Here is a 144,179-nt window from a genome sequence, read left to right as displayed (position 1 = left end):
TTGGGCTGTTTGGGGGTGTTGTGCTTTTTGGCGGGTGGGTTGGCGGGTTTTGGGGCATTCCTGGGAAGGTCTAATACCGGATAGAAGTGGTTGGGACAAAATCCATATGGAAAAGCCTTTTGGCACTTTTTGTAACTTAGGGTTCGTTAGGGTTAGCCCTAGCAGCAGGATTGCATGTGTTTTGGGGTGTTCTAGATTTTTGCAACTGAGTTCTGGGGTCTTAGAGCACTCGTGAGAATGTGTAATTTTGGTTGCAAGTCATTTGAAGAAAATCCATGGTGGGAAAGGGGGGATTTGGCATAGTTAAAGAAAGCCTCTGCCACTATTCTTAACTTATGGCTCGTTAGGGTTAGCAGTATTTCTATTGCATGTGTTTGGGTAGGGGGGTTTTCGAGTCTTGGAGCGATGCTGGCTATGGATACTTTTGCTTGCTTGCAAGTGGTTTGAATACAATCCACGGTGGGTAAGGGGGTATTTGGGCCTACTTTTACTTTCGAAGTACGTTTTGTCACCAGTTTTCTGCTAGGCCTCGTTTTTTGAGATCTGATTTGGGGGTCTTCTACATTTTTGCAACTGGCTTTAGTAAGGGTCTGGGTGGAAGCACTGCTGGGAAGGTCTAATTTTGTTTTAAAACACAGTTTACAGTACACCTAGCTTGAGGGGAAAGATCCGCTAAATTAATTCGCCCATACTTATTTATCCTTGAAAAGGTGACTCAGACAGAGTACGCACTTTCAAAAATGTTGTACTGTCTATTAGGAAAATCAAAGTGTGACTTTTTGCACTACACAGCGTACATACCTTATATTTATTTATCAGTGCTGTTTTTCGTTCAATAATTACAGGCCGGGTTTCAGTCTGCAATGGGGAAAAAAGGATGGAGTCAGGCTTCACATTAGCGAGCCGCAATTCAGCATCCGCCAGGCAGGCAGTGCACAGGGTGTCTTCTGGTCACCAACATTGATGGACGAAGCGTCAGCTGGAATGGAGGAGTGCCACTAATGAGAGGAATTGTTAGCTGCATGCAACTTACTTACCAAATTCAACAGGACAACTACAACAATACAGATACAGTATCCATTCTTTTATTCAATGAGTGTGTGTGACTGCATTTCTTGGATCTCTCTCTGCTTCTAAATTGATCCCTACAGCCATTCTATAGGTTTTACTTCGGCTATTTTTTTAACCTAATTTAATGTAGCCCTGTACTGTCGCATTCTGGCATTCACGGTTGTCGAAAGTACTACTTACTTTTCTGTAACAATGCATTCAGTAGTGCATGCACTTCCTTTATGTCACGTAAAAGATTTATGGTTAGCTTTGTACCCAAAAATTTCTTTATGTTCAAATATTGTTTGTCCATGCTGTGCTTTTTTTTTTTCTCTCAACAAAACCTACCCAAAAAGAAACCCCCATTCCTATCCATTTTACAAACCCTAACCCTCTTCCCCCGGGTTGTGTGGTTTTGCTTGATGTGTGACTAACTGACATCAATAATTCCACACACTTGCTGGGGAGGATAAGGTCATAGCAACAGGCTGGTGAAAGAATCCGAGGATATATTCTAGACTTACTCAGCTTCAGTACTATTTCTTGTAGTATTAGCCAATGTCAAAGAAATCCTACGCAAGTACAAGTTATACTATAAATACTTTACCATTTGTTAGGCTACATTGTGGCACTGTTGTAGTCTAGTGTACTGTCACCTGCTATATTCTCTATCATACCGTTGTAATGCTACAGTAAGGACAAACCAGGTTTCATTTTCTTTTTTTCCATAGCCATGCAACTGCCACTGTGTCACACCACTAGTACCACCACAAGGAGGAGGAAATTTCAGCCGCCCTGGATTGCAACCTTAATCGCCATTTCCCATGGAGCCAGCCCTGGGCCTAGCCCTACTTTCAAACAGAAATTACAGGTAAGATAAGCGTTTGGTTGGAGGTAGTATAATGGAGTATTAGGAGAGATGAGAGATTGACGGTAGTACTACTAAAGTCCCAGGACTATTCAGGAAAACAAACTTACTGTTAAACCCACACCCACCAGACTCAAAAGCAGTAAAAAACAGGTATGGTCAGATAAAGTTTCAAAAAGTATATCTTTATAGCTCTAACAAAATAATCTCCCGCAAGACCCTCCCTAACCCAATGATTGTCCTTCAAAAGTCCCCAAAAACCCAACTCCCAATTCCCACCCCCCAAAAGTCTCTAAAAAAGGGGCAAGGGACACTATGGCAGGGTGCTATTGACTTTAGCAGCCAGGGCATCATGCTCATTGCGGAGGGTGGCATGTTCGAAGCGGAGGCCCTCCACCAAGTTCTTATAGTTCAGGACCTCCTGCTCCAGGTAGGACAGTCTGAGGGATAAGCGGCGCCGGCGTGCCTTGCAAATCCTGTGGGGGGCAGCTGCTGTCTTTGCTGCTCGGCGGTGGCGTTTGGCTTTGGTAGCCCGGCTCCGTACCGCTGGAGCACTGCGCTGGCTGGCAGCCCGCACGGAGGAGGATGCAGCTGTCCCAGTGGACGTTGCTGTATTACCAGACTGCGTCTCCTCCTCCTCCAGGGCCACCAGCCGCCGATATTCAGCGTCAGTGGCATCCAGCCTCCGTTGCCAGGCCATTCGAGCCAGCTCCTTCCTCCTTGATGGTCTCTTGGATTTGGAAGGAGCAACTACATGAAGAAAGAAAGACATAGTCTGCAACCAATGCTCCTTAAGATTAACACAAAATGATTGAGCAGAAAGTTGTCACAGTACAAGTAGCAAATTGAAAGCACAGTACATAACTATTGAGGACAGCATCTATGTAACCTCCGACTTCTTCATCCTTGCTCTAACATTAGTGGGAGTTTAAGGAACAAATTCTACGAGCACTATGGACTTCCATTACAGTCGACTATGACAGTACACCAGTCTTATTCTTCTTCTTCTCTCTTGTTTAGGAAAATTGGTACGTTATGTTATGCAAGCCGGCATAATGCCAGCGCAGTGAACTGGCACCCGAGAAAAACAGACGCACACCATGGTGAGTGAGACAGACTTGCGTTACTGTACCGGTCCAGTACATGCAGGTGGTGAAGCTCTTACTTTTCTATTACGGGTGGCACTGAGAATACTCTGTTAAAAGGGCTACTGCTTAATTAATTTAGCTTTCACCCTACAGTGCAAATGAATATTAGAAAAGGAAAATGAAGAAGCTAAATAATCTGATTATCTATCACTTCACATGGGATGTATTTGATGACATATGGGATGACTTTAGGTGCTTTGCTTATTATTGAGTGAACAGTGAACAGTGATACACCCACACATGAATGACGTACTACTACTAAACTAAAGTTATTAAGAGAGGTAGGGAGTGTCCACCGTAATAACCGGATATATGCTGTGCTTGCAGTTGCAATACAAACTACTGCTACTATTCATGGTAGTATTTGGACAAAATTACAACTTCTTTTCCTTGCCTTTCCTACACTGGAACGGACGTGCGGGTGCGGTGTTACATGCTCTTCAAAGTAACACTTAGTTCATCCAGTGACCGTCTACTCTCTCTAGATACACATATGCTATCTAAGAGTCAGATAGTACCATGAATGATCCAGGCATCCATCCATTCAAAGTATATGCACACATACAGTTTCTGCTTCACCCACCCAGGCTGTTCTCCTTCCACCCATCCATCCTTGCTTCATCATTCACCCAGCCATGTACCATACCATATTCTTTCCTTCCCAGCCACCTCGGGGACCAAGCAAACACATATCATTCTTCTTTGCCAGTCATCATTACATTTCTCGTCCTTCCACACTTACTTACACTCTTCTTTCGCTTTTCGTTCATCCCATCCATCAAGTTCATCTCAGATCTGATTGGGATTCTTCTCGCCAAAAACTTCACAGCTAAGTCGAAGTACATTTAGAGGAGGGAGGCTACTACCTGGTTTATTTATAATACACCCGTGCAGAAAGCACACTCTGCAGTCTTCAATCTCAATAAGTAAGGAATATATAGCTTACCTCTGCCCGCCACCACCGTGTCATCCCCCACAGAATTGTCCGGCACTTCCACTGCCTCCTCCCCAGAGTTGTCCTCGTCCAATGCCACCGTCACCTCAGCGCTGGCCCCGCCTCCAGATGTTCCACCTACAAAGTACATTTAATAATGTTAGAATACACCACTCACTACTATATAATATTTGGTCTAGGAGGAAGAGAAAAATGTGAAAAAAACAGTATACAATGTAATAATTTGTGACTGTCTACTATAAAGTAAAAATGTCCCTTTTTCCAGGGAAGGCTGTTGTCTTGCTGCACTTTTTGGCACAACTGATGAATGCTTGCTTTTTATTTTTAACACGAACCACCTTTTCTCCTAACAGACAGAAGCTTGACCTCTAAGAACACGAGCAGGATCAAGTTCAAACCAGGTGAGAGCTCGGCTCGACCACAAGAAATGTGTCCAATTAATCGTCAGCACTAAGCACTTTTCCATTTTCAGTTAAACGTTTACTTTTATGACAAACTTGATTTTAATAAATGTGTTTACTTTTAATAAAGCTTTTAAACTTAAATAGACTCTGTGGTTTTTGGTCCTCCAGACTAGAGTGGATGAGCTAAAGGTTTTGCAATTTTTGCAAGCATGAGTCCGTGCCTCTGACATCATTGGGGAATAATCATAATCATCAGTGACTTTGGGAGCTAAATGACTCTGCCACACTATCTAGTCAGTAAGGAGATTGGGGGTTCAACTACAAAGTCTGTTATCACTGAGGTATGTGGAAAGTCAGATTTGTCTCTGCAACAGTAGTAGAATGGATTGTCCTCCTATCCAAACCAAAAGTAAAGTAGTATCTTATTCTTTCTTTGTGGTCATTCACCTTTTTATTGTTGGCAATTGTCAAAGCATAAACATTTAGAAGACTTGAAAAGACATTATGGACAATCCCAGAGGACTGCACTCTGTGCATAGAGCTATTGCTGACTAGAATGGGAGTCCAATGGAATTGCCAAATGTGCAATCTTAGTTAGCTACACAGACAGACTAATAAGAATAATCTAGTAATACCACACAGAGTCATAGTCGAGGCAGGATAAGAATTTAGATCCAGTCTACAAGAATAACAAAGACGATTTAGAAAAAATCGAATGAGGAACGCTGGGAAAAAATAAGTACTCTATATTAAAATTAAAACTTACTGGGGCCAGCAAAGGAGCCCTCGCCTGCCTGATCCTGGCCTGCATCCTCAACAGTACCCTCCTCCTCCTCCTTCTGTGTCCTCCTCTTGCCCCTGGGGGAAGCTGATGTACAACATGAAAGAAAGAAAAACAGAAAACATGGATGATATTTGTCAACCAAATCAAACATTTCAAAAGAACTAACAAAATGTTTTGGCGAAATAGCAAATAGACAACTATTAAACGGGATATATTATTGACCAATCTCATGTGGTCTACTACGTTATTAGTATTGCTTGATTTGCGGACCGTCGAATTGTAAACTTCTTATGTAACTCACTACACAAAGTACTAAAAAGGTTTGCCTAGGATTGGCAGGCAGCAGTCCGCAGCACGCGAAGTGACAGCCAAAGTCCACCGTGATTGCAGATCAGCGACAACACTAAAGTTTCCTACTACATTAACCAGTCATTAAAATACTCAAACTATCAATCCACCACCACTATTTCTTCTTATCACCATGTGTACAAAGGAAGGACTGGACTTGAGTCTTTAGGGGCTGATTTAGAAGCCCCTTGCGGCTCTTTTGCTCCATTGTTGCGTGACTTTTGTGACACAGCGGCAGCACAAAAGAGGCGCAATGATGCGGCGTATATTAACAACGTGACGCATATGGGAGATGCATCACGTTGTAAAGCCCTGCGCCATCAGGGGGTGTTCCGGCGCAAGGGAGGGCGTTCCTGCGCAGGAACGCATCCTAAAAGTGGCTGAGGGAAATCTACAAGATTTCAATCACTCACTTTAACGACAATGATGCGTGACTCAAACCCTGCGCCTGCTTGAAGCAGACGTACGGCTTGACGCAGCTTTGGGGAGATAGGGCACCCCAGAGCATTGATGGAGCTGCGCCATCGTTGCGACGCAACTCCAGCAATGCGCCGCCCTTACGGCACAGATGCGTAACGCTTTGGTGACGTTTTGGGCCCATGGTGCGCCGCATTGTAAATACGGCGCACCATGGGTGATAGTGGCGTGGCGCACAATTACTGGCGCATCCCTGCTACTTTGCAGGGATGCGCCGGTAATTAAACATCTGAACCTTAGTGTGTAGCATTACGCAGTTCTTTAAACTACACTCATACATAATTTCACAGGCCAATGAAATGAACACAAAATCGGAAACAAATAAGCATAGTAGCAACACTACTGAGAAGGAGAGCAGTGCACCTGAAATGCACAGAAGATTTTGAAATATAATATACCTACAATGTAATGAGCAGCATTATTGCTCTTGGTAAAAAAAAAATTGCAATATAATAACACAGCAGGAGAAAACAGAGTAGTAAAGAAATAGCTACTACTACTACTCACCAAGCCCGGGGATCTCGAGGCCAAGCAGGTCGAGCAGATCTCGTTTACGGGTCAGGACATCCGTCCAGCGGTGGGTGGCCTGGTTGTAGGTGCGCCGGTCCCGAGAGTGGTGGTACATGGCCTGGCACACCTTATCCCACCGCTTCCGGCGATCCCGCATCCCGTACCCGCCTCCGATCTTGCCGCCTGCCATTATGGTCCTGGGGAGGTGGCGCTGTACATAGAACACTAGTGCGCCCACCTCCTCCGGGCTGAAAATCTCCCAGGGTGCGACTGTCTCCCCCCTCAAACGCACGCACGTGAGCCGGGCACGGGGTGCGGGACCCTTCCCCTTCTCTGGATGCTTCCCGGCTCCCTTCACCATGGTCCGGGCGGAAAGGAATAAAGAAAATAGAATAGGGAAGAGAAGAAAAGAAAAGCGTTTAAAAAAGTAGTTTAAAATTAACCAAAAGTAGCAGTAAACACAAAAATATAGGGCTAGAAAAATAGAGGGATAGATAATAAGTAAAATAGATAAAAAAAAACTTCAAACAAGCAAAGGATGGCACAGATTTAGAGAGGATACAAGAAGCATGCCCAGAACCATAGCAATGAATGAGAAACAATATGGCCGCGCCCGTTCACGACCGCGTGGGTAAGTTCGCGTGAGATGTTCCTCGCGAACACTCGCGAAATTGTACTTGCGAGCCGCACACTTTGCGAGATTACACTTCGCGCCCGGAAACAGAAATACGTCATGCAAACAAGATGGCCGCGCCCTTGAACGACCACGAGGGTAACTTCGCGCCTTGCGCTACAAGCGGCTCGCGAAAACGCACAAAACCTTGCAAACTAACACGCCGCAAAAAAAGAAATCGCATATTCGCACAAATTCGCCGCTTCCGAATCCGATCTCGCGCGTGTTCGCGTCCCGCGAATCCCGCGAAATTGCAGAAAAACGAGTTTTGCAAAACTGAAAGCACTCGGCAGGTGCAAGAGTTCAAACTCATCATTAGTAACAATTCACTGTAGTGCTTCCTGACTGGGGCCCCTCCAGAGTTCAGTTGCTAGTTGCAACAATTGTATGACCCTGCTCTGACCCTCACAGCAGGCTCATAGAATAGCTAGAAGTAGGCCACAAAGGTCCTGGAAAAAAAATTGCACTGCAACAGAAAGCAAATTACTGATAAGGAAGCAGGTGCCAGACCTGGAATTTTAAAACAGTGACACATTAATAAACTAACCCCAAATTAATTCATGTCAGTTGAAGCAGGGCAGGTGTGCTTGCTTTCCTCCCCCATAATCTACAGTGATGATGAACCAGAGGGTGGCATTGATGTAACAGAGGGTGGCATGGGTGAAAGAGAGGGTGGCAGTTGTGAAACAGAGGGTGCTGGGAGGCTGTGATGATGAACCAGACGTAGAACCAACATAGTCGCGACCGTTGCGAGCTGACAAGTAAGTTCGCAATTGCGAACTAGTACCAAACCCTCGCGAACTGGCAGAAACCCTTGCGAACACAAAAAAAAAAATCCGCAAATTCGCGAGAATTCGCGGATTTTGCGGATTGCGAGTTCGCAAATTCGCAAAATTCGCGAATGCCAGATTTGCAAAATTCGCCCATGCTTAGTGAGGAGTCTGTCTCGGCCTCTACCTTCGAAGGAGAGCCACAAGATTGCTGCCCACTGCTCCTGAGGGATCTGCTGTACTCTGCAGGCTCTCTCAAGTGCAGTCATCCATTTGTGGACATCATCCCCAGCTTTGTAGGGGGGCACAATCTTACTCAGGTTTCTGGTATCAAAAGACCTGTCTTTATCCTTAGGGATAGTGCTGCCACCAGTGGATCCTAATCCACTCTCTCTAGGCTGTCTTGCTCTAGCAAGCTTCTCTTGGGCCAGGGCAACCTCTAATTCTTCCTTCTGGATCCTAAGCTCAGCCTCTCTCATTTTGGCCTCATGTTCCCTTCTCTAAGAGCTAGTCATCCCCCTTCTGGAGTGACCATGAGAACCTCTAGAAGCCTGGGAGGTATTGGATTCACCTGAGTGATTTCTCCTCCTCCTATGCTCCTGGTTAAGTCCACTTGGGTGCCTGTGTAAGGTCATCCTTACTTCAGTCCCAAATACACTTAAGTTAGCCTGGGTAAGCCGGCTGGCTGGCACCTGACTATTTCTACCATCATCAGAGTCACTGCTCCCCCCTTCTGTCTCCTCTTCTTCTTCCTCCTCTTCAGGCTGAATATCTCCAGTGACTTGGTCATCCTCATCTACCTGGACTATGTGGACAGGGGTATCAGTATTGTCATTTTCACTGGGAGAGTCTCCTTCAGCATTCCCTGTGGGGTCTGCTTTAGAGGTCTTTAGAGCTTCAGACTGGTCTAAAAGCTCTCTAAGGTGGTCTGTAGTAGGGGCTAGCCCTGTCTTGAGACCTCTTGAGGCACAAAGCTGCCTCAATTCCTTAAAATTAAGCATAGCAAATTTGGATGGTGCCCTTGGAGTGTCACTCTCAACAGAGACATTCCCAGTGGAACCCTTTGCTCGAGACATTGCTCTAGTGTGGGTGGATATGTTGCAATCTACCTACACTGGTGTTTACCTACTAAACCTATCTAGTAGTTGTAGTCAGGGTGTGCTACTCCCTATCCTCTACAACAACTAAGTTCAGTAGAACTTAAGTATACTAGTCTTGTTTTATATGTACCTAGCAGGTACCTGTATGATCTTTCGAATGATACTCTCAAAGATTGTAATGGTAAAACAACAGCAAGCTCAAATCCCAACCGCTGCTCACTAATGTGAGAAGTTGGCCTGGTATGTGATGCTCACTAATTCTAGTGATCACCTTGTACCATGCCAAGCAACCCTTATGATGATTGGTTGTTAGTCAACCTTATAGACCAGCTATCCTAGTAGCGTGGACAAAGCAGTCTTAGGCTAAACTCTGTAAAGGCATGTGAAGCAAGCTGTTTTAGCATACAAAATCCCCTTGAATACCAAATGAAAGGACACCACACAGATATATATTGAAAATATATATATATTTATTTACTACAAAATCCCCTATACTCTTTATGAGCACAGAAGCAAATGCGTTAAAACAAAACACAGTTTAAATATACAAAAGTTGCACAATATGGATGAGCCCAAGGGCCACCTAAACCATATACTAAAATAGTGGTATAAGAATCACCTAGCTGAAAGGAGGTAGGCCTAGGGCCCGGGGAATCGCTGGAGCTGTTCGGGACTAACAGTGAAGAAGTCGGGAAAGGCCCGCAGGACTCGGGTGCAGTGCGGAAAGTGCACGCATATACCAATGTAAGTCAATGGTGCGTAAAAGTTACAAAGTTAGTTATTAAGGAACCTTCCGAGTGACCTAGAAGAATGAAACTTTAGACACAGACACTAGAGGTGTGTACCAGTGTAGGAACACTGGCGTTGTGGAGTTACCTCACCCACAGGAAGCGGGTGCACAGGTGCGAAGTAGTGTCAGGTTTCGTCACGCAGGTCGATGGTGCTTGGAGCTGAAGATGCTGCAGGCGGCTCGATGTGAAGAGTTCCGGTGGATCCAAGGGTGGATCGGAAGTGGTGAAGACCTGAAAGCAGAGGGGACAATGTTCAAAGTCACTAGCCAGTGACTACTGTGGAAACAGGATGGAACCAGGTGATGTCGGGTGCAAACAGGCGATGAGGTGAAGCTTCTCACTCGGACTAGCAAGGTCAGAGCGGGTGCTCCTTTTTACAGGCGCAAGGGCATATCTGGAGCAACCAGAACCGCAGTGTAAATTGTAGGTTTCATCGCCAAGATGGCCGCTGACCACGTGGCAAGTGGCCGGGATGGCGCGTCAAGTGCACAATGCCAAAGGGCCCCACACAGATCGTGGAGATGCTGGGGGGCTGATCTTCGGTGCAAGGGCTGCTCAGTTGTGGGGCCTCTCAATCCCTAAAGCACAGTGTCAAGGGTGTCTCGGGTGCTGCGTAGTCAGCTTCTCAGAGGTCTTCCGAGATGTCCGGTCCCACGTCTCTCAGTGCCTCCACGGGTCCCTTCTTTGCAGGGACTGTGGATCGGGCGGTGAGAAGTCTGGGAGTCTGGGTCTCGTCGGGCTCTGGGTTTGGGCTCTGGCAGGAGACGGCGGCAAAGCAGACGTCGAGTTGCTGGATGGTGCCTGTGTTCACAGGGTGGCCACTCCTAGGCCACAAGGGAGATGCTCTTCAGTCTTCTGTGCAGCAGAATGTCGAAGTCCAGTCGTCTTCTTAGTTTCAAGTTGATTGAGGATGATCTGAGGTGCTGTAGCACTGCTCTCACTCTTATTCCCAATCTGAGGGGTGGATCACCTGCTAGGTCCCCCCTCTGGGTGTGACCAGGAAGGGGGCGGTTACACCCCCTTTCCTTTGTCCAGCTCCTCGCCAGGCCTGGGTCTGGAAAGTCCCAGGACCGGTTTGGACTGGCTTATGCACGAGGACACCTTGTGTGCCCCGGGCATGTCTGATTCTATTCAGCCCTGTCCTACCCAATACACAAAACCCTGTCTGGGGTGGTGCTCGCACCTCCCAAGGCAGGAAACCCTTTGTCCAAGCCTCCCTCGCTGGAAGGACTCCCAGCAGCAGGAGGTCAGACTTGTGTCTGTGGTGGGAGCATCCATTTTGTGATGCTGAGGCTCTGGTTAACTTTAACCGGGGTTAAGGCTATGTACATGTTGTGTCCCTCTAGAAGGGTGGAATGCTATCCCCGTCGACAGAACTGTCGAGGGGATAGAATTCCAAATCGTATGACACCTTACTCGACATGTTTTGATAAAGCCAAACTAAAGTTAGCATAGAACCGCAAGGATTATAATGCACTTAAGAGTACATGGTATGGCAATATCCCGGAACAGCTAAGGGAGTTGTTCCCGACAGCTGCAGACAGGCTCAGCTCATGCTAGAGCACCATCTCACATGAAACCACGCACTCTGCCCCCTGGATTGCAGGGGCCTTCCATAGGAATGGCTTATAGGTTAACCTGTGTCCAGTTAAGGTTAGATATAGGGATACTATATCTAAGCAAGAGGTGATTACACCAACTTACCCCAGCTGAGTGATCAGCCAGTTGTGTCAAAATATGGAGGCCAGGCCAGGGGTGGCACAATACATGCTGCAGCCCCTGGTAGGCCTTGGCTACACCTATGCCCTGGGTACCTATGGTACACTGTTACAGGGGCCTATAAGGTGAACCAGTTCCAATTCTGTATGCACCTAAGGTTCATGGAGTCCATTTTAAGGAGAGAGCAATTAGGCTGGGGCCCTGAATAGCAGGATCCCAGGCCAACTATGTCAAAAACCAGCTAAACACCAGGCAAAAGGTTTGGGGGTAACCATAGTCAGATTTCCACCTTCCTACAATGGGTGCCTCAGTGTATTTATGAATGTGCCCAAGGGTCTTTGATAGTCTATATAAGTAAATGTCTGAGTCAGTCACTGAGTGTATCAATGTGTCCATGAGTGTTTAACTGTATGCATAAGTCAGTGTGTTAGTGTGTTAGTGAACACATTACTGTGCCCATGACTTCTCTATAGTTTTACAATATAGTTTCTAAAAAGTTATGCAAAAAATATTGTCCTTCAATTCTTTCCTCTACTTTGTACCTGCATTTCGTTCCAGAGGGCACCTGTCAAAGGGTTCTGATGATTTAAAAATTGTTTTAACTCAAAAATCAGTTTACCTATTTTGCACATTGGTAGCTATTTGCACACCTTAAAAATGTCACTCACCTGGTAGCCCCCTGGTCCAGCACGGATTGTTCCGGTTGTCTGGAGGAAGGCAACACAAACCGGAAATGACTCCTGACTGCTTCCCTTCCAATCTCGACGGGAGGTTAGCTGTCTAGCTCATAAAGCATATAATCTGATGCCTAGTCAGATGCGCTTTCTGAGGAAGCTGTCTGTTGCACTGACCGGAGCGCCTGGGAAAGGGCTCCTTGCTATTTTCAACAATCAGGTAGAAATAATGGTCTTTAGCATGAATCTGCATCACAACCTCAATTGGAAAGGAGCCATAATTTATCGCCCACCAGGACTCAGGACTGCTAACCAATATCACTTCACAGCTTGTCGAACTTATTGCCCCACACGTCATTTCATCCAGAAACTTCCTGCTTCTTGGAGACTTTAACCTACATAGTGAAATCCTAGACAACCTGGAAGCCTCATCTTTTCTCACTGAACTGGCTGCACTTAATCTTACTGCTATAAACAAAGATCCTACCCACCAGGCAGGACATACGTTAGAAATCATCTTAACTAACTCGCCTGATAAATCTTACATCGCCACGACTCCTCTGTCTTGATCTGACCATTCGATGGTTTAATTTCGAATTAACAACCAAAAGGCTCCCCCGGCCCTAAATGTTTCCTAAATAAAAGCTACAGAAGGTGGAATTTGATTACTCCCGAAAAATTTTCAGATACATTCTGTCCACCTCATCACGAGGATCCAGATAAGTTTGAGAAGCGCCTTGCCTCTTTCAATGCTAACTTTCTGGCTACTTTAGATAGTTTAGCGACCCTGAGACAAGTCCCTACTAATGCAAAACGACGCCAGGCACCATGGTACTTGGCCCCCCTGTGACTATAAAAAGGCTTATGCAAATGACTTGAACATCTTTGGCGCCGCTCTCAAAAGCCTTCCGATAAAGAAAAATACAACAAGGCTCTAAACCATTACCATCGTAATCTAAAAAATGCCAGGAAAACCCATATCGCAGCTACCCTCATACAAGCTGGGAGTGCTCAGAAATGCCTCTATCAGATTCTAAAAACCTTTACCAGTCCTTTAGCCTGCAACACGACTTCTGTACCATCCCAAACACTGTGCAATAGCATTGCTAGTCACTTCACAGAGAAAATAGATACAATCTATAATAAAGTCACTTCCACTATAAACATCCAACCTAAATCTGATATTGAGCTCCAACACACTCCATCAGTTACCAGTTCATTAGGAAATTTTCCACAACTTACGATAGAAGATACAGAAGTGTACTTAAAAAAACAACAAGTCAGGGTCTCCACTAGATCTGATTCCTGCTAAACTAACTGCCACCAGGACTAAACAGCTCACCAACCCCATTTGCGATATTCTTAACAGCTTCCTGAAAGAAGGCCTCCCTCCGGTCTGGAAAGCTGCTCAGATTCTTCCGATTAAAAAGAATCTTAAAATTCCTCCAGAAGACATAACAAATTATAGACCAATTTCACACCAAAATCCTATAAAAACACATCAATACACATCTCTCTAACTACATTGAATCTACCAACAGTCTAGACCCCTCACAATCCGGATTTCGCTCCAGATACAGGACTGAGTCATCCCTAGTAGCAGTTACCGACAACGTCAGGATGCTGTAGGATAAAGGTCAGGCAGTGCTCTTGGTGAAGCTTGACCTTTCCGCAGCATTCGACACTATATCTCACCAAGTCTTACTCAGAAGACTGAGCGACATAGGCATCACAGGGTTAGCTCTGAAATGGTTAACCAACTTCCTATCTGACAGAACTCAGACCGTGAACCTAGGCTCCTACCACTCTGAGAACTCTAGGGTCACCAAGGGAGTACCCCAGGGCTCTTGTATGAGCTCTACCCTGTTCAACGTTTACGTTGCTCCCCTGGTGAGACTGTTGAGAAAACTGGGTTTTATCCCCATATCTTATGCGGATGATATCTAGTTACTCCTTCCACTTGACAAATCTAACCCTAATTGCCAAGCCATTTTTTGTGAAGGAATGAAATTGGTAGCTAAATGGATTAAAAATAACTTTCTCCAACTAAACGCCACCAAGTCAGAGATAATGCTTTTTGGCGATGCCACCATGGTATGGTCTCCTACTTGGTGGCCAGAGGAACCGAGCCCCACTCCTTGCCCTAAATCAGTGGTGAAAAACCTTGGAGTCCTCCTGGACCAAAAACTCACCTTGGGAGACTATGTCTCTGCTACCATTGGAGCCTGCTTCTACAGCCTCAGCATGCTCAGAAGAGTATTCCCTTTCCTACCTCTGTCATCAAGAAAAACCTTGATTCAAGCACTAATTTTAAGCCACTTAGACTACTGTAATGCGCTGTTAATCCCAGCCAATGAAAGGGACATAAATAGATTACAGTTGGTCCAAAACACAGCGGCTCGCCTGGTGGCCGATGTCCCCCCTAGAACAGCCTCCATCCCTTTGCTTAAGAAGTTACATTGGCTACCCATACAAAAAAGGATTAATTTTAAAATCAGTTGTATGGCCTATAAAGCTGTATACAGACTAGGCCCTGGCTATCTCAATGAGAAATGTGTAAACTATGTGCCTCTTAGACCCCTCCGTTCAGAAGATAAAGCCCTGATTTCTGTTCCACGCATTAGAAAATCTCAACAAGGGGGTAAGGCCTTTTACCATCTCGGCCCTCGCCTATGGAACGATCTCCCCATTCGCCTACGGCAATGCACAGACTACTTGGCCTTTAGGAAACTACTGAAAACCTTGCTCTTATAACAAGTCTCCTTGGCTCGCTAATGTGTCCTAAGCGCAGAGATACCCTTATAGGGTGATTCATGCGCTCTATAAATAAATAAATAAATTGTACAGTACACACATATAACTGTATATCCATCTACTTCTCTTATATATAGGTATTATAGATACACAGAATTGATTGTTCTAGTTGTTCATGTGTGCAAATGTGTATAACTACATACATTACTGTTTTACTCAGTCTATTTGTGTGCCTCACTGTATATATATTCCTGCAAATACCACTAATATTCTTTTGCTGGCTATCTTTCTAGAACTTTTACTATCTACTTTATAGGGCTTGTCCATGAATTACAGTGTCTTATCTGAATTTGACACCTATATTAATGTCCCATTACTTTGTGCCTCTTTCTATAAGTGCGTTATTGTACATATAATTTTAGACTTTTTATTTCTCACTAAATCTTCCAGCATCAGTTCATTATTTACTTCAATTTCTCTCTGGGTACTTCAGCTTACGTTGTACTATTTAGCTACTCATCTAACTGATATAGAATATTTCTCTGAGTGACTTAGTGCACATATCACCTTTCTTTTGACTCTGAAATATATGCATCACTGTACCCTTTGTTCTATTACTGTATGCATAGCTGTATCACTATGTGTGAAAAGTAAATGTATTTAACTATACCTTGCTGTCTTACCAAAAGAATCATTGTAAACCAGGTCATCTTAATCTATATATCTATGTATATATCATTGCATAACTGTATACATAATACAATTGTTCAATTTCTCACTGCATACATTAGCATTTCACTCCCTACATTTTACTCATGCCTTCTGATCAGTGGACTTTACTTTGTTTTCATCTTATACTGTCTTTTGAAATTTCCTTTTAGCTTTCACAAATATTCTGCTCACTTTCATACACCTTACTCACACTCATTCCTTCTTTATCAACAATTTTTTTTATATTACACCTTAATTCACATACCTGTTAAATGTGATTGTTGGGGTGTATTTTTCCTTCTCAGTATCAGGTTGTCAAATTTTTCTTAGGAAAGGACACAAAAACTGAGCAGAAGAATAGTGGATTACTCTCATACAAGGCAACCATTAATGGCACACTTTTCAACTTTGTTCTCAAAGTTATAGAGACTTCAAACAAAAACAAACACTGCTTTTATTTTCTTACTAATCGTACAATCAAATGTGATCTTTTATATTTTACTTGCTAAGGTCTCTTTTAACTAACTTCATTTTGAAAACTGCCTCATTCAGCTGCAGCCTTCTCCAGCCTTCTGATGTGTGCTACTGTTCTATCCTTCAAAAAGGGTAGAGTGTGGAGTGTAGGCCATAGATTTGTTTTCTGGGCTGGAGAGTTTGCTAGAAACAGTGGGATTGACAGGGACCTGGGCTTCCCTAAAGTAGATATTATTTGGTTTGGTCAGAGAGGGTTAAAGTAGCAGCAATTGCTTCCATTGGTTGATAACATTATGGATTCCCAACATCCAGACTTCATAATTGTGTACTGTGGTGGCAATGACTTGGCCACATTGATTGCGGTAGGACAGGAAATTCTAACAAAGAATGCCTTTGAACAATTAATACAGCTTTCCCAAACACACTGCCTTGGTGTTTTCTAACATATGCCAGAGGCAGAAATGGATGAGGTCCTCTTGAATGTTTATTTATTTATTCATGTATTTATTTTGAAGGTTTTATAGAGGCCGATACCCTTGCGGGTATCAGAGGACTTTACAGGCATATGTAGGAGTCAAACAGTTCAGTTAAAGCAAACAATCATAATATAGGATATGTGCAAAGTTTAAGTGAATTTGGATAGGAGAATAGATTTCCCTTCTTGTTTGAAGGAGATAAAAGACGGGTTCAGTCTGGTTTTTGTGGGCAGTGCATTCCAGATTCTGGGCGTAATACCCAAGAAGGCCCGGTTATACGTTTTCTTCTTGGAAAATTGTTGTGGTTTCAGTAGAAAATTATTGGAGCAAGAGAGTACCAGTTTCTGTGCCAGGTAACTTGGACTGTTGTGATGTATGGCCTTGTATGTCATACATGCATTTTTTAGATGAATCCTGGCTTCGAAAGGTAGCCAGTTGAGGGCTTTAAGATCAGGGGAGATGTGACAGTATCTTTTTGAGCCAGTGATGAGTCTAGGTACTGGGTTGATTGAGGCTCTTAGGGGGGCAGTTGTTGATCTGCGGAGACCTCAGAGAGATGCACTTCCGAATTCCACTCTTAGAAATACTAGTGCTTGAGCTGCCAGTTTGAAGTTATTTGCGGGTTGAATCTTCTCAAGGTGTTCATCTGAAATGTTGCTTCTTTTGTTGAGGTGCTGACGTGTTTATGCATGTTTAGATTTTTATCAAGAGTAACTCCCAATGATTTTACTGAGTCGATGGTGAGGGGTTGGCAATTGAGCGCTGTTAGGTGTTTCAGCCAGTCTTGAATGATGGTTGTTTGGTTAGGGGTAGCGATAAGAAGGAATTAAGTTTTGAGAGTGTTTAGTTTCAGATAGTTTTCGGCAAGCCAGGTCTAGGTTTTCTGTAGTGTTAGGTTGAAAGTTTTGATGCGCTCTAATTAATGGATTTTTAAGATTATTTGTGTATCATCTGCCTACATGTCATAGTGGACATTAGCAGAGCTGAGATTTTCGATGAGCAGTTGCATGAAAAGGTTGAAAAGTGCAAGCGAGAGGGATGATCCTTTTGCTACTCCTAAAGTGACTGGGACTGGCTTAGACAGTGATTGTTTAACCTTGAATCTTTGGGATCTATTTTGCAGGAAGGAGCTGAACCAATTTAGAACTGATCCAGATAATCCTATTCTTTGTTTCAAGAACCCCAGCAACTTGTCATGTTTGACGGTGTCAAAGGCCGAGGATAGGTCCAACAAGATTATTAGAGAGGATTTTTTCTGATCAAGGATTTCTAATGTGTCATCTATTATGTGGGTCATGGCTGTTTCAGTACTATGCCCTGCCCTGAAGCCGGATTGGTATTGGTTGAGCAGGTTGAAATGTTCTATGTGGTTGTTAAGCTGTATGTTAGCACATTTTTCTAAGAGTTTAGCCAGAGTGGGAATGTTGGAAATTGGGCAGTAATTGTTTAATTCCGAAGGGTCAGCCATTGGTTTCTTTAGGATGGGGCATACCTGTCCAGGTTTAAGGATTTCTGGGATAATGCCTTGCAGGAGAGAGGTGTTTATAATCTTGGTCCATGGGGCCAAAAGCAAGGGAATAAAGTCCTTTATGTAGTTTGAGAAGAGGGGGGCTGTGAAGAGGTTGGATGGATTAAGAGAAATGAGCATTTTTAGTATATCTGCTTCGATGTATGTATGTGTTGAAGGAGGACCATTATGCATTATTTTTGAGGTCGAGCTTTGGTGAGCATATATAGGTAAATCTCCTGGGGTGATGATATTTTGTCCATGTGAATGTTGGTGTGGGGTATTAAGTTGTGAGCAGTTCTGTCTTTATGTTTTCTGTCTTCATAGTGAAGAAGGAGGCAGATTCTTCGCAACTCAGTAGTGAGCTTGGTTTTGCTTGGGGGGGTAAGGCGTATCCTTGATTGAGGTTTGATTAGTTCAAATAGTTTTTGGGACGATTCTTGGCTTTGTCTAGTTGGTTACTAAAAAATTCTTCTTTTGAACGTATGATCTTAATGTAGTAGGAGTGTCATGTGGTTCTTAGGAGTGTGAGGCGTTCAGGAGTAGGAGATGATCTCCGTTGTTGTTCAATTAATCTAAGGGATCATCTGTCCTCATTGAGGCTTCCATCGTACCATGGTGTAGAACCTTTTGTGGAGGCTCTTTTCAGTTGTAAGGGCGCAACTTGTCTAGAACCAGGTTTATGGAGTGGAAGTAGTGTTTCGTTAGATATTGAACATCTGCTAGGCCTTAATGGGAGTAGGATGTTGGGGCTGGAGTTTGTGAATAGATCTGCACCAACATTTTGTAGGTTTGTCTTCCATATTTCAGTTCTTGTGGGTTAGACAGAAAGTAACTTTACTGGTTAATTGATGAGGAATTTGATGATGTAGGGGTCAGACCAATCAAATGGGAGGATTGTTTCGGGCTGTATGGAATCCGCCTTGGAAATGACTAAGTTTTACCTTATCTTTTTGCAAATGCTGAAATGCTCATAATCTGTCTGTTAAGGACAAGCGCTTGTTTGGGTGCGATTAACAGTCAAATTGGGCAAATAATATTTGGGGTAGGAGGAGTTATATTTCTTGTGGACCGCCTAACAGTGGGTGTTAGAATGCAGTAGCGACAGCTGTGCATGCCAGCACTAAGGCGCTCATTATATTGCTCAAGCTCTCACTTCTAGGGCTGCCCTTCAGGCATGAAATGGGATTAAGGCAGCAGGCAGTTATAGCATACTCTCAGCCGTTGACTTGCGTCTCAGTTGAAGCCCCCAGGGGGGAATAAGGCCACACCCAGGATGCAAGGGATGTGAAGCCTCCCCACAGAAAGATCAAAGCACCGGCGACAGTGAAACTGAGGGCGTGACTCAGGCCCGGTGATTGTTATCCACAGAGAGAGAAAGCCAGGAAACAAGTTAATACAACTCATTTAGCGCTTCTTGGACACAATAACATGGGCTCTATCTAACATTATTAACCTGTGCAGCAACATGCATGAAATATACATGCAAGATGATGTTCACTTAACAGATGAAGGCAAGAGAGTGTTTCTAAGCTACTTGAAACTCTGCATCTGCTCGAACATGTATCTATCATATACACACAGTGAACGCAATGGCTCTTCTAGGAGCAATCCTATTTCACAAATAGTTGTTATTCCTTTTGGGAGGGGGGTTTCTTCCAATTGTTTATCTTCCTGTGAATGTTCGCAAAGGTGAAAGCTTCTGCCTATCTGTGTATGAACCCCAGACACGGGCTGTAGGAACAAAGAGGAGTGGGCAGATAAGGGTTTTTGCAGGACAACATGCCAAGGAATAGGTTCATCCTCCCACCCCAAACATGGTCCGTCAGACACAGGGCAATGACGCTGGAACAGTAAAACAATAAACTGAAAGCAACCTGGTGTCCATATGCCAACTCTTTGCAAATGCATGTGATATTAGTTCATAGAAACATAAAATATGATACTGCAATGACTGTAGATGGGGCTTCCCAGCGGTATTGTGCTCCAAAGCAGCTTTCTCTAAACCACAATGGCTTAAATACAGTATGATATTAAGTGATGATGCCCCATGCTTTTCTCACATTTCAAGATGGCTGTCACATATGCACATTTTGACAATCTATCTGAGTGGGCTGTTGGTACTCTTTGTAGACTTCAGAACTTCCAGTCAAATATAGTCTGCAATTATGTTTGAGGTGAACAGGGTGTCGCTGGATTCTGGCCAGTACTTAACCATCTCACAGCTTTACATCCCACAATTGCTTTTGGAAGCTTACAGCTGCACCAGTTTTACTTTCTTAAACTGTTGATTCTTCAGACATAATCCCACCTAATACGCATGCTGAGGAGCAGATTTATCAATAATTTGTGCCATGTTTGAATTGATGCAAGCTGTTGATTTGGGATTTACTTCCAGCAAAACCATTTTCCGCTAGAAAGCAGCCCTAAAGTAATGCATAGTAGCACCAATACAGATTTTCATTGCTGTGCCTCAAGGGGTGTACTATGGGTTGTAAATTGATTTCTTAGGTTTTCTGATTAGAAAGGAAGGATTCCCCAATATACGCTAAAGGCTCATGAAGTCCTGTATTTGGGAACTTTAAGTAAGATTTGTATTCCTTTCTGTTGTGCTCTCCTTACACCTGAGCATAGAGTAATGTTGGTGTTGCGTGTATATATGTTTGTAGTGTCCTTTTTCTTTTTTCCTTTCCAGGTTCCAATTTTTTTTGGGGTTTTACCTGATGTTTTTTCAGAGAAGCATGATTCTTCTCCTTCAAACCTGTGACATTTAGACTTGTATGTTTATCTATGATTTTGTCTCCACAGGTTCTTTCGCCAATTGGGCGCAACGACACTCACTAACATTTAACATTGTGAGGAACATTACACATTGTGGTAATTTTTATTTTCACTTTTACATCTTACATGTGAGTAAGGGGAGGGTAAGTGCATTAACCCTTGTCCTGAAGAAGGGGGCTTTGACCTCCGAAACATGTTGACTTTTAATACAGTGGTTTGATACCCTAACACGTATCTTTCTAAAACCACGCCCTGCACTTTTATTTTAATAATACCAGCCGGGGATTTAATAAAGTTTTTTTCTCCCACGTGCCAGGTATTTTTTAACTACTCACCTTTTTCCACCTCACCTCACTCACACTTTTGTAAACACACACCCCCACACATAGTTCACGTCAAGTGCTCCTGCGTATTCGCGAGTCGTAGCACGCCGCATCCCGTAGAGGGGTGCGAAGGCCCCGATGATGAAGCATGACACCAAGGGGCCTGTTGGTGTGTGAGGGGCATTTAAACAACACTGTGTGTTCCCCATCACTCTAGGGATCACTATCACTTTGAGTGGATTCCACTTTGTTTATTCGTATGACTCGGGAGACTGAATCCACTGACTCTCTCTCTCCCCCCTCCTGTTAAAATGTGTTTATAGACAGCGTGCAGCTGTGGGAGTCCCCTTCCCTTTCCCTTTGGACCTACACTCATTTTTTCACACGCAACCACTTTATTTCTTTGAAAAACCTTCCTGCTCTCCTCATCTGTCAACATGGAGGATGAACATGGACTGACTTTCAGTGAGGATGATATCGACCGCATTCTAGCAGATGATAAACCTTTTGAAGGCCTCAGTAGTAGCGACCCAGGGCCTGCAGTAGCCGATTGGGATGAGTTGATGAACACCCGCAAGATCCAAATCAGAACAGCCCTTCATGGCTTACTGATGAGGGAGTACTTGAGAAACAAGATGGCCCCACAAGGTTTATTGGTCAAAACTGAACCGTTTATTTTCCAGGACGACCTTGTTTTCAAAAAGGCATGGTCACTTATCTCTTGGCACTGCACCAGGGATTGGCTGGTACTTATAGTCCAGACTGCAGCTAGGAAGTCAGTAGAGCTGAAAGTAGAGATCCAAAGACTTGAGGTACAGCTTAAGGCCTTCATTTCACCAGCGGATCTTAAAAAGGGCTTAGAGGAACTAAACCAACAAATGAAAGAATTTGAGGCGGGCTTGAAACAAAGCAAATTTAACAAATTGAAAAAAGACAAAGACCGCTTTACCCCTGAGAGAGCCTACCCGTATACTCGAGCAGACTATGTCATGAAAGATAACCTGAGCGATACAGACAGTGTTAACTCAGATGGCAGTAACTCCAGTAACAAATCGGGAGGTTTTCAACAAAGAAAGCAGAGAGGCGGCTTTCGTCAACAAAGAGCCCAATTCCCGCGTCAAAGAGGTTGGCGTGGTTTTCAAGGCCCTCAATTTAATCCTTATCAACCTCCTTTTCAATTCCCGCAATACCAGTTTGTCCCACCTCAAATGGGACAAATGTACCCCCAGTGGGTCCCAGACCAAACCAATGTACCCCAAAATCAACAAGCTTTTTTATCCTGGGGCCAGGGATCCCGCAGAGGGCGGAACAAGAAGGGCAACAATGTGAATTGGCAGCCCACAGAGGAGTCAGACCCACGTGTCGTAACAAGGAGTATGGCAGCCAATCAGGCGTCAACCAGCCACAGGGGGACTTAGTTATAAACATAACCCCGTGGCCACTTACGGATCTGCAAAAGGAGGTATTGAATAAAGGCCTGGGTTATGTCCCTACCAATAGACCAGACATTTTCCTACTACATAAGGAAATGCAGGAGTTTATAAGAACTATAAAATTGCGGGCATTCTTCAAAGATAAGGATCTACCCACAGAGACTTCTGATACTGGTCTAAGACCCAAGTCCACATTTACTCCACTTGACAACCAGCTTCCTGTTGAAGTATTGGCTTTCGAAAAAGCCATGATGCAGGAATTGAAAGGTCTAGAAACCAGACAGAAGGTCTTTCAGAATATGAGCAGAACAGAGAATGAGGCCATCAAAGAATTGAGGATGAACAAAAACTTGGTTATAAAACCAGCAGATAAGGGTGGTGCAGTGGTTGTCCAAACAACCATAGCCTATGACAAGGAATGCAGGCGGCTCCTTTCTGATAACAGGAACTATCAGATACTGACGGAAGATCCCACTGAATCTTTGAGAGTCCAGATAGGTGGTATGGTGGAAGAGGCACTTACACATGACTGGATTACTAAAAAGGAGTCCGAATTCCTGACACAGAGGAACCCGCGCATTCCTTACTTTTACACCATTCCTAAGGTGCACAAGAACCTGGAGAACCCCCCTGGTCGCCCCATAGTTTCCGGAATCTCATCCATCCTGGAACCTTTATCCAAGTTTGCGGATGCTTTCTTGAGGCCACTTGTACAGGCTACTGACACCTATCTACGGGACACCAAAGCAGTACTACAACTGTTGAATAATCAAACCTTTGATCCTACTTCACAGATGTTGCTAAGCTTGGATGTGGAGAGCCTCTATACGAGTCTCCCCCACAACGAAACCATCCAAATCATTGAGGAGGTACTGCATTCTACGAATTGGGAATACCACACCCCACGGAATGTAGTGATGGAGTGCATTTCTCTGGCACTCACGAAAAACTTTTTCGAATATGAGGGCACTCTTTTCTGGCAGAAGCATGGGACCAGCATGGGCAGCACTTTTGCCCCGAGTCTGGCTCAACTGTATGTCCACCATTTGGAATCTACGAAAATCCTGCACCAAGACAATCCCCACAGGGCGAGGATTCGCACCTGGTGAAGGTACATTGATGATATCCTGGTCATCTGGGATGGAGATGCAACCATGATAACTGAATTCATCGACTGGCTTAACAATCAAAATGCCTTTTTGAAATTCACTCACCAGGCATCTAATACCAACATGGTTTTTCTAGATTTGAATATCTATTACGAAGCCGGCATGTTAAAAACGGAAACACATTTCAAACCTACGGCAAGGAACTGTCTCCTCAGATTTGACAGCTTTCATCCTCGTCATCTGAGAGAGAACCTTCCTTATGGACAGTTCCTACGCCTTCGTCGGAACTGTACTGATGTGGCCAGATACAAAACTCAGGCCAAGGATCTTAGTGCAAAACTAAGACAGAGGAAATACCCGGAAACTGTGATCAAAAAAGCCTTTACCAGAGCACGAAATAATAACCGGGATGCCCTTCTGGAGGACAATCCACGTAGGGAGGATGCCGCAAACAGGACGGTTTGCGTTACCACATACAGTCCGGTCAGCAACCAAGTGACAAAACTGGTCCACAAACATTGGCGCACTCTAACGAGTGGTGGCTTAACTTTGGAGAAACCTCTCTTTGCACACAGAAGGGGTAGAAACTTAAGAGATATACTAGTTCATACTAGACCACCCCCTCCTACCAAGGATCAGACGAGGTTACAAGGCATACATGGGCACTACCCGTGTGGCAACTGTAATAACTGCCACCTCACGAAAAAGAGCCAGAATCTAATTTTTACCAATGGGACAACATGGGAACAACGTGCATTTACGAACTGTAACAGTAAAAATGTAGTCTATCTAATCACCTGCCCATGTGGAAAGGAATATGTGGGAATGACCACCAGACCTGTTAGGGTCAGGTTAAATGAACACAAAAGCAACATCAGGTGTAAGAGACTAACGACTAAGATGTCAACTCATTATATTGAACAACAACACTGTGTGAATGAGCTACAGTGGACAATAATTGAACAACTGCCCTCAGAGATAGGTCTCCTGGAAAAAGAACAACGGTGGGTGTTTCGGTTGGGAACGGACACCACTGGGCTGAACGATTCCATTCCATGGAACCTTCTCAGATAAACACTCGATCTGACTACCCATCATAATTTTGTTGATGTACACATGTGGTTACATACAACAAATGTTTTTGTTGGGTTCATATGGATTGTTGCATTAGTGTGGAAAGGTATCACCGAGTTGTTATTGAGGATGTACCCCTTAGGGATCAAGTTCCAAGAGTTTCTCCAATTCACAACAATTTTCCTCAATGAATCACCGTGTGTTAAATCCATACGTAAAAGCAGTCCATTTAATTACAGATCTAAATACATCTCTGTAAAGTAACTAGATTCACCACTGCTGTACTATTTGCTTACTTTGCTTGGCCATCTAATTGCCTTAATGCCTTGCCTTATTTCCATCTATGTCACCGGTGCATTTAATCCAAAGCGCCATTTATTTGCAGGCGTTTAAACGCAATACCGAGTGCTCCGTGTCTATGCGGAGTGTCTCCGTTGACGCATGCGCGTCAGCCATGTCTGCCGCGCATGCGTCTCTCCGTAGCGGTAGTGCGCATGCGCGACAGAGTAGCGGAGGGCGCGAGCGCATCACCGGACGCCCGGAGGTTTTCTCCGTATTTGGGCATTCACCGGGTTGCATTATTCAATTAACCTTCGCTAATTACCAACAGGCACAACATATATAAGGGCCTCGATTCCTTTGTAGCTCACTTCATCGGAGCCGCGTTGAGGGAAGGCAGGCGATTAGCTGTTGCAGTAACCGTGAGTTATAGACCACAGAGAGAAGCAGTTTTACACTGTACTTGTGGCGCTCTGATGACAAAGTTTTCCTACTGAACCCCTGATATTGATTTCTTAGGTTTTCTGATTAGAAAGGAAGGATTCCCCAATATACGCTAAAGGCTCATGAAGTCCTGTATTTGGGAACTTTAAGTAAGATTTGTATTCCTTTCTGTTGTGCTCTCCTTACACCTGAGCATAGAGTAATGTTGGTGTTGCGTGTATATATGTTTGTAGTGTCCTTTTTCTTTTTTCCTTTCCAGGTTCCAATTATTTTTTGGGTTTTACCTGATGTTTTTTCAGAGAAGCATGATTCTTCTCCTTCAAACCTGTGACATTTAGACTTGTATGTTTATCTATGATTTTGTCTCCACAGGTTCTTTCGCCAATTGGGCGCAACGACACTCACTAACATTTAACATTGTGAGGAACATTACACATTGTGGTAATTTTTATTTTCACTTTTACATCTTACATGTGAGTAAGGGGAGGGTAAGTGCATTAACCCTTGTCCTGAAGAAGGGGGCTTTGACCTCCGAAACATGTTGACTTTTAATACAGTGGTTTGATACCCTAACACGTATCTTTCTAAAACCACGCCCTGCACTTTTATTTTAATAATACCAGCCGGGGATTTAATAAAGTTTTTTTCTCCCACGTGCCAGGTATTTTTTAACTACTCACCTTTTTCCACCTCACCTCACTCACACTTTTGTAAACACACACCCCCACACATAGTTCACGTCAAGTGCTCCTGCGTATTCGCGAGTCGTAGCACGCCGCATCCCGTAGAGGGGTGCGAAGGCCCCGATGATGAAGCATGACACCAAGGGGCCTGTTGGTGTGTGAGGGGCATTTAAACAACACTGTGTGTTCCCCATCACTCTAGGGATCACTATCACTTTGAGTGGATTCCACTTTGTTTATTCGCAATTCAACAAACTACTTTTCTTGTCCTTGCTAAGATAAAAGACATGAACACACCGTCTATTCCAAAACCCATGCCTGACAGTGACACCACTACTGATGTGGAGATAGACGTTTCTAATATTTTATACCAAAACAGAACAGATACTGATTGGAAAAATTGGTTGATCTGGCCAACAGACACAAATAACTGTCAAGAAAGATTCCTGAACAGAATACAGGGGTTCAAAATGACCAGACCAGACCCTAGATATTCCCAGAGACAACATCCATGGATAGTTACAACATACAGTGTAGGGAAACTATGCCTTGAGTGGCTACAGAAATCCACACTGGCTGAAATTAAGCAACACTTGACTTTACTTAAAGATGGTGCTGACTTGCGTGATTTCATAATGGAACCACGCAAACAGCGTCAAAAGCGTTTCATAGTGGCCGGTATATATGCTGCATACAACGAAGCATGGAAAGTAATGCAAATTGAGACAGCGGAAAAAATACGAGAAATTGATCGTATAAATTTGGAAAAATCACTTTCTGTTGTGGATAATGGGTTAACGACTCTGTCTTCCAGAATATATTCACTGGACAGTATTGTATCATCTGCCTTTGATATAATAGAGCAGGACTTACTAATGCTACAACACGGTCAGTCTCAATTACGTTCTATTGTACAGCTTGGATGGACGTTGCAAAATCTGCGTTCAGGCTACGTACCATGGCGTCTAATCAACACAGCGTCATTATTCAGTCTCTTTAACCTTACTGATAAACAAATCAGTTTGACACAAAAAGGAGCAGATTATACAATCCTGAGCATTGAAAAGCTTGAGTGATTACCATTGACAATGTCAGAAAGACCTGTCATTGAATGGATAATGCATGGAACGATTACAATTCAGATAACAACTTTCCAGTTTAATTACTGTCAAGAGTATATACCAGCAGGCCAGTATGAAAAGTTGGGTATAGAATACATCAGATCAACCTGGGATTTACATTATGCACACAGATGTTACAGTGAAGGAAACAGAGAGGTATTTCTTAGTGGTAAAAATTGTAAAAAATCACTAAGCAGTACACTTCTGTGTCAAGGAATTAATTTGCATGGAGCCTGTGAAGGGTCTTCGAATAACCTTTCATGTCACCTACATGGCACGCCTGCAAAACAGATAGAGCCATTCTTTAGACCACTTTCAAACGGTAGTTACATTTTAATAAGTGACCACAGCTGTTGTGGCATGCTGCCAGGAAAAGCCTATCTGACAACTGTAACTTCCAGGGCCATTTGCTGTATGCAAGTATTGTATCCACACAGCAATCCAGATATGGGAGCTGCGTTATGGCCTCGGTTGAATATCTCTTCTATTCGAATTTATACTTTAAGCAGAATGAAGTCTATTCTTCTACAAACAACTGTGCCTCTAACGTCATCAAAAGAAACATATGATCTGCAAGTTGCAAGGACAGCAGCAGAGATACATACCCTTTTATCAAAAAATTGCCCCGTACATTTCGTAGAAGTATTGAGCCAAATCTTAGACATGTCTGATACCAGTGGCATCGAACATGTATTTAAGACAATTTTTTCGGGACTGTTAGCACCGTTTGAAACAGTTCTGGGCATCTTCCCGAATTTTGTCCACTCTGTCTTTGGCGGCGTACCCTTAATCTTGGTACTCGTGGCAGGAATTTTATTTTTGCTTCTTCTGCACCGATATGGCAAGCCAATCCACATGAAAGACTCTAGCAAAGATGGAAGAAACGATCCTAGCAATACGATACCGAGACCGTATCACTAAGGTCCTTGGATTGGCCCGGCAAAGAAATCTAAGTACAAACTGGTTTCTTTAATTCAGACCGATCTGGCAAGATTGCATCATACCTATGCTTCAATGTCTGTTATGTGGAGAAGAATGTGTATTGGACAACTGTCTTACACTACAATCAGCAGTACCAATGGATATTGATACTTTGCTAGATCCGGTAACAACTCATGCATCGTGTTGTCCCCAGTGGCTACCGATTCTGATGACGGCATTCGTTGAGACTTCACCACTACGAGTATGTGGCGGTGAGGTAAGAGAGGAAAGCAGCCCCGAACAGGCACAGCCTTCTGTGAGCATTGCTGATCCTACCATCGATGATAGCACTCACGCAGAAAACTGCACAGTTGCAGCATTTTCATACTTGGTCAAACTTTCACCTGATGTGGTAGACCAATTTGTTGTGGGTATGTCTGAAATAATGTTCTCTCCAACCAACGAGAATAACTCTTAACAAAAAACAATGAGCACACAGCATTCCCTGAACTCTGAATTCGGCCTTCAGTTTTTGATAAACAAAGCTACAGAAAATATTTGGAACTTTTCCCTTAAAGCGAAATTATTTTTGCCCATATTTTCAAAATATTTACCTTTTTCTTTGGCACATGGTACTCTGCTTAAAGTAGACTTATTCTTAGAGAACAGAGCTTCTATTTTAGGATACTAAGAGACAATATTTTACCTCAGCCTCTAGCACATATAACAGAAATTTGTATAAATATGTGATGAAATGGTCTCGAACTTCTTTTCTGTATTTAGAGCCATTTCATGTGTAATTTTTGCAATTCGTTCAGTTGATATATATATGCATTTCTCTGAATGATAACACTGCTTGAAAAGCGTACAGTACAAATACTCATTTTCCGTGTATTTACCGTATACCATTTCAAATGCGAAATATGTATTTTGGGGTGGGTCGGAAAAAAACACATGCACCTTTGAATGTTTAATATTGCTTAGTTTTAGTAATGATGGACATCAATTCGTGGAGTGGGTGTTGTGTTCTTATCTAGGACCCGAATTCGATATTCCCGATTTATGCCCTTGTTAAGTTATAATTCAGAAAAGGGGGTGGTGATGAACAGAGTGTCTGAATTAAGCAGACCACTCTTACCCAGTCCAAAGATCAGGGCTTGATCCATCACCGTTTTTTAGCTCACTGCACCATCCCAGCTCAGAACCTGGCTACATGCAAATTAGTCTGCTCCTGTCCCAGTGCATGATGGGAACAGGGCAAACCAAACTACCAAGCCAATTCTTATACTGGGAAGGAAACAAGCTTCCGGGGACCGGTTTCTGGCATTTCAGCCGTCGTCGGCCCGGCTTGCTGGAATCCTGATGGTGCAATGAGCAAGGGACTCACATCTGAGTATACCCTTCCACGCTTATGGTGGACAAAATGATTCAGAAAAGGGGGTGGTGATGAACAGAGTGTCTGAATTAAGCAGACCACTCTTACCCAGTCCAAAGATCAGGGCTTGATCCATCACCGTTTTTTAGCTCACTGCACCATCCCAGCTCAGAACCTGGCTACATGCAAATTAGTCTGCTCCTGTCCCAGTGCATGATGGGAACAGGGCAAACCAAACTACCAAGCCAATTCTTATACTGGGAAGGAAACAAGCTTCCGGGGACCGGTTTCTGGCATTTCAGCCGTCGTCGGCCCGGCTTGCTTGAATCCTGATGGTGCAATGAGCAAGGGACTCACATCTGAGTATACCCTTCCACGCTTATGGTGGACAAAATGATTCAGAAAAGGGGGTGGTGATGAACAGAGTGTCTGAATTAAGCAGACCACTCTTACCCAGTCCAAAGATCAGGGCTTGATCCATCACCGTTTTTTAGCTCACTGCACCATCCCAGCTCAGAACCTGGCTACATGCAAATTAGTCTGCTCCTGTCCCAGTGCATGATGGGAACAGGGCAAACCAAACTACCAAGCCAATTCTTATACTGGGAAGGAAACAAGCTTCCGGGGACCGGTTTCTGGCATTTCAGCCGTCGTCGGCCCGGCTTGCTTGAATCCTGATGGTGCAATGAGCAAGGGACTCACATCTGAGTATACCCTTCCACGCTTATGGTGGACAAAATGATTCAGAAAGGGGGGTGGTGATGAACAGAGTGTCTGAATTAAGCAGACCACTCTTACCCAGTCCAAAGATCAGGGCTTGATCCATCACCGTTTTTTAGCTCACTGCACCATCCCAGCTCAGAACCTGGCTACATGCAAATTAGTCTGCTCCTGTCCCAGTGCATGATGGGAACAGGGCAAACCAAACTACCAAGCCAATTCTTATACTGGGAAGGAAACAAGCTTCCGGGGACCAGTTTCTGGCATTTCAGCCGTCGTCGGCCCGGCTTGCTTGAATCCTGATGGTGCAATGAGCAAGGGACTCACATCTGAGTATACCCTTCCACGCTTATGGTGGACAAAATGATTCAGAAAAGGGGGTGGTGATGAACAGAGTGTCTGAATTAAGCAGACCACTCTTACCCAGTCCAAAGATCAGGGCTTGATCCATCACCGTTTTTTAGCTCACTGCACCATCCCAGGTCAGAACCTGGCTACATGCAAATTAGTCTGCTCCTGTCCCAGTGCATGATGGGAACAGGGCAAACCAAACTACCAAGCCAATTCTTATACTGGGAAGGAAACAAGCTTCCGGGGACCGGTTTCTGGCATTCCAGCCGTCGTCGGCCCGGCTTGCTTGAATCCTGATGGTGCAATGAGCAAGGGACTCACATCTGAGTATACCCTTCCACGCTTATGGTGGACAAAATGATTCAGAAAAGGGGGTGGTGATGAACAGAGTGTCTGAATTAAGCAGATCACTCTTACCCAGTCCAAAGATCAGGGCTTGATCCATCACCGTTTTTTAGCTCACTGCACCATCCCAGCTCAGAACCTGGCTACATGCAAATTAGTCTGCTCCTGTCCCAGTGCATGATGGGAACAGGGCAAACCAAACTACCAAGCCAATTCTTATACTGGGAAGGAAATGCCAGAAACCGGTCCCCGGTAGCTTGTCTCCTTTCTGGTGAAGAATTGGCTTGGTAGTTTATATTGAAAGACCTATCATTTCATTTCCCTACATCATAGACATTATACAAAAATATATAGAAATGACCGGTCTTCTATGTGTTGCTATACTAGTGACTGAGAAAACGGGACTCATGCAAATAGATAAAGAGTTACAACTGGCTGAGATATTTCCATCAGACCACCCTTTTGGCGGAGTCTCATCATATGGGATATTTGTTAATCCATCCAACCAGCTGCCCAAACCATCAAATGATGGTGCGGATATGGATGTGGAATAGAAAACTCTAGCTAGACTATTACTCAAAAGGTAGTGCTCAGGGTGTGTAGTGCAGTGCTGTGGTGAAAAACTTAAAATTAACGACTCAGACAAGGAATATATTTAGGGAAAGTTGTCCAAGTGTCAAGGTTAAAACCACGCCTGGTAGCCTGAATATATAACTACACTGTGGCGCTGTGCAGGACGGTCAACATGTTTCAGCCAAATTGGAATCTATCCGGCTTTCATCCGGACCTAGATAGTAAGCTACTGCAACATGATAAACTTGAGTGTGAAAAATAGTAATTGTTATTAAATTATAGGAATACATATATCTACCAGCTACTTGGAGCCCCAATGTTCACAAGGAAGATGTCAGTGTCTGGCTTGTGGGTGACTGGAGCTGGGAGGTGCGTGTGGCTCCAGAAGGGGCAGGGTGAGTCAGCACTGGTCTGAATAGGACATCTGTGCTGGGAGTAGTGGGAGGAGTAATCCCCTGACCATGAATCTGAGTATGCCTGCCCTGTACTGTTGGCTCCGCCCCCTGTGGTGTGTCTGATCACCTAGCCTCCACCTGACAAAGGGGAAGAGGAGCTTGCAAAACAAAGTGTGCCAATTCCCCTCAGAACCAGTTGCATCTGGTTCTCTCATGCCCTGCTTCACACATTGACTCCGGGATAAGCCTGACTGCTCATGCCAAGCTACCAAGGGAGTGAGCAGGGGTTATCTTTGGGGTGTAACTCCCTTGCCCTGACTAGAGTGGTGGTCTCTGACTGGCTTTCGCGCAACGCCTTAGCCAACCACAGATCCCATTTCTAACACTTCCTGATCCCAGATGTTGAAGATGCGAGCTAATATCGGTCTTGGTGGCGCTCCCAATCTTGGCTATCTTGGCTATCTCCATGGAACTCAGTAGGCCCGCTCCACCAACAACTGTTTGGAAAGACCATAGGGCTGGAGAGATTTCAGGATCAAATCCTCAACAATGAGGTCTGTTGCCAGTCTTTCTGACCATTCAGGTACTCCAATAATTCTCACATTATTCCACCTTGACCTCCATTCATAGTTGTCGAGCTTGGCCTCCAGAACTTTACTTGTCTCATACAGTTCATTAACCTGCTGTTTGAGATAGCTATGTTTTTCTGTAGATCGACTGTCTTCTCTTCCACCTCTGTGACTCTTGGGGCCATTTTCCTTAAGGTCTGCCGTGACAAGGGTGATCTCCTTGGTCACAAAGTCGATTCTGTATTTCAACAAGGCCTGTACCCTATTTAGCGCCACCATTATGTCCTGTAGTATAAAATCTTCCTTGGGGGTGGGCCTCTGGGTGCTTGCTGGTGTCACATCAGGGGGCTTTCCTCTACGTCCGGCTGTCTTGTCTAGGCATACTTGTCTTGTTTAAAACTGGTGGGAGCTGCACACTCCTGTGCAGCTCGTCATACTTCCGGGCTTTTGCCCAGACCCCAATTCTGGCTGTTGAAGTTATGATCCTTCTCGGGTTTATGTATGATTAAGCACTACGCGGCCTGATGGGTGCCTCCCGGTGGAGCTAGGGTGTGGATCTTACCAAAGGGTGCCACTGATATTCTCTTGGTTCCAGTGGGGTGTGAGTATCTCTCTGCTGCTGGGTTTGCATTAACCGGCTACACTCTCCTTCTCTTTATTTGATGCCATCTAGGGTCACTGCACCGCTAAGGGCCCCCATTGCTGCCATGCTGAAGGCAGGGGGGATCTATTTCTCAGCCCAATCCCTGGTTCTGGCTGGGGGAGGGCGTTGAGGAGCTGCCTCATGTACCTGCTCGTCCCAGTCGTGAACTTCACTGGGTCTCTGGTGACCTGGACACCTTTTGCTTTGTGATTTGTCTTTTCTCCCCTTACACCTCTACCTCTGCATCACACCCCGGACAACACCCTTCACCACCTGTTGCACTCCTTCACCTACTCTATTAGTGTACTTACACCGGAACCTTGTGTTCAGCACGCTCCCACTTCAACTCAACAGACAACCTCTGCAGTTGGATGGATCCGCTGGTACCTTTTCCTTTTTTCCACCTGGGCCCTTACAAATCTCACTGGGAAGAAGAGCTGCCATTTGTGACTCATTCCAACTGCAGCTATTGTGCTTTGTCTCTGGTTTAATTGGCAGACTTGTCTCAGGCCTCCAGGGTACTCCAACAGCTCTGTCCCCGGTCTCAGTTGAGAGGTGGTCCTCTCTCCAGCTTGCAGTACCGTTACTGCTTTGGGTACTCTCTATCTATGACCAGCCCCCTGATGTCATCCCTCCTGGCTCACCGTGATGTGTCCTGGACTTGGCTTTTCAAAATCAGCTGGCTCCCCAGGGGCGACCGCTGTTAGTCCACTCCACATGTCGGCTTGGCTTGAATTGGGAACGCCACTACTCCAGTCTATGGCTCCTGAACGCTTTTAGGCCCCACCTCATATCTCATTTCCCGGACCTCCATGGGACTTGAAACTCCACTCTGACACTCAGGTGGGTTTCCGGCCTCAATAATCTCGTTATCTGGGAACTTTAGGCGGATATTGTATCAGACTATTGGGTATGTGGGTTTTGGGTTTCAGAAGCCTCTTCAAGTGTTGGCCATCTTACATCATTGCTGGCCACATCCCTCAATATTTGACATGGTTGCAGACTTTGAGGAGTGAGCTTTATTCACCTACTGCCTTTCCAGGTAAAATCCACACAAATCAAAATACTAGCATCATTACATTTCCTTGGCATCTGATCTTTGCTGAGGGTCTTTGGAGGCACCATGATCATTTTAGAGGCAAAGTGATCAAAATGCTAGTCACAGGTGTTGAAATGCATAGTCCACAGAGCGTTGCAATTTATCACCATGCCACATTCGCTTGCAGAAAGACAAAAGGTAACAAAGGAATTCTATGCCATTGTTCACTTCCCTCTGTTCCTTGGTGATATTGATTGCACAAATATGGAAATTCAGCATCACTGAAAGAGGGAACATATTTTCCTGAACAGAGAACGCAAGCACTCCATCACCATAAAAACTCTGTGGTTGCTGGAGAGTTCAGTGGCATGTGGTTAACATGTAAGTTGAAGTAATTCACACTGAAACTGTTTGGATAACTCACAAATTAGAGCAAAAATATAGAGAGCCGTAAATTCAGCCCATTACAATACACAACCATGAGAAATTGGCTTACTGGTTGAGAGTGGTGAAACCCTATTCAAGTAGCAACCACAATCCTTGTCAGGGTGAGACACAAGAAAACCCCCAATCAACCTGTACTCAGCCCTCTGGTAGCTTGGCACAGAGCAGTAAGATTTAACTTAGAGGCAATGAGGAAAGAATGTGTGCAGCACATCAAACAGTAATATTGTGAAAACACACACAAGACAAATCCTGCACCAATTTATAATAATAAAGTAGATTTCAATGGATAAATCAAAATAAAAATTATAAAAATCCAGAGATATAATCGTTTAAAGATTTCAGTGAAAATAGCTCCAAAAAGTTCAAAGTGACAACTGTGGATATCTGGTCACGCAGGGCTGGGACACAGTCGCAAGTTCAGGCTGACCCTGATGGAGCCTGGCCTGACTACAGGTCCCCAGTTATGCCGGTGAACGAGAGTACTTTAAATTCTGGCTGAGAAGCACTGTCAGGTCCAGCGCAGAATACTGTGTCATGCAGCGAGACAGTGTGCCAGTTTCAGGCAGCTGCAAGGCTATGATTCACGGTTCTGCAGCGTCATCGAGGATCCTTTCGGAGAGGGTTTGTGATGAGAAGTCTGGTGTCAAGGACGCGTCAAGCAGTCGAGGTGCTGTGCAGTTTCAAAGAGGTCTGACGCTATGATGTGAGAACTTGTGTAGTCATCTAGGCTGCCGTCTATGAGAGATGTGGAATGTGAGGACCTGAATTGAGAAAGCTTTGCACAGGTGGCAGATCTCATGTGGGCTGCAGGGTTGATACTGAGTCCTTGCATTGGGAAGACCCTCACAGCAGAGGTGATGTGTTAGTTCCACTCAGGATTGTACAACTTAGCCGAGGAGATGTGTTGGTTCTGCTGGGTCCACAGATGGCCTGGCAAAGCACCTTAGGCCCATGTTCAGGTGTCCAGAACTGGGGTGACACCACAGGTGCAGAAGTGTACTGAAGAGTTGGTGCCTGGGTTCTAATATTTATACCTGGACCTTCACTTCATGTGGGAGAAGCTTCTAGATATTTCCCTTTGAAGTGCCCAGGCATACTGCCTTCCATGCCCTGGCTCCATAAGAACTCAGGGGGTATTCAGCCACTTTTGTGAAGGCAGGTCACAGCCTGTTCAATTGTAAGTATGATTGTGACCAGCTCTGTCCTCCCATCCACCAGTGATGGCTCATCCAGGCACACCCAAGCGCTCTATTGTGTATGACTGTCTAGGAGTAATGCACAAAACCCAACTGTCAGTCACAGTGAGTGAAGTGACGTAGAGACAGGTTGCGTGCACTAAATAGCTAAGGCAGGAAAATGCCAGCATTCTAAAAGTCGGGCTGATGAAGGGTGATACCCAGAACCCGGTCCCAGGATGCTTGTTTCCTGTTCAGGGAGGACCTGGCTTGGAAGTTTTGGCTGGACTGTTTCCACAAGGAACAGGGTCAAAACAGATTTGCATATGGCTGGGTCCAAACTGGGGTGTTGAGGTGAGCAAAAGAATGATGGATTTAACCCAGATCCTTGTGACTGGGGTAAATGTTTGCATTTTCCAGCATTCCATCCATCAATTGTTTCTTTTGCATATGTTGCCCTATGTGAGAAGGGTATGCCCAGACGTGGGTCCCGTGCTCATTACACCCCTGGATTTAAGCTAGCCTGGCTGATAAAGGGTGTTGCCCAGAAACCAGTCCCAGGATGCTTGCTTTCGGTCCAGGGAGGACCTGGCTTGGCAGTTCGGGTTGGACTGTTCCCACAAGGAACAGGGCCAAGACTGATTTGCACATGGCTGGGTCCAAACTGGTGTGGTGAGCAAAAGAATAATGGATGTAACCCTGATCCTTGTGAATGGGGGCAAATGTTTGCATTGTCCAGCATTTCGTCCATCAATTTTTTCTATTGCATATGTCGCTCTAAGTGGGAAAGGTATGCCCAGACTTGGGACCTGTGCTCACTACACTCACTGGATTCAATCTAGCCTGGCTGATGAAGGGTGATGCTCAGCAACCAGTCCCATGATGCTTGTTTCAGGACCACGGAGGGCCTGGATCGGCAGTTTTGGTTGGACTGTTCCCACAAGGAACAGGGTCAAAACTGATTTGCAAATGGCTGTGTCCAAACTGGGGTGGTGTGGCGAGCAAAAGAATGATGGATTTAGCCCAGATCCTTGTGACTGGGGGTAAATGTTTGCATTGTCCAGCATTCAATCAATCAATTATTTCTTTTGCATATGTTGCCCTAAGTGGGACAGGTATTCCCAGATGTGGGTCCCGTGCTCACTACACCACTGGACTTAAGCTCATCTGCCTGATGAATGGTGATGCCCAGAAACTGGTCCCAGAATGCTTGTTTTCGGTCCAGGGAGGACCTGGCTTGGCAGTTCGGGCTGGACTGTTCCCACAAGGAACAGGGTGAACACTGATTTGCATATGGCTGGGTGTAAACTGGGGTGGTGTGGTGAGCAAAAGAATGACGGATTTAACCCAAATCCTTGTTACTGGGGGTAAATGTTTGCTTTGTCCAGCATTCTGTCCATTAATTGTTTCTTTTGCATACGTCGCACTAAGTTGGAAGGGTATGCCCAGACGTGGATCCCATGCTCACTATACCACTGGATTCAAGTTAGCCTGTTAGATGATGGGTGATGCCCAGACACCAGTACCAGGATGCTTGTTTCTGGTCCAGGGAGGCCCTGGCTTGGCAGTTCCGGTTGGACTGTTCCCACAAGGAACATGGTTAAGACTGATTTACATATGGCTGGGTCCAAATTGGGGTGGTGTGGTGAGCAAAAGAATGATGGATTTAACCCAGATCCTTGTGAGTGGGAGTAAATGTCCAGCATTCTGGCCTTCGATTGTTTCTTTTGCACCTTTCTAAAAGAGGCATTTTCCAAATTGTCATTTAAAATTTGATTTCATTACAATTCCAAAAACACCAAACATGAACTGGTCTCCTGTTCCCATTTGGAAATGATCACTCATCAAATGTAACAATGTAACTCCAATGTTATCCTCTGGGAGAGGTAGGCCTTGATGTGATGTAGTGAATAAACATTTAAGAGTTTTTCACAACTGGGGCGAGTAAAACTAAAACGTTTTAAATTCATTGCATCCTGACCTCCGTGCTGTCAAGGACATGCCTTAGGGGTGACTTATAGATAGTAAAAGGAAGGTTTGTGCCTGGCAAAAGGTATTTTTGCTAGATTAGCTTTGCAATTTAAAAAACTGCACACACAGGCTGTAACAGCAGAACTGGGGCATGTTTAAAGGGCCACTAAACGGGTGGCACAACCAGTGCTGCAGGCCCACTAGCATTTAATTTACAGCCCCTGGGTACAGGTAGGTACATTAATTATGACGTACAAGTAAATTAAAGATGCCAATTGGGTATAAGCTAATTCTGCCATGTTTTAAGGAGAGAGCACAAGCATGTTGGCACTGGTTAGCAGTGGTAAAGTGTGCAGAGCCCCAAAGTCAGCAAAGCAGAATTGTTGAAGGCAAAATATTAGGGAAAAACCACACCCAGAATGCCATGTCTAGCACATGTCCCTCAGCGGAAAGAAGAAAACCTTAGCAACAACTTGGGACTTCTCTTCCCTAAGGTGGGGAAATTGGGAGAGACCATCAGCATTGGTATAGTCTGTTCCAGGACGGAATTCAACTATAAAGTCCATTCCCTAGAGGGGCGATGGACCACATCTTTGGATTTTTACCACTTATATGCATTAACCATCTGAACAGCCTGTGGTTTGTCTAAACCCGGAAATGAACACCAAACAGATATGGTCTCAGCTTCTTCAGTGCCCAGACCACTGCAAAAGCTGTCCTTTCTATTCCATTCCACCTCTGTTCCTGGTTAAGTAACCTCCAACCAATGAAGGCTACAGGCTGATCCAGGCCTTCGTCATTCAGATGTGAGAGCACAGCCCCCTATGTCATCTGTTTGTACGATGAATTACTTGGAGAAGTCAGGCGTCTTGAGCAAGGGTGCTCCACACATGGCCTATTTTCGGGAGTCAAAAGCATTCTGGTATGCCTCGGTCTGGATCACCTGTCTGGGCTGCTTCTTAGAAGTCAGCTCTGTAAAGGGAGCAAAAATGGTGCCATATCCCTTGACCAATCTCCCGTATAATCTGGTGCAAAAATGGTGCTGTATCCCTTGACCAATCTCCTGTATAATCTGGTGAGGTTTAGGCAGGCTCTCTCCTATGTTTAGGTCTTGATGAGTTCCCAAGCTGGAATGGTATCCACCTTGGTCTGGAGAAGCTGCACTTGGTATCTCAAGAAGACTGTTGTGATTGCCCTATCTTGCACTTACTGGACTTGATAGTCAGACCTGCCCTCTGCAGAGCCTGAAGCAGTTCCCTGAAGTGGTTCAAATGGTTCTTCCAGCTGGAACTGTAGACCACAATGTGTTCTAGGTAGGAGGCACTTAAGTTCTCCAACCCAGTTGGGACCTGGTTGACTAACTTCTGGAAGGTGGCAGGAATGTTCTTCAACCCCAAGGGCATTACGCAGAACTGGAAGTGTCTTTCTGAGGTAGGGAATGCAGGCCTCTCTGTGGACCCTTTCGTCAAGAAAATCTACCAGTACCCGGACGTTAAGTTAAATGTGCTGAAGAACTTACCAGGTCTCAACCAAATTATGAGCTCATGAGCTCGGGGATGGGGTGAGCCTCAGTCTTGGTGACTGCATTGCGCCCTTGAAAATCCACACAAAAAGTAACTTCTAGTGTGGTACCTAGAGGGGCAGTCTTGGGGACCAGCACCACTGGGCTGGACCAAGCACTTTTGAGGGCTAAATGACACTTGACTCCAGCATGTTTGAGTCCTTCTGAAAGGTAAAAAAAAATCAAACAGTTAAATTACTAATTTTATAGCAAATACGATTTTCTTCCTATGTTTTATTCTTGTGCAGCTGCTTCAGTTTATTGTCTCTTTTTTCTGTCGTTCTTAATTCTTCTATTTCGTGTTTTCCTGTTTGTTTCAAGCACCTGTAGCTTGCTCCAACAACAAAGTAATGAAAAAAAAGTGTTTCAGTGAGAGGAACAACTTCGTAAGGATAGATATGGCATTTGCAGAATAAAACATTTTAGAGCTATATTTTCCAAAAGGCATAAATTAAGGAATTAAATATGCCTTGGAACCAATGTAAAGAGGACCTAGAAAAAGATCAAAAGATGCTAGCATTACAGCCAAGAAGCAAGCTAAGCTCTACCATGTGGGATCTCTCCTGCTGGCGTTACTGATCAAAGATACCAGTAGCAGCCGATGCTTTCTTGATCTCCTCCACTGAGAACTGTGTTCTTTGACTTTACTTGCACGACTCTCGCTTTTTTAAGTCAGTGGGGCTTTAACCCCTTTACTGCTAAGGCAATATTACTGCTGCCATTCACTTTCCATTGAAATCAATGGAAAGTCCATGACGAGTTACCCTTGTCATTAGCGGCGAAGAGGTTAAGAAACAATTAGTACAAATAGAAATAGGACTAAGGAGTTGGACTTTTCGGTCCGACTTACAAAAAAGCACGTAACGGTATGTAAACCAGAGACGTTTTAAGGCATAAAGGGCCTTCAAGGGGGGTCGAGGACGAGGGGGGGCTGAATCAGTCAGCTCTGTTCAGCATAATCTCGTCCTGATGGCCTTGAAAAATTCTTAAACAAATTGTTTTAAACACTGTTTTCCTTTGATTTAATCTTGATGGGGTTGACGTTTGAAAGTCTATCACAGACATTTTGCAGATAAATGTTTGTTTTTCAACAGTATGTAACATCCACGAAAAGTTTAATTCAGATCAAAACAGGTCCTCTGAGAAATGGGTAGGGGTTGCAAAGATGATTTTCAATAATATTAGTGTATATTCTAATATTGCAAACACGTCACTAGCCGTGTGACCTGGCCAAAAAGGGCACGATAAAGCTGAAGTTGAATCAAAAATCCAAAGCTGTGTACCCAACAGTGGCCCCAAATTATGTTTAGCCCATGGCCCCCGAAATCCTCAAAATGTCCCTGGTGTAAACGTTTACTCCGGTAGTACCATTTCCGGTACTCATGCTTGTCTGAATGGTCCCAGTACATGCTTTAACTTTTCCGTGTCAGATGCAATCCAGTGTGGGGGAAATGCACATACAAAAAATATATATATTTCCTTTTCAGATGAAGAAATCAGTGAGCGCAAATAATGATGCTATGAAGTCTTACCTTGCCTATTTAGATTCCGGTGCAGTGCTTCTCCTGCAATGCCTCCGGCAGGTGGCAAATCGTCATATACAGCAATGTTCACGGATCCATGTTAATGTAAAATTACACCAAATCTAGCTTCATTGGAAACTCCTCTTCCTCCCGTTTAAAAATATGCAAAATATATTCAACATCCTTCTGTAGAATAAGCCAATCAGTAGGCACACTAGCAGCACGATTTTCAACATACAGCTATGTAGAATGTCCCTTTACCTCGTTTTCCAATTTTTAGGTTTGAATTACAGAGTAGATTTACTGAAAATTGTGCACCGCGAGTATTTTTGCTTTCCACAGCCAATCTGGGCTTCACACCAAATCGCCGGTAAGTGCAAAACTATGATTTATCGTTGATTTTTAATGAACAATAAAAATGATCAAATGCTCTAATGCGATTGGCCCCTATGTATGAATCTCTACATTTTCTTTCGTTGCTGCCTAATACCTGAACTGGATTTGACCTGCCCATTGATGTTTTTATGATTATCTGCCCTGTAGGTAATTGGCCTTAATAAACTCCAGGCCTAATTGAAGCAATGTATTGAGCTGCATTGTGCAATGCCATGTCTCAGCGTCCATTCAAAAATACATTGTGTCAGCTGCTGCCAAGGCAATAAAAATATGCACAGGCAAATTAACAGTTCCTTTACGTTTTTACATATGCCTTTCACTGTAACAAATAATTCTATCACAATGTGAAACCTTAATTTCACTTCATGACTCTTTGTTCCACCACTCTATACTTCCTGTCACCTTCTTTCCCTCTTGCAGGTTCCTTTTCATCCGTGTTCTCCTAGGCTCTTTTCCTTTTTTTCTCTTCCTTCTCTGCCTTTCTTTTACTTGCTGTGGGTCATAGTATGAAGATGTAAAATATGTTCAGGTCCTCCAGAATGAGTTCTGGTGCTGTCAGTGCCACCCACTTGCACAAATCAACCAATGAGTGCAGTATTTCTCTTCCCGTGTCACTATCGAATTCAGGAGCCAGGTAGGGGCCGTCGCCTTCATATTTTTTGGCTGGTCATGCGGTGGATTGGGATGTATGTCGTTACAACACATGCTTTTTCCATGCATGCCTTTACAACGCAGGTTTTACAACGCAAGTCGTCACAACGACTTGCGTTGGGGGGCACTGGATAGTGAATAGTTTAATTTACTATTCCAACTCCAGTCCCCGTGGATAGTAGGGAAGGTTTTGGATAGTAAATTAAACTATTCCCTATCCTACAGCGCCCTCCAGTGCAAGTCGTTGTAACGACTTGCGTTGTAATTCCTGCGTTGTAAAGGTACTGCGTGGAAAAAGTTTCGTTGAAAAGGATGTTTCCCGGTGGATTGTGGGATGATAGAGACTGACTTCAAGTTGGCGACCTCTGCCAGGGTTTTAAGTGGGATGAAAAAAAACTAGAGGTTGTCTCAAAGGGGCGTGGCCGATGTAATTAGGGCATGGCTTAAAAAGTAATCTAAAAGGCTGTGTTTAGGATAGTGTGCTGCCCGACTGGTAAATTGCTGCATCTGTCATTGCATCCTGATATATAATACAAGCAACATTACTCCTACAACAAGCCAGGACTATTGGTTATTAGTTGCATAAGACAAACAAGCAACAAATATGGCTAAGTTGTATAGAATATTGATATTGCTTCAGCACTGGCGTGATGAAACTGAAAGAAATAATAGAGTCTCTTTGAAGTTGCATCACAGGCAGTGAAGGGCGGTACTGCTGCAGAGCTAAATTATTTTTCTCACTCTGAGGGTGAAGGCAGAAATGGAAAGCCCTATAGAGACCCGTCTCACCGCCTGCTTTTTAGAACTGCCGGTGCAACCCGGCCCACTTAAAGCCCTGATCCTCAACATTCTGTGGGGAAGTAGCTTTCAACTAATCGTGGGGAGTTTATATTTCCCTCCATTGAAATGATAATAAAATATGTATTTTGGACAGTTGCGCTCAATCACCACACATTTTGTACGGGGTTACAATTTTATCTAAAGACGTTGCCACCCTTTGCTGCCTGAAACAAAGAGCGAAGAAGTGGCGGGAAGTAACGCGCCAGAGGGCGCAGGCGGCGAGCAGCAGAGTTTCAGGATGTACAGGCACTTGTAGCCAATACGGCGGTGCCTTGGGTGAAACAGGAGCCCCGGAGAGAAGTCGACGCGAAAATGAGGACGGATAAAAGCAGGCGGGAGATCTATCTCGCTCCAGAGGTTGCCAGGAACAAACCAACTCTAGACAGCTGGGAACCGGCTACAAATCAGCAAAAACATAAAAAAAGAGAGAATTACTAAAAGGTAGAGGGAAGGCTCATGCAAGTCCTTGGGATGCCTCACGGCAGGGACACTGAGGGAGCCAAGGGCGGCCTACAGCGATGGAAAGAGTAGATGTGATGCTCCAGCAGGACAGGACCCTTGGGATGCCTCTGGCTGGGGTAGTGAGGGAGCAAAATGGAAGGACTCCGCCTCAGGATAGATAGAGTAGATGCTCAACCAAGGTCCTTCGGATGCCACACGGCAGGGACCCCCAGGAGCAGGGAGGGCCCACGAAAGGGCAGGGCAAGCGGGACGGCACTTGCAGCCCGGGCAGGTCCCAAATCGATAGTAAGTTGAAGCCTTGACCCCGTGCACAGAGGCCCAATAAGGTGGCCCCTACCGTCCCCTTAAGTTGAGGAGGCTGGGTCCACACAGCAATGAAAACAATTGCAAAGACAAGGAAGTATATTCGCAGGAATATTAATAAAGCAATAGGATAATCAAGATTGAGCAAATGTATAATCATATTATGATGCTGAACAAACTGTGACCTTTTTTGGCACCAAAGCACAGTGATTGATTTAAGGTGCATGAGGGACGCAGGGTTGGTAGAAATGGGAGGGGGATGGGCAACTCGCCTCCTGGAAGGGGTTTGCCTTCGGCCCCGAATAAGGTTTTTTTCTACTCCGAAGGACTTCCCACGTCTTGAGCAGGAAAAATATTCAAAGCAATGTATTGAACGTTTAAAATCAACGCAAGAAATGCAACAGCACTCCTTTTTTATCGATGTTCAAATGTGATTTGCCTCTAACAGTGCAAGTTTATGGCGCATGAAGTGCAGGCACAGTGAAATAAACAACCGGGAAGCCTGGTAATTGTCTTGCAAGGCAGGCGCATTTTACGTTTTGTTTCGATGATGGAGGTATTACATTTTATTTGAGTGCTGTAAACATTACCTGACCACGTGAACAATTTCGACATGCTTTATGAAGCTGGGAAATCAGCTAATTTCTAGGGGTTTGTTTTCAGCATACATTTGACTGTATAAACTTGTTTTGTGCTTGACGCGGGACACGGCAGCCGCGACGCGTGGAGGGAGTTGCGGTGGGGCAGAGAGGCGGGGTGGGGGAGGGACAGGGTGGGGGGTGCTTAAAACCGGCATATGGATAATTGGAGGTAAGTTAACAATGTAATTAATAAAACGAATTTCGTAGCATACCCTGCATCTCAAAATGCGATGCAGCACGCGCTACGAAATTTGTTTTATCAATTAAATTGTTTACTTACCTCCAAATATCCATATGCCGGTTTTTAGCACCCCCCACCCTGCCCCTCCCCTGCCCCGCCTCTCTGCCCCACCGCAACTCCCTCCACGGGCCGCAGCTGGGTGCATCAACCCAAAACCCATTCGCATTATAGGTAATCGCAAATTTTGCAATTACCTAAATTGCGAATGCATATAGGGAATCGCAAATTACAATTCCCTATTTGGGCTGCATAAAGCCTTTCCTAAATGAAACTTCCCATTTAGGAAACGTTAATTACCATCAACTGCAAATTGATGGCAATTTGCTAAAACTTTGAAAAATGCATGAAAGTGCATTTTTCAAAGTGTCATATGGCGCACACATATGCCCTTACGGCGTATGTGTGCGCCACATGTGCACATATGACAATTTTGAGGATGCAGCAGGGTGGTCTTTTGGCCCCCTAGCACCATTGAAATTGCATTCACAATTTGCAAGTACTTATTTGATGCTCGCAAATTACAAAATGACTTCCCATTCCTTCCTACTGGCCTTTAGGCGAGTTGCTATTAAGGAATATGTAGGAATCACAATTTTTTTTTGTGATCCCTACATGCATGAAGAATTGCGATTCCCAAATTGCGATTCCTTAAAAATCACAACTCCTTACTTTGATGCATGTGGCCCATGGTCGTTTTTGCCACTTTGCACTTTTTAATTTGCACCTATATATGCTGTTTGCTGCTGAATCTGTTGAATTTATTCAGCCTTCTCATTGATATCTCTGTACTTAATGATGAATCCAGGAATAAGTGTTATATATGTCACATCTTTACGTAAGCATATTACTCTATTTATGCTAAGGATGTTTAGGGTATGTACTGAGCAATAGAATCTCTATATCATTAACATATGTATGATGTTTAATTGTAAATACACTAGGTCTAATTACCTGATTAACAATAATTACACACCATTCAGAGGCTTATTTATGAAAACTGTTGCATCGCTACGTGAAAACAGCGTTGCAACAGTTTTAAGTTCGCCCTCCTTTTGACACAATGGATGGGCTGTGTTTACTGTACGGCGCTCCACGTTGCAAGGAGTGACAGATGTGTCAGGTATCCTATCATATCTGTCGGCACAAAAGTCATGAATTGCTGGATTTGTGTCACAAGCATGATGCAACTCTAGCAATGCATGAGGCAGGCCCACAAATGTAGCACTATGTCACCAGTACGCCTGCTATGAGGCAGGCATAAGGTTTTGACACAGCGGCGTTTTAGAAGTGGCGCTGTGAAATGTTATAGATTTCACTGCACCACTCTCACAAGACTTTGTAGCGTGGGAACGCCCACCCTACATACATTATATCTGACACATAATGTGGTGCAGGGCTTTACAAGGTGAGGTATCTGCCTAGGTGTGTCACCTTGAAAATATGGCACAACATGGTGCATTGATTATGCTGTCGCAGCATCATGAAAAGTGATGGAACGGCGGCACTAAAGTATCGCAAGGGGCTCATAGATAAGCCGCCTCAATGTTTTGCAGTACGAAACAGACAATGGAATGTGTTAACAATGTATAGGCTGGAAGAGCAAGAATGTTCTGGAGACAGACATGGCCATCCTTGACAAATTCTATACCGCACTTGTATGTTTCAAGGGAATCTGCCTTTAGCACAGTGCAGGAATCATGCTGTGTCTTTACAGCAGCAGCAATTAAACAAACGTGTCAATAACACTCATTCGTTTAGCATGCCAGTCATTTCGTTGCTTTAGGGGGAGACCATTGGTGCAGAGGTGTTGGATTTAAAACACAACACCTTCCCTAATGATGAGCAGACTGGAAGTGGGTTAGTGAATTATTCCCTTCCAAAGTCCAGCGCTCCCCTTAGGCAAGTGGTTGTAACGACTTGCGCACACAAGTAATGCATTGTCAAAACGCACTAGTACTAATGAAAGCGTTAAAAAGGCATACATTCTAAACCCATGCACAATTCTGACATACAATCATGTTTCAATGCTACATGGAGAATCAAAACAAACATACTATTGTTCCAAGGGCATGAAAATACATGGCCAAGGTGGTGTAATGGGAAGCAGCTCATAAGTAATTTAGTAGCAGTAATTGATGGCACATTTTGTGATGTGCACACATATAAGGCACTTCCAGATCTAAAGTTTATATCATATCTGACTACGTTTACTCCTTTATGTTACATCTGTGCACAACTGACAACCATATATTTGAGTAAACTGTGATGTATACACCTTGTTTGAGTCACTGTGATCTGCAGACAATAGTTTAGGTTTGATGCACGCCTACATCTTTGTAGCACACACATTTATGTGAAACATGCTTTGTGATGTGTGCACAAGTATTCATGATCTGAGAAATAAGGGTAATCTATATTATTACTGCCCATTTAATTTAATATATATTATTTTATGGTTGTTCTTGGTTAATATAAAGTTGTGTTAAATTAGTGTTAAAACAGTGCAGTTCCACCCACCACTCAAATTCCTTCAAAGTAAAGGGGAACCTCTGATACCATGGAGTAGATGGAAGGTAGAATGTTAATCTTTATGAAAGCAATCAAATCAGACAAAATGTCCACTGAAAGTTAAAAGACCATGGCCCAGATGTAGGTAAAATAGATTTACCGATTTTTAATTACCGAATTCTACCGATTCGGTAATTAAAAATCGGTAAATCTAAGGGGTGGATATGTAGGAACATCCAGATGTTCCTTTTACCGAATCGGAAAATATCTGTATTTACCGATTCGGTAAATACCGACCGGTAATGCCCCATTCATTCCTATGGGCTTTGAAGCCCATAGGAATGAATGGGGCATTACCGGTCGGTATTTACCGAATCGGTAAATACAGATTTTGACAAGGGTGCAGGGGGTGTCACTTTGACACCCTCTAGCACCCCCAAAAAAGATTCAGGGGCCATGTGCCAGGCATACCTGCCCTAAGGGCAGGTCTGCCTGTCATATGGCACAGGTGTGCATGCACACATGTGCATGCACACCGGAATCTGTATTTTACCATGAAGTTGGACTTCATGGTAAAATACCGATTCTGTAAGGCGTGTGGGACTCAGAAGAGTCCCACCTACATCTCGTTGTTACCGAATCGTAAAAAATACCGATTCGGTATTTTACAGATTCGGTAAATTTACCGATCGGTAAATTTACCGAATCTGTAAAATATGTGGCCCTACATACCATTTTGTGAATCTCGGTCGGTAACGGCCGAAAATACAGATTTTCGGCCGTTACCGACCGACCTTCATCCGGCCCCATATTCTTACATGCGTTAGGTTCCGAAGGTCATGTAGTTTTCCACATATTGCCAAGATTATTAGAACCTGATGTGCATGGGAATGTAGATAATTATCAGGTAACAGTGTGGAGAATAGAATTAAGGGTTACGCCTAATGTTAGACTGGCATTAGAGAGTTATAAACTCTGTACCACACCACAACAAGAAAGTAAATATGTTGATTAATTCTAAACAGTGTTAATAGTGTTATCCATCTCATGCAAATTTCCTGTTATGGGAGATGAAACAATAAGATCAGATTATAGGCATGTTAAGAGTAAGAACATTTAAAAACAATAACAGTTATTAGGTGATCCCAATTTACAAGATACTATAGCTACAGCAAAAGCCATATAGCAGTCTGAGAAATGGATCCAGACAGGTAATAAAAATAAGAGGGGATCCACAAAGACAGAGGTTTGCAGTGTCAAGGAGGCTCGAAACTGAGTAGAAAGTAGGCAAATCAAAAATGAGAGTATTCTATAACTGTGGAAATAACACCTCAAAATGCTGTCCTGCTATAGGAAAAGAATGCAAATGCTTGTAATTGTAATTGCGCTTATATAGCGCTTACTACCCCCATACGAGGCATCAAAGCGCTTTTTCGGCGAGTAGCACACTACTTCAGAACCGAAAAAGGATTAGTGGTGAATTAATATAAGGAGATCTTAAATTATTTTAGGGGTGAAAATGTGAGTTTGTTATTTGGATTGAAAAGGGATGGTAGAAGGAAAGAAGAGGGAATGGTTTGAATGTATATAGTGCTTCCTACCCCTGGTGAGGGGTTGTAGTGCTTTTCAGTGGGTAACACGCTATTCCAGAACCCAAACAGGATTAGTAGGGAATAAAAATAGGGAAATATGAAATTAATTTGAGCGGTCGACATCTTAGTCTGTTAATTGGGTTGAAAAGGATAGGGAAGGGACAGAAGGGAGAAGGGTCTAGAAAATGTTTTTTTTATGTAGCTCAGCAGTAGTAGGAGGTTTGGGATGAGTAAAGGGGAGGTGGAGGGTGAAGAGTCAGAGGGAAGGGTTTAGAAAGGCTTGATTGGGAGATCTGACTAGTAAAAGACGTATGAGATAATGCAAGGAGGGGTAGAGGAGGCAAGAGTCTAGAAAGGGTTATTTTGTTGATCATAGTAGTAGAATGGAGTTTGGAATGAGTGAGAGAGCAAAGTAGAGGATATATTGAGAGAGATATAAGGTGAGATGCAGGGTAGTGCATTTGAGATGCTGAATTAGAAGTGAAGTAAGAAATATAGAGATACATAAGTACATGGAAGGTATATAGGTGTATATATGTTGTAAGGAAGCAAATATATGTATATTTGATTTGTATTTAATAAACTCAGACATTTAAGTGTTGCTGTACTTTAAGTGAATGTATTTTTATATATATATTATTTGTAGTTCAATAGTGAAGCAATTGTAGATAAATAGTTATAATAACATATTTACTTAGTTATGCAGTCACCTATATACCTGTTAAACATGTAAAAAAATAACCATAAGTAAAATGTACATTTTGTAAGCAGAACTAACAAATATCTATATATTTATAAACATAATTATTATTCACATTTATGCAAAGCAATACACATATGTAGGCACACATCTATAGTCTAAATAAATGTTTATATACAGAGGGATATGCTGTATATTCATGTTTGAGTACAGTGGTTATGTGGGGAAGAGCCAAATCTTGAGTAGTCTTCTGAAGATAAGGTAGTATCCATGAATCTTATGTTTGGGGGTAAGAGTATCCATAGTTTGGCTGCTTGAACAGAGAAGGATGTTCCACTTATGTTTTTTCTTGTATAGTGGGATTTTGAAGTGAGGTGCCAATCTAGATGGAGGTTCCTTTGCTGAATGTATTTGGTGATTTGATTCCTGATGAAGAGTGCTCCTGTTCCATGCATCGCTTTGTGGGTGATCCATAGCAGCCCTGAATGTGGATAATATGGCAACTGGTAACCAATGTCGGGCCTTTGAAGGCAGAGGCGATGGGGTCTTGTGGCTTTATATGAGAGTAGTCTGGCAGCAGAGTTCTGAATCCGTTGCAGTCTTTTCATAGTTGTTAAAGATGATCCATGGTAGAGGCAATTGGCATGATCAAGTTTAGACAGAATGAGATGGTAGCCTGGACCTGGTATGGTAATCTCAGGTGAGGGAAAATGCGTCATAGAGTTTTTATAGTAACAAAGCTTGATCTTGCTAGTTTGACCACATGGACAGTCATTGATAGTTTGGAGTCCATGGTAATTCCGAAGTTTCTTACTTCCTTTGCTACTTTAGGCGGTGATCCCAGATCATCAGTCCAGGCAGCAAGTGCGTAATATTGTTTTCCAATTCTTCCCAATCGCCACACATGGGTATTTCCATTTTGGAAGCATTGAATATGAGATGGCTCCATGTCATCCACTGATTTGAAATTAATCAATCAGTGCCGGTAATGATTTCATGTAAATGTTGAAAAGGATGGGTGAGATTATAGAGCCTCGAGGGACCCCTGCTTTTGTGAAGTATGTTTGGACGAAAAGGGGGGGTATGGATGACATTAGTTCTGTTTTGAAGGTAGGATGTGATCCAGTCGAGAGCAGTCCCCTATATGTCGGCTACGTAGAGTCTTTGTATTAGAGGGTCATGGTCAACCATGTCAAAGGTAGCTTAGAGGTACAAGAGAAGCAGTACAGCAACTCCACTTCAGTCAACTGTGTTCTTAAGGTCATCCCAGATGGTAATGGGGGAGATTCTGTGCCTCTTCTTGGACGGAATCCTGTTTGGAAGCCTGAAAGTATGGAATTAACTTAAAAAAAATTGTGACATCTTGGCGAAAGCTGCTCTTTCTATTAGTTTGCCCTGGATAGGTCTATTTGTAATTGGTCTGTAGTTGTCAGGGTTAAGCGGCACCAGGTTTGTTTTCTTTAGCAATGGACGTATGTATGACTTTTTTAGATGTTCTGGAAATATTCCAGTAGCTAAGGAATTGTTATTGATTCTTCTTACTGGTGTGGCAGCAGTGGTAGTTAGAAGAATTTTCTGGAAGGTTTGTGGTGGACACGGGTTAGTAGGGCTGCCAGCACACCAGCTTGCTTTGACCAGGTCAGAAATTCATTTCGTGCAATTTGTTGGAAGGAATGGAGAGGCTGGTTTAGTGTACTCTTGAAGTTTTTTTTTGGAAAACGGGTCAGTGCTGGGTGGTTTCTTTTGTTATAAATAGGAGTTCAACATGTCTGGTTTGGTCGTGTAATGATTTGCCAGTTTGACTGTGAATTCTTGAGTAATGGGGTGAGCTCCATATAGGAAACTTAGTTTACGAAATTAAGTGAGAATTCTATAAAAATTATTTAATTTTATCATTTATCATTTTGAATTCTGTTCGAATATTATTTTTCTTAGCTTTTTTGTATGCTGATTTTTATATAATGTGTTAAGTTTCTGTAGGTGAAGTTTGTCTTTATTGGTGTTTGTTTTGAACCAGGTATGGTTGTATCTTTCCAAATTGCTGTTTTATCTCTTTTATCTCAGTATTTCTCCAAGTTGCCTGTTTTCTGTTGTTCTTTTGTGTTTTTCTTAGTTGTATTAGGATATCAAAAGCTTCCTGTACCCACTCATATATTTTTTTAACAGAATTTATTTTGTCTAGATTTGTACTGGATTTTAGTTGTGTTTCTTAGTGTTGAAAATTGAGTTTGTTCCACGGTCAATAAATGGAGGCATGTAGGGTGGTTTTAGATGTGTTTCTCTGTATTGTTTTATGTTGGAAAGCAAGCAAATGGTGGTCTGACCACTTGGCTGAAGTCATTGTTTGAAAAGTAATTAGTTCTTGCAAAAATGACATCTAGGATGTGTCTAGCGATGTGTGTGGGTTTGTGACAGAGCTGATGTAAGTCCAATGAGTCTAGGCCAGTGATGATTATTTTCAGATGGGGTATGTTGGGTTTGTCATATCAAATGTTTACGTCCCCTATCATGGATATGTTGGAGTACAGTATTATAAGGTTTGAAACTATGGTTATAAGTATGTCTGGAAAGGTTGCCTTGCTAGGTGACGGTCTGGAAAGGAGCAGGAAGTTACAGGAGGAAGATGGTGTAAGGGTTGCATCTGAAGAAGAGGCCCGCACAACCTTGTATGGAGACGTCGCTAGCTTTAGTAAAATGTAAATGCAGTATTTGTGAAGGGCGAACAGCTACCTGAAGGCATCCTGGCACTGGGGGCCATCAGTTACTGCTGAGAGTGACATGGTGCTGGGCTGACCTGCCGCCGGTGATCGAACCGTGAGCCCCAGATTCCAGCGTCAGTTGCCCTGGCCGTGGCGCCACACCTCTTCCCGAGTGATAGTGATATTTAATGTTTGTTTGCATACAACAGCTAGCCCCCCTCCTCTTTTGCCTATACGATTTTGTGTGATAGTTTAGTCAAATAAAGAAACAGAGCCATGTCATCTCTTAACCATGATTCAGGTATGAAGAGTAAGCCAGGCTCGGTGTCAGTGAGAAGGTCGTAGATGTGATGCTTGTTTTTAAGATTGGTAGAACATTTATTAGTAGGCAGTTCAGAGAAGGTGCTTTGGTGACAGTGTGACATTGTTTTGTAGAAGAGTGAGCAGTATTTTGTGGGCTTGTAGCAGGTGTGTCCATAGTGCTGATATTAACTGTATGAGAATAGCAATAGTGCAGGTGTTCTGTTTTGTGGTCCTCATCCAGCAGGCTAAGAAGGTATTTTGATGGGTCTACGTGTGTAAGTGGTGGAGATGGTGTTTGAGAGTGAATTGGTGAGCTGTGTTGTTTTTTTAAAAGCAGCAATGTTGTGCAGTAGAAAAGGAGATGTGAAGTTGTGAAGAGTGGCATGTTGCTTATGTTGTTTATGTCCATTTAGGGAGCAGGGTGTATGAGTTAGGGGTGGTGGTGCAGCTTGTGGGTCATGTTATAAGATTCTAAATTGTCCAATGGATGAGAGGTGGTTAGAGAGTTGCAGTGTTGCCGTATATGTGTTAGGAGTGGGGTAAGAGAGAATGCTTGGCAGTTGAGTTGGTATAGGTTGTGTATTATTTTTGTAATCAGGAAGGTTAGAGTGGGTGTATATTTCTAGTTTGTGATGGAAAGTATTATGAGAAATTGTGTGTGAGATTCTTTTGAACTGGTTTGTGCGTTAAGTTTTGTTTTTGAGTAGTGAAGAGAGGTGATAATGTGTTTTTTTCTGAGTAGAATTTGTATGTTGTTGGAAAACAAGGCATTAGTTGTGAGGCCTGTAAAAGTAATGGGTCTACATTTGTTCTTCGCTGGGACCCAAACACCCCATTATAGCACTTGAATCTCAGAGGGTAGCGTTGCAGGGCAGTCCACGTCTTACTCAGGGGTGGTGGTGTGGGCTAGGAGTCACCATTGACAGATGCGCAGAAATAACACTCAATAATTGATTGTCCAGTCTGTGCTTTTCTTTATAAAAAGTAAAAGTACACTTATTACACACACACTACTCAATACTATGCATCAATTTACAAATATACATAAACTGATGGAAATACTTCTTGACATTGCATATACTCTCCCACCCCTCCTGCAGAAGGAGAGAATAGTACAACCCCTCACATGTATGAACATCATCTTGCCCCCAAATGCCATGGATTGACCATACCTTGGAGTGGGGACCCTTACCACTGGCACCCATGCAGTGGCTGCCCAACGCATTATTTCAACAAGCATTTCATAATGGGAACACCTGCCATAGTGACATATAACCCTCACTGAGAGCATATAATATGTACAATACAGTATACACCTTTAAACCACAGGGGCTGACAGTCTGGTTGTTCAACTAATGCAGTATCAAGAATAGATGTCTACGCATGACTTGAAGTGAGAAGTACTTATCACATCTGGTAACATGTACAATGCAATTCAATTACAGCCCCTATAAGGCATAACACTCATAATCATATGGGTATGCAATTATAACCAAGCACCCTGGCAAGGTGCTTACAAGATATTTTGAAATCACATGTAACATCACATATTGCATGTGACTTCTAGTCTCAAAAGGACCACATTTACGTAAATGCACCTCCATGCGTTTACACCCGTCCACCCCTAGGATATGTCTCCAATAAGACAATGCATATTCAGCCTCTCACTCTTGGGTGTAGTCTTAATTATCTGCTGTCCCAGCTGAAGAACAAAAGTTCAAGCATTAGGTGGGCATGCAAACATTCAAAAACCCTTGAGGGATTATTTCCTTGCAGTCCCCCGAGACGTAGGGTGTAGACTTTCCAATTCTGTGATGGGAGAGTCTGTGCTGCTCCTCCAGCTCCCCCTGCATCTCAGTGGTGGTTACCCTCATCTTCCTGGGGTCACCACAAGCATTGAAGCATTGGTTTTCTAGTTTTCAAAAAAATGCAGGATTTAGAAGGATAAGGTTGTTGGGTGCATAACAAGAATTGTTTTTGTGTGTGGAGGCATCATTAATGGAATAGAATATTGGTTGGGCATAAATACATGTTGTTTTTCATGCAGCATATATAATTTGCAATACAGGAGGTATAATTTATATAGAGTATGCAGTTGCATTGTCTGCTAACGGCGCTAGAAGTGAAACGGAGTTAGAAGCGAAATAATTAAGCTGACGGTCTTTTTATGAATTTTTGTATTTTAGATACTCCTGACGAAGGGAACAATCATGAAATGCATTGGGTCTTTTAATCATGACATGTGGAAACTTGAAACTGTCCTATGCAAGTAAAATCCTTGAAGGGCATCTTGAATGATTAAGACAAATTGAATAATTTTGAAAAAGGTGAAAACTAATAGATTAAAAACAGATAAACAGAAGATAAAATTGAAACTTTGATTAATTTGATTCATTCATAAAGCGGCTGTGCAGCTTGAATGGGGAACAGTTCAGGTTTCCTTACTCTTGTACATACTTTCAAAGCGCATTGGGTGGAACACTGATCAAGCATACACGCCACCATAGCTCTGAAGCTCATAAAAGGTGAATAAATAGAGTACATCAGAGTGCAGTCAACCACTACTGTTTGACAGTCACCACAAGCTGATAACGTGCCGATTTCACCCCCAAATGCGGCCAGGCCCCACTGGGCAGGCATTATCGGGGGCTCCCTCTGGAGAGTGCCTTTGTGAGCAGTGCCGGGGAGAGCCGCGCAGGCTTGGCTGGTAGCCTTGTGCCACATTCCTCTCTTCCTCGGGGGCCCGGCCCTTCATTAATTCCCTCACTTGCTGACATCATGGCCCGGGCCAGGAGCAGGTCTGGTGCCTGGCACTAGGTGACAGTTATTGATTGATGCCCTGCAGCTTCACCCCATCTTTCCCTTTTGGAGAGAAGACCTCTTCCCTGGGTAATGATTGCAATGAAGGGCTAGGCCTCTGATGCTACAGCTTCGGGAGGAAGTTAATTAATCCAGCCTGGCAGGGTCACACCAGGCTTTGGCTCTGGTTCTTAGCTGAGTCAGAGGAATATGACATTTCTTGATGACCCATAAGCAGTACGGATATGCATTTAGACAAAGCAGAATTGTTCTTTTCACACAACCTACAGTTCTTTTGGTTCATGTCTGGAGTTTGTAGTTCCAAGGGAACTGAAATTACCCCATGTGGTCTCCTTCTTCATAGGTGTATAAAGGAGTGTTCCTACAGTTAAACACTCAAGCACACTGACTATCCCTTATTTGTGTATCCCCACATTGTAGGGCCTATTCCATGTCACCAACCAACTCTGCATAGTCCCTTCTACCTCATTCTATCGGTACCCAGCTCCTGGGCTGTGCACAACAGGATTCTCACCAGCACAGCCCTTACACATGTGCACACATGTGTTTGCACATGTACATGTAACCAGTCTGGTGCCCCTTACCATGGCTGCAGTGCAGCAGCCATATCTCACAAGGCAGACACCTGTGGAAACCACATGCAGTTCATTTTATCAAGAGTTTACCGTGGGTAAGTCTCAGCTTATGAGTCTCTCCCACAGTAAAATCTCAAAAATCAGGTGTTCAAACAGCAAACAATCCAATCGGCTCAGATGGTCAGAACCACCTTCTCACATATGTAAAGTGTTGTTGGCGGGTGGAAGCTGCAAGGTAAAGGGGGTGGTGATGTGCTTTGGAAAAGAGTGTATGTGGTGTGTGAGACGGCATGAACAGCAGTTAAGAGGGATTGCTAAAAGGGGTAATATTTGTGGTGCATCGGAGAGTAAGAGTTATGTGGATGTGTTGGTGGTTGATTATAGGATTGTTGGTGACAGAAAGGGGTCTGTTAGGACAAGTTAGAGTAAAGAGTGTGTGTCTGAATGGGATATTTTTAATTCATTGTGTGGAATTGGGTAGTGTTTGTGATGAGTGGATTGGTTAGTGGTATAAGATAAAGTTGCGTTTTATGTGTGAGTGAAGGTGCAAATGTGTGGTAGTTGGAGTAGAATGGTGTAAAGGTGTAGTTTGTGGGGTTTGTAGTGGGTGCTGAGACTTTGGAATGTGTGTGGGGTCTGTTTGTTGTAAATGAGTAGAGCACATTTGCAGTGAATGTATTGATCTGGTTACAGATGTGGACGGGGTAGGGTGGGTGCTGGTGAAGGAGAAAATGGGCAGCATATCTGGTCCTATGTCACACCAGTCCTGAACAGGCCCAGACAAGCAGCTGTCCTTGTCCTCTCTAACCTTTGCCACAAAGCATGGGCTTAGATGCCCTGAATCCTGACCTTAAATAGCCCTAGTTTTCTGGTGATCCTTTCGGCCAGTGGGAACCCTCGCCCTTACCCTAACTAATCACATCATTAGCCCAAAGACTTAGGACAGATAGGAGACCAGGACCTCACCGCCAATCACAGCCCTAGTCCTGGCAGCCAATAAGAAACAAAACTCTAAGCCCTATGTCCAATAGAGTCACTAACCCAGACACCAAATAAGAACCATAGACCTATCAGCCAATCAGAACACTAAGCCTGAGCCCTATGGATACACCAGATACAGCAGCCAATCAGAGCACATAAGTAGCATCCAAAAGCAGCTTATATAAGTGACATCTGATCTCAAGCTTGGGCTGCTGGGCAGGGGGCTGGGAGCTGCTCCTCAATTCAGAATCTCCTTGGAGACAGACAGGCTCAATCCACACACTGAAGTTCTGCATATAAGGGCCTTAAATAAGCCTCTAACAATACTACTTTTTCCACACTCAAACAACTCACACCCCTAGATAAAAAACACGTGCTACATACACTTTCCTAGCACACTTTATTTTGTATCTTGTTTTACTCACTTGCTAAGACAACAGGGAGCTGGAGGTGTACTGCCTACACACAGGTCTGAGCACATATTAGGGGAGAAACTAGGCGGGAAATTTAAGTAGTCACAGGCAGGTGTCTACAGCGCATTTTGAACTAGAAAGCCCACAAACAAACACGTGAAATTGAGGCAGTCATGGACAGGTGAAACAGAAGATTTTAACTACAAAGCCCGGAAACAAACATGTGAAAAGGAGGCAGTCATGGATAGAGGAAAATCACTTTTAAAGGTTCAGGAACGGGGGCGTGGCAAAGATGGCGGCGAGGTAGGACGCTTAATTTCTGGCTCCTGCCCGTCGTCCGCCCGTAGCAGCACAGCACGGCTCCGCGTTGGCCCGAACAGCATAAGCCAACCCCACAGACTCCCGCAGCACACACTGAACCGGGTTTGAACCCGGGGCCGAACACACAGAAGCGGCCGTGGAGACAGGAGCGGCGCTGCCAGGGAACAGACCCGGCCATCCCACACTAGGGAGGTCCCGACAACACGGCAGTTCAGGCCCGAACCGCCAAGGCTAGCTCCCTTTTTCCCAGCACCCCTCCATCGCCCCATCGGTCCACTGACCTGCTGGCAGTGCCGTGACTCAACCTGCAAACAAAACAGGTGATGGACAGAATGTGGATCAATGTCACACATTCACCCCAGTCCAAAGATCTGGGCCCAAATCCATCGTTTTTTTGCTCGGATGCTTGATTCCGTTCTGGGAAGGACATGGCTTTTGTAGTTCGGACTGGACTGTTCCCATGGGGCATAGGGTCAGAGCTGATTTGCATATCGCCATTGTCTAACCCAGGGTGGTGTGGAGTGTAAAAAAACGATGGATTAGGACCCAGATCTTTTGACTGGGTTGAATGTGTGACATTGATCCTCATTCGGTCCATCACCTGTTGTTTTTGCAATTCCGCTATAAGTGTACTGGGGATGCCCAGACGTGGGTCCCAGGCACTCCACACCACTGGAGTCAAGCTAGCCGGGCTGATGAGAGGTGTTACCTCGAAACCGGTCCGGTCCTCGGATGCTTGATTCCGTTCTGGGAAGGACATGGCTTTTGTAGTTCGGACTGGGCTGTTCCCATGGGGCACAGGGTCAGAGCTGATTTGCATATCGCCATTGTCTAACCCAGGGTGGTGTGGAGTGCAAAAAAACGATGGATTAGGACCCAGATCTTTTGACTGGGTTGAATGTGTGACATTGATCCTCATTCGGTCCATCACCTGTTGTTTTTGCAATTCCGCTATAAGTGTACTGGGGATGCCCAGACGTGGGTCCCAGGCACTCCACACCACTGGAGTCAAGCTAGCCGGGCTGATGAGAGGTGTTACCTCGAAACCGGTCCGGTCCTCGGATGCTTGATTCCGTTCTGGGAAGGACATGGCTTTTGTAGTTCGGACTGGACTGTTCCCATGGGGCACAGGGTCAGAGCTGATTTGCATATCGCCATTGTCTAACCCAGGGTGGTGTGGAGTGCAAAAAAACGATGGATTAGGACCCAGATCTTTTGACTGGGTTGAATGTGTGACATTGATCCTCATTCGGTCCATCACCTGTTGTTTTTGTGACTCAACCGGCGGCACAGGGAAGATCTCCCGGACCACTCGCCGGAGACACTGAGGCGTGAACTTGCGGTAAGAGTAAACCGCAGCCCCACCAGGGGCAGAGGGACTTTCAGGCCCCAGGCTTCCACCGCAGCAGCAGGAGGGGTGGATGGGACCTGCGACCAACGCTACCCGCACCACGCAGTGCAAGGCCCGGGCCTACCTGATGCCCTGGACCACAACAATCCCTGGTCTGGGGTGAATTCATGCCCGCCGCAGACGCGAGCACATCGGCAATGATCTACACCAGCCCACGGCCCAGGGAGGAGCCCAGTTGAACTTGTGCCTCTAACAGCACTGCATCTCGGCACCCGGGGGCCCCCTCCCTTCCATCCATAGTTGTAATCGCCCACCTTACATAGCGGCCAACCACCCCAGCCACCCACAAGGCCCTGAAGCGGGTTCCACCCACTACCCTGCTTGAACCTCTGAGGGGCCCGGGTCCAGACTGCACTGACTGCATCGGTGGGGAGGAGAGTGAGCCCCGAATCAACGGAGCCCAGCGCGGCCCGGGGGTGAGTCCGTGAAGCTACCACAGCTGCCACGAGGTGCCCAGTGCCTGACCTGGAGGAAGTAACATTCAGACGGAAAAGGCCTTGGCCTGCTGGGGTTGTCAGGCCCTGCCTGGAAGACTTGAAGGGGGGATTGGCTTCCCCCTGAGCCCCCATCGACGCAACTACATACATCCAGCATCTACTTATGTGAGGCTCCACGCATGTTTCTGAGGCCCACGGCTCTCCTAGCTCAACCGCACCAGCCCCGACCCCGGGGCGCAACAAGGGCCTAAGCAGAAGGACATACATAGCGGGACTGACCCCTGGCCCCGGAAGAGACAGGGCCCGACCTCTAGGAAGCCTTCGAGATCCAGGGACAGAGGGACGCGCGTTCACCGCATCAACTCCACACCTGACGAGATACAGCCGGAGGATAATCCCGGGGGGCCATCGACCTGAGGCGGCCGCAGTCAAAGCGGTCCCTGCCGGGGGATGGGGATGCACCCCCTCTCGACGGACAACACAGGGCCACTGACACTTCAGGAAGACGGTGGGGAGAAACTTCCCGAACAGTGGAGCCGGCCATCTCGCTAGAGGTACCCTCTTTGACCCTCGGCCCACACCAGCGCTCACCGGCTGGAGATTGAAAGGATGTCCAAAGCCAGACCAACAAAGTGAAACCCCTTAAGGATATCTTTGGCGGCTCGCAATCCATACCTAATATGGCAACAGTAACTCCAGAGGATGAGACAGCGAAATGCCCGATGACCACCGGGGATGAGCCAATCACAAAAGCATTCCTTGAGTCACTGTTCCTCACTCTTAGGGAGGACATTCAATCCGTCAAGACTGAATTTGCTGCAGAGATCAAGGAGATACGCCGAGACGTTTGCAGCGTGGGAGAATGGGTTGCCTCCCTTGAGGGGAGAAGCGATCCCATGGTATTGGACTTAACCATACTCCAACGAGAGGTTATCCAACTCCAAGATCAAAATGTTGATATCCAGACCCAGATGGAGGACCTAGAGAACCGATCTCGAAAGCACAACATCCGGATCTGCGGGGTCAAACCTTCAAATGACACCCGCGACCTCTTCGTTTTCACCCAAGGCCTCTTTTGCCACATCCTGGGGGACGAGCACAAGTCCGAGGTTGTCCTGGACAGGGCCCACAGAGTGGGGCCGCCCGAGCTACAAATGCGCTGCCAGCAGATATTCTTGTGTGTGTTCAGGACTTTACGACTAAAGAGGCCATACTCGCAAAAGTGAGATCCCTACACCCTATCTCATTCCAAGGCCACTCTCCTCTATTGTTCCAGGACCTGGCCCTGATCACATTGCAAAGAAGCCGCTAATTTCACCCGGAGACTGAACACCTCCGGCAACAAGGGATCTCATACTCCTGGGGACATCCCTTTCACCTCATTTTTTGCCACAATGGGAGGCTCCACCAGATCCGCTCCTTCTTGGAGGCCTGTCGCCTGCTGGGCCTCGCGAAACCCACTGAGGGTGATGACGATTGCAGCACCGCCTCCAGACCCGAAGAGTCACCGTCGGGGTGGCAGAGGCAAGGCAGGCGAAATCAGAGATTGCCAAAGGTCAGCAAGCAGCTCTTACTGCGGCCACCGAGTCCCTTTCGCGAGAAGACTCGACCACTAAGTGACCTCCTTTGAAATGCCAGACTTTTTACTTGCTTCCTTGCTGGTTGCAGGGGGGATGGCGGGATAACCGTCCTCCTTCTTGGCCACACGATGGCCCCCATTTGGTTGACTGCCAGTCGTCCTGGGACGGCGGACTATTGTTGCTCATTAGACTTGTTCGAACAGTTGCCCGTTGGGAGCTAATCCCGGGGGCTCCTTCCATCTAGGGTCCTAGGGTTCTTTTTCTTTTTTCCTTTTTCCTCCTTTTCACTTTTACCCGGGGTTCCCCCTGTCCACACCTCCCTTTCAATCACCGGTGCGAATCAGTGGATGTCCAGACATGATCCCTGCCTTTCAATGCCGTGAACATAGCTTGTCCGCTCGGCTCTCACTACAGCTTAAATTTTTCTCAGGCACTAGATGTCAGTTAGACTGCTTAATTATTTGGAACACTCTACCGCCGATGTTTGTCTCTTACAGGTAACACACCTGCTGCATAAATATCATCACAGGATGAAATCCCGAGACTTCACCACACAGTTATTCTCCTCTAATCCTACTAAGTCGGCAGGTGTGGCAATTCTTGTTTCTCGCTCCTTCCAGGGAAAGGTTCTCCAGAAAGACGCTGAGATCATGGGCCGCCTGCTCACCTACCCCTTCCTAGTAGCTGGGGTGTCCCTTATCATAGGTTCAGTGTATGCCCCCGATGAGGGTCAGGCAACTTCCTCCATAGCGCACTCACTGAGGCGACGGCTAACTCAGAAAGACGCCTACTATTGGGGGGGACTTGAATCTTGTCTTTGATAATCTTGCCGACCAATCCTGTCTGCGCACGAGCTAGGTATGGGCTCTTTCACAGTCGGGGTTAGCCTGTGTACATGAATTAGGTCTAGTCGATTTGTGGTGACACTTCCGACCCCACAGCCGAGCTTACACCTATTACTCAGGCGCCCATAAAACCTATGCCAGGCTAGATTACTTCCTCTGATCCACCCGCTGCAGGCGCTCGCCACTGACGCTGACATCCTCACTGCGTCCCTCTATGACCACTCTCCGGTAATGGCCTCATTCTCGCTCCCACACATGCAGCTACCCCCGTGACACTGGCGCCTTCGCGATTCACTTTTACACCAGACCTCCATATTTGACCAGATTAAATCAGCCATTTCGAATTACCTAGCTCTTAATGCCAACTCAGATACCTCACTAGTGACACAGTGGACTGCCCTCAAGGCAGTCCTACGGGGAGAACACATAGCTATTTCCATGGCCATTAACAAAGAACGTTGTCAGAAAAGAGCTGAGCTCACTCGGAGGGTCGCTGAATTAGAACAGATGCATCAATGCACTCGGGCAGCTAGGGCATGGCGCCAGCTATGCATGGAACGGAATCAACTTGCGGCGTTGGATCAGGACAAAGCCGAATATGCGCCTCTCCACCTTCACCACTCCTACTACACCGGAGGGTATAGATGTGGCCGTCTTCTGGCCCATAAATTGCGGGAAACAAAGACAGGGGGTGCAAGCCATCCGTCCTCTTTGGTGTGACCCCACCTCGGATGATGTAGACATTGCAGAAGCTTTTTGGGACTTCTATGCCAAGCTTTATTCTGGCGACTCCCTTGACAAACTCCGCAGCTTTGAATATCTAGAATCTGCACAGAGACCCGCCCTTAACTCCGCACAAGCCACCCATTTGAATAGAGACATCGGGACGGAAGAAGTTATAGCAGCAATCTCTTGCCTTTGGCTTGGTAAATCGCTGGGCCCGGACGGCTACTTGGTGGCTTTTAATAAAACTTTATGCAATCAGGTTTCCCCCTTACTGCGGGACCTCTTTAACACGTTTGCCCAGGATGGAGCCATTCCTGAGGAAATGCTGCACGCATCGATTATAGTTATGTCAAAGCCCGGGAAAGACTCAACTCTGCAGCACATATAGGCCGATCTCCCTCTTAAACGTAGACATTAAATTATGCACGGGCATCCTGGCGACACGCCTAGGCCACTACATGCCCCAACTGGTGGAGCCGGAACAAGTGGGCTTTATTCCCCAAAGGCAAACCAGTGACAACATGAAGAGAGTGCTACACCTTATTAAAACAGCTTCCCGCACGCAAGGGGAATACATGCTATTGGCCATCGATGCAGAGAAGGCCTTTGACAGGGTCCATTGGGCCTATCTGGAACCAGTCCTACAGAGATTTGGCTTCGGAGATAAGATGCACACTCGCATCCTCAATTGCTATCGTTCACCCCAAGCCACGGTCCATGTTAAGGGCCAAACATCCTCCCGATTCCCCATTAGCAGAGGCACCCGACAGGGATGCCCCCTCTCTCCCCTCCTGTTCGCACTGTATATGGAGCTACTCGCATTGAGAGTCAGACACCATCCCCTTATCACCGGGATGAAATTCAGTGGAGGCGCACACACGATCAGCCTCTACACGGACGACATCCTACTCTCTCTAACCAACCCTGTCCAGGCACTACGAGCCCTTTTTATTGAACTGCATAACTTCGCACAGACCTCAGGGTTTAAAATTAATATGGACAAATTGACCGTCCTCAATAACTCGCTATCTGCAGACACGCTAGACCACATACGGGAAGAACACCCTATCCAGTGGTCTACTACCACAGTCCCCTACCTGGGAGTGCAGCTAGGGCCGACCATACAAGCTGCTGTTACTGCTAACTATGATAGACTCCGTACTCATATCGGAGGAGAACTTGGCAAATGGAAACACTACCCCCTCTCTTGGCTGGGTAGAATAGCAGCCTCCAAAATAACAATTCTCCCGCAAATCCTCTACCTATTCCAGACTCTCCCTTTGCGGCCTCCTGCCAGTTGGATCCAACAAACCCAGTCTGATCTAGCACAATTCATATGGTAGGGCCGCCAACCAAGGTTCAAGTACGCGATCGCGGTCCTACCTCCTGAGGGAGGAGGGGTTGGAGTCCCTGATCTCCAGCTTTACTTCTATGCTGTGTAGCTCCACTACTTAGTAGAATGGAGCCGCCTAGAATCTGGGAAACATTGGCTCTTTCAGGACCAAGTGGTCGCTGCCATGCTCCTACAGGGTGTCCCCTTCCTTCGGAAGAAGCATAGGCCACCTAACCTCTACGCATCTTGCATCACAAACACAATTATGGAGGCTTGGGATCGCACTGCCATCCCCTACGAACTGACAATGCTTCCCTTCCCCTGAAGGCATTGTTTAATAACCCCGATTTCCAGCCGGGAGTAGACCCTAAAGCCTTCACAAGCTGCCGCCCCACCTCATGCCTCTCCTTGGGGCATCTGTTTGACTTGGAGTGCGTCATACCATTCCCACAGCTTCAATTAGATTATGGCATGTCAGAAACAGACCGTCTATCCTACCTACAATTCAGGCACTGGGCACTACAGCCGCAAGTCAAACCATGTGCTCAACGTCTATTAATCCCATACGAGAAATGGCTGATTACCCGATCATCTGATAAAAAACAAATCTCTGACCTTTGCAAGCACCTATTAGCGGCCACCACCTTCACATATAATGCTGGACGAGCGCGTTGGGAGCTGGAGCTGGGTAGGACTTTATCTCGCAAAGAATGGGATTTTTTTTTTTTTTAGTCCTCATACACCATATTGGGCATTTCTTGAAGGGATTCCTCCAACTCTTCTCATCTGGCTAGCTCGTTCCAACCCTAGTATTGGGCCAGTAATGATAATGAGATGGGGTTCCCTCAAGTCAGAACTGTTTCCTTAGTCCACTCCTATTCACCACAGTTCCATAGCCATGCGTTACTTGGGAGGAAAAGGACCAACAGTGCCCCGGCAAAATCATGGGACCGCTTTTACTTATTGCGCCAGGACAAAAGGGCCGACCATATCTTATCCAGGCTCGTATTATCACAGGCTATGTCTGATTCACTGGTAAAAATTATATGTGACAGGCATTCTGCAAACGTTGGAGGGTTTGGGGATTTCCATGCTCTACATATCTCTCTCCTAGCCAGTATTACAACATAAAAGATGAATTTAGATATTAGATCTTTCAGGTAGTAGTCTGTTGTCAAGTCGAAAAAAATTGTCCTGGGGTTAACCTCCACCTGTTGTTGAAGAACATCTTCAAGAAACATTTTCACCTCAAGCCAATAGCTGATGATCGTAGGACAATCTGCAAACATATGGAGGTCGTCGGCCGCCAAATACCTGTGTCTAGGGCAATGGTATTCTGACCCTATCGCCTTAGCTAGTTTCCCTGACGTCCAGTAAACCCTGTAGGCCGTGTAGAGAGGGTTTCTCTTAAGGGCAGCTGGTTTTACTACTGCCCACAACATAGTGAAAGAGTCCCTACAGATGTCACCTAAGTTATGCATGTCGGGGCCAAAAGCATTGCCCCAGAGATGCTGGGTTTCAGATGCCGCCAGACTTTCATCTTCCAACAAGGCCCAATACCAGAAGGAGATTTCCCGTTTCCAGCCTCCCTTTCTAGAGACCGAGTATAACCTGACACTCATTTCTTCATGGTCCCAAGACTGGGTTGCCCACCACCCAGACAGTTTGTAATATTTAAATCTAGTAAGCATGCCACCTGCTATGTTGGAGAGAGATTCCCAGCTCAACAACTGTGAATCCTTCTGGAGATCACCCCAAGATTGAACTCCTGCCTTTTTCAGTGGCTGAGAGAGATGGTCTCTGAGACAAACAGGGGTACATGGGGAGTCCCAGATGGGAAACAACCGTTACAATGCAACTATTACAACGGACTACTTTTACAACGCAGCTACTACAATGCAGGATCCTTTACAACGAATGCCTTTACAACGAATGACATTTAGCAGTTGCTATTACAACGCATGCCATTACAACGTAAGTATAGGTAAGTATATCATTTTATTAAAACATTTATTTATTAAATAAAATTATTTTAATTAATTAAAATTTAATAATTTAATAAATATAAACAATACAAATAATTAATAATAAAAAAGTACTTAAAATAAATAAAATAAATTAATTTAAGTAATTTTAATATTAATTTAAAAATAGTTCTAAAAATAAAGAAATGTAAAACATTTTTACCCCTACACTATCCAGCACTTACCCTACTATTACACCCCCCTGGAGTTAGAATAGTAATTTTTACCCCTACATTATCCAACACTTACCCTTCTATTACACCCCCCTGGAGTTAGAATAGTAATTTTTACCCCTACACTATCCAGCACTTACCCTACTATTACACCTCCCTGGAGTTAGAATAGTAATTTTTACCCCTACACTATCCAGCACTTACCCTACTATTACACCCCCCTGGAGTTAGAATAGTAATTTTTACCCCTACATTATCCAGCACTTACCCTACTATTACACCCCACTGGAGTTAGAATAAGCATTTTTACCTCTACACTATCCTGCACTTACCCTACTATTACACCCCCCTGGAGTTAGAATAGTAATTTTTACCCCTACACTATCCAGCACTTACCCTACTATTACACCCCCCTGGAGTTAGAATAGTATTTTTTACCCCTACATTATCCAGCACTTACCCTACTATTACACCCCCCTGGAGTTAGAAGAGTAATTTTTACCCCTACATTATCCAGCACTTACCCTACTATTACACCCCCCTTGAGTTAGAATAGTAATTTTTACCCCTACACTATCCAGCACTTACCCTACTATTACACCCCCCTGGAGTTAGAATAGTAATTTTTACCCCTACACTATCCAGCACTTACCCTACTATTAAACCCCCCTGGAGTTACAATAGTATTTTTTACCCCTACATTATCCAGCACTTACCCTACTATTACTCCCCCTGGAGTTAGAATATTATTTTATTACACATACACTATTTAAAAAAATATATATATATATATTTACAAATACATTAATAAAAAATGTACTTAATTAAAATAAATACATTAAATATTTATTAATTACATTTTTATTTAAAATTATATACTTACCTATACTTACGTTGTAATGGCATGCGTTGTAATAGCAACTGCTATGTAATGTCATGCGTTGTAAAGGCATTCGTTGTAAAGGATCCTGCGTTGTAAAAATTAAGTTCTAGTGGTATGCGTTGTTAAAGTATGCGCTGTAACGTCATACATCCTCCCAGATAGGAGCCTGGCATGTATAGTACGGGATTTTAAGACTCTTCCTGATATAAATCCAGTCTTTCAATGCAGCCCCCAGGACCTTCAGCCTGACTTTTTTGTAAAATTTAGGGTCGCCGAATTTGAAGAGGAAAAACTCCTGTCCTTGAGGAATATCATGGAGTAAAGCCTGAAACAGTAGGCCCAATGAGGATGGAACATGCTTATTGGCCTGTATTCTAAATTTTTTAAAGTGGAACGCATGGCAGTAATTGAGTACATCTGGTAAGGCTAAGCCCCCCCCTATTTAGATTTCTCCTGAGCTTTTTCCAAGCAATTCTGGGAGATTTGGTATTCTAGACAAAGGAGCCAATTTTCCCCTGCATTTTTCTGAGCTATTTGGATGCCCAGATACCTAATTCGAGCCTTAGTCCCCTGTGTTCCGTTAACCTGGTTCCATTCCATAATCTCGGTCTTATCCCTATTTATTCTGTAGCCAGTGATTTCCCCGAATACTTCCACCTGCTCTACTAATCTAGGGATGGCCTCTGCTGGATTGGTTGTATACATAAGCAGATCGTCTGCGTATAGGGCAAATTTTAGCACCAGGTCTGAGATTTTAAAAGGTATAATTGGAGGGTCGGTCCTAAGCCGACACACAAAAGGTTTTATATATAAGTTGAAAAAAGGGGTGACAGGGGACACCCCTGCCTGGTGCCCTGGGAAATAGTAACCCAGTCTGAAAGAGCACCGTTAACTAAGATTTTCGCTTAGGGGGCAGAATAGAGAGATCTAACAGCTAAAACAAAATTACTAGGGAATCCAAAACTGTTTAGAGATTCCTAGAGATTTGACCAGCTCACCTGGCCATAAGCCTTGGCGGCATCGATGGCAACTAAAGTTAATGGGAGTTGTTTATCTACCTCCACATTGATGGCGCCAATGGCCTGAAAAGTGAGTTCATTCAACTGTCTTCCGGGAATAAAGCCCCTTTGGTCTTGATGTATTATAGTTTTGATGATTTTCGCCGTCCTAGTGGCTAATACCCTAGCAAAGATTTTATAATCTATATACAAAAGAGAAATAGATCTGTATGACTCAGTTTATAGGGGATCTTTATTGGCTTTAAGAATCAGGGCTACAGTGGCTTCAGACCAGGACCTTGGAATGGGCTCACCCAGCATATATATTTTATTAAAAAGATTTTTTAAGACAGGCACAATTATATCAGATAGGGCAAGATATGCCAATTTGGGGAGGCAATCTGGACCGGGCGCTTTACCTCGGGCCATTTTCTTCAGCTGGGCTTCTGCCTCGCCCTCTGTAATACTAGAATGTAAAAAAGCCCGACCCGCTTGTGAGAGCTGGGGGAGGACAATCTGATTTAACCAATCCTCTGCTTCCTGAGCGCTAAAATTAAGATCTTCCTTATATAGGTCCTGCATAGATAGTCTAGCCTCCTCCTGGATCTTATCATCATCATATAGGATGGTTCCTGTGCTTTTTTGAGATAGAATATTTATCTGATTCCTTGCTCTATCCGCCCTGGCCTTCCATGCCAGGATAGAGAAACATCATTTCCCATATGAACATTTTTAAAGTTTGCTGACATCCCACCTATCCTTTAAGATCTTATCCAAATTTGCCTGAAATTCTTCCCAGAGGCCCACCAGCTCAATTTGTATTGATGGGACTTGGTTCTCGGCGCTTGCAGAGGCCCACTGCAACTCCTGGTCTCATTGGAGAAGAACATGGCGGCAGGATCACGCCTGTCGTAGGAGCTCTTGCTACATCCAGACCAAACCGCTTTCCAATGCCCAGCACGACATACCTTTTCGGATGCAGATAAGCGCTGATCCTGACGGTGGGAGCAGTTGGGGCATTTTTCTTTTAAGAGTGGGGGCCAAAGTGACTAATTTTCATGCCGTTTCTCTTGTTTTCACAGTTCCATATGCCACCGTCGCCGTGGGTTGCCGGGAGCTGAGAAGCTGAGGTGCCGGGAGTCGGGAGCTGGGTGGCGCGGCGTGGTGGAGCTTGGAGCCACGGAGCCGGGCCTGCATGGGGGTGGAGACAGACATGGATTCTCAAGCTCTCGAACCTAGCAGAGGTCGCTGCTCGAGAGTGTGGAGAGTTTGGAGGAGAATTCAGGCGGCAGCAGCCAGGAACAATTTTTGCACCCCGGAGGGAAGAGTAGATGCAGCTGTACTGTCAGTGGCAGCAGGAGGGGGCCCGGTCTGCCGAGAATCTGCGAGCTATTTACAATTAAGAAGGAAACTCTCTGGCGTACAGCATTGTTCATGGAAAAGGTCCCTCTGGCAGAACACGGAGCAAGAGCGTTTCCTGCACCTCTTGCACCCTCAGCTAGGAATAGATATCAGTTCCATTCTCAGACCGAGCTGAAGAGCACTGCCATAAAAGAGGCTAAGGAGGGGGGGCTTGGGGGAGGGTAGGTTTAGTTGCATTGACGCCTCTTAAAAAGAAAAAAGTACGAAGGTTGGAGAGACAAGAAAGTGGAAAAATTTCAGGGGCTCTGCCCTCCCCTTAAAGCCCGCACCTTCACTTAAATCGTATTTCAGAATCATGGAACAGGTGGCCACCTCTAAGGGGGTGAAAACCCCCCTAAAATCTCCTACCAAACAATGTCTTCTTACCATCACCAACGAGAATAGGTACGCTTCTTTGCCTTGCGACCCTGAGATGGAAGAAGGGAGTGTCTGAGAGTCTCCTGGTCTTCTGGTCCAGATGGACACCACCACGCCGCCTTTCTACCCAGGACCCACAGTTAGCCCGGACCCGACCGGCACCTTGGCAGGTCTTAGACCTGTTTTTCCTGACAGTAATGATGCTGGTGGTCGAAATAAGACGGATACAGGCAGTTATAGCTCTGGAAAGTCTGATGCTCTGCCTGAAAAGTCAGACAAGGGTCAGCCGCAATTGGAAGTGCTGTTCCAGTCCCTCAGGGGGGATATATTCTCTAAATTTGAGACGTCGGAAGCCAACAAGAAAGCAATACATCAGAAATGCGAAACCTTAGAGTCTAAATTAGACAATGTATGTAAGCGCACGGGGACCCTAGAATTAGAAGTAGTGGCACTCACTGATGTAGTTCAGGGGAATACAAAAAGCATCTGGGACCTGAAGACTCAGAATAATTCACTCCAGATGGATATTGAGAGACTAGAAATGCAAGCTAGGAGGAACAACTTAAGATTTCTGAAAATCCCGGAAGGGGCAGAGTGTGGTGATGTTAAAACTTTTATTTGCAAACTACTTAAAGAGGGATTAATAAAGTACAGGTCGGATATAGACCTAGAGCAAGATATTCAGAGGGCTCATAGGGGGGATCCCTTCAGCTTGCATCCAGACAGAAAGGCTCCCAGGAAGGTCTTGGTCAATTTCCATACCTATACGGTTAAGGATCTGATCTTGGGAAGAGCAGTAACCGACACAACAGTATAATTAAATTCTGTTAACTATCAGATCCGTTCTGATGTTGGAAAACTAACTGCTCAAAGGCAATGGGAGTTGGGCTCAAAAATGCCTGAGCTTAGGAGATTGGGGGCGAATGTCCAGATGAAGTTCCCGGCGCTCCTGAAGGTGATTTGGAGGAATAAGCTCCACAATTTTAGCTCTCCCCAAGAATTGGACACCTTCCTGATCCTAAATGAAAGAGAACTCTCCATCTGGTCTTAATTAAGTTTGTATTCTAGAGGCGATTGCCATAACACCTGTTCCCCCCCTTTCTCACTATAGAAGAAGAAGCAATAGGGAAATCACAGGGGAAAGAAAAGGACAGAAAAAAAAAGTGGAAAAAAAAAGATTTGAGATCTGATAGAATAAAAAAAAAATATATATATATATATATATATATATATCAGTCACACAAAGGGTAGCCCCCAAATAGAAAAGACCTCAGGTTGATGCTTCAGCCGGACTTTATTGACGAACAGCTGCAGACATTTTAAAAACAAAGTTGCATCTCCTCTAGCTGCCAGACGCGTTTCGGGTGATGAATCCCTTTCTCAATGGCGTGGACTGCATTACACAGGAAAGTTTTGTGCACCGATTTAAACTCTCAAGGACCGCCCCAGTGGGTGGAGCCAACCGCATGGCCCTGTGGTCCCTGTAGTGCCTGTATTACTCTGGTGAGTCTCCTGTGTTCAGCAATTTAGTCCCAGTTTTAACCCCAGTGGGTTGATGCAGAAGTTCGCTTTTTAAAAGGCTGTATGTTTTGCGCTGAACATCCCGGCAACTAACCTCCCAAAAGCAACATGACGCCGGTTGACGCCAAATGCGGGCCCGCATTCACGCGGTGGGTTCTTTTCTGCGGCTGGGCTCCAGCCGCTCAATATCAGTCACACAAAGGGTAGCCCCCAAATAGAAAAGACCTCAGGTTGATGCTTCAGCCGGACTTTATTGACGAACAGCTGCAGACATTTTAAAAACAAAGTTGCATCTCCTCTAGCTGCCAGACGCGTTTCGGGTGATGAATCCCTTTCTCAATGGCGTGGACTGCATTACACAGGAAAGTTTTGTGCACCGATTTAAACTCTCAAGGACCGCCCCAGTGGGTGGAGCCAACCGCATGGCCCTGTGGTCCCTGTAGTGCCTGTATTACTCTGGTGAGTCTCCTGTGTTCAGCAATTTAGTCCCAGTTTTAACCCCAGTGGGTTGATGCAGAAGTTCGCTTTTTAAAAGGCTGTATGTTTTGCGCTGAACATCCCGGCAACTAACCTCCCAAAAGCAACATGACGCCGGTTGACGCCAAATGCGGGCCCGCATTCACGCGGTGGGTTCTTTTCTGCGGCTGGGCTCCAGCCGCTCAATATCAGTCACACAAAGGGTAGCCCCCAAATAGAAAAGACCTCAGGTTGATGCTTCAGCCGGACTTTATTGACGAACAGCTGCAGACATTTTAAAAACAAAGTTGCATCTCCTCTAGCTGCCAGACGCGTTTCGGGTGATGAATCCCTTTCTCAATGGCGTGGACTGCATTACACAGGAAAGTTTTGTGCACCGATTTAAACTCTCAAGGACCGCCCCAGTGGGTGGAGCCAACCGCATGGCCCTGTGGTCCCTGTAGTGCCTGTATTACTCTGGTGAGTCTCCTGTGTTCAGCAATTTAGTCCGGCTGAAGCATCAACCTGAGGTCTTTTCTATTTGGGGGCTACCCTTTGTGTGACTGATATTGAGCGGCTGGAGCCCAGCCGCAGAAAAGAACCCACCGCGTGAATGCGGGCCCGCATTTGGCGTCAACCGGCGTCATGTTGCTTTTGGGAGGTTAGTTGCCGGGATGTTCAGCGCAAAACATACAGCCTTTTAAAAAGCGAACTTCTGCATCAACCCACTGGGGTTAAAACTGGGACTAAATTGCTGAACACAGGAGACTCACCAGAGTAATACAGGCACTACAGGGACCACAGGGCCATGCGGTTGGCTCCACCCACTGGGGCGGTCCTTGAGAGTTTAAATCGGTGCACAAAACTTTCCTGTGTAATGCAGTCCACGCCATTGAGAAAGGGATTCATCACCCGAAACGCGTCTGGCAGCTAGAGGAGATGCAACTTTGTTTTTAAAATGTCTGCAGCTGTTCGTCAATAAAGTCCGGCTGAAGCATCAACCTGAGGTCTTTTCTATTTGGGGGCTACCCTTTGTGTGACTGATATTGAGCGGCTGGAGCCCAGCCGCAGAAAAGAACCCACCGCGTGAATGCGGGCCCGCATTTGGCGTCAACCGGCGTCATGTTGCTTTTGGGAGGTTAGTTGCCGGGATGTTCAGCGCAAAACATACAGCCTTTTAAAAAGCGAACTTCTGCATCAACCCACTGGGGTTAAAACTGGGACTAAATTGCTGAACACAGGAGACTCACCAGAGTAATACAGGCACTACAGGGACCACAGGGCCATGCGGTTGGCTCCACCCACTGGGGCGGTCCTTGAGAGTTTAAATCGGTGCACAAAACTTTCCTGTGTAATGCAGTCCACGCCATTGAGAAAGGGATTCATCACCCGAAACGCGTCTGGCAGCTAGAGGAGATGCAACTTTGTTTTTAAAATGTCTGCAGCTGTTCGTCAATAAAGTCCGGCTGAAGCATCAACCTGAGGTCTTTTCTATTTGGGGGCTACCCTTTGTGTGACTGATATTGAGCGGCTGGAGCCCAGCCGCAGAAAAGAACCCACCGCGTGAATGCGGGCCCGCATTTGGCGTCAACCGGCGTCATGTTGCTTTTGGGAGGTTAGTTGCCGGGATGTTCAGCGCAAAACATACAGCCTTTTAAAAAGCGAACTTCTGCATCAACCCACTGGGGTTAAAACTGGGACTAAATTGCTGAACACAGGAGACTCACCAGAGTAATACAGGCACTACAGGGACCACAGGGCCATGCGGTTGGCTCCACCCACTGGGGCGGTCCTTGAGAGTTTAAATCGGTGCACAAAACTTTCCTGTGTAATGCAGTCCACGCCATTGAGAAAGGGATTCATCACCCGAAACGCGTCTGGCAGCTAGAGGAGATGCAACTTTGTTTTTAAAATGTCTGCAGCTGTTCGTCAATAAAGTCCGGCTGAAGCATCAACCTGAGGTCTTTTCTATTTGGGGGCTACCCTTTGTGTGACTGATATATATATATATATATATATATATATATATATATATATATATATATATATATATATATATATATATATATATATATATATATATATATATATATATATATATATATATCCTCTCCTACTCCTCCTTCTCCAGAAGAAAAGTGCCAAGATATGAGCACCCATTTGTGACATGTGACATAGCCTCATTACAATAGCCAGAAATGCCAACTGCCCGGTAAACAGAAATCTAAGCAAAAAGACTGTAGGTTAAGTCACTAAAGGGAGAGTAGTGGTGACCTCAGCTATAAGTTCCGCATTGCATATAAAATTGGTATAAATGTATCAAATGCAAAATATTCACAAAATGAATTGGTTTCTTTTACTGTTCTTTTCCTTTTCTTTCACTTTTCTGTGCCCGTATGACAGACAACAGTAATTCATATGCCCACTAGGGCAAGATCTCTGAAAACATTGACCGCATACCATTATCATGGGGCAAGCAGTGCTGCCCACTATGGGCTTATTGTTAAACCTTTGTGCGACGCTATGTAATTTACATGATATGAGTAACTGGTTCCAAAATGTTAAACGAGCGCAATGCTTAAATGTTTAAACCAGTTGTTTTATTTGGCAATGTCGAAGCAGAAAGTTTTGAACGCGATTGATTTTGCACTAAGCCACCGTGTCTGTATGTAAAAACTACCAGTCTGTTTTCACTATCAGTTGATCTGTAGTTTTAATCACGTGACTACTTGGTTGCACTACTTTCTTTAAATGGCGCTTGCTATTTTGTGAAGTATCGGTGAACAAGCCTGCTGGTCAGGCGAAACGCGTCCGAGGGCGACAGAGAAATAAAATCACTTTTGGTCTGCACAAGTCTCGCCCTGGTAGTCTTTTTCTGCCTGGGAGGTGAAATATATATATATATATATATATATATATATATATATATATATATATTACCTACTGGCGGTCGCCAGTAGGTATATATAGTTAGGAATTTTTCTCTATGGGATTTTTGAAAATTCTATGTCTAATAACTTTGGCGTTTGTGGACGGAATTGGCTGAAATTTTCAGGAAAATGGAACATTTTGTTTCTGAGCAGCCCCTGACAATTTGGGAGGGTTTCATCAAGGGGGGGCCGAGAAAAAAGGGGGGTCCCAAAACGCGTTTTTCCCATGTTAATTTCCATAGGGCGGTTGGCCTCACTTTTAGCTCGAACGGCTGAATGGATTTGCACGAAACTTGGCAAAATTGTAGGGACTGTTAGCCCGATGTGCCTTTGCTAGGTCTCAATATATGTGCTCCAGTGGATTTTGAGTAATTTAGGTTCAAAAAAAGATATATATCTGGGCGGAGCCTAACCACACATCTGATCTGATTGGCTGTCAGCACTTCATCCAAGAAGTGTTGGCAGCCATCTTGGGACCAATATACATGATAGCACCTCATTAAAAAGCATTGTAGTTAATAGAGGGTTTTAGGACTTTAGTTACATTATAAATCATTTGTTGATGGTACCATACTCGTTTTAGGAATTGTGGTGGGTTCTAAGGTGATTTTACCATGTGAAAAAACCTTCTGCTGTGATATCATGAATATTGTTTGAAAGAAAACTAATATCTCATGATTTTCCCACAGTGGTTTGGAAGGGGATCTATAAGCTAAACTGAAAGCATATTTTCTGTAAATTCACATTATCTTTCTCAGTCATGTGAAAATGAAGTCTGACATTCTCAGTAAAACATGTACATCCAACAAGGACAGAGACTGTCAGTTGATTTCTTTGTGTTCTACTGCAGCCTCCTAGAGTGTTCTAAAGAACAACTAGAGCGCTAACAGTCCTATTTATTACAAAGGTATAGCACACCTGAAGCCATCTTGATTGGAATAAAGTGGTAACTCTTAAAACATTTAATTTAAAAAGAAACAACATGAGGGGGTATATTTTGCCATAGAAAGTATGATTAGTGCTGCAGAATGAAAAATTAGGGCACATTTTGAGTGACTTCTCAAATCCTTTACTATTTCATTAAAACATTCTGACATGCAGTCTCCCAAAATGGCCACCAGAGACAAAAGAGCCCAAATGTAGCCCAAATATCACCCAGATGTAGCCCAAGTATAGCCCAATGACAGAATGTCCCAGAGTGTTCTAAAGAACAACTAGAGCGCTAACAGTCCTACTTATTACAAAGGTATGGCACACCTGAAGCCATCTTGATTGGAATAAAGTGGTAACTCTTAAAACATTTAATTTAAAAAGAAACAACATGAGGGGGTATATTTTTCCATAGAAAGTATGATTAGTGCTGCAGAATGAAAAATTAGGGCACATTTTGAGTGACTTCTCAAATCCTTTTCTATTTCATTAAAACATTCTGACATGCAGTCTCCCAAAATGGCCACCAGAGACAAAAGAGCCCAAATGTAGCCCAAATATCACCCAGATGTAGCCCAAGTATAGCCCAATGACAGAATGTCCCAGAGTGTTCTAAAGAACAACTAGAGCGCTAACAGTCCTACTTATTACAAAGGTATAGCACACCTGTAGCCATCGTGATGGGAATAAAGTGGTAACTCTTAAAACATTTAATTTAAAAAGGAACAAAATGAGGGGGTATATTATGCAATAGAAGGTATTATTAGTGCTGCAGAAAGAAAAATTAGGGCACATTTTGAGTGACTTTTCAAATCCTCTTCTATTTCATTAAAAAATTCTGACATGCAGTCTCCCAAAATGGCCACCAGAGACAAAAGAGCCCAAATGTAGCCCAAATATCACCCAGATGTAGCCCAAGTATAGCCCAATGACAGAATGTCCCAGAGTGTTCTAAAGAACAACTAGAGCGCTAACAGTCCTACTTATTACAAAGGTATGGCACACCTGAAGCCATCTTGATTGGAATAAAGTGGTAACTCTTAAAACATTTAATTTAAAAAGGAACAAAATGAGGGGGTATATTTTGCCATATGAATTATGATTAGTGCTGCAGAAAGAAAAATTAGGGATCATTTTGAGTGACTTCTCAAATCCTCTTCTATTTCATTAAAAAAATTCTGACATGCAGACTGAAACATGCACTTTGAATACCAGCAGCAGACGTCCCTGGTGAGCAGTAGCTTTACTACAGTGATCTAATGTGCAACTAGAGTGCTAACATTCAGAATTTATGGCAAATGTGTGACACATCTGAATGCCTTCTTGATGGAACCAAAGTAAACAAGCATTGAAAATGCAATAGATCTCGCCCTCGTTTAAGTTAAAGCCATTCTGTTTGTAATGAGGTGGCTTTTTAGCTTTGCTTTTATTAGTGTTTTTTCAACTTTCATGTAAATAACATGCATCTGTATGCATATAAGTATATGTATGCATGCATTTATGTTTGTATTTATATAGATATACAGATGATATATGTTTATATATGTATGTATATATATATATTCACTGAAAAAACCATAGGCTATAGACCATATATAGTTAGGAATTAGCATTTACAAAACCTTGAAAATTCACTGAAAAAACCATAGGTTATAGACCATATATAGTTAGGAATTAGCATTTACAAAACCTTGAAAATTCACTGAAAAAACCATAGGTTATAGACCATATATAGTTAGGAATTCGCATTTACAAAACCTTATTTTACTCACACAAAACCATTGAAATTCCATATATAGTTAGTTGCACTAACTATATATCGCGCACCCGCAATCCACTGCTGATGATGTCACATATTACATCATTCATGACATGGTCAGTGACATCACTGATGACATCACTGATGACATCTCAAATGACATCACTGATGACATCACTGATGACAACATCCAGTGACTGTATGTTTCTGTAAAGTTAAAATATGTCTTACATATTGAAGAATGAGTGGATGTATAAGTGTCTGGATGAAGGATTTACTACGTGCATGACTGACTGTATGAGTGAGTGATTAAATGTGTCTCACTGAGTGCATGGGTTAGTGACTAAACTGTCTTAATTTGTGCATCATTATGTCTGTTGTTCTGTAAACTGTTGCATGTGTTGATAAGTAGCTATATGAGTAACTATATGGGTTATTGATTGGTTGCCCAAGTATTTGTATGGGAGACTGAGTGTGTGTGTGGGTGGCTGGGAGGTGTATGACTCTGTGCATAGATGTGTGAGCAGTTGATTCACTAGATGTATGGTTTCAAAAGTGCATGTGGAAACAGCTGTATGGGCGGTTGACTGTGTGCATGAGTGTATTGGTGAGTGAATGGATATCTCAGTGCTACATGTCAAAGTAAGTACATATGTAAAACACAGTACATGTGAGAGTTGACATATATAAATAACTGTGCATAAGAGCCAGTGAATGTGTGAGTGGCTGTATGGATCATTGTGAACTTGTATCAGGGATTGTATAAGAGAGTAAATATGTGTTAGTATATGTTTGAATAAGTAAAGTTTGTATAACTGTATAGTTGAGGAAATGGAGGTGTGATTGATTCTTTGCATGACTGACTAGGTGTGTGAGTAACTCCATGGATGAGTGACAGTCTGTGAGTGTCTGTTTACACTGATTGTATCTAAGGTTATATTAGAGTCTGAAGAGGTTCATCGTATTATCACATGAATGATATCATCAGTGATGTGATCAGTAATGTCAAATGAGATGTCATCAGTGATGTCATCAGTGATGTCATTTGAGATGTCATCAGTGATGTCATTTGAGATGTCATCAGTGATGTCATCAGTGATGTCACTGACCATGTCATGAATGATGTAATATGTGACATCATCAGCAGTGGATTGCGAGTGCGCGATATATAGTTAGTGCAACTAACTATATATGGAATTTCAATGGTTTTGTGTGAGTAAAATAAGGTTTTGTAAATGCGAATTCCTAACTATATATGGTCTATAACCTATGGTTTTTTCAGTGAATATATATATATATACATATATCCTACTGGCGGTCGCCAGTAGGTAGTTATAGTTAGGATTTTTTTCAATGCAAAATCTCTAAATTCTATTGCGAATAACTTTGGCGTCGGTTGATGAATCTGCCTGAAAATTTCCTCAAATTTGCCTCGCGAAGCTCCGGTCCTTCCTTGAAAGCGGGGGCCGAGATAAAAGGGGGGTCCCGAAACGTGTTTTCCTCATGTTAATTTCCATAGGGCGGTTGGACTCACTTTTAGCAAGAACGGCTGAATGGATTTCCACCAAATTTGGCAAAATTGTACGGACTGGTAGCCCGATGTGCCTTTGCTATGTCTCAAGATATGTGCTCCAGTGGATTTTGAGTAATTTAGGTTCAAAAAAATATATATATCTATAAGTGCGCCCTGGAACGCGCACCGGGCGCGCTACGCGAGTTCGCGAGCGGAGAGCTGATTGGCTCTTGGGTGTCTGTCAACATTCCAAACAGTCCGGAGCGGCCGCAACCTTGTGTTTCGGTAGGATCGAGACACAAGAGGTGGCAAAAACAATGGGGGAATGAGCAAAAGGGGGCAGGGTAGATCCCCCCTGACCCCCTAGAATTGATGTGGGGGCCATAAAAGGGCCCCGCGGGGCAAACAAATATATATTTTTTTCAATTTTCGCGGGGGGAGCGCCCGGTACGCGCACCGGAGAGCGTACGGGGGAGCGTAGCATGGGGAAAACCCAGTTCATTCACTGCGTCACCTCTACGACCCTTTCTTGCGTCAATACGCTCCTTTTGCCTACATTACACCTGACGTAGGTATAATGTGGCGCAGGGGTTTACAAAGTGATGCATCTACCTAGATGCGTTACTTTGTAAATATGACTCAATAAGGTGCATGTTTTACGCTGCTGATACGTCACAAAAAGTGACGTACTGGTGGCATAAAAGTGATGCATGGCCTCATAAATGAGACCTTCAGTCTTCTACTCATGCGTCATATTTAATATATGACGCATTATGTCGCAAGTACTTACAGATACGTCAGTATTTCAGACGTATCTGTAAGCGAAAAAGTGATGCATTGCTGGAGTGTGTCATAAAAATGATGCAACTTCAGCAATGCATCCTTTCACATGGGGCCAGGCCCATGTGAAAGGGCCTGCATCAGTCTTACGCCTGCTGTGAAACAGGCGCAAGATTTGGACGCAACAGTGTCATAAAAGTGACGCAGTGATATCTTATAGATTTCACTGCGTCACCTCTACGACCGTTTCTTCTGTCAATACGTCCCTTTTGCATACATTACACCTGACGTAGGTATAATGTGGCGCAGGGGTTTACAAAGTGACGCATCTACCTAGATGCGTCACTTTGTAAATATGACTTAATAGGGTACATTTTTAACAGCATTGGTGCATCACAAAAAGTGACGTACCGGTGGCGTAAAAGTGACGCATGGCCTCATAAATGAGGCCTTCAGTCTTCTACTCATGCGTCATATTAAATATATGACGTATTATGTTGCAAGTACTTACAGATACGTCAGTATTTCAGACGTATCTGTAAGCGCAAAAGTGATGCATTGCTGGAGTGTGTCACAAAAATGATGCAACTCCAGCAATGCATCATTTCACATGGGGCCAGGCTCATGTGAAAGGGCCTGCATCAGTCTGACGCCTGCTGTGAAACAGGCGCAGGATTTCGACGCAACAGCGTCATAAAAGTGACGCAGTGATATCTTATAGATTTCACAGCGTCACCTCTACGACCCTTTCTTGTGTCAATACGCCCCTTTTGCATACATTACACCTGACGTAGGTATAATGTGGCGCAGGGGTTTACAAAGTGACGCATCTACCTAGATGTGCCACTTTGTAAATATGACTCAGTAAGGTGCATTTTTAACAGCACTGGTGCGTCACAAAAAGTGACGTACCGGTCGCGTAAAAGTGACGCATGGCCTCATAAATGAGGCCTTCAGTCTTCTACTCATGCGTCATATTTAATATATGACGCATTATGTCGCAGGTACTTACATTTTTGTCAGTATTTCAGATGTGTCTGTAAGCGCAAAAGTGATGCATTGCTGGAGTGTGTCACAAAAATGATGCAACTCCAGCAATGCATCCTTTCACATGGGGCCAGGCCCATGTGAAAGGGCCTGCATCAGTCTTACGCCTGCTGTGAAACAGGCGCAAGATTTGGACGCAACAGCGTCATAAAAGTGACGCAGTGATATCTCATAGATTTCACTGCGTCACCTCTACGACCCTTTCTTGCGTCAATACGCCCCTTTTGCATACATTACACCTGACGTAGGTATAATGTGGCGCAGGGGTTTACAAAGTGGAGCATCTACCTAGATGCGTCACTTTGTAAATATGACTGAATAAAGTGCATTTTTAACAGCACTGGTGCGTCACAAAAAGTGATGTACCGGTGGCGTAAAAGTGACGCATGGCCTCATAAATGAGGCCTTCAGTCTTCTACTCATGCGTCATATTTATTATATGACGCATTATGTTGCAAGTACTTACAGATACGTCAGTATTTCAGATGTGTCTGTAAGCGCAAAAGTGATGCATTGCTGGAGTGTGTCACAAAAATGATGCAACTCCAGCAATGCATCCTTTCACATGGGGCCAGGCCCATGTGAAAGGGCTTGATCAGTCTTACGCCTGCTGTGAAACAGGCGCAAGATTTGGACGCAACAACGTCATAAAAGTGACGCAGTGATATCTCATAGATTTCACTGCGTCACCTCTACGACCCTTTCTTGCGTCAATACGTCCCTTTTGCATACATTACACCTGACGTAGGTATAATGTGGTGCAGGGGTTTACAAAGTGAGGCATGTACCTAGATGCGTCACTTTGTAAATATGACTCAATAAGGTGCATTTTTAACAGCACTGGTGCGTCACAAAAAGTGACGTACCGGTGGCGTAAAAGTGACGCATGGCCTTATAAATGAGGCCTTCTGTCTTCTACTCATGCGTCATATTAAATATATGACGTATTATGTCGCAAGTACTTACAGATACGTCAGTATTTCAGACGTATCTGTAAGCGCAAAAGTGATGCATTGCTGGAGTGTGTCACAAAAATGATGCAACTCCAGCAATGCATCATTTCACATGGGGCCAGGCTCATGTGAAAGGGCCTGCATCAGTCTTACGCCTGCTGTGAAACAGGCGCAGGATTTGGACGCAACAGCGTCATAAAAGTGACGCAGTGATATCTCATAGATTTCACTGCATCACCTCTACGACCCTTTCTTGCGTCAATACGCCCCTTTTGCATACATTACACCTGACGTAGGTATAATGTGGCGCAGGGGTTTACAAAGTGACGCATCTACCTAGATGCGTCACTTTGTAAATATGACTCAGTAAGGTGCATTTTTAACAGCACTGGTGCGTCACAAAAAGTGACGTACCAGTGGTCTAAAAGTGACGCATGGCCTCATAAATGAGGCCTTCAGTCTTCTACTCATGCGTCATATTTAATATATGACGCATTATGTCGCAAGTACTTACAGATACGTCAGTATTTCAGATGTGTCTGTAAGCGCAAAAGTGATGCATTGCTGGAGTGTGTCACAAAAATGATGCAACTCCAGCAATGCATCCTTTTACATGGGGCCAGGCCCATGTGAAAGGGCCTGCATCAGTCTTACGCCTGCTGTGAAACAGGCGCAAGATTTGGACGCAACAGCGTTATAAAAGTGACGCAGTGATATCTCATAGATTTCACTGCGTCACCTCTACGACCCTTACTTGCGTCAATACGTCCCTTTTGCATACATTACACCTGACGTAGGTATACTGTGGCGCAGGGGTTTACAAAGTGACGCATCTACCTAGATGCATCACTTTGTAAATATGACTCAGTAAGGTGCATTTTTAACAGCACTGGTGCGTCACAAAAAGTGACGTACCGGTGGTCTAAAAGTGACGCATGGCCTCATAAATGAGGCCTTCAGTCTTCTACTCATGCGTCATATTAAATATATGATGTATTATGTCACAAGTACTTACATATACGTCAGTATTTCAGGCGTATCTGTAAGCGTAAAAGTGATGCATTGCTGGAGTGTGTCACAAAAACGATGCAACTCCAGCAATGCATCCTTTCACATGGGGCCAGGCCCATGTGAAAGGGCCTGCATCAGTCTTACGCCTGCTGTGAAACAGGCGCAAGATTTGGACGCAACAGCGTCATAAAAGTGACGCAGTGATATGTCATAGATTTCACTGCAACACCTCTACGACCCTTTCTTGCGTCAATACGTCCCTTTTGCATACATTACACCTGACGTAGGTATACTGTGGCGCAGGGTTTTACAAAGTGACGCATCTACCTAGATGCATCACTTTTTAAATATGACTGAATAAGGTGCATTTTTTACAGCACTGGTGCGTCACAAAAAGTGACGCACCGGTGGCGTAAAAGTGACGCATGGCCTCATAAATGAGTCCTTCAGTCTTCTAGTCATGCGTCATATTAAATATATGACGTATTATGTCGCAAGTACTTACAGATGCGTCAGTATTTCAGACGTATCTGTAAGCGCAAAAGTGATGCATTGCTGGAGTGTGGAACAAAAATGATGCAACTCCAGCAATGCATCTTTTCTTACCCTTCCACACCCCCGTTCCTTTTCTACATTTTCTTTGAATATCCACATTCCCCATGTTCACTCTCCTTCTCCTTACTTTCCTTCCCAACACTCACCTTCTTTCAGTCCCCCTACTTCACTTCCTTTCTCCTCTCATACCTTTCTGTTCTTTCTTACTCATTTTCCTTTCCTTTATCAAAGCACTCCACTTCACTTACTCTTTTTCATTGTTTTAAGAATATAGCTCTTTGATGAGAATTGGAGGTAGTTCTGAAAATAACTTTTTTTTTCTTCTTTTTTCTTTTTTTAGAACAAAAACAGGGAATGGAAACTGCTCAACAGGAGCAAAAAAAAAAATTAAAAAATTAGGGCTGGGAACAGCAGCGATGGTTCTCCAATGCTCGAACCATGAGCAGAACACATTGCTCCCCATAGCAAAGTAGCTGATCACAGTCTCTGCATTTAAGGACGCCTTTGTTAAATGCAGGCTGAATGTTCAGGACCAGCTCTTGTGATCTCCCCCTCACCGATGTTGTTGGTCCTCCGGTTGATGTAGAGGCCCCATCACTGGGAACCTCTTGTGTCAGAGCCCTGACACTTTCCTGGGCAAAAATTCTGGGGGTGCCTCCTCTCCACATGGCAAACCATTGTGGAGTTCCCCAAAAAATATTTTTTAGTGGGGGCACCCCATGACAGGACTGTGTGACAGATCCTGCACTCCACTTTTGGAGCATTTACCTTCTTCTGGTCATCAGATATGGAAAAAAAATTCCAGATGAAATGTTCTTTGACTTTTGGCTGAGGAGACACTTCATCGATGAATTCATTGGAGTCATCTTCACAGCTGGATGGTGAGGCAGCCATGATAATCCAAGATATCCAACAAAGAACCAAGAGCGAAAAGGCAGGTCTTTCAGTCACAAAAGTGAAAGAAAAAGTGAAGGAAATGGGTGGGGATTTCATTCTTTTTAAAAAAAAGCTGTTAGCAACCAATGAAAAGTGTTATTTTAAGGTCACATGACCTGACACGCTTACGCTGCGCACACCGAAACGCTTCCGGGGGCGCTTACGCGGCGCTAACGTAGGCGCTTCCGGGGGCGCATACGCGGCGTGAACGAAGGCGCTTACGGGGGCGCTTACGTGGCGCACCTAAGTGACGTTTTGATAGTTTCACGGAAATGCAAAATCATTTTAATTTCCTTATTCAAGAATACTGCTTTTATATGTATGGTACTAAATGTCTTGCGTTATTACTTATTTTTCATTCATATTTTTTTACACGAACGCAAGTAGTGCTCTGGGTGCGCTTTCCGGAGAGCTTACCAGTGCGCGCACCCATAGCGCCCCAGGAAAAATTGATTAAAAAAAAAATCATTAAAAAAACATTATTATAAAAAAAATAAAAAAAATAATACTTACACAAAACAGCAGATTAAAAAAAGATCGTAGGTTACAAACTCGATACAGAAAGGAATTAGCTTTTAAAAAACCTTTGAAAATCAGTGAAAAAACCAGAGGTTTCACAATCGTTATAGTTAGGAATTAGCATATAAAAAACCTTTGAAATCCACTGAAAAAAGCATAGGTTTCACACCAGTTATAGTTAGGAATTAGCATTTAAAAAACCTATTAAATTCACGGAAAAAACCATAGGTTTCACACCAGTTATAGTTAGCTAGAAATTTTACTGACATAAAACCATTAAAATTCCCACGTTATAGTTAGTTGGACTCACTATAACTTGCGCGCCTGCAATGCACTGCTGATGACGTCACATATTACATCACTCATGACATGGTCAGTGGCATCACTCATGACACCATCCTTGTGACAGAGTGACAGACCTCCTTTCAGTGTAATGTAATCCTTGAAACACATATTCAAAAATAGAAACTAACATTTTCCCAAAAAATGGAGATACCCATACTAGTTGCAACAACCAATTCAGTAATTCAACCAACTATATACACATCCACTCATTCACCAACAGTTCTATATAGTCACTCATACATATACTCACTCATCATATGTAGTGATACACCTATACATCCTGTTACACACCGACAGTCATCCAAAAGTTACTCACACACATACTCACACATGCAAATAAACTATTGAACATCCATTTATTTGCATATACAGCTATACACCCACTACCACCTTATTTCTAAGGAAACTTACACATACTTACTCTCTAAAACAATCACTAATAGAAAGACATACTTATTTAAACAGGAACTCTTACAATCTCTCACTCTCACATATACTCACTTATATACATCAATACTCACATATACTAGATTAAAACAAATGTAGTTACTGATAAAGACACTAGTGAGACAGTCATTCACTCACTAACACACACATATACACACTCATCCACCCATACAGTCCTGCACATATGCTGTCTTCAAAACACATACAGTGAGTCAGTCATTGATGCATCTATGTGCTAAGTAATACCCCCACCAAACCATATAGACACTCATACTGATACTAAAAAAAATCTGATAACCCATATACACACACATGTAGCTACTCACCAACCTATGCAGCCACTTATACACAAAGTGAAACACTGATACATATATTTAAATGTTTAAACATTACTCGCTAATATATGTATTCACTAAGATACACTTAATAAGCCTGTTAACCAATCCATTTTTTTTTTAAAAACCATCCATTTAGACACTTACTTAAACATTTATTCTTCCATCGACCTTTTTCATATACATATAGAAAACATATTTATTTTTCAGAAAGACACACCATCACTGGATGGTATCATCAGTGATGTCATGAGTGATGTCACTGATCATGTCATGAGTGATTTAATATGTGACGTCATCAGAAGTGCATTGCGCAAGTTATAGTGAGTCCAACTAACTGTAACGTGGGAATTTCAATGGTTTTATGTCAGTAAAATTTCCAGCTAACTATAACTGGTGTCAAACCACTGGTTTTTTCAGTGAATATATATAAATAAATAAATAAATAAATAATAATACACTTTTTTTGGTGTGTCTTAAGCACAATATCCCAAATGGGTAAATGTTTCAATGGGGTCACTTTTGCCTTTTTTTTCTTTGTTTACTTTGGGCTTTATCTTTCAACCATTAGGGGTTTGCTCTGATGTTGGCACAAGGGTAGTCCTGAATAGGCGACAATGATTGCCGAAGGGAAGTATGAGGGGGTTCCTCAGGGGGGAGAGGGGGTTGGGTGGGGGGCAGAGGGAAGGGAGCAAAATAAATAAATTAGTCCAGATACAACCAAAAGTAAAGGAAAGCACAACACCAGCTTGGGTATGGAGCAAGCCTTTTGGGGGGGGGGGCATTTTAATAAATGGCTAGTATCTCTGGTATTAAAGTAATAAGTTGGAACGTGAATGGCCTGAGAGATAGGAGGAAATTGTCTAGAGTGAGTGAATTCCTTTACAACTGTAAGGCCCATATTTGTTTTCTAGAAGAAACCCATTTAGAGGCCCATGAGTGCAGGCTGAGGTTCAGCAAGTTCAGATGGGTCCAGGAAGGCCTTTACTCGGAACAAAGGGGAAGCTCCAGGGGTGTGGCAATTATCATTAGAGGTAACACAGGGATAAAGTTTGAAAAGTTTGAAACAGACCAATCCGGAAGATGGCTTGTGGCTACTCTCTCGATATATGGCGCACCCCTGGTATGTGCAGTCTATTGTGGGCCGAATCAAGATAATCCTGATAAAGTTAAAGGCGAGCCTGTTGGCTCATCTGCTCCTATTATCTTGGGGGGAGATTTCAATCTTGTATTTGATGAATTGTTAGATCGTACTTATAAAGTCAAATACATTGTCCCCCGTAGATCATTTTCTGAGTTGAAAACTCTTATTAAGGAATTCAGTCTTTTAGATATATGGAGTGTGAAAAATGGTTCTAAAAGAGACTTTTCCTTTTATAGCAATAAAGACAGACAACACTCTAGAATAGACTTTTCTTGCTGGATCAGACCATTTTCTCGGACGTAGACTCAATATCTTATGTTCCTGCTATTCTTTCAGATCATTCAGCTGTGGTATTGGTAGTCAATCTAAAGCAAAAAAAACGCCAGAGGAGGTGGACCCTAGATAGATCCCTATTAGTAAAGGCAGAAGTAGTAGCACAAGCAGAAGAATATTTTAGATATAATCTTGGCACTACAAATGATCAGATAGTATGGGAGGCCTTTAAGCCCTTTTTAAGAGGCATGTTAAGCTCGCTAATGATCACAAAGATTGGGATGACATATATTACAAATAATAATAATAATAATACTGGTATTTATAAAGCGCGAACAGCTGCCTCAACTAGGAGGCGTCCCGGCGCTGTGAGGGCATGGCAAGAAAGCTAGCTGGGAGTCTGCGGCTTTAGAGAGGCACCGGGAACAGCCACGACTTAAGCTGTCTCCTAAAGCTTGTTTCTGATTGGGCCTTTCGCAGCTCAGGTGGTAGGGAGTTCCAGAGACGGGCCACGTTGGCTGAAAAGGTCCGGCCGCCCAATCTAGCCCTTTTGACTCTCGGCACACTCAGTAGCACCTGACCATTTGAGCGAAGGGAGCAGGTCTGTGTGTATCTGGGCAGACGGGCTCTCAGATAATTAGGGCAAGTACTGTAGAGGGACCTGTAGGCCAGAGTAAGAGTTTTAAATTTTATTCTACTGGCAATCGGGAGCCAATGCAGGGCCCGAAGATGGGGGGAAATGTGCTCTTTGAAAGGAATATGCTTAAGCAGCCTGGCTGCCGCATTTTGCACCGTCTGCAGCCTTTGGACCAAATATTTCGGGAGACCGCTATACAGGCCGTTAGCATAATCCAGTCTCGATGTGATGGTGACATGGATCACGGTTTCCGGCATGACTCAGGCAAAAGTTTCAGGACTGGGCGGAGATTCCTCATTTTGCTCAGGCAGCACCCTGTGACCTGATGGATCTGGGGCACAAAAGAGAGATTTTCGTCCCACTTGACCCCCAGATTTTTTGCCCACTGGGAGGGGGGAGGTGGGGTACCCATCTCAATGGGTCACCAGAGCTCAGCTGGAGGGTGACTGCCTTTGCCAAAGAAGATCACGACATGCCACATACCACAAAGGTCTCACTGAGGCACTGACCAAGGTTGCCACCTACTGGTTCTACACACCGGAGCTCTTGCATCACTTTTACTCCCACCTTAGTGCTCTGAGTTGGAGGGGTTGTGGGGAGGTAGGAACTCTGGAGCACCTCTTGTGGAGTTGTAGACACATCCAACCATATTGGACACCAATCCTTGATGACATAGACTCCCATCTTGATACACAGCTCCCGCGCTTCCCAGCATATATTCTACTAAGCCTGCCCAACCCCCTAACATATCCCTTGTAATCCCAGAGGGGCCGGCTAATCGCTATTGCCCTAGGAGCAGCCACCCAGAACATACTAGCGCATTGGCAAGCCCCTCCTCAATTCAGAATCTCCTTGGAGACACACAGGTTCAATCCATACTCGAGTTCTGCAGGTAAGGACCTAAAATAGGCCTCTAACGATATAGCTTTTCTACCACTCAAACAACTCACTCTCCTAGCCAAAAAACTAGTGCTACATACACTTTCCAAACACAGTTTAAACACTAAGAGCAGATTACTGCAGTCTCAATGCACACTCTGGCTCACTTTACTGAAGTGCACAGAAATAAAGTGAAAATTAAGATGAAGATAGTTTAAATTGCCTCAACATGTGAACAGGAGGAAATAAAAACAGGAGAAGAGAATAATGAATGTGGTTACACTAAAATGAATAAAGGGTCGAGTTGTCTGGAGAACATAATGATTGTGGGTTGCAAAGTTGATTCTCACCACTATGCTAGGTTGAGATTTTTGTTAGGCATTTAGAGCTACTTGCAGATTCATGATCTCCATGATCAATCATTACTAAAGAAATATTGAAAGACAGATTAGGGGATTTTTTTCCAGGAAAACATGCTCCAACCAACAGACATCATAGCATAAGCATTTGATGGTATTAGTGTAGACATGGTGGGATATACCAGGGGAACCTTAGAATTAAGGGAACATCTGCAGATATAAAACTGTATGTAGCTGTCATGGGAATTAATGTACTGATGTAGAAGGATTTGTGGAAGTTAGGAATTATACTAAATCCAGAGGCCAAAGAGCAACTTTATTAAAGTATCTGAAAGTAGCAATTGTTTAATTGAACCATTTCCAGATGTTTTTGCCGAAAAATTAGGAATATTGAAGGGGTTTTCTCAAAACCTAAAGTTGAAAAAGAATGTCACTGCTGTGAAGAAAAATGAGGAATTATTCTCTGAGTGCAGGCAATGAGTTTAAGAACTATCTGGATGACTTATTTTGGACTGGGTTATTGAAGAAGTAGATTTATCAGAATGGCTTAACCTATAGTTTTGGCTAGAAATCAGGATACCAATTTAAGGTTATACGTAGAGTTAAAAGCATTACATTCTAATATTGTTATTAATTGTCATCCACTCTTGAGTATCAATGAATTGATTTCTATAGTGAATGGGGCCAAGTGGTTTTCCACCCTAGAGTCACACTAGGCATATCACCAAATTGAATTGAACCCTGAATCAAGACATTTAAAAGCTTATTTTTGGTTTATATCAAATCATATGAATGCCATTTGACTTAGTCGTGGTATTTCGAAGAGCCATGCTCCATATTTTCAAGGACATTGGAAGTTATGTGAAATGCTTTCAGGATGAAATTCTCATTAACTGGAATTCAGAAGACACATATATGAAACATCTAAAAGAAATATTCGATTTGTAAGTTGTTCAACAGAACAGTAGCGAACTTCGGACATACCTTGTCAGGAGATGATGTTGTCCCCAAAACATCCCTGGGATATTTATAGTACATTTGTCAAAAAAATGGAACCAAAGAAGATGTTCCTGAGGAAGAATGCTGAATTTGTCTGGTCAGGGGCACAAAAAAGAGCTTTCTTCAAATCAAAAAAGATATTATAGAAGACCCTATCTTGAAATCTATTTGTAGAGAAATAGTATGTTATAACAGTCGATGCTAGTGTATAATATGGAGTAGGGGTTGTGTTAGCACAGAAGATGAAGAAATTAGAATGGAATGTGGCATTTGCTTCTACAACAATACATTTCAATGAAAGGAGGTAGCAGTTATTAAATGAGAATTGTTGACATGTGTCATGGCTGTAGAACATTTTCAGAATTTTGTATGGGGCATTCAACTCCTTTCGTAGACAGACCATAAACATCACATGGTAGAGGATGGAATGCTGCTGCCTATATTGCAAGGCTAACATCTAGATTACAAGAAGATATCTATTGTGTGGTATACGTGCCTGGCAAAAGTAATCTAACTGTAGATTGTATTTTCTTTCAAGATTACCTTTGGATAATCCCAATGTCACAAGGAAATTGATAGTGACAAAGGTCGATATGTTGTAGCAACATTAGGTAAAGGTAGTTCTCCTCTTTTGAAAGTAGTATCTGAAGAGGAAGGGAAATAACCAGAGGGAAAATGTATCAAAGGACTTGAGAGCTAGCCCATGAACGTCATCCAGGGATGTCATCTATGAAGAGGAGACTTAAGGAACACATTTGGTGGCCTGGCCTTGATAAACTGGCCTATAGATTTGTTGGAGATTTGTTACAGATTGCCGAGAGTGTGTAAATAGTGATAGGATGTTGATGGTTAAACTGGCACCGTGTACAGTAGCCAAACGATCCTTGGGAAAAAGTGGCATTTGATATAGCAGGAACGTTTCATTGTTTGCTAGGGAACTCTTATTTCAACTTTGTATTTATAGACTACCATTCCAAGTAGCCTGAAAAAAACTAAGGTTATGATAGACTTTTTAAAGATATTTTCAGCGGAGGAGGACATCCCAATTTTCTGGTTACAGACAATGGTGCCACTGATCCATCGTCCATACTAATTATTGATCAGGAATTGATACCCAACAAACATCACTACAATGTCCCATACACATTTATCCAGTAACCCTGATGAGCTGGGGTTAATTTATTCATTCCATCAGATATTTCTATTTATAAATCCCTTTGGACATCTGTTAAATGACTAATCCTGATATCAACTCTCCTTCTACTTGGTCAATGCACCAATTAGTTGAATAGTTGATGTCAATGATAATTACTAACTTACCAATCATTTAGATAATTAATACAGACTCCCAGTAAGGTTAATAATGATAATGTTATCTCAGTGTAAAGGTAATTGCTCATCTGCATTAGGTCACAATTTCAAACACCAAATCTCATGGAAGGAGAAATGTTGTATCTTATACAGACTCATTATGCAATGACATTATGGAATGAAGGAGTAGATAGGTGGAGAGACAAAAGTTTTGCAAATATTCATGCCAGAAAATAATATACCTAACGGAAATATATATGAAGAGACAATAGGTTCATCTAAAGTATTGCATATCAAAATATTGTTGACGGAGTGGATAGTTGGTGAGACAAAAGATTCAGAGACTAATACACTAATGCTGAGATTCTGAGAACGATAAAGGCTAAATACAAACCTATCGGTCTGTAGGGAAAACCATCCCCTGGTCCCAGGAGATGATGGAGGTTCCCCAAAAAGGAATCAGGGAACATAAGATATAAGGAGAGGAACAGGACAGGACTGGAACAGCTAGGCCTCTCTGCAAACCGACTGACAGCGACGCATCTCTACTTTTTAGGGCTTGCCTGCTGATGCGCTTGCGCACAGCTGGCAAAGCTCTATTGTGGCTTATCCAGAGTTTAACCACTGGCGATTCCATGCAGTGCATGTGCTTTTTAGGTCATTGCGCAAGCGCAAGCCCTAAAAAGCACATGCACAATGCCACCAGCCGCCTGCCTGCCTGCCTCGCATTACCACATCAAAGGCAGCCCTTCCAGCGCATTTCTCACCCCCTGATTATTCACGGCCGGCTGGCCGTAATTTCAGTTTCACGGCCGCCAGGCCGTGTCTCCTTTTATACTCTCTGGTGCCGTGTCTCGCGTTTCTTCTCCCACAGTGTACTTTTTTTAAAACTTGTTTTATATCACCCTAGTCAGTCGTTGCTTGCATTCATTGATGTAACAGAGTGCTTATATATTGGCTTTAGCTTCTGATTGTCGCTATATTCATTTTGTTTTGCTTATCTCAATTTCCTCCGAAATAGGATAGTGAATCTGACCCAAAACTGTCGCCCACGCCATGAGAAAAGAAATCAGCACGCAGCCATTGAAGGCCGGATGTTTTCGTCCCTTGTGTAATCCCATCTCCTTGAAATGAACCGCCAGTCTGCAGTATTTCGGCAGTGCGAGATGCACAGAGTATTTCTGAAACACGAACAACCGTGCAAGACGAAACGGCTACTTAAAACACGCTAGACCGATTCCAGCCCCTTGTCTCTGCATTATGTGGAAAACAGCTGGCGATCTGTTACCACTGATGCTTCAGTTTCACGTGATGAAACAGCGATGCTCAGCGTATTCACTTATGTATTCACTTAGAATAGCAATAGCCTAAAGGCTTGCAATGTAAAGATATACATTTCATTCATTGGAAGTGCGCTCTGAATAGCAAGTTTATATAATGGTAATGAAAGCAAGAAATAGTTTTTAGCAGCAGGAGCCGATTAGCGGCGACAACAATGTGCATGTTGGTTTATTAGTTAGTTTCATGTATATTTGTTTAAAAACTTCGGAACACGACCTAAAATAATACGAACTGATAACACCTAGTTTACAATATTCTAACATCATTTTATAAATTAATAAGCAGTATGTTATTATAGTCAATTTCTCGAATAACTAGGGGAAACAGCATGATTCTTCACAAGAAATATTTTCCCCCTACAGCATGTTAATTTGCTCCCATGTCAAACTGCCTGCTGCAGGGTTGCTCACTCTTATTTGTGCACACTGCTTCATTCTTTGAATGAGATTTCAGTGGTTAGTTTCTGGTATTCCCCCGCGTGCATATCTCGCACCACCATTTGTCTGCCTAGCGCTAGGCATCAGTCTTCAAAGGCTGCAGCTTTTTCACCAACCACACCCCCAAAGGCACCCTAATTATAGTCTAAAATTGACATGTCCATCCCTCAAATTTTGCATTTTACCCCATAACTCGTACAGGGATTGGTGGGCAGGGGAGGTGGCGTTGTCAAGTCACTATGACTTCACCTTTATTCAACAATTGTAGAAAACAGTTCCCATGGTCTGAATCTCAACTTATTCACATGTTCTCCGCATAGGTTACAAATTCACATTCTTCGTCTTATAAATTAAAGTTATTCTCAGAAGACGTCTCCGTTCCCTCGCTTGGGTACAGTAGTTGGCAAGCAACTGACACACTGGCCTTTACTCCTTCATGTCTTCTGCGACGTACAGCACATCTTTTCCTCCTCATGGCAGAACAAACTCGCTCCTTGCAGCTCCCCCCTCCCACCATAACCAAGTTAAATAAAATGGCGTCTTCATTCAGCACACTAAAGTGAATAGAAATGAACATTTATTAATTATGTGATAATGAAACCATCACTGTTTACCTCCCACCATCCACTAATTTCCATTAATGCAAAAGCTTAGTGCAAAAAGCGGCATTAATCATTACTTTATAGCATGCTGCAATAGGCAAAATACTGGAGCACATGCAGCCTATTCATGCAATTTCTTTTAAATCACAAAGTTATTACATAATTATTCATTTAAATGTAAGTTCAGGCATGCGCAAGGCAGTTTCACCATGTTTATGTTTTGGTGTACATTAATTTTACTGTATCTACTTATTTTTAGTACATATTAGGTAGGTACTCGATTCGAGCAGGTTTAATTTTCGCGAAACCCTGCTTCATTTACCACCTTGTATGAGCCTCAACGTATTGGTCAGGTTGAGAGATTTAAATAGTGTGCTCAAAGATAGCGTGGCTTGGTAACGCACTTTGGCATGAGTGGGAAGAGTTTTTCCCACAGAGTGTATGGTTATATAGATTTACCCCTCATTTTCTAACTGAAATATGTACTTTTTGTTTATTGAAAGGGAGAGAACCAGTAACCAAAATTCAAACCATGATGATTTAAAAAAAAAAATAGGTTGTGGAAATGCTATTAATTATACTCAGTAAGTATTGGCTGATAGAATTGCAGAGAAACAAGGGCTGAAGAAGGTGAAATATGATGGAAAAAACTAATTTTGAAAAGTCCACGGTTTGTGGTGGGGGATTGGATCTGGGATTTGAAGTTTGGTTAGGTCAACAAGCGTGATCTCAAGATTAGGAGCAGGATAGCGAAAGTCCCCAAGATGGACGGGTCTGAAATGTCAGGTGTATAGTGAAGTGAGTGGGACAAGATAGGGATATTGTAGAGAAAAATGGTTTGTTCAGTACAGACGAAGGAGCATCTTTCTTGACTTTTGCTCTACAAAATCTCGATAGGAACAGATGTGAAGGGTTTGCCTTTTGAAACTCATCAACAGGTGGCTGTTAAGGCTCATCAACAACTGCTAGTCTTTCTTCCTCAAATGGTGTTCTGGTGTATTAAATGAGTGTGTTGATGATGAGAGCAAACTCCAAACTTTCTCTCAGAAGTGCATGGCCACCGAAGTTCCTGCTGATCCCTTAGGTGATGAGTGAAAGGGGTACGTTATCGCATTAGGGGGAGCAATGACAAGCAGGGATTTCCCATGAAGCAATGAATCTTGACCCACACATGTGTTCGGTTGCTTTTTAGCAAGACTCTGAAGAAAGCATAAAACTGTCTGTTGTTGCATTGTTGATGCTCAACTTGGTGATTGTGAGGAAAGGTGAGAATGATTTTCCTGGCCTGACTGACAACACTGTCCTCTGTCATCTTGGTCCAAAGAGAGCACACAGAATCGGCAAGCTCTTCAAACTTTCAAAAGAAGATGATGTCAACTATTATGTTGTGAAGAAGCCCCTAAGCAACGAAAACAAGACACCTAGAACAAAAGCACCCCAAATTCAGTCAACATCTTGTGACTCCTAGAGTGCTGCAGCACAAGTGCAGGCATATTGCTCTGTAGAAGCAGTGCACAAAGAAGAACAAGGAGGAGGCATCCGAGTATGCCAACATTCTGGCCAAGGGAATGAAGGATGCCAAGGAGAAATGTCTGGAACAGATTGTCAAGAGACTCCTGCTGTCATCACTGGAAGCCTCCACCTCAAAATCTGAGTCCAGTCAGAAATAGAACAAGCAAAACAAACTTTATTTTGTGGCAAAACAAACATCAGGATGTGTGGATTCTGAAACCTTTGCCAACTGAGTCAAGAACCATGGTAGGATAAAGGCTCAATTTTTTAATGTTAGCTGACATTATTCCAAGCTGAATGTATACATTCACCTGTACAACATAGCTGGCAGTATCCAATAATTTTTTTTGTTTTGTGTTTATGACTTTATGTTCCAGTGACCTTATTATTCTTGTTTGCTGCATTTTTTGTACACATTTTTATATTCTGTGTACTTCTTTGATTTTATTTCTTTGCACTGGGTTGGATATGCATTGAAAAGTAAATGCAGCCCTTATGATTGTTGGTGCACGGTGCTGGAAAAAGAGAAAACACATCTTCTATTTGCTGCAGGAATGCAATCATGATGAATTGGAACAGGGGTAGTACACCGAGTGTGTACAGTAGAGGACAGTACAGATAAGAGATTGATGGAGTAAAGAGAGAAGAGAGGGAGTGTGAAGAAATAATGAGCAGAGCTTCCATTCCCCCAATAAAGTTGACATATCCATTAAAGAATCTCTGAATGGGGAGTTAGAAAAGCATTTGCCAAACCAAGGGAGTCTTTGGAGGACCACAGGGAAGGACATGTGAGACAGTGGTATGAATAGAGGAAGAATAATTGTAATATTATTGTGGAAGCTCAGCTGCAGATGGATCCTTTGAGGATGTACTTCTGTGTGCAAAGAACGGAAGAAAACAGAAAAAACTGGAGACGCAAGAGACCCTCATCTAAAATGCCACTCCAGAGTTGTCTAGGAGCCAGGCTTGGTGCCAACAGCCCGGCTCGCATTGTACTCCTACCCACTTACCCCTCTATCCTCTCCTTTCGTCTCTTCTTGCACCCCTCTTAAAGTGCCTGGTTACACCAAACAATGTATCCCCGCGTTAGAATCTGACAGGAGAAAAGGTAATAGACAAAGCAGAATCTAAACTAAAACCAGAGGCTAACTAACATAAAACTGAAGCTAAATAAACATAACATACAACCAAAAACCGAGTTCAGGTGCAAATAGCCAGGTTTTTAGTTGTTCACGAAACGTTCGTTCCACAGATTCAGATCTCAGATTCAGAGGCAGTGTTCCATTTTTTACTGCAAGGTTTCTGAATGATCGAGCTGCAGTATTTAATGTGTGCGTCATTTCCGGTGCTGGGCGCCGGCACTTAATTGTCAGCACTGGCTCTAGTGACAGTCCACCACACACAAGGTGGCACAGTCATTATAATTTTGAGATGGGCTCAAAAACCATGCTTATTAAGTCAATATGCATTGAAAATGGATAATACCACCATCTTGTGCCATTGTTATAGCCCTGAGTGGCCTGAAAAGCCTGAATTATCACATTTTTAGGAGTGCGAGTGTTGGGTATTATGTTGCCACTGCCATTGGCAGCACTAGCAGGGTATGGCTGGTGCAGACTGCAGTGGCTTTCCAAAACGGGCCCGGGCACATAATATTTTACAAATTAAGCACTGTTGAGCTCTCATTCTGGATCTTTGAATTCTTGGAACCTTGGCCATATGGGTCCATCTGATCTTAGATTATGTACAGGAGTGTAGGGAATGACCATGAATTGAAGGGAGATAGGACCCTTATTCAACAAAATTCTGTGGCAATAGCACAGGGCCTTGTAAATGATTCTCTTCTCAACAGGCAGCCAGTGAAGACCAGACAGGGCACTAGAGGCAGAAGTTCGTCTTGGGAGATTGAGAAACAGACGCACAGCTGGATTCTGAATGTGATGAAGTTTAATTGGATCGCCTTTAGATGCTCGTAAATATAAAATGTTGCCATAGTCTAATTGAGATCTTACCAAGGCATGGACAATTGTTTTCTTTGCCGCTATAGCTAAGACCTGCTGGGGCCTGATGGAAGTTCAGCCTCCTGCAGCCAGTTAGAAGACTTGACCTAATTAGCCAACATGAAACACAAAGGGCTTAAGGTAACTCTACATGGGGCAATGATGACGGAATATCTAAGAGCCAACATAGCCCCTAATGGCCTGATTGTTAACAACGTTCCACGCTTGTTTCTGGAGGATGCTATTTTTAAGAAAGAATGGGCCCTAGTAGCGTGGAAATGCACTGGGACTGACTGATTCGCATAATTAACACAGCAAAGAGAATCACAGACGCCTTTCTGATCAGAATACAAACAGCAGAAGGGGCAATCAAGGTCATTGTCCGAACTACAGCATATAAGAGCAAGCTGGCTGAATTAAATGCAGTAATAGCAGACAATCGGGAATACCTGATGAAACAAAAAATGTCAAAACTTCAGAAGATCATCCAGAAATTCTCGACTGAGAAGATCTATCCATACCTAAAAGCAGACTACACTGCAACAGCGACAGGTTACTCTTCTAATGGGGGCCCCATCTCATCTCGTGGGGGTTCATCATCAAATAGTGACTCCAGCAATGGCAGCTGGAATAACAAAAAAAATCGACCTTTCCAACACCTAGTGTATCCTCCTTACAACATACCTCCATATCAGGGACCACCCTACTGGCAATATCCCATGTACCAACAAGGCCCACCTCCCTTCTTCCAACCCGGGGCTGAGCCACCTTTTTTAGACAGAGGTTGAGGCAGAGGAAGAGGGCGCAGAAGAGGTAAAAAAAGAGTACAATGGCAGGACCAGCCAGCCCAATCAGTATAGACCGGGAGCAAAACCAGGGGGAAGAGAAATTATTAATCCTTAACTTCTCCTCGAGGGCCCTTTCACCCACAGAAGAGAGGGTCCTACAGAAAGGTCTAGGTTATGTTCCGACCCCCAAAAATTACAAACTCCGAGACATATGCGAAGTACAGGGTTTCTTCCGCAAAATCTGCCAACAAGCCCTCTTTCAAGACAAATCACCACCATCCACTAGCGACTCTGGTTTACACAAACCTTCTACTTTTACACCAAATAGTAGCATGATTCCTAACGAAGTGTTGACTTTCAAGCAAGCGGTGTTAAAAGATCTGAATAGTAAAGCAACCACTGCTCTATATCACAATTTGTCCTCTGACGAAACTGCTGCCATTAAGGCCTTGGCGAATGAGATGATGTCCACAGTGGACAATGACATTGAATGCCATAGGCTTTTGAGTGATAGGAGATACTACACTCCTATAAGAGAAGACCCCACTCCAAGACTCAGTAGAATTATATCTACTATGGTTTTCTCTGCAGAAACAGAAGGGTGGATCTCTAAGAAGGAAGTCGAATTCCTTGTAACCAAAGAACCTATTACCCCCTATTTCTACTGCCTACTGAAAATTCACAAAAGGGTGACCCCTGTCCCTGGGCGCCCTATCGTGTCAGGGATCGGTTCCATTCTAAAACCTCTGTCCAAGTTTGTTGACCACTTCATACAACCACTGGTCAGGGCAACTCCCTCCTTCATCAGTGACACCACAGATGTCCTACGTTTACTCGAGGGGACTCAACATCCAGAATCAGTAGACCTACTGTTCACGCTGGATGATGAAGCCCTCTATACCAATATCCCTCAAAGAGCAACCCTCAAAGTTATTGAAGATGCACTGGTCAACAGCGAGTGGATCTCACCTACACCAGCGGCCTTATTATTGGAATGTGCCACTTTAGCGCTAACAGACAATTTCTTTGAATACAACTTTAGCATCAAACACAGGGCACCACGATGGGCAGCACATTTGCGCCGAGCCTGGCATGTATGTACATGTCAGCGTTCGAGGAAAGAGAGATCTACAATCCCAGAAATCCATACATGACGAATGTGCTCATGTGGAAAAGATTTATCGGCGATATTTTGATCCTTTGGAAAGGAGAACAAACCCAATGCGATGAATTCTGCTCTTGGATCAACACCTTGAACCATTTTCTGAGACTTACCAGCACCATCTCAGAAACAGAGATTCCTTTTCTTGATTTATTGATCAAATTGGAGGGTGATAAAATCTCAACCACCCTCTATCGCAAACCAACCGACAGGAACAGCCTCTTACTTTTTAGTAGTCACCATCCAAGGGCCCTGAGACAGAACTTACCCTTTGGTCAGTTCCTTTGCATCAGAAGGAACTGTAGTACATTAACTGACTACAAAAAGGAGTCCAACACACTGAAGAAAGAACTTCTCCAGTGGGAATATCCCACACAGGTTGTAGATATCGCATGCAAAATGGCTCAAAATAATAACTGCGAGAGCTTGTTGGATGACAGAATTAGAGAACCTGACAAGACCATCACTTGTGTCACTACATATACCCCTGACTCCAATCGAATGAGGAAAATATTTTGCAAACATTGGAACATCCTCAACACAGGAACACTGAAGTTACCCGTACCAAGTTTGCGTTCAAACGGACTAATAACCTCAAAGATATGCTAATTCACACGAGACCCTAGCAACAACAGAGCAACTTGCAAAGAACACTATGAGATTTACCCCCGGTCGTGGGGCATTACCCATGCAGCTCGTGCTCAGTTTGTCCCCTCACGAAAGTCACCAAAGAACTGAGGTTTCCCAATGGGGTTAGTTGCAAAATGACCAAACATATCTATTGCAACACCTCAAACTGTATTTACATACTGAGGTGCCGGTGTGGTCTGCTGTACAGCAGCATGACCTCAAGGCTGGTCAAAACCCAAATAATGGAACACAGAAGCAACTTCAGGTGCCAGAAAACCAACACCAAAATGGCCACCCATTACAAAGAGGGGAAACACCCTCCTGACTCATTTGAATGGGGCGTACTATAGACACACCCTGAGATGTCCAGAAATGCACAGTTTCGCATGGAGCAATGGTGGGTCCTACGACTAGCTACTGACCGGTCAGGACTCAATAAAAGTATCCTGTGGAGCTTACTGATCTGCACGACATTCTGGACATGATCTATATGTACATTACATCAGCACTTCCAGCGAGACAGCTCACTAGCTCACTTTAGAAACCTCTGTCGTTAGCAGGTTACGACACGGAAAAGATTAAGCATTGGGATTCCCCCCTTTTAACACTAAATGGCATCTGCACCTATTAGAACCCTCTAGAGCGTTAAGGTGGACATTTCTACACCCCTCAATATAGATGTAGGTTCTCATTGCCCCATTGTATAACATAATGGTTGACCAGGTTAATACAGTATGACCACTGGCTCAACCGATTGCTTTAATAGTAACATCTTTGTTGACAGGAGCTGGCTAATTATACTCCATGTATAAATCAATAAGGACTAGCTAGTTTAGGGAGAGAAGGGGAGACTCAGGTACGTCAGTCAATAGTGATAAGGAAAAACACTGTTTTCCTTATAAAGCCCTCACCCACCGACCTAGTCGGTGGCATGCTTCATCATCGGGCCCACCACAGTGGCACCGAATGTGCCCCGGGTGTGCTGCAACGCCAGGTGACTGCGGAGCTGGTATATTGCTGAGTGTGCAGTGAAGAGGTGAGATAGGTGAAGTTTAAAATGCTATACAAGAGGTCCCAGCACCCGAGGGTTAACACATTTTTAATAAACTGGGCCTCTGTTAGCAGGTTAAAAAGGCAAAGGGACGTCGTGAATAGGAGTGTTATGATGACCTCCAACGTCCAGTGTGGTCTACATGTTTCAGCCAGTGCCTTTTGTATTCTAAGCTGGCTTTCCTCAGGACCGATAGGATAAGTGAAAAGTGCAAATTAAATTATAATAAACTATATTAAGTGTTTGTGTTATTTTTTAGTTATGTGTTGCGCACGCTAAGGCGCTGTAACTGGTAGAGGGGGATTCCCTCTGGCTTAGCTACACAAAACATAAATGACAAAGACAGGACGTACAGGGTAGAGTCATATTAGAGTGGTATGTCTTGAAAACCACTTATTGCCGACTTATAAGGTGGTGTGCGACCTATATACGGCTAGTGTGGACTCATGGCAACTTCCTGAGACTGGTGAGGGTTTAAAGAAACCGTTAGTGAGGGGTGGTGGGCTAAAAAACGAAATCACAAGGTGAGGTACAGGTAAGTATAGGTACTAGGTCCTCACTCTGTTAATTTCTGTAAAAAGCCTCATGGGTCGCTTGGCAGAGAAAGAGACCCTGTGGAGATAAAAGGGTTGTACAAGGCTGTCTAACCTGTAGGGAGAAAGAAATGGTGCTTACCCCATTGTAGGTCTAGCGGTCTTGTTTACTCACGAGTAGTTCGGTCTGGTTCCTCCTTGGACCTATTCGTCCTTCTGCGACACCCGGAATGAGGTGAGTGGGCCGCTGAGGTTCGTTTTTATATTGCTCGCTAAATGCGATTCACCTGTGTTGAGGTAAAGGGTAGACAGAGAGGGAGGGATGCGCGCAACGCGCCATGTCATGGTAGCTGCTGGCCGCGCATGTGCGAGGAATCAGTGCGCGTTTGGGCGCATGCGCGATAGAACGCGCTAGTGTTCTATGAGACCGGGCGTCCTACGCATGCGCTAAGATTGCAAGCGCGTATTGAGCAGAGACGTTTAACATACTGGTTACAACTCCATGAGTGTGGGGCAATTCATAGAGGTATATTGCGCATTTGGGAGCGCTTTGGGCAACCAAATAAGTGGTACCAAAGGTATCAATGTGTGGAAGAGTATGTGTTAATCCACACATGGGGAGAGATTTTAACGTGCACAAGGTGCACATGGGATTTGTCAAGGGCAGAAAAGGGGGCAGGGATGAGGACGTTCAGGTTGGGGGTTGTTGGCACTGGGTATACTCCATTTTGTAGAGTTACATAGTGGTAGGTCCACCGGGGGTATAATGTTTACACAGCTAAAGAATTCCATGGTATAGCATCGTTAAGGCCATGGGTGTGGGTGGATAATCGGTATATCCAGCGTTGTTCCTTTTGTAAAAGGAGTTTTTCATTTGTTGAGTTGTCAAACTTTTCAACGACAGTCCAGGAGAAGTCATTGGGTGTGTGGTTGTGGGTAAGGAAGTGGTCTGTTAACTTGCTTATGTTTTTCCCACATCTTATTGTACTCCTGTGTTCCGTCATCCTTGTGCGTACATGATCTCTAGGCTGGTCAAAACCCGAATAATGGAACACAGAAGCAACTTCAGGTGCCAGAAAACCAACACAAAAATGACCACCTATTACAAAGAGGGGAAACACCCTCCTGACTCATTTGAATGGGGCGTACTATAGACACACCCTGAGATGTCCAGAAATGCACTGTTTCGCATGGAGCAATGGTGGGTCCTACGACTAGCTACTGACCGGTCAGGACTCAATAAAAGTATCCTGTGGAGCTTACTGATCTGCACGACATTCTGGACATTATCTATATGTACATTACATCAACACTTCCAGCGAGACAGCTCACTAGTGCACTTTAGAAACCTCTGTCGTTAGCAGGTTACGACACGGAAAAGATTAAGCATTGGGATTCCCCCCTTTTAACACTAAATGGCATCTGCACCTATTAGAACCCTCTAGAGCGTTAAGGTGGACATTTCTACACCCCTCAATATAGATGTAGGTTCTCATTGCCCCATTGTATAACATAATGGTTGACCAGGTTAATACAGTATGACCACTGGCTCAACCGATTGCTTTAATAGTAACATCTTTGTTGACAGGAGCTGGCTAATTATACTCCATGTCATAGCACTTACATTCTACACCCCTACGGGATATTCATGTGTCCTGTGGTTGCTACTGGCTTGGTTTGGGAAGCCATCGATGGATGAGGGTAACCCAATATGGCGCCCGTGATCAGGTTCACGCTCTAGTCACTTTGCTGAGCAACGTAGGAATCACCGGAAGTACCGCCCCCTCTCCTGAGTGCTCGCGGGTACTTAGAACCAAGTTTCCAACATTACTAACACTTCCCGGACCGGCTGAGTGAGGGTAGGACAACATCCGACCCTGTTTCTAAGAAAGTGTAAGTAATGTGAATACTGTGTCCCAAGGCACTTCATCCATGCTCGTGCTCAGGTTCCTTTTTGCACTGGGAACCCTCCCGAATTGGTGGAGAGGAGCCCGGTGTTGATGCGGTGGTTAATATTCTGGCCTCAGCACATCCCCATTACCGGTCAGCAATCCTCTAATAGGCAAATTGGGGTAGCGCTGGCCTTTCATGATCCACACATTATGCACTGTGTTTTCACTTTCTCTAAGGATCTTAAAATGGTTTATTTTAGAAAAAATTAGGGTCAACAGAAGAGGAGGAGATATAGACAATCTCAGAAAAACCAGAGAACAGTGGTTTATGTGTCATTTAAATACAGTCAACAAGGGACTCAATTCAAGAGAAGATTGGCCTAAATGTATTTAAACTGTATATAGGAGAGTGTTGAGGTGTAACAACTGATTTTGAGAAGCTCTCTAAAATATGGAGCCTTGCTCAGTCACTCTATAGTATTACGCAGGGACCCTTTAAACTGCCATTTAGATGTACTTACTAGAGGTTTCATCTGTATATATACTTTTGAGTAACTGTGCAGATAGGGAACGTGTGTAATTATTGTATAAGCCTAGTCCAACAGTACTGTACTGATTCTGAACCGAAGGACTCTTACACTTCTTCCCAGGCTTTAGAATATATAGATGGCAGATTGCGAGTATTGCACGGCCCGCCATGCCCCCTAACCAACTCATCTTTAGACTATATTGGATCACCACGCGTGATGCGGTGATTTTAGTTTACCCGCTGGGCTGAGACATTTCATTGGTCTATGGTGTATCTAGCCTCATTCTTTCTCATTAAGGACAACAACGAATCTTATCGCATGAGTTGCTCTCCGTCAGGACGCTGGCCTAAACGTAAGGGTTCGAACGGGGTTATGCCGGCTACTAGCGTAGGGTGGACCAGGATGAAAACCACGTTTTATACTTCCGCCTTCCGGGACACATTCGTCCAATGAGTAACGGTATTCCTCAACTGGTTGTCATTAGCATCCAGCCTTAATCAACACACTTAGTCATTGGCTGTTTGATTTTGGTGCCAACCAATCAGGTTTCAAGAGTTATCAGTTATAAACTTCCGTGTATGCCTTATCCTTTGCGACACAACACAGAACCTCATGAGAGACGCTATGCCAGGCACCATTAGGGTAAAACATAGGGAACCTCTGCCTAGATGCGTTACAATAATTACTTTTTCAACGGGAAATATTTTCTAACTAGAATTTTTTTCTTCTCTTCTGGTTGCAGTAGCCTCTTCGAAATTTCCGAATATTACTGAAATCACCTGACTGCATCCCATTTCTACAGGGACTTTAGCGGGACTAGGATATTGCCGTTTTAGAGGTACAATAGGAAACCTTCCTTTTATGTAATGAGATAGAAGTATAGCTGCCATATAAATTAAACTCATAGATTGCGTTCTACACCTCTTCCTACAGATCCCCATAAATATGGATCCACAAAACGAATAGTACAAGTAAAGGAAAGCTTTTAAATAAGATCCCAAAGAATACTGCAAGTCCATCTAAACTTTCCCTAAACAGGTACTCATTTCACTCTATGTTATTTATTTGAGACAAGTAGATATTCTGTCCAATAGGAAGGCAGTGTTTTAAAACATAATTTTATGACCTTTTCAGCGTATAAGGCTCTATTTCTAATCAGCCTGACAATCAGCTATACACGCAAGCTACAGCGGGTAGAACGAATAAGGAACTGCTTGAATTCTAACACAGCCAAATTAGTGGCAAGGGTAAGATTTTTAGATTTCTATATGGCCGGCTGTTAGCCCAAGCAGATGATAATTGTAAGCTTGTTGCCGGCTTTGGTTATATCGCGAGCCTCACTACCCGATCCCCATGAATGACAGAATAAGACAAACGGGAAATATGAATCATACTAGGTTGGTTGAGAATCTAAAATGGTAACACCCTGAGACACTATCAAGATCAATGTCGCGCGAATATAACTGTGCCATTATTGTAGCAAGGAAGAGCTAGATATAATAAAATGTATATCAACGTAATTTGACTAGTAGGCTCTGATGGCATAGATTGCCACTACTGTTATGCTAGACAGTTCATCAACTAGCCTTAGCACAGATAATCTTGCATTTGATTATGTTTTTTTTTAAACCTTTATTATCGTATGCACAGTACACAGCGTCTGCCTACAACCCAATCGGGCCGGCCGCTATGACAATCGACAATATTCCAGACCACATTATGCTGCGGAAAAAGCCAGAAATAACATCACTATGGTGCATTGGCATCTTACATAGAGGAAGGATCATGTAGGTTTCATTTTTATAATTTTGATGAAATTTGAAACAAACAACACAAACACTCACATGGTATAACAGTGTCTAGGGCACGGGAGGGGGGAAGGGGGAGATCAATTTGAAAGAATAAAGGCAACCTTCTGGGGAGGATGGAGACGGTGAAAAGGATTATTGGAAAGGTATAGTAGTCAGTCTATCTGAACGTCAACTATGGGGACGAGGGGATGTTAGTAGTAAAATCAAGTGGTGGGGTACAGATGTCTCCACGGTATGCATTCCATTGTGACCAAATTCTACCCCATTTCCTGGGCCGGCCCGAGCCTCATATACCGTCTTCTCCCGAAACATGCACCAGTCCATGTTTTCTCTCCAAGCACTGATCCCAGGTGGTCTGTGGGAGCCCCAGAGTTGCGCTATATCTCTCTTGGCAACCATGTTGCCCAGAGTGATCCAAAAGCTCTGAGCAGCCGTACAATCCGTAGGCTCCCACACATTAAGCAGGCAGCGCCTCGCCTCAGGGAGGAGGGAGACCCCGGTGACTTGCCCCATTATATCATGCACTCTGGACCAGAAAGCGGCGATCACCGGGCATTCCCATAAAATGTGAAGAAAGGTGCCATCCATACCACAGCCACGTTTACACAGCCCATCAGTCGAGAACCCCATCCGAACATGACGCGTACCAGTCATGTAAACTCGGTGGAGGATCTTTAACTGCACAAAGCAAAGGCGGGCCGGAATAGCCACCTCCTTGGGGGAGGAAATCGCCGTTTGCCAGTCCTCATAATCTAATTCGAGGCCATCTGCCGTCCAAGAGGCCCTAAGCCTCACCAGAAGATCAGCCCTATTAATAATAAGTTTTTTAAAAATTAAAGAAATCGTGCTGTCCGGCACATGGCCGTCCAGAATCCGATCCTCTAGCGGGGATGATTGAGGGATTTCCGTCCCAGGGGGGAAAACAGAGAGCAACGCGTGACGCACCTGAAGATACCGAAAATATTCCCTGTCATCCAGTTGATACTCCACCTTCAGGGCCTCGAAGGACTTAATTGTGCCTCCGGCCCAAAGATCCTCCACCTTGCTAATACCGATCATATCCCATCTATCAAACCCTTTCGTTCGCCACAGGCCACCCAACCGCTCTGAGTCATACAACGGGGTCATTCGCGTCAATCTATCACTCCAACCTATGGCCATAGTCGCATCCTTCCAAGCACGCACAGCGCATTTCGTAGGTCCAGTCAGAAGGCGGAGTGGTGCCTTCAAATATAAGGCCCTGTTGAAGTTGCCGCCCGGCAACAGGAGTTTATCCATAGCGAATGCGGGTGCGGGCCCCGGGGAGTACGTCACGTGGTTAATCGCTCTGAGCTGTGAGGCCCAGTAGTAACGTCTGATGTCTGGAAGGGCTATGCCACCATCGTACCACGGGAGCGTGAGTTTAGATAAGGAGATGCGAGCTCGTCCGTCCCAAATTAACTGCCTCTGTAGACCTTCAACTTCGCGAAAGTAACGGGAGGGAACAGGATCAAAAATATTTTGTAAGGCATACAAAAATCTGGAAAGGGACATCATTTTAAAAAGTGCTGCGCGTCCCAATGGGGACAGAGGCAAACCACGCCACCTTCGAACATCCTGTTTGAGGCGGCGAAGAGAAGCATAAAGGTTACGATGATACCGCAAAGAGGAATCCATAGAAATAAAAAACCCCAAATATTTGAACCCAGTCTCTGCCACCTGGATCGGGAATCTCTGAGGCAGCGGAGGCAGTTCCCCCGCTATAACGTAAACACACGATTTGGTCCAGTTAATAACGAGCCCCGAGTTCTTCCCAAAAGAGGTAAGAACATCAAAGAGCACGTTGAGGGATTTCTGAGGTGAGGTAAAATAGAGCAGAATATCATCTGCGTACAGAGAGACGCGATCCTCCAGGTCCGGTGCCCACCCGATCCCCTTAATCGAGGGCTCCCATTGAAGCCATGCCGCCAGTGGTTCCAATGCCAAAGCAAAGAGAAGTGGAGAGAGCGGGCAACCCTGTCGGGTGCCACGCCCCAATGCGAACGGTCCAGAAACTCTGCCGTTAACTACGACTTGGGCCAACGGTTGTTCATACAAAAGCCGCACCCACGCGATAAAGTTAGGGCCAAAACCAAACTTTGAGAGGGCCGCCACAAATATGGCCACTCGATGGTATCAAAAGCCATCGTGGCATCCAGGGAGGCCACGACAGCGGGTTCAGTAAGGGTCCCAGCTCTCGCGAGAACGCTGTGGAGTCTACGGAGATTAAGCGCCGTATTCCGATGAGGAATGAAACCGGACTGATCCGGATGGATCAAGTCACAGATAACTGTCAGTAAACGATTAGCGAGGACCTTGGCCAGGATCTTAGGCTCGGCGTTAAGCAACGAGATAGGGCGATATGAGGCGCACCGATCCCGAGGTTTGCCGTCCTTGTAGATCACTACTATAGTGGCCAAACGCTGGTCAGGAGGGAGGCTGCCCGCCTCAAGAGCATCAACAAACATAGTGCGCAGATGGGTCACCATTTTGTCCGGACGTAGTTTGTATAACTCGATAGGTAAACCGTTGGGCCCCATAGCTTTACCTGATCGCAAGGACCGAATGGCAATGGCAATCTCATCCACCGTAAAAGGTGCATCTAGAGCGGAGCTATCCTCCTCCGACACACAGGGAAGCGCAATGTCACGCAGAAGCAACCGAGAGTCAGCCTCGTTGCGATCACTCACAGACCGGTATACGGTCTGAAAGTGGTCCACAAAGCATTCGACAATCTCCCCCGGATCAGTCACACATACTCCAGTCTCACGGGTTATCACGGGCACCACACGATTCAGTTGCTCAGACTTATCCAACCACGCCAACAATTTACTAGCCTTATCACCCACATCATAGAGCCGGCCCAGCTGATTCATACGCATCACTTTAGCAGCGTCAGTCACCAGGGCCCTATAGTCTGCCTGTTTCAACGCTAAGGAGTGCAGGATTGCAGGGGTATCGTCACCACCCAGGCCACTTTCAAGTGAAGTAATTTCCGCCTCAAGAGCTGACACAGTTTCTCTCCTGGCCTTCTTGTCAGCAGCAATAAAGGACAACGTGGAGCCCCGTATGACGGACTTAAAGGCCTCCCACAAGGTAGTAGGGGAAGAAACGGAACCCTCATTCTCGTCGAAGTAACAGTCAATGGCCTTAACCAGGTCTGAGCGAAGCTGAGGATTCCGAAAAATGCCAGGGATGAAGAGGGGGGACCCTACCTTCAGAACAGTATCCCACCGAAGTCGAGCAACAGGGGGGAATGGTCAGAGATACCCCTGGGAAGGTGTCAAACCCCACGCACCAAGGAGGTATTAGCAGTTAACATCAGAAAATAATCAATCCTCGAAAGGCTGCCGTGGGCACCAGAGTGAAAAGTGTACTGGGTTTGTGTAGGGTGTAACAACCGCCAAGCATCCACCAACCCAAAAGTCTCAATCAACTCAGTCAGCCACAACTGGGACGAGGGCAAAACCCTGGGGGGCAATCGATCACATTCACCCGAAACCACCAAATTAAAGTCCCCACCCATTATAAGGACACCGTCTGGAAGCCCTAAGAGGGTCCTACCAAGAATAGCATACGTAGTAGCCTGGAGTCCCGGAGGAACATAAACAACCGCAATTACAATCAGCATTCCCTCCCACCTCCCCGAAACAGCAGCATAGCGGCCCCGATCGTCAAGTGTGATTTCGTCTATCTCAAGGGGCAGGGAGGATTTCACCATTATGCCAACCCCCCGGGAACCGGAAGTAAAACCCGCATGTGCCACCAGTCGGTAACCACAGCGATCCAGGGCTTTACAAGCGTTCCCTATCAAGTGGGTCTCCTGCAATAAAACTACATCAGGGGAGTGACGTCTGATAAATTGAAGCACGATACCCCACTTAATCCTGTCTCCCAGACCATTGACGTTCAAAGACAACACTTTCAAATCACCCCCCCCATCCCCGCAGAACCCCCAAACCGCCCTCTCCCGAAACCCCATAACTAAGGATACGAGCAAATGAAGAAGTACCATGTGAGAAACCATATACAAAACACAAAGAACAACCCGGAACGTCCCCTCCACACCCAACCAAGAACCCGTTACAACACCCCCCACCCTGCACCCCTGCTGACTCAGAAGCCACCCCAAACTGCAGTGTGCCTGTCGCCCCTTCATCAAACTCTACACAAGGAACCCCTGAGGAGGAAGGGAGAGACAATCCCACCCCGCCCCACCCTCGGGCCTAACAATGAAAGCATATACACGATACTCTGTAGATATTACGACCCAGGATTGAACCTCAGGAACCAGAATGTCACTCCTGTGCCGATGCACCTCCGTCCGCGCCTCCAGGGCCTCCGCTCTCGGTGTTCTCCTTGGGTTATGAGTCCAACCAGTCGCTAACACTGTCCAGTTGATCAAAAAAGAAAGTACGTTCTCTATACTCGATGTGAAGACGAGCTGGGAACAGCATCGCGTATTTAAGTCCCAAGTCCCGGAATCGACGTTTCACACCCATGAATCCAGAACGTTGCCGCTGCACCTGAGGAGTGAAGTCAGGGTAGATGGAAATGGAGCTGTTCTCAAATTTCAGCGGACCGTGTATACGAGAGGCCTGAAGGATGGCGTCCCGGTCCCGAAAGTGGAATAGCCTAGCAATGATAGACCTCGGGGGTGCCCCCAGCTTGGTCTGTCCACCCGGGAAGCGGTATGCGCGCTCGACCGCAAAGAATTTACTGAGACCTGCGGGAGCAAGCTTGGTCACAATCAACCCTTCGACCAAGAGATCGATAGAAGCAGCACCACTGTCCTCCGGTACCCCGACTAGGCGAATGTTGTTCCGTCGGGCCCTGTTATCATACTCCTCCAGACGTCTGGCCAGTAAATCGTGCGAGGACCGCAGATTACTGATCTCTGATTGTGCTTCCGCCATGTCGGTGACCAAACTGGTGGCTTTGAGGTCCAAAGCTTTGACCCTCTCATTGGTCTTAGCCAGGTCAGCTCGTATGAGAGTAACATCCACCGCCACCGTGTCAATCTTGGACACGATGGCTTCGTATTGTTGACCCATGTCCGTCTTGATCCCAGCAAAGGCGGCCATGAGATCTTGAAGGGACACCTTCGATGTAGCTACCAGGTCCGTCCTCGGGTCTTCAAGACTACGGCTGGCAGCATTGGGGGAGCCTCTTGGTTGAGTGTAGCGGTCCATTACGTTGGATTGGACCGAACCCCCACGGGTAGTCACCTTCATCCTGCGTTTCTCCGTCTCGGGTTTAGCCGCCATATTGGAATCAGCACCCAGAAGGGTCTTCCTGGACCTGGTGAAAATGGCAGCGATCCGCTGGTCTCCAAAACAGGGCTCAGGCGAAGAATCGCAACCTGCCAGCCCAGGACTATAGTCAAAGAGCACAGCCAGCCAGACCACCTGAGCCAGGAATGGGAACTGCTCCCTAGGTCGGCAGCTCAGAAGCAGAGGGAAACCGAAAGTGAAAGAGACAGCGTCACCGGTTGAGCAGATGTCAGGCGACCGTTGTTGTTGAATTACATCTCGGCCATCCAGAGCAGCAGAGACCCCAGCCTCGTCCGGGGCTAGGCCAGAAAACGTAGGACGACGTGGAGATGGTTCCCAAAGTCCGATCTCAGCCCGGAAAAGTGCAGCAGTATCAGCAAGAGTAGTACTTCAAAAGCCCATCAAAATAATCAGGATATCAAAAGGATAGATCGATAAGGGCGGCACGGGTCCCGGGAGCTCTCTGCTCACGCGACCATCTTGGATGCCCGCGTAGCTCCTCCCCATTTGATTATGTTTTACCATCATTGTAATGTACTCATTATATATATATTTATTGTAGGGTGAAAAACTATTGACCCTTCTTACATGACAGAAAAATATTAAGTCTTGAAAAAGATGGTGTAATTTGCTGTATCCATCGAAATGCGTCGACGCACTTTTCATGTACAATTCAGGACTCCAACACTTTTGTTAAAATACAGATTATATCAAACTAAGTGATATCACAGGAAATTGAATGTACAAACATGTTTCAGTCTTTTTTTTGATTATGCGGGCCATAATCGACAATGTATTAGCTTTATTTTAACTGCATTTTTGGTGTATTTTTCAATTAGTTTTATTCTATGTTGTATATTACACTTTGTTTTTAATATCATTCGTATAAACTTATTCATTGAATAAAAGTACAATTTTTCTAATATTTGGTTACTTATTAGTTGTTTTTAATTGTGTTGAATTGTGAAGTTTGATCAAGGGCATCGACCTTTTTTAGGTTTTCACTTTCTCTACACAGGATTTGTTTATATACTGTTGAGATCTATGTGTATGCCGCACTGACCGGGGTTCCCACCCATTGCATAGTCTCTAAGTATAACAAGGAAAATGGTGTGTCTCAAACGGGCACACAGACATTGATGCATGGAGAGGTACAAACAGGGAAATCCTATGTGGTGCCTTTGTCTATTGTATTTCTGGCTTCACCTACAGGCCACTGCACCTGACAGGCCTTGTCTCATCCCCCTAACACATTCTTTTCTCTCCTCGCCCATCAGGACACTACACATTAGTGTCTACACCAGCCGGTACTGATACCGTGCAACCTTGACCCTAATGGGGTGAGATTTTATGATGGATGCTCTGCTCAGCTGCCTAGTTTCGATACGTTTTTAAGGTTACAAGTGATACTGAGTGCTCACGTCACGCATGCCACTTGTCACTTGTGTTTAGCAGGCATGTATTGCAGCATTAATACTGTATGGTGCTTATGCTTGCCATTTCAACCAGAATATCGTGACATGATACATTAATGTTGTTATTCTGTTTTTGCCTTGCAGGTTGTGTTTTTAGATCTACAGGTACCACTTTTTAGGGTGCTGTAAGGGTGGTCATTATATTACTTCACCTCATTGTTGACCACCACCAAAAAGTGTAGGTAGATCCTATTTGGTCCTGAAGAATTGCCGTTTAATAGATTGTTGGGCAAGAAACATGTTGACCTTTTTCATAAGCACATAAACTTCACATCCTTTGAGTGGAGAAGCGTGCACTTTTACTTTTAATTAGGGTAGGGGCCACAATTCATTAAAATTATTTTGAGTGGACACCTCCCCTATTTTAACCCACATCCCTACACATTACTATCACCTAGTGCTCTCACTCGCACTTCACCCATCGGCATAAGGAATAAAGTTCTCCGCCAAGAATGCCCCATCTTGGGTGCCGATCCGGCATTGCAGCGCCAACCCGATGAGGAGCAGACCCGATGATGAAGCAAGACACCTAGCTGGCTGGGTGTGTGAGAATCTTTTTCTGAAAGGAGAAGATCCTTCTCCCTACTTCTTTGACGCTACGCCACAATTTGGAGCCCTTGAACACACCCAACCACCTGCTTTAGACATTAGGAACTGCATACCACTATTGTAGAGATTTACCAACAGGCATGTATGCTGGACCTCCTTTTGATTAACTGCTGCAGCTAAGAGATCAAGAAGTTTCCTTAGGATTTTAAGAGTGCCAAAAGACTGGCCAACTATTTTCATAATTCGATTATCAAATCAGAGTTTTGTAATCAAACAATACCCCTAGAGTTTTCGTTTCTGCTTTAGGGGTAGGTGTTAGCCCCAAGTTCTCAGGCCACGAGGCTGAAGACCAGATAGAGTGAGCTTTCCCAACTATTAGTACCTCAGTTTTATTGCCATTAAGTTTTAGGCAATTATTGAACATCCAGGAGGCTATCACCTCAAAAAGTGGTGAAAAACAGGAAGCCGCTACCTCGGTGTCCTGAGATAGAGTAAAAATAAATTGTGAACCGTCTGCATAAGACACAATTGTCACATTGGGTTTTTTCACAATTTCTGCAAAGAGGCCAGTATAAAGATTAAATAATGTAGGGCTCAATATAGAGCCCTGTGGTTCCCCATAGATGAGGGGAATACTCTCTGACAAAAAAGAATGCTGAGCAACCTTGAAGCTAAGCTCAAGGAGAAAGAATAGCAGCCAGCGCAGAGCTAGGCCCCTAACACCACAAAGAAGTATATTGTGTGATTTAGTTCCAATAATATAACATACATAAATACAGGAGAAGCGTGGCTCACCGGTTAGAGGAGGCATACCCTGAAGCTGAGGTCAGACCCGGGACCAGGGTTCGATTCCTGAAGCGACAGGATCCTGAACCCAATTGTCCACGGACTCGATAATTCGGACTCGATAATTCTCACTTCGGTGCCAACTCTAAGCACGAGTTCACTCTATGCAGCTCTGGCCCCCCCCCCCCCCCCCCCGCGGCGGGATGCCTGGCTTTCACCTTGGGGATGCCTGGCACGGGTGAGCTCACAGGGAAAAACCAGGACGGGTTCCCAAGGCAAGCGCCGAGATGCCCAAGGGTAAAATCGAGCGCTATATAAGAACACACATACATAATACTGGTGTGGCTGTTTCAGGCATAGTGATGTAAGTGTTCGATATTGTAACACAGCAGTAGCTCACTAATATATTACTGCAAATAATCTCTGTGACACTCTCCTTCTCATATGTTAGGTCCTGTTTTAATCTAAAAGAAAGTTTTTTGTATGGATGTTGCATGAAACATAAACACAACATTTCTCTGCAAAAGGTCTGTAATAGACTTTCACAAATCACCCAAAATAAAAAGAAATAAAAGGAAAAATGGTATTTAAAATAATCTGTTCAAGAATTAGTGAAGATCATCAGGGCAAGACTTTCTTCAGAACAGAGCTGGCTCTATCAGTGGGCCCCTGAAAGACTGGGGTCCTGGGCCAGAAACCACTTTTCCCATGCCTTGAAACTCCTCTTTATTCAATTCCAGTTAGATAATGGGAAATTACACAAGAGTATTCTAACTAAACCACATCCTGTATGACAAATCAGTTATGGATCACACTGTTATGGCTAGGATCAGGGAGGAGCTCTTAAAATCCTTAGATGAAAACAGAAACTCAGGATTCATACATCTCACAGCCATCTCTAAGCCTACAACACTGTCGAGGACTAAAGGTCATGAATGTATCTGAGAAGGTTGCCCTAAGAAGGATCTGAAGCTTGCAATCTTTAGCCAAAATGTTTACGCTAGGTTAAAAAATAGTCTGCACCATACACTCTGACATACACACTACTACCAGGTTCCTCCTTGTGATGCTTGCTTTCTAATGTCAAATGAATAAAATAGGGGTTGTTTTTATATCGAAGGATGAAGGTTTTTAGAACCTGGCTAGTGGAGGAGCATGGATCGTGTAGTTGTGGGTTACAAGTCAAAGTCAGCGTTTATTCACCTGATTAAAACATCTTTATAGAGTTGTGCACAATAGACAACAGTATTGCACAATGTCTAATAGCATGTTTCTCAATGTGTAGCAAGAACATCGGAGCATTTAGACAGAAATACATGTATTAAGAAGTCTTGCAGGTTATTCATGAGCTCTTCCAAATGTATTGTGCCTGGGGTGCTAAATGCAATTGGTCTGCTGTGGAAAGCGTTTTTATGGTGTAAGTGAGGATAAACAAGGTCTTGGTGAGAGGGAGGCCTGCAGGTGGATTTCAATGACAAGGTGTGCAGGACTTTGTGGGCGGTCGGGCCGACAGCCCATGGGTGAGTCGCTCGGTGTGCTTGGGGTGTGTAGACATGAAGGTGGTGTATTACAATCGTATGGTTACGTTTGAATCCCAATTCGGGATGGTATTTACTGAGTGTTGGAGAGGGTCTCGAGGCTTCATGGAGGTAGGGGCTGCCATTTCCTGCCTCCTGTAGGAAGTGTGCAAGAAGAGTGGCCCACTTGGGGGATATAGGTTGTCTATGTAATCGCCAAGCCTCCTCGTAGTGGAGGGCTTCTTCCTCCACCGCGTCCCTCTTGCATACTGTCCCCCTCGATGCCTCCACTGGGGGAGCCAAGGTAGAGCTTAGAGCCTAGCAGCAGTGACAGGCCCGCAAAGAAGCATAGTACTTTCAGTTACATCTTGCTCTTAAAGATGCCCAGGGAGCAAGTTTCCCATGTGTAAATGTTTTGCAGCTCTATGACCTCATATGTATTGGTGCAGACTGAGTGCCAGTACTCCTGGGGAGGTAGGACAACACCACAGCAGGTGAAAGAGGTCCTCATCACGGTCTCAGCAGTATGGGCACTCAAACTGCGTCCCTTGGAAAATATTGTGTAGTTGATGCTGGGTGAGGTAGGCCCTGTGTAGAGTGAAGAACATTATATTTTAAAGCGGGAGTTGTGAAGACCGAGTGCTCCAGCACAATTTTCCATTCCTTATCTTTTAATATCCTCTCAAATTAATTCTCCCACTTTAGCAGAGCACTGGGATGAGTGTGACCATGAGTTCCAGTATGGCTTTATATAGCAAGGTGATCAGGTGTTGACAGGAGCACAGTCAGGACAGTCTGAAGTATTGGGTGTGCCGCGGGTTCCCCTTCCAAGAGTCCAAGAGCAAGCAAAATGTCTGGCTGAACTGTTGGTATAGGAGGAACTGCCCAGGTGGGAGAGGTTTAATCTCAGCCAGTTGGCCAAAGGGGAGGAAATGGCCCTGGGCAGACAGGTCATCCCTCATGAGCACGGAGTCGTCAGTCCACACTCTCAACTCCCCTATAGTGTAGAAACCTGTGTTGAGAGGAAGATCCATTTAAGGCAGATTTGGTGCATAAGGCTGCACCGTCTGGGAGAGTTGGTGTATCCTAGCCATGCACGCCTTTGCCACCATTGCCTGAAGGGGCAATGGATCTATGTGTTGAGGCTTTTGTAGGAGTAGACATTGGACTGTGGGGATTTGGAAGGGTCTAGACCTAGTACTAGTTTTGTTCATGTTTTTCCCATTTGTCCAACAGGACAACCATTGCAGCTGTGCTGTGAGGAAATATGCCTTAAAGTATGGGGCCCCCAGGCCTCCTTGTGACAGCTGTGAATATAATTTATCGAGCGCAACATGTCTGTGCCCTGAACATGGTATGAGTATACATAGGAGAGAGTCTAGTTCCCTGAAGAAGGAACATTGTGGTTTGACCTGGAGATTGGTGAAATAGCAGAAGAGGTGAGACAGAATGACAATCTTTGTCAAAGTGATCTTACTTATGGGTGCTGTAAGGAGAGACTGCCAGAAATGTATCTGAGTTCGTATTTCCGCCAGAGTTTTGTGGAGGTTTCCCTCATATAAGTCCTGGGGTCTGTAATAGAGATAAACCCCTAAGTAGCGGGTCACCTGTTTATGCCAGTTGAGGCGGGTGTCCCCGAGAAAAATATCTTGCTGTAGTTGGTCAGGGTAGAGTGGATATATGGCTGATTTAGTCAAGTTGACACGAAGGCCCGCGCTCATGGCATATTCCACCATGGTGTTCCTAAGTAGGGCGAGGTTTGCTGCACCATCTCGTATAAATAGGAGTAGGCCATGTGTGTACAGGTACACTGCATTTGCTTGCTCGTTAGAGGAGAGCCCCCTCACAGCTTCCTCATACAACCATACAGCAAGGAAGAGAGTGTGCACCCATGTCTCATGCCTCAGCCAGCCAGGAAGTGGGCAAAGACGAGGCAACCCAGGCAAACCCAAGAGGTCAGTTTGGAGTATAGTGGACGAGTCCTGCGAGCAGGTAAGGCCACGTCAAGGTGTCAAACGTCTTCTCCAAATCAAGGCTATGGCAAGTCAAATGCGGAAACTAACCCTGTGCCTGGTCCAGAACATGAGAGAAGCGATAGATATTCTGTGAAGTGCCACGTCCGGGGACAAAGCCATTTTGATCCACGTGCACCAGTTCCAGGAGTACCTGGGCATACGAATCAGCTAAGATTTTACCTAGGATTTTACAATCAGTCCAGAGAATGGCAATGGGCCTGTAAGAAGCTTGCAGTGAGGAGTCTCTGTTCCGCATGGGGAGAGAAACCAAAAGGGATTCTTGAAGGTAGTGCTGGGGATCCCCAGTGTTTAGTACTGCATTATGCATTTCTACAAAGTGAGGCACCTTTAGTGAGGAGAAAGTGCCATAGTACTACAGGGGCAAGCTGTCTAGTCCCGGTGCTTTGTTGCAGGCAAGGCCGTGGATCAACTGTGTCATGTTGGTTGGTGCGATCTTTGCCTCCAGTGAGAGCCTTGTTAAGGTTGGAATGTGTGGGAGATCTATGACCACCAAAAATGAGGTGGACATCTCTGCCAATGTATCAGGCTGGGCCCGATAAACGGACAAGTAATTGTCATAGAAGGCTTGCAGTATGTTGGTTTGCTCTCAAACTGTAATGCCCGCTAAGTTAACCATTGCGTTGATGGGGTGGGTCTCAGACTCTCTCCGGATCAGCCAGGCCAGGAGTCTGTCGGACTTGTCTGGTCTTTATAACAAAAAACAAAGGTGGGGGAGTATAGAGGTTTGATAGATAGAATCTACCTCCAGTTAGACTGTATATAAACAAAGAGATTCTATCCAATTTATATGTATTTATTTTATTGTGATATGTGAAAAAAGCTACTCCTTAGGAATGTAAGGGAGAAGCACTATGTGTTTTTAAAATAGACCTCCCCACCAGTCGCTCGCCATTCAGTTGCAGCTCATTTTAGTGGTAGCTTGCCACTCCCATGTTGCTAGCCACCGTGAGGCCTGTGGGGCCTCCTCCTCCGGGCATCACCAATATCGACCTCAATACACCTGTGAGTCGGCAGCAAGGTGCATGGAGAGTTATGTGCACTTTAGCAGCTCCTCTGTTGTGCCAGCGGTCAATAGGGGGAGCGATTGTTGGACAAGGTGGCGCAGCACTAAGGCCACCATTTTGGCTGGCCTAGCCACTCCCCCCATTATTCACCTGATATTAGATTCCTTCGTTTTTAAGAAATCACCAAAAATTGAATTTACATTCCATTTTAGAAATACACTGGTTCGGTTGAGAGGTATGGCCTTATTCTTTGTAACACAAAATGATACATAGAAATGTAAATATTACAATTGTGAGACTTTTTAGATTGATTTTCAAACAGACTATGCATTGTTTATATGGAACTTTTATGAATTTAACAAACTACTAATTTTGAAATATTTACATTTTTAAAAACATTTTCAATGATGCACATGGATGGATTTTTCGCTCTAAATGACATTTTAAGTATGACCTTTTATCTGACTGCACATTTCATTTACGGTAATTGTCCTGATAAGCAATGCAATAAAAAGAATAACTTGATACTTCTAAAAAGTAGTTTTTTAAGATATCTAGATAACCCCTGTCTACCCGATTAATGAATGTATGAATATTTACTTTTTAGTTAGAGCTTATCAATAAAACACCAGTGTACCGCACAAATGTTTTCATTAGCAGACTTTCAAATGTAAAGGTTGGAACACAGTTCATAAAATACAGGCAGCAGTGCTTTGCACGCCAACAGTGAATATGAATGCACACATAGGCTGGTGCATAGCTTTTCAGTTAGTTAGGAGTAAAATATTTAGGCAGACATAGCTTTTTACTTATGTATATATCGAAAAGCATAGCATTTTAGGGTAATTGCAGACTGCTTCTATGAAAGATCTAAGCACCTGCGTCCTCAACATTTGCGCCTACGCTGGAGTATAAATACTCAGACATCAAGCTGGCAGGATTCCACAGATGGAGAGCGCTCTTTATATAAAACATGTTAGGGGATAATTGCCTCTGATTGGTCTTTTGGTCGTTTAGAGAGGTAATGAAAAGGCAGGGTGTTGTTTGTTTTTAACTACCACATCATGCCACTCTAACACTAACACAGAAGTGGAAAAGGCTGCTAAATTTCAAAATAAAACTAGAAATACAAGTCTCTGATTCTATTGCAACTAGTTGTATAGAGCAAGTGCACATAACTTGACTCTGTGTACGTGCAGTATGCACACCTTAAGAGTGAAGGCCTGAATGTATGAGTTGAAAAGCACTGTGTAATGAGTGGAGCCGGTGCAGCAGCAGACAAGGGAACACATGGAATTATCATAGACTTCAGCCAATGCCTTGGACACAGGGCTGCCATAAGTTGGTGGAAAACAGACAAAGTAGCAGCAGCCAGCGCAGATAAGAGCGGTGGGGCCAGATGGGGGGATTTCGAAAGACAACGAAGAAGGAAAATGAAATAAATATTATTTCCCTCGTCGTCTTCAGTCGAAATCCCCCTCACCCGTCCCCACCGATCTTACTTGCATAAGCCACAGCTGAGACAAAGTGTGCATTATTCCCCAGGCTCCTGCCTTCATTGGTCTTGAATTGCTTCAGCAAAATGTATTTCTAGATTTTTTTATATTTCTTTTTGTTAAGCAGTTCGACAACAATACATCAATTGAGTACAGATAAGCGACCATCACGTTTCTCATTACCATCAGTGACTTTCAATAGACATCATGATTATAATACAGATTCGATCAAGGGGTTTCCAGAGTTTCTACTTCAGTGTGACGACAAGGTGGGGTACAGATGTCTCCTCTATAGTGATTCCATGCTCTCAAGATCCATCCCCATTTCCCAGGACACCCACTGGCCACATAGACTGACTTTTCTCTATACATGCACCAGTCTAGGTCCTCTTTCCATCTCCTCAATTGGGGCGGTTGGACCGCTCCCCACTGCTGAGCAATGTTTAGTTTTGCAATTATGTAGGCCAGGGTAGCCCACTGTGTAGTGTAGGTGTTAAGATCTATGGGCTCCCAGACATTTAGGATACATCGACGTGCCTCTGGCTGAAGGTTTACCCCAAGTTCCTCCCTCAGTGTGTGGTGTATGTCGCGCCAGTACGCTTGTATATATGGTGGCGGTCACACAGTATATGGAAAAAGGTACCCGCCTCTCCACACCCTCTTCTACACTCACCACTCTCCGCTTTCCCCATCTGGACTAAGCGAGGCCATTAGACGTATTTCCTGTGGAGTATTTTGATTTGCACTAAGCGTAGCCTGGCCTGAATTGTGACCTCTCGTGGGGATGAAATTGCCCCCTGCCAGTCCTCTTCATCAAGTTCCAATCCATCACTGTTCTATTTCCCCTTAAGGGTCTGCAGTGGGTCCGCCATGTTATTGATGAGCTTCCTATAGATAAGCGAGATGGTTTTTTCCGGTAAGTAACAATCCAGTATTTTATCCTCCAGGGGAGAGGCTTCTGAGGGTGTCGTGCTGCGTGGGATCTGGGTATATAATGCATGTCGGACTAGGAGATATCTATAGAACTCGGCGTCCGCCATGCTATATTGTTCTTTGAGCGAAGCAAACAGAAGGACCGCTCCCTCCCCGCAAATATATTTGATTCGTGAGATCCCAATGAGGTCCCACTTATCAAATCCTTTATGCTTCCAAAGGCTCCCCAGTCTCTCAGAGCTCCACTTTGGAGTAGCCAGAGTGAGCTTATTGTCCCATTGCAGGTGTTTGTTAACTGCATGCCAAACTTGGGTAGCGTGAGCCGTGGGACCAGTCAACGAGAACCTGCGGGCTTGGCATACAGGTCTCTAATTTAGTCTTCTCACAGGAGCAACCACCTGTCCATTGCATATCCGGGATAATCTGGGTGGCCATAGATCCCAAGGTTGATAGCTGCGAGATGCGAAGCCCAGTAATATTTCTTTAAATCGGGAAGGCTGATCCCCCGTCATACCAGTTAAGGGTTAATTTGGAGAATGCTATGCGGGGGGTTCCGTCCCAGAGAATTTTTCTTTGGAGACTCTCTACTTAAAATAAGATGCAGGGGCGGGGTCCATTGCATTTTGGAGCGCATATAGAAAACGAGGCAAGGCCATCATTTTAAAAAGTGCCGCTCTTCCTAACATGGACAGGGGAAGGGATCTCCAATGCGTAACATCTCTCTTAAGTCATTGAATTGGGGGATCCAGGTTACGGGCATATCGTAGTTTTGGGTCCTGCGTCTCATAGATGCCAAGGTACCAGAGCCCCTCAGGCACTACCTGGATCGGGCAATTTGGTGGGATTATAGGCGGGCCGCCTTGGAGGACATATATTATGGACTTGGACCAGTTGACAGAGAACCCATGGTACCTACCGAATATAACCAGTATATCAAGGAGACCGATAAGCGGTGCTCTTTGGGAAGTTATGTATAGAAGAATATCATCCACGTATAAGGATACTTTATCCTCCAACTCCAATGACCACCTCATTCCTCCGATGACTCAATCTTGCCTGATTCAGGCCTCTAATGGCTCCGGAGCTAATGCAATAAGAAGTGGTGACAGGGGGCACCCTTGACGGGTGCCCCTGCTCAGCTGGAAATCTGGTGATTTGCGGTTGTTTACCACCACTCGGGTCCTCGGGTCAGAGTATAGGAGGCAAATCCAGCCCGTAAACTCAGGGCCAAACCCTAACTTGTTTAGGACAGAGAAAAAGTAAGGCCATTCGACCATGTTGAACGCCATGGTAGCGTCTAATGATACCACCACAGCAGGCTACAGTATGGTGTGCGCCCTGCTGAGCACTCCATGTAATCGGCGCAGATTAAGGGCGGTATTTCGCCGGGGCATAAAGCCTGATTGGTCATGGTGAACTATGGTATTGATGACTTTGATCAGACGTAATGCCAGCAATTTGCCAGGACTTTAGGTTCTACGTTGAGAAGTGAGATTGGCCTATATGAGTAACAATTGTTCCTAGGCTTGCCTTCTTTATGAATTACTACTATATTAGCCACCCATTGGTCATAGGGGAGCATTCCCTTGTCTCTACTTTCCAGCAACATATCGCGGAAATAAGGAGGGAGTTTATTTAGTCTCAGTTTATACAGTTCAATAGGGATACTGTTGAGCCCTGTTGCTTTCCCTGAGTTCATACCCCATTGCCTGAGTCACCTCCTCGTCCGTTACCGGGGATTCCAGGTATTCCCTGTTGTCATCAGAGAGCTTGGGCAGCCCAATATCTCTGAGTAGCTCACTGTTCTCTGCTTCGGTCAATCTACCAGTTGTTCTATATATAGTGTTATAATGGTCTGCAAACTTTACCGCTACTTCCTGTGGGTCGGTTATCAGATTGGAGTAATCTCCCTGTATCTCAGGCACTAATCGTGATGTCAACTCCCTCCTGTCCAGCCATGCAATTAGCTTCCCTGCCTTGTCTCCATGCTCTTATATTCTACTCTGGACCTCTCTACTCTGCACCCTGGCTCTATCGCTGCCGATGCTGTTAATCTCGTCTTGCCTCAATTTGAGGACGTGTATACTGTCGGAGGTTACTTTTTGGGCTAGCTCATCTTCTGCCTTCACCACCTCATCCTCCGCTTTTTCTAGATCTGCCTGCCTTTTTTTCTTCTTCCATGCTATCAGTGAGAGCGCTTCTCCCCAGATGACTGTTTTGTAAGCCTCCCACAGGGTCTGAGCAGAATCGACTGTGCGTCATTGAGCAGAAAGTAATCATCAGTGGCCTTAACAATTTTCTTACGAATGGTTGGGTCTTTCAAGTACCATGAGTTGATCTGGGCTACTCGTCCTACACTCGTGTAATCAAGTACTAATCTCAGCCAAACCGGGGAGTGATCCGATATGCCCTGCCCCAGATGATGTACCTCCCGGATTGTAGGTGGCTGTAACGTAGGGACGAGGATGTAGTCAATGGGAGAAAGACTACTGTGGGAGTCTGAAACATGGGTGTACTGTGTTGTTGCTGGGTTGTGAGTCCGCCGCCTGTCTACCAGCCGCATTGTTATGTGAAGGTCTGCTACTTATAGATTTTTAAATAAAACCAAGCCTGTAACCATCATTAGGCTTATCTGACAATAAAGCGAGATGGCGCCAAGTACCATATTTTCTCTCTCCCCAGTGTACATATTTAATTCCTAGAAACACGTACCTCTGGCACCTAACAAACATGGACAAAGTTTCCAGATGCCCATATTATGCTTCAGAAAACTTTCTGAAAAGCCTACCCAAGTACAGTAAGTAGAGGTTGTGAGAAAAGATCCATGAAGGTTCATAACTTTGGAGATACCAAGTGTAGGCAGGGTTTGGGTAAGAAAAGTTGCAAGTTTTGTGAAGTCATCCTCAAGACCATACAGGGTCTGGCAGTGCATAGGCAGCAGACCACCTAGTACAGACTAAGGGCCTGATTACAAGTTGTATGGTATGGGAGCGCGGCGGCATGCCATTGTCCTACTCCTGCACCACCAAACTCGACCACCAGCCGCCCACCAGATTATGACATTCCTCCTAGTCTGGCGGGTGGTCCTTTGGCTTTTAAATGGAGATGCCTTTCAAAAAAGCATCACAATGGGAACATCAAAGCCCGTTCCTGCACGGCATGGCTGTGAAGTCCATACAGTAAAGGGGGTGCATGTACACCACAGGGGTCACAAAATGTGCCCCCTGCATGCATCCCATGGGCCTGAGGCACCCTTTCCAATGCAGGTTCAGTGCTGTAGTTAGGGTCGCGGTGAGGAAACTTATATGCTTGCTGATCTTGGATCCCTGGCGGCTGCAGCAATCCTCTCATGGTCCGACCGCCATATACGTAATACAGCAGTCGGACCACTGGTGTGGCAGTTCTGGACCACCGCCGCACCTCCACCGCAAGTTTGACATTCCTGTGGACCGCCAAACTCATAATTAGGCCCTTAATCTTTTCACCCTGTGCCGTCCAGTAAGCTTTAGCCACCAACAATCATGTTTTTGTTAAAATCACCGGAGGCAAACCGTAGTTTTTTAAGTGTTTGCACTGCCTTTTGAGAAATAGAATACCTATTCATTGTCCTCCTGTGGTCCCCGTCATGTTTCAGGGAACAGCTTTAGAGGCCTGTGATTGACTTCATGGTCACATGTTCAAATCCCGGTGGGTAGACTCAGCCATTCAAATTTCTGAGGTTGATAAAATTAGTTTAATTGAGTTTGATAACAATTAACATCTGTTATGCTGATGCGCTTTACAAATACACATTATACTTGGAAGATGTCTTTGAAGAAAACAGGAAAAGCTATATACCTTGTACTAAAGCAGTGAGTGCTGTGGGGATTTTGGATATGTAGATTACTGGCTTCCTAGCAGCACACGGTCTGCAAATAATACAGTAAAGAAACCTCAAGACTAAAACTGAGCATTAAGGGGCAGATTTACTACTTCTGGTGCATCTCTGCTAATCAGCAGGGATGCGCCACAAGAGTTGCGATGCATCTGCCCATGTGGCGCACCATGGCGCACGGATGGGCAGATGCGTGTCGCATCCCCCTCGCGGAATGGTGGCGCATTGCTGGAGTTGCGTCGCTAGCGCGACGCAGCTCCAGCAAGGCTCGGGGTGCCCCTATCCCTAACATGCTGCGTCAATCCTTATGCCTGCTTCAAGCAGGTGCAGGGTTTTGGCGCAGCATGGCCGTAATAGTGACTGAGTGAAATCTTGTGGATTTCACTCAGCCACTTTTCTGAGGCGTTCCTGCACCAGAACGCCCCCCCATGTGCAGGAACGCCCACATGTGGTGCAGGGCTTTCCAACGTGACGCATCACCCTAGATGCGTCACGTTGTTAATAGCCCGCAGCATGACGCTGGCTTGGCGCCACCGCTGCGTCACAGAAGTGACACAACGGCGGCACAAATCTGGCAAAAGGGGCATGTAAATCTGCCCCTAAAAGTCTACTATGGTACATTCGGAGAGTAGCATGTGCCAGTGGCGGCTCGTGACATTTGAAAGTAGTGGACGTAAAAGTTCTGTCTGAGTGACCTGTGGCGAGTGAGCGGATCAAGTGAATCTGACTGTCATAATGGAGGTTTCTCATTCTGAGAATTTTTTTTATAAAGAGTGGGCAAATGGTGCATTTTCAAGCAAATTTGAAAATGCAAGAAGGTTAATAAAGCAGTTGTGAAAGTGTAGTTATGACATTTGTTGGACTAGGCCCTTCTGGCAGGTTCACCCCTAATCTTTTTGCTATTAGTATGTGATCTGTGTTAGTGATTTTTGGTCTCTGCGCACTTTTTCCCTGTGTCCCAGAGTAAAGTGTGAGCGGGTAGTGAGGCTGGCCTGCCCTCCCATAGGAATGCATGGGGAATGTGTGTGTCCATGTTAATTCCTGATGTGTGGGGAGTGCACGCTCGAGTTTGGTATGTGCGAACTCGTGAGATTGAATGCTGCGCAATGATGTATGCGGAGTGTATGTGTCTAGTGGGAAAGTGCCACTTCTAGACATTGGTGTGTGTGTGCAGTAAGGGTGCTGGCGTGTGATTGGCTGGAGCTGGCTGGTGAGCCTGGCTCCAGGAGTCTGGATGGGTCTGCCCGGTGGTGAGTGCAGAGATTAGCATGAGTGATGTGAGGGAGGGGTGCACCAGGCTCCTGAATAGGGCTGGGCTTTCCCCACACAATGCTGGCTCCGCCCCTTGTGGTGCGTCTAATGACCCTAGCCGGCCTAGTGAATGAAAAGGGTGGTTGAGCACATCAAGGGTGCCCCAAAAGCAGCTGCAACTGGTTTCTCCCCCACCCTGCACCCTGAGACAAAGAATTTTACAGTATAAGAAGGGGCTGTGTCCCCTTACAATTGATTCTCCTCCAGGATCCTATCTGAGGGGGGCTGCTGCTGCTGCTGGGCGCCAGGAGGACCGCCACTTGGACTGCCTCCCTGCCTGGAGGCCCAGTGAGCTGGCTCTGGGCCCAGCCTTGCCCCCCCCTGCCTACCTAAAAGACTTTTGCTGGACTTTTGTTCGCTGAAACTTTGCCCTATAGTGCTTTCTCTTGTCCTTCAGTGCTGGGAGTGCTTTATCTGTTCTCTAAGCGCCTCGAAGCGCTTTATTGATACCCCTAGCGCTTGGGAGCGCTGTTCCGGGGCCCCTAGCGCTTGAGAGCGCTGGATCCGTCAAGGCTGGTGCCCACCAGGCTTCCAACATATATTTTACCCCCGAGGGTGCCTACCCCTCATTTTGCTGTGAGAATAGAAACAGCAGCGGCCCGTGCAGCCGTCCAGGAAGTCAGGCAGCCGGTGGCCGATGTGGGCAGGGCTTAGGCGAGACCCGGAAGTGCCCCGGTGGAAGCAGGAAGAAGAGGAGCCGAGAGACTAGCATGGCCGGGGCTTGAGTGAAGAGCCCTGTGTGCGGGCAGAGCCCCAGCCCGCTTGCAGAGGAGTCTGACGTGAGAGGGAGCCAGAGAGGCTCCAAAAGCGAAGCCCAAAGCCGGAAGGAGGACCGGAGCCCACCCCGCCTTCACAGCCCAGCGTGACCAGAGCAGTGAGCCGGTGAGTGCGGCTGATTTAGAGGAGAAGGGGGTGTCGGGACACATTGCCGGTGTCCGCCTCCTTCCCAGTAGAGCGACCTCCGGGGTACGGCGTTGTTACTGGAACCCCTAGAGGCTCCATCCGGCCTATATTGATTTACAAGCCTCAGAGGCTAGTGGGGGCATTCTTGCTTCAGAGCCACAGAGGCTCCGGGGGCATTTGTTCATTTTTAGCCCACGAAGGGCTTCCGAGGGCTCATTTTGTTGGTTAAGCCACCGAGAGGCTCAAGCCGCCACAGTTGTTCACGGGTCCCCCGTGAGGGACCCCACAGCTCCCCTAGCGAGATGGCATATTTATAGTACGAGCCCAGAGCCACATGTTTTTAGGAGCCCAGAGAGGCTCACGGCACCCCATTTGTTCTTCAAGCCCAGAGAGGCTCCAGGGCCCCACAGTTGATTTAGAGCCCCAAGGCTCTTGAGTGCCATTCTGTTTATTTAGAGCCACGAGGTTCTTGGGGTCACAAGTGTTTTGGCCCCATTGTTTTTCTTGAGCCCACGAGTCTCCAACGTGTGCCCCATCAGTGTCTTCAGCTGCCCAGCACTTAGTGGGCAGTTGCCACGTTTAGGTTTGTGTTCTTGGCTGCCTGCGCAGCCTGCCCTGACATTTTGGACTAAGGGAATTTGAGCCCTTGAGACGCCAGTTGGCCTAGGGACAGTTCTAGTGTTGTGCCTATGTGCACCTTGCGCAATTTATGATTTACTTGCCAATGTGATTTCTGCGCAATTGTCATTACTTACACCTCTGAATGTTTTTATGCATCATGTGTTTTGCTTCTTTCCCTTTGCTAAGTGTTATATGCTTAGGAGATTGTTTTTCCTTCTATAGGTCCTCCTAGTAAGGTCCTGGTTCCCTGCCTGATTTTCCTACGGTCGTTAGGGTTGCGTAGGAGGTACTTACCCTTTACCAGTAATTACTGGTTGTGTGCTACATGTACTAGTTTGATGCTCCAGTTATTATAGGTTCTACGTGCTAAGTGTTATACCTACAAGTAATATTATTCCTCCAAAGTGCTAATTACAACAAGTGCTAATTCTAAAAAGTGCATATCCCTGACAGTGGTCCAGGTGGCCCTGTCCTGTAAATAATCCCCTGTAAATTTCTGCCCGTGCCTGTTGGCACATTGTAAAGTGTGTGTTTTTATCTATGTGTTTTACTATAATACAAAGGCTATTTTTTATATAACCTTGTGTGGAGTTTCCTTTGTGGCGGGCCTTGGGTGTTGTTGCTGGGTGCGCGCACAAACGCTTTATACATCGCCTCCGAGATTAGCCTTGCTGCTCGCGTCACGTTACCTAGAGGGTGAGCAGGGGTTATCTTGGTGTGTAACTCCCTTGCCCTAACTTGGGAATGGTGATCTCTGAGTGACTTTGGCGTGAGCCTTGGCCAGCCAGGGATCCCATTTCTAACATTGGTGGCAATCGGTGAGGATTGGACTTGCGTTTGCGCTGTACCGCAGTAGCAACTGGCCGCACTACAAAACTCTGCATTTTTAGATAACCACATTTTGGAGATTATTGTTTTTTTGGAGAAGTTCCATTATTTCTTCTCCTGAAGAGTGTCATTTTGTAATTGTGTCCAGTACATTTGTTCCCCGCCCTGCTCCCAGAGTTTGGTACCTGTGTGGATGAATGGTGTGTTGCCCTGGACAAGTGAGTGTGAGTTTCATGAGTTAGGGAGTTTGCTGAATTTTTGTGAATTGTGTACTCCTGTTCTAGCTCAGACCCCTAGGTTTCCTGTGTCAAACTTTTCTTGAGAACGTCCGCCAAAATGGAGCCTGCTTTTGATCTCTGTGGTCTTTTTAGATACAGTAGGTTAGAGCTGGTCAGATTCTTTGAAGAGGGAGGCATGGAGATCAGTGAGTCGGATACTGAGTCCCAGCTTAGGGACAGCCTGATCCAATGGCAAAAGGGTCAATGGGATCTTGAGCGCAGTGAGGAAGATAGGGCCCGGGCCGCACGCCATGAGGGTGGTGAGTCTGAGGGGAGCCCTGAAGAATATGAAGTTGATGAAGATGACAGTGAATGGGCACCAGCAGATAGTGAGGACCCCATAGATAGGCAGTCCCTTGCTGGGTCCAGTGTCAGTACCAGCGCCCCATCCCTTTTTCTGTCCCCAGAGGAGTGGGAAGATAGGATAAAAGAAAGGGAGCATCAGCTAGCCATGCAAAAACTCAAGTTAGAGCATGCACAGGCTATGGCGCAGCTGGGTGTTAAGAAGCAACAGCTAGAGACTGAGTGAGAGGGTCTTAGCGCAGGAGAGGATAGAGGAGGAGAAAAGGGCCCTCACCAGAGAGAGAGTAGCTCTGGAGGGTAGACTATCCCCTGCGCACAGTTTTAATTTTCTGGATTCCCCAGGGGGGGTTGAGTCCAGTGGTGGCAGCTATTTAGATTTCAGTATAGTAAGTCCCACTCCCAGTTCCCCAAGTATGGTACCTGTTTCCCCAGAAGAGGAGTTAAGGTTGAAATTCAGGAACCTTAGGAAACTGTCTCACCAGTCTTGGGAAGATTTTGAGGATGACTGTTGTGGGGCACTTTCTGATTGGGTACTGGGTCCCATGAAATGTGATTGGGGCGAATTGTTCGAAATGATTGTCAAAGAGCACCTGCTCAGTTGTTGTTCACCAGGATTGCACCAACACCTGTTAGGGTGTGGATTGTCTACACCATGTGCGCTTGCAGATGAAGCAGACCGCTGGGAAAGTGCGGAAGGTTCTTTAGAGTCATTAGTGAGTGATTCCAATAATAGTGGGTCAGGTGTCCTCCAGCCCGGCATGGTGGAGGAGGGTCAGAGTAGCCCACCTAGGTCCCAGTATAGTGAGGAGGGTGTAGGGGCTTACTACCTGTCTCAGTGGAGCGGGAGTGAGTGTTTGACCCAGAGTCCCCAGGCGCCCGAATCCCTGCTTTAGAGCCTGGATGGTTTCTTTAGGGAACACCAGGTTGGGGACCTAGGCTTTCCTGTTAGTCCACTTGAGGGAGATCTCCTAGTGTGTAGAGGACTTGGAGCATCCGTAAGCGGAGCTTCTATGGTTCTCGAATCTGGCAGTACCGCTCCGGCAGGGAGGGTACAGAAGTCCAGCGCAAGGAGTGATTGGGGAATAGTATGTGAGTCCCCAGAAGTCCTGGAGTGCCAGGCAGTTATTCCATCAAAGGTTTTAGACCGGAGGTTGGGAGGCCAGGTTCAGGTTCAGCCTGGCCTGAAGGGTGGGACGACTGTAATCAGTGTCCTGACCAGTTCTTCTTCCAGAGGTACCGCCCCGGTTGGGAGGGAGCAGGACTCTGGAAAGGGGTGCAGAGGGTGGGAGAGCCCACCTCTGACCCCGGTGCAACCTGAGGGGTTAAACCCTAGGTTGGGACAATGGCGTTCTGAGGGTACCCCTCACAGGAGTAGGATGGGTAAGGGGAGGAGAGCCTTCCCTGAGACTCCTGGTCCGCCTGAGGTTGTAGACCCTAGGCTGGAGAACCAGTGGCAGTCTAACCCTGTCTTGCAGACAGGAAGGGTGGAGAATGGCTACTATGTGCCAGGGGTTACTACCCCCCACTCTGTGGGTAGGCAGGAACCAGTGTCACCTGGGTGGCCTAGGGCCTGGTCCTGGCTGAGGACAACTGGGGAGTACCAGTGGGGTGTCCCAGTTAGTCCCTACAGTAGTTTTAGAAGGAACCCCAGGGGTTCACCGTGGCGTAGAACAGGAGGGTGTCCCTGCACTTGCGGGCCTGCGTCCGTCTTTTATCGCCCCAAGCAGGGAAGCCCATCATGGTGGTGATTGGTCTGCTCTGCGTTTTGGCTGGAAGGGGGTTGTGTTGGATTTGGCCCTTCTGGCAGGTTCTCCCCTAATCTTTTTGCTTTTAGTATGTGATCTGTGTTAGTGATTTTTGGTCTCTGCGCACTTTTTCCCTGTGTCCCAGAGTAAAGTGCGTGCATGTAGTGAGGCTGGCCTGCCCTCCCATAGGAATGCATGGGGAATGTGTGTGTCTATGTTAATTTCTGATGTGTGGGGAGTGCAGGCTCATGTTTGGTATGTGCGAGCTCGTGAGATTGAATGCTGTGCAATGATGTATGCGGCGTGTATGTGTCTAGTGGGGAAGTGCCACTTCTAGACATTGGTATGTGTGTGCAGTAAGGGTGCTGGCGTGTGATTGGCTGGAAGTGGCTGGTGAGGCTGGCTCCAGGAGTATGGATGGGTCTGCCCGGTGGTGAGTGTGGAGATTAGCATGAGTGATGTGAGGGAGGGGTGCACCTGGGTCCTGAATAGGGCTGGGCTTTCCCCACACAATGCTGGCTCTGCCCCCTGTGGTGCGTCTAATGACCCTAGCCTGCCTAGTGAATGAAAAGTGTGGTTGAGCACATCAAGGGTGCTCCAAAACCAGCTGCGACTGGTTTCTCCCCCACCCTGCACCCTGAGACAAAGGATTTTACAGTATAAGAAGAGGCTGTGTCCCCTTACATTTGGTTCTCTTCCAGGATCCTATCTGAGGGTGACTGCTGCTGCTGCTGGGTGCCAGGAGGACCGCCACTTGGACTGCCTCCCTGCCTGGAGGCCCAGTGAGCCGGCTCTGGGCCCAGCCTTGCCCCCCCCTGCCTACCTAAAAGACTTTTGCTCGACTTTTGTTTGCTGAAACTTTGCCCTATAGCGCTTTCTCTAGTCCTTCAGTGCTGGGGAGCACCGTGATTCCTTGCCTAGTGCTGAGAGCGCTTTATCTTGTCCTTCAGCGCTGGGAGCGCTTTATCTGTTCTCTAAGCGCCTGGAAGCACTTTATTGATACCCCTAGCGCTTGGGAGTGCTGTTCCGGGGCCCCTCCCGCTTGAGAGCGCTGGATTCGTCAAGGCCGCTGCCCACATATATTTTACCCCCGAGGGTGCCTACCCCTCATTTTGCCCTGAGAGAAGAAACTGCAGCGGCCCGTGCAGCCGCCCAGGAAGTCAGGCAGCCGGTGGCCGACGTGGGCAGGCCTTAGGCGCGACCAGGAAGTGCTCCGGTGGAAGCAGGAAGAATAGGAGCCGAGAGACTAGCGTGGCCGGGGCTCAAGTGAAGAGCCCTGTGTGCGGGCAGTGCGACGTGAAAGGGAGCTAGAGAGGCTCCAAAAGCGAAGCCTAAAGCTGGAAGGAGGACGGGAGCCCACCCCGCCTCCACAGCCCAGCGCGACCAGAGCAGTGAGCAGGTGAGTGCGGGTGATTTAGAGGAGAAGGGGGTATCGGGACAATGCTGGCTCTGCCCCCTGTGGTGCGTCTAATGACCCTAGCCTGCCTAGTGAATGAAAAGTGTGGTTGAGCACATCAAGGGTGCTCCAAAACCAGCTGCGACTGGTTTCTCCCCCACCCTGCACCCTGAGACAAAGGATTTTACAGTATAAGAAGAGGCTGTGTCCCCTTACATTTGGTTCTCTTCCAGGATCCTATCTGAGGGTGACTGCTGCTGCTGCTGGGTGCCAGGAGGACCGCCACTTGGACTGCCTCCCTGCCTGGAGGCCCAGTGAGCCGGCTCTGGGCCCAGCCTTGCCCCCCCTGCCTACCTAAAAGACTTTTGCTCAACTTTTGTTTGCTGAAACTTTGCCCTATAGCGCTTTCTCTAGTCCTTCAGTGCTGGGGAGCACCGTGATTCCTTGCCTAGTGCTGAGAGCGCTTTATCTTGTCCTTCAGCGCTGGGAGCGCTTTATCTGTTCTCTAAGCGCCTGGAAGCACTTTATTGATACTCCTAGCGCTTGGGAGTGCTGTTCCGGGGCCCCTCCCGCTTGAGAGCGCTGGATTCGTCAAGGCCGCTGCCCACATATATTTTACCCCCGAGGGTGCCTACCCCTCATTTTGCCCTGAGAGAAGAAACTGCAGCGGCCCGTGCAGCCGCCCAGGAAGTCAGGCAGCCGGTGGCCGACGTGGGCAGGCCTTAGGCGCGACCAGGAAGTGCTCCGGTGGAAGCAGGAAGAATAGGAGCCGAGAGACTAGCGTGGCCGGGGCTCAAGTGAAGAGCCCTGTGTGCGGGCAGTGCGACATGAAAGGGAGCTAGAGAGGCTCCAAAAGCGAAGCCTAAAGCTGGAAGGAGGACGGGAGCCCACCCCGCCTCCACAGCCCAGCGCGACCAGAGCAGTGAGCAGGTGAGTGCGGGTGATTTAGAGGAGAAGGGGGTATCGGGACATATTGCCGGTGTCCGCCTCCCTCCCAGGGGGCACAGCGTTGTTACTGGAGCCCCTAGAGGCTCCATCCGGCCTATATTGATTTACGAGCCTCAGAGGCTCGTGGGGGCATTCTTGCTTCAGAGCCACAGAGGCTCCGGGGGCATTTGGTAATTTTTAGCCCACGAAGGGCTCCGAGGGCACATTTTGTTGGTTAAGCCACCGAGAGGCTCAAGCCGCCACAGTTGTTAACGGGTCCCCCGTGAGGGACCCCACCGCTCCCCTAGCAAGGTGGCATATTTGTAGTACAAGCCCAGAAGAGGCTCTTCAGTGCCACATGTGTTTAGGAGCCCAGAGAGGCTCACGGCGCCCCATTTGTTCTTCGAGCCCAGAGCGGCTCCAGGGCCCCACAGTTGTTTTAGAGCCCCGAGGCTCTTGAGTGACATTCTGTTTATTTAGGGCCACGAGGCTCTTAGGGTCACGAGTTCTTTGGCCCCATTGTTGTTCTTGAGCCCACGAGGCTCCAACGTTGGCCCCATCAGTGTCTTCAGCTGCCCAGCACTTAGTGGGCAGTTGCCACGTTTAGGTTTGTGTTCTTGGCTGCCTGCGCAGCCTGCCCTGACATTTTGGACTAAGGGCATTTGAGCCCTTGAGAGGCCAGTTGGCCTAGGGACAGTTCTAGTATTGTGCCTATGTGCACCTTGCGCAATTTATGATTTACTTGCCAATGTGATTCCTGCGCAATTGTTATTACTTACACCTCTGAATGTTTATATGCATCATGTGCTTTGCTTCTTTCCCTTTGCTATGTGTTATATGCTTAGGTGATTGTTTTTCCTTCTATAGGTCCTCCTAGTAAGGTCCTGGGTCCCTGCGTGATTTTCCTAAGGTGGTTAGGATTGCGTAGGAGGTACTTACCCTTTACCAGTAATTACTGGTTGTGTGCTACATGTACTAGTTTGATGCTACTGTTATTATAGGTTCTATGTGCTAACAGTGACAAGCATCAACAAAACGTTTTGCGATTCCTTATTAGCGATTTTTAAGGAATCGCAAATAAGGAATCGCAAAACGGGATGCAACAAGAAAATAGAGATTTTCTAAGGAATCGCTAAAAATCGCAGAAATATTGCGAAATCGCAAATTGCGAGGTCGACGTTGATGGATATTGATGATGTCAGAACCAGGAACTGTGCCCTCCAAGCCTCATTCTGAAACAGGAAGTGTGCTCTGAGAGCCTCATTTTCATTCCAGGAGCACAGACAGAGGAGGGAGCTGGTACTGGGAGCAGGAGAGGAGTGTGTCTGATTAAGAAAACCTGTAAGGTACACAAAATGGAGCCGGCAGAAACTGTTGAGGACTCTCAAAGTGGCAGAAAAGGAAAACTTAAGTTTTCTGAAACAGAAATTGAAGCCCTGATTGAGGGAGTTGTACACAACAATGAGAAGCTGTTTGGGAAGGCTTCTCTCAAGGTGCCTGAGCAGGAGAAAAGGAGAATATGGCTCATGATACAAAGCAGAGTGAACGCAATTGGGGTCACTCATCGTACCACCGACGAACTGAAAAAAAGGTGGTACAATTTGCGCAGTAGAGCCAAGGCGTGCATCGCAGACCGCTTGAAGGCTGCACTACTACCTGGAGGAGGGACACCACCACACACCGGAAACACTCCCATGGAGGATTTAATTGAGAGCACAATCCAGAAAGAAGCTGTTGTCGGTGTGACGAATCTGGATGCCTCCGGAGCAGCACACACGTCCCAAGGTAAGAGGAATGCATGTGTACATTGTCCCTATCACTGCTGTGTGAATGGTAGCTCTGCATAGCGCACAGGCAAGCAGTGAAACATTAACATCACTTTCAATAGTATAGCAAGTGCATCATGGGAGATGTAGTTTGGTCAAGCAGTTCCAGTCACAGACACACATATTATTTAAACCAATTCCAAAAGTTTAGTAACTGTGCCAAAGTATTAATGTTTATTCATGTTAGAACAGTCACATAACCTAAAAAGCATACATTAATGCTGTTCTGCACTGTTTAACCTCACAGATGCAGAACATGGTGAGGCCGGTGAAAATGATGTCCAGGACATCCAGCTCAGCAGCGCCTCTGAACCTGAAAACACACCAGCTTCGAAAAGCATCCAATCACGTGTCCCACAATCACGTAGGACACCTGTCCAAAGTCTGGTACCCTATCACACAGACGATGAGGCTGATGCAGCACCTCATGTCAGCAACCCACGAAGTACTACCGCCACAAGTAGATCATCCTTCAACCGGAGAGCCAATTCAAGGTTGACAAGGAGACGACGCAGAGCACGAAGGCCACAGCAGGTGGAACAGTTGAATGAGGTCTGGGGTGGCTTGGAGGGACAGATGCTTCGGTCACATCGCCTGCAGGCAAAAAACACAAGATTGATCAAGGGCGAAATTGCCAAAATGTCAGGTTACCTAGCTGTGCTTGCCACTAGCCTCCAGGAAATGACAAGAGTCATGCAGGAGGGTCAAAATGCACACAATGCACACAATGCACAGCATCAAGAACTCATGCAGCAACTGAAAATGCAAGTGGCGTTCAATAACACACTGGCCACAGCAACAGCTATGTTGTCACGTAGAATATCAACAATGCAGACCGAAATGTCCAATGATAATACTGATGTTGCTACAGGATTACAGCAAGTCACAAACGCAGTGGAGATGGTGACTGCATCTACAAGTGGTGTAAACATTCCTGCACCAAATGTAATCAGTGAGGGTGCCTCAGGCATGATCAATACACCAATGCCAATTGTTAATGAGGCTAGACGGTCCAAACGCTGTGCCATCACATCCAGACCCAGCCTAGGGCAAGAAGATGCTGCTGCCGAGAGGCGTCTCGGTGTTCGGGGCAAGAAACGCTAGGCTCCCGTGCACAAATCCTGTTGAGATGGTGAATGAACCATTATCACATTGTGATCTCATCACTGACTGACAAGTATTTTAATTTTTTAAGAAATAGTAAATGTTATTGGCAACAAAAGTGTGCCCAAAGTCACTTTTAAAGTGCGCCTCTGTTTTATTAAAAATTACTTTGCAAACCATACTGTCTTCGTGTCATCATTACTCACCTTAAACGTAATTTTGTGTGATCTCCATTCTGCGTCTGCGTCATTCTGCTGCGTCAGATCCTTGTTGGACACGTTGGTGAAGGATTGGCTGGTTTTCATCCTCAGAGTCACTGTCCGAAAGGTCAATTTCCAGGCCTCCCTTTGTCGCTATGTTGTGCAGCATGGCACATGCTGCCACAATTTTGCAGCATTGCTCTGGGTTGTACTTCATTGCTCCTCCTGTCTTATGTAGGCGTCTGAATCTGCTCTTTAGTAGCCCAAATGTTCTCTCTATCACATTCCTTGTTGAGATATGCGCTGCATTGTATCTTCTTTGGGCGGCTGTTGCAGGATTGAGATAAGGTGTCATGAGGTAATTGCGCAAGGCGTATGCGCTGTCGCCTGCATGTGAGAAAAGAAGATATGTCAACTATATGTTTCAGATATGCATTTGTGACAAGTTTGTAATGCTGTGTAGCACATATTTACCTAGCAAATGTCCCTCTCCAAACTCTCCCCTTGCAAGTCGGGTCTGCATGCCACTTTGCCTGAAGATGAATGAATCATGTGCACTGCCAGGAAATTGCGCAACAATGTCTGTTATGATGGTTTTGGCATTACACACAACCTGAATATTGAGGGAATGGTAGCATTTCCTATTTCTATACAAATATTTCTGTGTTGCTGGGGGCATATTGCAACATGGGTGCAATCTATACAACCAATTACTTGTGGGAAGCCAGCTATTTGATAAAATTCCTGCTTAGTCTTAGCTAGGTCATGGGCTGAGGTAGGAAAACGTATATGTTCATGTATCCGGGACATCATGGCATCAAGGAACGCTTTCCACATTCTTGATAATGCACTTTGTGAGACACCTCCGGCTACTGCAATTACTCCCTGAAAACTGCCTGATGCCAGTAGGTGTAGGCAACATAATATTTGTACGTGCGTTGGGATGGCTTGGGCCCTATGTGTCTGTCGTTGAAGAATGGGGTCCAATTCATTAATTAGATCAAGTATCATTTGTTCATTCAGCCTATACTTATCGTATATTTCGTCATCCTGCTGCCCAAGCAAAGTTATGCGCACTCTGAATATGCGTTCATTGATTCGCCTCCTTCTCTGTCGAGCACCTAGCAGCCGCATCCTCCTCGCCATCAGGTACAGACCAGCCATTTTGAGCTCTGGGGCCTTGTGTGGGTGTGTTTTATACATTTTCAGTTGGTTTGCAGGTGTTTCAGGTTAGTTTTTATTTTTACCACCTGGTTGTGTCCCTTCTTAATTTGCAAGTGCAAAATTGCGATTTTTGTGAAAATCGCAATTAGCGATTTTTTATGCATATCAATTGCGATTCCTTATTTGCGATTCGGTAAATGCGATTCGCAGTTAAGGAATCACACTTGTATTCTCAGAATTTTTTTGCGATTTCTTTTTTTTTGCGAATAATTTGCGATTTTCGCAAATATTTGGATGATGCATTTCTACACTGGCAATTGCGATCGCAATTGCTCTGAAATTGCGATTCGCATCATTTGCGAATTCGCAAACGCTTGATGCATGTGCCTGTAAGTGTTATACCTACAAGTATTATTATTCCTACAAAGTGCTAATTACAACAAGTGCTAATTCTAAATGGGGCATATCCCTGACAGTGGTCCAGGGGCCCTGTCCTGTAAATAATCCCCTGTAAATTTCTGCCCGTGCATAATGGCACATTGTAAAGTGTGTGTTTTTATCTAATGTGTTTTGCTATAATACAAAGGCTATTTTTTATATAACCTTGCGTGGAGTTTCCTTTGTGGTGGGCCTTGGGTGTTGTTGCTGGGTGCGCGCGCAAACGCTTTACACATCGACTCCGAGATTAGCCTTGCTGCTCGCGTCACGTTACCTAGAGGGTGAGCAGGGGTTACCTTGGCTTGTAACTCCCTTGTCCTGACTTGGGAATGGTGATCTCTGACTGACTTTGGCGCGAGCCTTGGCCAGCCGGGGATCCCGTTTCTCACAACATTAAAAAGAGATTTCATATGATAATGATGTAGGTAGCTGCTTATTCAGTATAGCCACAGAAATTCACAGCAGAATTTGAGATAACAATGCTAAGTACCACACAGATTTCCTTATCTATTGATATACTTTTACAAATTAAATCTACTGAGGAAACACAAGGTATTTAGATTTTTGGGACTGGACACAATAATAAAATGTGTTTCCAAAATATAGATTTTTTTGCAGACTGTAAGTAGTGCAGTTTTTTCATAACTGTCTTAAAAGCACACTGCTTAGCTAGTAGCTCCCTTACAATACCCCTCACAAAGAATAAATGGGTGGCATCAGGAAGCAATTTTTTGGGTCGTTGTCTTTTAAAAGCACACACTTTACATCATAGTTGGTAGCTCCCTTGCACTACCTCTCAAAAATAATAAACGTGTATCAGGAATATTCACGTGAGTCCATCCATTAAAGCCAATATGGTCTTCCAGGCACCCTTTACGTGTGCAGATTGACCAGCTGTGCACATTTACGTTTCTTTCTCGGAATCAGGCACCCTGGCAAGAAGGCTTGTTTAGCTGTCAGCCCTGCCCTTAGTTTCACAGCACAGGAGACTCATGCCTTACACTTCAGCTGAAGCCTTTCAACGGATGGGGAAGGAGGGAGGGTGACATGAGGCCGACCCGTAGCTGTAAGTTCTCTTTTTTTTTGCTTTTGTTCACATTGCCATATTTTCAGTGTGCTTATGTTTGACATTTCGCTGGCTTATGAGAATCAGGTTGAGTGACACTTTATTCCAAGTAGAATAAAGTAGCTATATCAGTTTAATGGCATAAATTAAATATCTGAAATTTGCGCAGCCTGATATCACAGTATGAAACATGAAATCCCTTAATATATTTAACTGCCTTATTCAAATATTTTAATTGAACTAGCAAAATAAATGTGTGTGATTAGTGAAACCCCAGGGACTAAGCAAGAAATTGAGAGTGCCCCCTGTTTGAAGATGTAATTACATACTTTAAGGCGTGCAATACTTTCCAGTATGAAATTCCTTCACAATTTTTAAATGGAAGTGAAGAACCCAATGAGAGGCATACTGGGCAGCTAGAATCGAAAAGACAGGCGGGAGCTTCAGAAGTCTCCAGGGGGCTAAACGGTCCAGTGAGACTGCAGAAGGGGTTGAAAAAGTTTAAACAATGCTTGATATGGAATCTGCAAGCACTCTAGATCAGGCTGGGCCCTTCAGGTTAGAGGAAGCTCTCTATAGCAGAAGCAGTGGTGAGGGTGACCCCATTTCAAGCGTCACTCCAATCATTCCTGTCAATATGGGCTTATCTTTTTAGTCAATGTTTCGAAAGTGTTCATTTAATTTATAACCCCGTTTCATGAGCTTTTACTTGTAGCTCTGTGGGAGCAATCGGTGCAGAATGCGGCTGCCAGAATGCTCTCGGCAACTCCTAAGTTCATGCCTATCGCACATAAGTTACCATTGGCTTACTGTGAAAAACAGAATAAAGTTCAAGGCTTTGTGCATTGCTTATAAAGCAACCCGCAACCAAGGACCTCGCTTTGTTTTAAATGCCCTATCATTTCATGTCCCCAATAGACCACTACGGTCTGCCAATGCCTTCTTGATGTCCGTGCCTAGAACCAGAACGGCTTCCTGGGGTGTCAGACGTTTCATGGTGTCTACCACAAAACTATGGAACTCATTGGACCTGGAGATGCGATCCTCCGAATCCTTGATGATTTTTCGCAGAAAAATCAAAACATGGTTATTCAATCAATAACTCCCCGCTGCTCGCCTTCTAGAGTCTTAGTATACTGTTACTAGCGCCGAGGCGCCCTTGGGCATTTGTGCGCTTTATAAGTTTCATAAATGAATAAATAATAAATAAACGTGTTTAAATGAAGTACAAATAATCCATGCTTGTTGTGCTTGGTTATGTGATAGCAGTAGGGCTGAGAATTAGGGGCCACATCTAGTGTGAAAAGGCTCCACCCAATGGTGTGAGGGGGAGCTTTTCCAGGTGGGTGGGTGCTCTGCTCGGATTTTAAATGCTAATTGCGTTGGAAGGGAGATCGTGCGCCTAGAAATACATTGGCTAGTGAAAATCACGTCCTTGTCTCAATTCCCGACCTTACCCGAAAGGTAACTCCGTTTCTGATGGCCCTTGCTTACGATTAGAGAATGATTCTATGTAGTAATTGGCTTCGAAAATGAAATAGGTGGTTAGCATTCCGCTCTCTACTTATTAGGAAAAAGGTGCAAGTAAATTAACATTTTCAAAACTGTTGCCCTTCCTTGGTCCATTTTTAATTCATAGCACTTGCATAGTTCCAGCCCTGTCCTTATTTTTTAATAAAAATTCAGACATTCGTAATCCCTAATATAAAGATGCATTTGTCTATTTGAATGAATATCAAAGTTAAATAAAAAGGCGAATCTTAACAGAAAAAGCTTTCAGCATGTAGCATGTGGCTGTGCTACTGAATGACAGCAATATTTCCAAGAGATTCCGGTACAGCTGTCGAGTGTGTGCATTAAAGGCTGGTTTGCTGCATGTGCATTAAAGGTTTGTTTGCTGCATGTGCACAAGAAATCATGTTTCATCTCAGTGTATTATATTCTCTTTTATTTTCTGTTAGTCCCCTGTAGCAGAACGTTATCGTGCTAAAAGTCACAAAGATGCTCTCCTAAAACGGCTGGTGCAGGGGTCTGTGCGATTGGGACTCTTGTGTTTATGAGCACAAGTAACAGTAAATCGGCATTTTTGCAGTCTTTACCCGATGTCTAACACACTGGTACAAAGTGTTAGTTCTGCAAAGATTGAGATCTGATCAACAGTTTGGGCCCCCAGCAAGTCGTTGAGTTCGGACTACACTTTGGCTGTATACTAAATCAATGTAATAAGGATGCAATTATGGTTTTCTTGTATCGACTAGATGTCTTTGTGCCTTTGATGATACGAATGCATTGGTTTATACATTTGGTCCTGCTTTTGAATCCAGGACTGGAAAGGCTTTTTGTAGCCATGCAACTGTTGATGTTGTTGTACCAAGGTTATTGTGCAGCATAACTAAATACTTATAAGGTCCCAAAAGCGAGATCTATTGGCTATGCCAATGCTTGTTTAGTTCACGTCTGTTGTGCCCTTAAGATCCCCCCCACTGAGTGCCACAACACGATGACAACAAGGGAGGTTCAGACAAATGTGACTTGATAGATTGTAATTTTCCTGTCGCAGAATGTTCTAATGATGTCGTGAATATGTTAGCCTAATGTATCTAACCAATATGCAGTTACAGCCTATTATTCATGTGCTGCAACCCACTGAGCTATTTTTGTAATGTGCAAGCTTCAGTTGGATAGAATTGTTTCTGTAATGTGTAAGCTTTTGTCTTATTATTGCCTTCTAAGTTAGAAAACCTGTTGTGGTACATTGCTTTCCCTTGGTTAGGTTCCTATTATTGATATTTCTGTATACTTTCCTATAAGAGAGAGAAGCTTGTCAATGGCAGAGAGACTTCTGATGCTGACACTTGCTCTGCAGCTCTACCCCCTCATGTTTCCCCCCCTCCCATATAAGCAGAAAATCCCTGGTTTCAGCATTTCTTGCCTTGAGTTAGTTTGGCAGAAATGTTTCCATGCCCTGGAGAAGCAGAGCCTCGACTCCGTGGCCTTGAGGGGAGATAACAGTGTTGCCTTCGCAGGTGCAGATGCCTCATGTATGAGTTCATTGTTCACCATTTCGCTAGTTCTATAATTTTCCATGATAGACGTGTCCAATGTTAATGTAGTGTGATATAATGTACTGTCATGTTGAGATGGGGCAGTCCTCTTGGCGCACTCCCTGGGGTGTAGACCTGACGGGACCCATCTGCAGATGAATCTTATGGCCAAATAAATATATTACTAATTCTTCTCCACTGTCCGGCTGGCTTATTATATGAGAATGTTAGATGAGTGAGGTAAGTCGCTCAGGTGGATTTGAGCCACCCTTATCAGATGGCGCCTGAACAGGGACCCCGCGATAAGGATCTTTCTCACCCGTAAGTGGGTAGCAGAAGGCCGGGGACCCTCTGGTCGGCACGGTGGGTCTGGGTACCCACTTTGATGCCGAGCTTGGTTCTTGCAGCGCTGCCTCACACTGCTGATCAGGAGAGGTCCCGGCTCATGATCCTGCACCGGGGTTCGGAAGGCGGAACTTTGGAGCTGACCGTGTTGGTCCCAGCAGCCGGCGGTGGAGAACGGTAGAAGTCGGTACCGCGTATAGAAGGTGAGTGGTCCGACTGTTGATTGAGGGAGCTGGGACGGTCCAAGATACCGGTATGTCTCCGAGACCGGTGTGTCTCTAGTGGTTGGAAGAGCCGGTGTGCTCCTGGGGCTAGTGTGCTGCAGGGAACTCAGAGTGCGAGTGGTGCTCTGACAGACTTGGCGGAGGTTGGGTGGACGTTTGTTTGTGGTCATCCGACCGGGTGGTACTGCGGTGGAGGCGTGGCTCATTGCGGGCAGATTCAGGGACTCACCCGAACCCCTAGTGTGTGTGGTTAGTTGGGAGCGGGTCCTGGGTCTCCCGTGGTAAAGTGCGCAGCAATCTGTAGTGCCGCCCGGGTGGCGGATGTGTCCTCCAACCTCAGAACAGTTAGTGTACTGATCGGTCTGCGGTAGGGTCCAGGTTCCCCAGGACTTGGTCGACGGGCTTTGTCCCATTGTTGGTAACACGTGTTTGGCAGGGACTTCATGCATAGGATGTATGTGCGTGGGCGAATGTAAGTGGTTGTGTGTGGAGATAGTTGCTTGGTTCTTTTGTGTCTGGGTATGTGTGGGTTCTTTGGCGGTGTCTTATTGGGTGAGTTTGGTGGTGTTTGATTGAGTGTGCAAGATGCCGCGTTTCAGTAAGTTGCAATGTTTTGGGTGTTGCTGCAGTTTAACTGATGTCAGATTGGCTGAGAGCCAACCCGCTCCTGTAGAAGACTCTTAATATTTGAGATGTATGTGAATATGGATTTATCCCGATTTTGTTTAATATTTTTGATGCAGCTAAGATAGATTACTTGCAGGAGAGATTGTTTGCTAGGCACAGCTGTCAGAGCATGTTTAATTCCCTAAGGTTGTGGCAGAAAGAGGTTCAGCAAAGACAGATGAGAGGACTTATGATAGCCCAGAATATGGACAGATCAAAAGTTTAGTTTTAAAAGAAGACAAAATGTGTACATTTGGAATTTTCAGGGTGTTCCCATTTAAATTTGCTTGTAATGGCTCAGTGAGCTAATGTGAGCAGTGATTAAGAGGATGGGGTATGTATTTCATGTAATAAGTTTGATTTGGTTATAATTGGTTTGGTTTGAGAGCAGTCTGTGGGTTGCCTTTTGTTTGTGTAAATGTTTGTTTGAATGAAGTGAGTGCGTCTTGTTGCATGAGTTAGATTGTCTGGTCCTTGTGAGCTACCTGAGATGGTTATGCCTGGCTCTTAGAATAGAAAAGAATGAGAAGTGAAAAAAAAGGGAATGCACAGATCATTAGAATGTGTTGCCGTGTATTTTTCATGTAGTTTAAAAGTGCATGCAGGGCTGTGCTCTATGGAAAAGGAAAAAAGGAGGGAAAAAGAGAAATGTATTTGTTAAAATAGGGTTAATTATTGCATGTTAGAAAGAGTTAGGAAGGCTTATTGTCTTTGACAGCTCCGGACCAAGGAGAAAGAGGGGGGCTGAGGAGCACGAAGCGTGAGGCAGATTTTGGCCTTGAGGTCTGTAAGGTGGGAGGGGTTAAGAGTGAGTACAACAGATGGAGAAATAACTGCTTGGAAAGCTTCTCCAACTGGGAAGATGTGTAATGCTTGCACGTTGAAAAGAAGGCTGGCTAGCAGCCCAGAATTCTTAGCTCTTGGAAGACTGTGAGAGTGAAATGCATTCCTGAACGGCCCTGCTAAAGCGGGCCTCAAGAAGGGGGTAGAGCAGGAGTTGTTTAGTCAGTTTTAATCATGAACAGTTGAGTGGATGTGTTTCAAACCACGATAAAAAAAAAGTTGCAGAGCTCTGGGCTGGGAAGGTTTAGAATAACAGTGTGTGAATTCTGTTCCGTTCTGGAAGGGTTAAATAGAAAAGAGAGAATGTGAGCAGGGCTAGTGTGGAAGCATATGTAGAATGGAAATATAGATGCTTGCAAAGCAGGGCAACTTCTG

At 45.0% G+C, this 144,179-nt stretch overlaps 1 pseudogene; it reads left to right on the top strand.

Annotated features, from left to right (window-relative positions):
• Positions 1-70,578: 70,578 nt before the first annotated feature.
• Positions 70,579-95,372, top strand: LOC147707851 (small ribosomal subunit protein eS6 pseudogene; annotated as a pseudogene).
• Positions 95,373-144,179: the final 48,807 nt, after the last annotated feature.

The sequence above is a fragment of the Lissotriton vulgaris genome, chromosome 6, assembly GCF_964263255.1.
Source record: "Lissotriton vulgaris chromosome 6, aLisVul1.2, whole genome shotgun sequence".
NCBI classification, from domain to species: domain Eukaryota; kingdom Metazoa; phylum Chordata; class Amphibia; order Caudata; family Salamandridae; genus Lissotriton; species Lissotriton vulgaris.
This window is presented reverse-complemented; position numbering and strand designations above follow the sequence as displayed.